Source organism: Chionomys nivalis, chromosome 20 (assembly GCF_950005125.1).
Source record: "Chionomys nivalis chromosome 20, mChiNiv1.1, whole genome shotgun sequence".
Lineage (NCBI taxonomy): Eukaryota > Metazoa > Chordata > Mammalia > Rodentia > Cricetidae > Chionomys > Chionomys nivalis.
The window spans coordinates 15,920,633-16,064,811 of NC_080105.1; the positions used below are offsets into that span (position 1 = coordinate 15,920,633).

Genomic DNA, 144,179 nt, shown 5'->3' on the forward strand with positions numbered 1-144,179 from the left:
GAAGCATCTTTAAATCAAAATGCAGTGTTCTGATTTAGAAATCAGAACCTACCTTGCTATGATGAAATCACAACCCTTAAATTTGGACTCAACCCCACCCCGCATTCTATTGCGTCCAGGTAGAAATCCTGAAGATGCAACCCTTAAAAGCTCTATAAACAACCCAAGAATGTGTTTTCTACAACCGTGGCCCTGGGTCATGGTTCCCTCTCACTGACAGCAGCCTTCCTGAGCCAAGGCTTTAGCTGTCATTCCACCTGCCCGGTCCCTGGCGCCATTTGGCTTTTGACGTGGGTCTGAGCCAAGGAATAACGCCAGCATCCCTGGCGGCTGCCAGCCCTGTGCTGGGCCTCCTGGCTCCCGCTTCCCGGGGAGGGTAGGGCAGCGCGCAGAGCCGCCGCGTCGCCGCTGTCCTCTGGGTGGCCCCAGCGTGCACCACCACTCATTGAGCCCTGGAAGGTGAGGCGAGAGGAGGCTGGTGCTGAGCTCGCCAACTCCACCCGGGCCCGGGCAGACAAAAGAGGCCTGCGGTGCAGCTCGCGGGGACGCGATGGCCAGACGCGGAGGACGGGTGCTGCTGGCGTTATGCGCTGCCCTGGTGGCCTGCGGGTGGCTGCTGGCCGCGGAAGCCCAGGAGCCCGGGGCACCCGCGGCTGGCATGCGGCGGCGCCGGCGACTGCAGCAGGAGGACGGCATCTCCTTCGAGTACCACCGCTACCCGGAGCTCCGCGAGGCGCTGGTGTCCGTGTGGTTGCAGTGCACCGCCATCAGCAGGATCTACACGGTGGGGCGCAGCTTCGAGGGTCGGGAGCTCCTGGTCATTGAACTGTCGGACAACCCCGGGATCCATGAACCCGGTAAGTACGCTGCCTGCTGCGGGACCCAGGGGACGGCAAGGAGAGATGATTCCCGGTGGAGGATGGTTGGATGGAAGGTGGGAAGTGGGAGAGGAACCAAGCGCCCAATGTCTCCCCCATCGTTCTTATATCCGACCCCTTTTTGGCGAACACAGGCAAGGGAGGTTGGAGCGATGCGGGCAGGAGTAATAGGCAAGCAAATCCCAGAGCTCGTTCCCCGGGTGTTCACCCTCACATATGGGTCGAACTCCAAACAGAATGAAATTGTCAGTTCTCAGGAATGCCAACACCTTTCCCGCAGACACCAGTGGAAAATAAGGTGCAGAAGGCGGGGTCTCAGAGGAAACTAAAAAGAGTCATTGATCATTTGTTCGAGAATTTCCAAAGGACCAGCTTATTGGGCGCTGCAGGCTCTGCGCACCCACCTCTACGTTTGTTCACGTGAGCGTTAGGTGCACTCTTGGCTGTGGATGGTGTCAAATTTTAAAAACATATTGATGATCTAGGTGTCGTGTCGTGTGCATATATGTCGCTCTTCCTACCAGGGTGGAAAAAAGGGTCTCTATCAGGCATACAAATTCTGAAACTGCAGAGAAAAACAGAACATTACATTTTGTCCTATCTGCTTTAGCCACTCTGAGATTTTCATGGCCAGCTTTCAGGTCCTGTAACCATTGTGTTAGGCATTTTTCCTTTAAAATATGTTAATTAAAGCACGTTTTGATTTATGCTAAAGGCTGTGGGCTTAGTATAACAGGCATATTTTAAGCCGTGTTTTGGGACCTTTTGGGTTATGTTTATGCTCTTTAGAAATGATTTAGGCCTGAGCTTTCTGTTGATAATAACAGCCTGCTAGAGCGATCTGGGCACTAAAATCAGTATGGAATGCTTTTTATTTTTTTTTAAAGGCGAAGGAAAGACAAAAGCTAGGCTAAAAATTCTCCATGCAGGACATGAAAAGTCTCCCTTCCTCTATCTCCCCCTCCCATTTTCTTTCCTCATTGGGTCTCTTGCTTAGCTTGGCCTTGAATTTGAAATGCTGTGGGGGCTGGCTTTGAAGTCCTGATCTTCCCTCCAGCTTCCAAATCCTAAAGGAATTAGGGTTATGGGTGTTTCCTCCTTTTTTTTTTTTTTTTTTTTTTTTTTTTTTTTGACGTTGTAGGATGAAATCTGTGAAGGCTGAGTAAGCCTCAATCGTTGAGCCATGCATTCAGCTGGCTGCTTAATCTTCTCAGCGGCCAGCAGTTTCCCCATGGTATATACGAACCAATCTGAGAAGGGGTTACAACAGGCGCTAATAGAGACACCTTGGTCTTTCAATGTGGAGTGTACGCGTCGATAAATAACAAGCCTTTAGAAAACATTTCTTGCCTATGAATAAGGGAAATGAGAGGACGTGAGTGAATTTGCTGTGAGAATCCTCAAGCCAGGTCCTAGAAAACATCCACACGGGGTTGCAGCGGGGTTCAGCGTGGAAACCAGAAACTCGATGGCTTGTGTGTGGGTAGTTATTGGGAAATTAAGGAAACATGCTAACACGAAGAGTCTTTTCAAGCAAGTCACGCAGCCAAAGCTGGCTGTCCCTGACAGTTACATGACTCTGCTTGCTTACTCATGATCCTCTGTTCCGAGTCTCCTGCATTATTTAGAGAGATTTTATGAAAGCTATGGTTTAACGTTATGCGGCTTCATATGTGGAGACCAAACGATAGGATGATATTACTGTGAGATATGATAGGTTCTGCAAACGAAAGCGAATGGTTTTGCTTGAAGATGTGGAACGGGTAGTACATTAAGATCTACAAATATGGCTGAAAATGATCATTTTTTAAAAATGTCCTTGAAATTTCTTTTAGGTTAAACAAATAAAAAAAGGAATAGCCACACGTCTTCTGAGGCAGAAATGGCTTCAATCAGTGTTTTTGTTTTTTGAAATCTTACACCTTCAGGGTGAGCTAAGTTAAATGCATATACACAAGGTGGTTCCTGCCCTCAGAGGCATGGTGAGTGGACATTTGGCCTAAAGGTTATGGGGCAGTAAGTGACTGGTAAGACTGGAGAATCATAGGTAAGGGGGATTGGAGAGTACCAGACAGAAATCAGGAAAGGCCCAAATTACTGAAATTTACAAATTCTAATATTGCTCAGACCTCTTTTGAAGGCAACTTAACTAATTTTTTCTCAAAAGTATATCTGAGATTTGTTTGAAATGATGCTAGACATTTAAAAGACTATTATTTCTTTATCTGTGTGTGGATGTGCAGATCTGGATTCATGATGTGGTGTATGGGTGGAGGTCAGAGGACAACTTACAGAAGCTCGTTCTTCTCCTCCACCATGTGGGCCCTGGGAATAAACTCAGGTTGTCAGGCTTGGCAACAAATGCCTTCACTTACGGGCTCGGAAGTAAAGTAACACTTTTAATTCTTCTTTAAGTTCATTTGACTTGATTAAAGATTTCCATGCTGTTTGAATATTCATTTTATTTCCCAGCATGAAAGAAGAGTCAAGTTGTTGGTTTTCTTTTCTTTCTTTTCTTGGTCTAGGCAGTTTGGGAGGTAGCTGAGTGGCGGAGCACCCTCTTAGGGCCTTGTGTTGGGTCCCCAGTACGGAAAAAACTATGTGGCTATTTCTAAGGATTTAGTTGCTGTAATGGAGCACAGAATAACATTCCCCCCAACAATGACAGCAATAACTGAAAGGTTCCTTTGGTTAGATTAGCACTTTATGAACAGACACTTGTTGAAACCCGCAGCTTTCTTCTTGGAAGGAAGCAATCTTGGTATCTGTTTGGCACAAACTGTGAACCGAGTTTAGCATCTCCCCCAAATGATGTCCTCATTTATTCACTTTTTGAGTTCATCCAAAGGGAAAGAAGGTCAGGGAGATGTCTCTGGGGAGATGGTTCAGTCAGTGAAGTGCTTGTCACCCAAGCACGAAGGCCTGAATGGGATCCCCCAGAACTCAAGGAAGAAGCTGAGCAGAGAGCACTCAGTGCTGGTGATGCAGTCAGGGGACCCTAGGAGCTTATTGGCCAGCCAATTCAACCAATCAACGAGCTCCAAGTTCAGCAAGAGTCCTGCTTCAAAGAGTGAGGTGGAGAGTGATTGAGGAAGCTACCAATGTTGGCTTTGTACCCTCCCTCTTGTGTGCAAGCAAGGAAGAAAGCACACATGTACACACTCATGCATGCATGCACAATCAAGAAATCCCACTTTGGAAACATCAGTGAAAAACATCTATACATGTTATGTGATGATTTAATAGGAACCAGCTTGATTTTTGACTTTCTAAAATATGCATGAAAGAAACTTTTATTAATTTATATCTAAGTAGTAGGATCCAAATGCGCAGACTATTCTTTCCAGGGTTAAAAATCCATTGTTTGGAACAATAATTGTTTACATGTAATTCAAGTTTGCTTTTGTAAAGTCAACCTGATTCACAGCTGAAATTCCATTTTAAACGTGTTCTTGAGAGCATGGATTTTCTCTTTTACAGCCTGGAATGATTATTTTGGACCTATTTGGACCTATTCCCCCAAATCTGTAAAAATTTAAAGTTCTTGAGTGCCAGTATGCATTTGCCAAATGTTGTGATGAAACATGTTTCACTTACAAAATTCCTGCAAAGCTTGAAAACGCAACAAACAAACAAACAATAGAGATTTTGATGACATGTGGGTTTTTTTTTTTTGCCTAGCAAATTTGGTATGAATTAGTGTGAACCGATTACAACCGAGCAGGAACTGACTGTCAGTGAAGATAGATGTTAGATTCTGGAGAAGAATCTGAACCAAATCACACAAGGTCAAGAGTTATTTTTAGACTGGGTGAGTCAACAGGACTTTTGCCAGAAGCTACAATCTTGATTGACTTGGGATTGGCCAGTGGAAGCAGGGGAGAGATGAATCTGGGCTATAGTCTTCTATTTAATGCTCAGAGTGCTCAATCTTGCGGTAGAACCCAGGGCTGGTGTATATCAGGCCAGCACATCCCCAATCCAAAGGGACAGCTTATTATGGAAACCAACATGAGAAGTAGCAAAGAATCATCTCTACCACATGCCACATTGGTTGACCTAAGGGATAAAGTCCCTTGCCCTTCACACACTTCTTCTTTGGAAAGATATTAAGGAATACAGAGGCACCTTAGAAAAGGTAACATATCACCCCAGACATTTCCTAAGTTCGTTCAACGCAGCACTGATGCATGGCTCCACAGGCATTAGATAAATAAGAAGACCAGGTTTGTCTGTTTAAAAATTTCTCAGGATCATTAATAATTAATAGCAGTCTTTCACTGAGCTATATCCTCCCCAGTCCGGTTGGGTGTATAAAATACAGTATTGGCATTCATTATGTTATTATTAAGGATTCATTTGTAAGTCTTCATCAGAGCGCCTCATAAGGAAAGCTCGTCAGGAGGTGGGGCATGGGTTTACCGTTTCTGTTATTGTTGTTCATAAGTACCTGGTATAGTGATTTATTTATTGCCTCTTTACTCATTACATTTCATTACAGAAATATGAGGAAGATTCCAAGACCATGAAGCATAGGATAAATTAATGAGAAGTCTACTGACACTGAGTCATTGTAATTTGTCTTTTCTTATTAGGCTATATATATATATATATATATATATATATATACACATTTTTATTCTGTGTATGTCTCTTTGTGGCATTGTGTCCATGAGAGCAATGCTCAAAGAGTCCAGAAGTTGGCAACAGATTCCCTGGAGCATGAGTTAAGGATTGGTTACAAACTATCCCTCATGGGTGCTGGGAAGTGAACTCAAGTCCTCAGTAAGAGCAGCAAGTCCTTGTAACTGCTGAGCCATCTCTCAACTCCCCTTGCTTTCTTTTGTTATAGACTCACACCTCACAGGAATGGCAGGAGGCCAGAGGAGCATAGTCTATACCAAAGGTCATCCTGAAGTTGCTTGTGTCTATTAGGAGATGGGCTAACTATAGACGTTCCCTTCCCTTGGCGGCTCTGGAACTGTGCTCCATTGACCCAGACTGCTCAGGCCCGCTGCCCACCTCTTACTGCTAGTGCTATACTGACCTGGTCAACGCTCCTCCTGGTCTTACTATTTTCTTCTTCACAGACGTTTGCCTTTAATTTGTTTTAAAGTGTGGGGTCTTGCTTTTGTTCCAGTCTGACAGACTATTTTACTTGGTAGGAACAAAGTGCTTATTCTTTGAGACTACCTTCATGGGTGCTCCTTCGGATGAATAAATACATCTAGAGCAAAACTGGTATTTTCTTTGGCGATCTAACTTGTTTTCCTAAAGAATTTATGATGGAGTTGCTGAAGGTCGTGACCTGTCTGTCCATCTCAGCCCACGTGAAAGGTATCTGGAACTGGCTTTTTCATGCCTTCCCAAGTATTTCTGTACTGGGGTTCATTCTATGTGTTTCCATGAGTCTTTGGAAAATACAGGATAAAGACTACAGTGATGATTTTGATGTTAAAAAACTGGAGTTCAGATCCTGTGTTTTGTTTTCATCTGAGTGCTTGTGGGAGAGCCGATGAATTACCTTCTCACCAGTCCACATATCTGTCACCTGTGAGATGATAATAGTATGGTAAATGAGATGATAAATTTTAGGTTCTTGATCCAATATGTAGTAATAGTTAATGTCACCTCTGCTATGACAATTCTTTTGTTGGCTTGTGTGCTTAGGGGTTTTACTCTGTTTTTTTATCTTAAGTGTCTAGTACAGTTCTTGTGGTTTAGATATGAAATGTCCTCTGTAGGCTCACGTGTTAGAACATCAGTGTACTGGTACCACTGCTAGGGAGGGCGTGAAACCTTTCAGAGGTACACCACATTTGGACGAAGGTCATGGGGCACCCATTGAGGATTTGTACTTCAGTCCTACTCCTTGTTCACGCTCTGGTTCTCGAGTGCCAACCAAGTGTGACCAGCTGGCTGCTTCTCCCATCATGCCTTCCCCACCATGATGGAATCGATCTCCAACTGCAAGCTGCAGGAACCCTCCTTTCCTTAACTTGCTTTGGTGGCCAAAGCAGCAAAGAAGCTAACGCGGCAATGCTTCAGGCACGTGGTTACTCAACGGTTATCTGGTGAAGAAATACGCACTTTCTCAAACAGGCAAAAATGCTCACTACCAAACAAGGTCACGAAGAAGGTCATGACACAGTGCATGTGAGCATGCCAGAAGTGTGAAGACAAAGAGTCACAGGAATGCCTCTAATTATATTTTATTACATACTTTTTTTTATATAATGGAGAAATCACCAACTACTGTCTTCTCAAGTTGCAAGGATGTCCTTGCTGCGTTGTTGAACTGGAAAGACTTCGTTTTGGGGCTTTTTATTTTATAAAGCTAAATTGCCCTTTAGAAGAACAGTTAAAGTTTAAAAGGTAATCAGCAAGAATTTCTTTAGCTAATTTTGACTTTTAAAAGTGTTGTAATATGAGCGGTGGGGCTGCGTCCCCGGCACCCAGCCGCCCGCATGGCTAGCTTAAGCCCCGAAATAATTACACAGAAACTGTATTTTTTTAAACACTGCTTGGCCCATTAGCTCTAGCCTCTTACTGGCTAGCTCTCATATCTAGATTAACCCATTTCTAATAATCTGTGTAGTACCACGAGCTGGCTTACCAGGAAAGATCTTAACCTGCATCTGTCTGGAGTGGGAGAATCATGGCGACTCCCTGACTCAGCTTCTTTCTCCCAGCATCCTGTTCTGTCTACTCCGCCTACCTAATTTTCTGTCCTCTTAAAGGGCTAAGGCAGCTTCTTTATTTAACCAATGAAATTAACTCCTCCATCATAAAAGAAATCTGCATGAGTAGCTGGTGAGATGGTTTGGTTGGTAAAGATACTTAGAACCAGTCTGAAGATATGAGTTCACCCTCCAGGACCCCACGCTAAAGAGAGAGAGAGAACTGACTCCCTCAGGCTGTTCTCTGATCTCTAGACTCAAAGTGATAACACACATGCCCACACTCATGTAATCTTACACAAATAAGCGAGAAATAAATAAAATATGCACCAGGGATTAATGTTGCACAAGAAGAAATGCATACTTGTTTTAAACACCGAAGCTGCACATCTCCAGACTTTAAATTTATTTTCTTCCAGTACATGATGTTGACAGTGTCACACGGAAGACCGCCCAGAAGCTGGCTGATAGATCAAATGAACTCAAATGTGAAAGATGTTTAAATGTGTTCTTCTCTTCCCAGTAATTGTTGGAATGGCAGGAATCCATCCGTTTGTGAATGTTTCTATTTCTCTAAAAATTCATGATATGACTCTTTCTAACAACACCTGGCCAAAGAGAAGAACTGCTTATGTTGCTAGAACTTTTAATTATTTTCAGATGATCACCTACATCTTAAACTGTCCCCAGATGAGTTATCCTGAAAGAAGAAGTGGAGTCTGTGGACTATTACAGGGCAAAAGCCCAGACAGCTGTCTAGGACAGTACATTCAGGAATAACTTTCTGAGGCTAGTAAATATTTTGCTTTTCATAAATCCTGTTTACTGTAAAAACATCCTGATTCTACAGCAATCGCTTAAAAAATCTTCATTTAAGTATATTTCATTTCAAGTAAAGGCTTTTTTTTTTTTAAAGGAGTAGATCATGTATTTTTTTAAATGAACTTAACTAGAACTTTCAACTTAAACTTAGATTGCTAAAAAAAAAAATGTTTTGCTGTGGTTTTGCTTTGGTACCAGAATTGGGCTAAACCCATAATTTATCTGATTTGCTTGCTCATGGCAGATGATTCGCTCATGTTCAGATCTAGATGGGATGCAGTCCTGGAGAACTCTCCCAGTTCTTTCTGTGTCACACTGACTATGTAAACCAGAAAGTTTCACTTCTACCCAGTAGTGCCATTTACTGCAATTCCACTCCCCCTCCCCAACAAGAAGCATCTTGGATCTACCACTAGACACAAATCATACATTTGATCATGTTTAGGACAGTAAACCAGTATTTTTTGAGGACTAAGTAAGTGTTTTTATTTTATGTGTTTGCAGGTTTTGCCTGAATGAATGTATATGCACTTTGTGTGTGTGCCTGTTCTTAGTGGGGGCCAGAAGAGGGTGCTGTGGTCCCTGGAACTAGGATTTCAGATGGTTGTAACCTCTGTATGGGTGCTGGCAACTTTGGTCCTCTGCAACAGCAACTGGGCTATAACTTTATTTTGCTACTAATTAATTTTTAAGCTTTTGAGTGTAACTGTCATTTCACAACAAAATGGATTTCTTAAAAATGAAAAGAAAATGTATCTCTGATAATGCAAATAATACTTCTACTCTAATTTAGGGATTACTTAATAAATGTTACATATATATATATATATATATATATATATATATATATATATATATATATGGTTTTTTATCGTGTTTGTCAGGTCCTTTGAGATAAACCCTTTGCATACTTAAAAATTTTTTTGTATGTATGCATTTACTCTCTCTCTCTCTCTCTCTCTCTCTCTCTCTCTCTCTCTCTCTCTCTCTCTCTCTCTGCCACAGCATCATGTGGAGGTCAGAGGACAGTACGTGCATTCTCCCTTTTCTTATGGATCTCTAGGATTGAGCACTGGTTTTCAAACTTGATAAGCCATTTAGCAGGTGTCTTTTTTAGTCTTTCCTTTCTTTCCTTCTTTCTCTCTCTCTCCTTCCTTTCTTGTTTCTTTCCTTGTTTCCTTGTTTCCTTCCTTCCTTCCTTCCTTCCTTCCTTCCTTCCTTCTTTCCTTCCTTCCTTCCTTCCTTCCTTCCTTCCTTCCTTCCTTCCTTCCTTCCACAGTACAGGGGCGTGTGTTTCATTACATAGCTAGGATAACTGCTAACTCACTATGTATACCTCACGCTGTCTTCAAAAATAGCAATGATGCTCCTGCCTTAGTCTCCCACCTGCTGAGAGCATAGACCTGAGACTTACATCCAGCCCTTTGTTTATCCTGCCTTGGGTTTACCCTTCTACAGATGACATTCACTGTTACACTCCAATAACATTCTCCATTCTGGAAAATGTCTGTTGCATACAGAGTCCATGGTTATGGCCTTCCCCATTCTATCCCAGACGGGCAAACATAAAGATAATGGACACAGGAGAAGCTGCTAGAAATGCTAAAGGCATTTACAGAATGAAATGGTTTGTGTTCTTGGAAGCAGGGTCCAATTTCTGGTTTTAAAGTGCAGTGGTCCTAGCAAAATAGTTTCATTTGTGATGTTAGCACAGATGGTTTCTGTTTACATTTACTAGAGGAAATCAGACTTATTACTGTGGGAACTCAGTAAATGTTAACCCAGATTCTGGACTTTCCAGCATTGGGGGATTAGACACTGCGAGTTTTGGAAACAGCTTTAAATTGGCACAATCCACTGACCATCTCACACTCCTGCAAAGATAAACCAGCAAGTTAAATGGATTTTCTAAGACTTAAATCTGCTTGTGCAAACTAACAAAACAACAATAAAATAATTCTCATGCATTTGCTGTATAGACATTGATAGTAGCAGTAGTGTGTAAAAACACACTCTAGAATACGACAGACACACAGACTTTGTCTAAGTTTTGATGGTGCCAAGACAATTGCTAGAGAAAATATCATCTTAAAATGCTTACATTTTCAGATTGGTTTTCAATATGTGTAGATGTCTCATACTTAGTATACTAATTTAAAAAGTAAAAAGTAATAATTTCTAAATTGTTTTTTATTTGAAGAATTTTCTTTGGCTATTGTCCCCTTAAAATTTAGTCACATATTCTCCCCAAATTTTTAAGTAATTGATCTGACGTTGCCTCCGCTTTTGGGTGAGTGCTCACTGGGTGCCTTGGGATCAGCTTGGAGAGGCCGGGGAATACTAACATACCATCTTGCTCTTGTTTCTCACTCCCTTTTAGTTGTGGCTATGAAAAGAGGAGATAAGAGTAGTCCTATCTTTAAATCTTACTTCTTTTATTATTTTATGTGAATAAGTATTTTGCCTGCTTGTGTGTATTGTGCATGTCTGGTATGGAGGATCCCCTGGGACTGGAGTGACAGATGGTTGCAAACTGCCATTGGGTACAGGGAATAGAACTTGGGTCCTATGTAAGACAACAAGTGCTCTTAACTGCTGAGTCAACTCTCCGGATCCTAATTTGTGGCTTTTGTCTGCTTAGTTTGAGTCACAAACACCCACGCGTGTATCCCCATGCCCAGCCACATCTGCGTCTGTGGTACATTTGCCGCCAGTCATTTGTCCATAGCTGTCTTTCTCTAGGGATGCCTCCACATTGGGTTCTGAATTAGCCGCATCTTTGTGTCTATGGCACAGAAGGAATTAGTGCTTACCTTCAGAGGCTTTGGAGTATGCAGGGTCCTTCTTTTGTGGAAAGGTTGAAAAGAAAAATCAGGGGCTGGGGATATAGGTCAGGTAGTAGTGGGGCACTCACTTGAGTGTTTGCGTTCAGTCCCAAGCCCTGTGGGAGAAGAGAAGAGAGAAAGTACCTGAGTTTTCTTTCTTTTAAAGGATATTGTCACATGGTCTTATTCTCTTCAAAATGCACACACCCTGTTGTTATTTTATAGCTAAATGTACATATACTTATTCAGCAAAACATTCACTCACATAAAATAAAAGAGTAACTAAATCTTAAAATTATTAACAGTTTTATTTTAAGAAAGTTAGGTAATTTGCGGTATTTATTTTTCTAGTGGGCTATTTTTAGGAGAATTTATGGAGACCCATGTCTTAAAATAGTCATATTTTGATTAAGTCTATGTTTTCTTATTTCATTAGACTAGGATAGCCTGTGGCAGGCTACACAAAGGAGCTTTTTTCCTTCTCATCCACATCCTTGCAATCCTCTGTTCTTTTATGACAGAAATCAGAGCTGTGAAAAGGACTTTAAGAATGTATCTGTGAAATCCTCCGAGCATCCACGGTTTGAGTATTGCTTGTGCTGGAGCTTTCTTCTCTCTGGAGAGCCATTCTTTCCTTTAATTTCTTAGTCAAACATACTAAGGTTGCCAGGAGACTGTAGTGACGTATGGCCATTTATAAATTGTTTTCTAAAATTGTCTGAAAAATAAGCATGATTAAAATGTCACTAAGATAATAAATGAATAAGTCTAAATACCTAACAAAAAACACGCTTTCACAGTTTGAGACACATTTTATGTCAGTGTTAAGTTTTCATGTTGCCAAGTTGTGTATTGGTATGCCCTCCTGCTTTTTCTTAAATTTTGATTTTGTACTTGCTTATTTGTGTGCGTGTGAGTACGTATGCACACATGCATATCCTGGCACACATGTGAAGGTCAGAAGACCCCTTGATGTTGTCGGCTCTCTCCTTCTACAGTGAGGGTTCTGGAGGTTGAACTCAGGTCATCCAGACTGTTGGCAAACATTTCACCTCCTGAGCCAGCTTGTTGACTCTTTCCCTTTTCTTAAAAATAGGTTTCCTAACCGATCTGTTGTTTTCTGGATCCAGGATAATGACTATATGTTTTGAGGGTGAACTATCTGAGGTGTCTGTTGGGTCTGTAGTAGGTTCTCAGTGAGTGCATGAATGAATACTTCAACATGCGCAGCGAAACATGTTAGATGTGCCCACTCTTGCCAATCATTCCCTGTGAGTATGCAAGCTAGTAGTGATGTCAGTGCACAGTTTTGCCTTCCTTCTCATATTCTCGAGGAGCTTTATTGTTATATTCATAGCGTCTGTTACACATAATTTTATCACCAGTAGGGCCCTGAGGTAACACCCTAGGTTGGTCCTATTTCTTATCCTTGTCCTTTGTACATAAAGACCTCACTCACATGGACCTTCAAATCTGTTTCTTCTTCAGACATCGTTCTGGGCAGGTGAGATAGCTCAGCAGGTAAAGGTGTCCACCCCTGAGCCCAAGAGCCTGAGGTTGGTTCCTGGAACCCATGCGATGGAAGAAGAGAATCAGCTGCTGGATGTCATCTGCCCTCCACACACACACTCTCCACAGCACAGCCATATCTACACATATGCCCACTCCTGCACACAAAACAAGCAAACAAATGTGAAAACAATAACAAAGCAAAACCTGTCCCCTCTTTGTATGTGGTGGTGCCTCAGCCTGTACAAAAAGGCTTTTAGTATCCTGAGAAACCATCCTGGAGACTGTGAAGGAAAAACTACACAACCACATGTGACATTTCATTTCCAATTAAACACCATTTCAATATTTGTTGAAAATACTGTGGAGTGCTGGAGAGATGACTCAGGTGTTAAGGGCACAGGCTGCTTTTCCGGAGGACCTTGGTTCAATCCCAGCTCCTATACAATGTCTCAGTGGCCTGTAACTCCTGTTTCAGGGGATCTGATGCCCTCTTTTGAACTCCACAAGGGCCAGGCGCCCACATGGTGAATAGACCTACATATAGGTAAAGCATTCACACAGTAAAATTAAAGATATAAAATAGTAATATAAAAAAGAGTAATGTGGCTCTGTCAGACAGGGTGGCGATGAAGAGAAAGTCTTTGCAACAAGAAGGACAATTGGTTATTAAGTATACCAAGGAAGTATAGTACCAAATACTGTCACCTGAAAGGAATTGACAATTCTAACTCATGTTGAAAATTAAGTCATAATAGAACAAAAACCCATGGATATGGACTGAGTCACTAGCATGCTCTTTGTCTGTGGGAAATAGAAACTATAAAGAGTGTTCAGTGTGCCTGTCGAGCAGGGAGAAAGTTTGCCCTGTCTGTGGCTTCAGGTGTCATATTTGGTGGAACTTCAGTTGACAGAGTCTCTTCCTAACCTCTCCCTGCCTTCCATGTGTGCATAAATGTCTCTAACACAGCAGGCCTTGACATACTGTGTGCCTTTGGAGGAAGAACCTTTAGCTTCAAGAAAATTTAGAAAAAAAAATAAAGCAGGAAATCTGGGGACTGTTTTACCTTTTATGAAATCAAATCTAATGCACAATGATATTATAAGACAAAAGGAGGAATCCGGGTCACATTTCCAGCTACTTCACTGTCCCTCGGGGGACCTAGCTCTCTGGCTGTAACTTCTTTCCCAAAGGGCCAAGGTAGCTTCAAGCCATAGCTCTGCTGGTCCCACACTGTCCAGAGAGTGTGTGACTTTTGGCCCTCAGTTCTTATTCTGTCACGTACTCAGAAGACAGCGCTCATAAGGCTACATCACCCCAATACCATTGGCTTATTGGACTCAATTCCCACCACAAAATTATGTGTCTGCTCAGTGTTTTAATTACATTTAAAACCTTATGATAGTTAATGGAATTTGCTATATTGTAATGTCTAGAAGTTAACCTAGTAAGATAAAAACCAACCAACCAACCAACCAACCAACCAACCAACCAACCAACCATGTAATTCATGAAGTTTTGTGTGTGCGGTAGGATCTCATGTAACTCAGACTGACTTCCAGTTCTTTGTGCAGCTGAGGTTGACCTCATCTCAACCTACAAGCGTTGGAAGTGCAGGTTTGGACTAGGGCTCTCTCTGCAAGCGAGACAAGCCCTCTGCCAACGAGTCTCAGTGCCAGGGTCAGGTTTGTTTTGTCTGTTTGTTTGTTTTTGAGATTGTAGGTATGATCTAGTCAGTTTTCTGATCTCCATATATATATATATTTTAAATTTTTAGAGACAAGATTTCTCTATTATGTAGCTCTGGTGGTCCTAAAACTTGCAGTGTAAACCAAACTGACCTTAAACTCACAGATCTGCCTCCCAATCCCAAGAGCTGAGATTAAAGGCACCTTTATATCTGGCTTCAGTTTTGAGATATTTTTAATTTGAAAATTTTAACAGTAATGAAAGTGGTAAAGCTTGCTCTAAGTTCTGTTGTAGCAGTAAAACTCTGTGAACTGTGATTATTATTGAAAAGTATTTTTGTGGCCTCCTTACTATCTCTAGGCTTCAGGGTGTGCTATTGATTGTTGCTTCGGGGAATCAATGAGATGGTTCAGTGCATAAAGGAGCCTGCCACTGAATCTATGGACCTGGACTCAAGCTTTGGAAACTACTTGGTAGAAGAAGAGAACTAAGTCCTGAAAATTGTCCTCTGACCTTCTCTCTCTCTCTCTCTCTCTCTCTCTCTCTCTTTCCCCTCTCTCAAAAACTTACATGTGTCCCAACACACACACAGAATAAAATAAAGAAAACCATGAAACAAGTCATGTTGCTGGAGAGGACTTTGGCCCCTAATGATTTTTAATTTTGAAAGCATTTTCCTTTCTTGCTTAGCTCTGTTTCAGTTTGTATATGCTGTATTTTAAACCTCGTGTGGCATGTAGAAGTGTAAGTCAGAGTGGGTTTGGAGCTCCTTCTCCTAAGCATTTGGAATTCTTATTTTGTTGCTGTTATTCCTTTAACATTGAGGTTGATCTCACTGGTTGCCATAATTCCATAAGGGAGAAGGGATGAGTGAGAATGTGTTTCTTATGAGAGTGCACAGGAGGGTGAAGCTTGCTGGTATTTTCTCAACAACTTATTGGATGAAGTTAGTGTGTTTGTGGACTCGCAAAAGACTGTAGCATAAGGAAAACATTCATACTCCAGCCAGCATTTGCCACAGGCTGAGAAGGCTCTCTTTTGTGGACCATGTAATATTTTCCATGATGTTCTCAGACCCAGGTCATATGCTGTGGTATCAAAGGGCCCTGTTAGCAACATTCAGGTATAAACACCCTAATAGGAAAGATCATCAGAAGAAAAGAATGACTTTCATTCATGAGGTATTTGGCAATGCCACAGAGAAACACATTTGAACCTGTTCTCATTTGGAAATCAAACTCCACGTCCTAGAGGGCACTACCTCATCTCTGTGTCGCTGTATCCACCTCAGATTCAATGTAGCAATAATAATTCTGTGCTTTGTGAGTGACAGTTAGCAAATCAAAGAGATGCTTCAAGAGCCAGGAACAGAACCTGGTGCCATGATGGCTCATGCTTCTTTTTCTGCACTCAGGAGGCTGGGTAGAGGATTGCCATGAGTTTGAGACCAGCCTGGGCTCGGAGCAAGACCTTGTGTCCATGACCAAATAAAAATAAAGAAGCAGAATAAGAAATAAAACAAAAAATAGTGTGTTGGTATGTAATTAATAATAAAGGATTGAAGGGAGAGCGGGAAGAGTGGAGGGAAAGAAAGAGGGAATTAAGGGATACAGGGCTAATTGATATCTACTATATGATATATGTTGATATATACTAAAAATGGGTATATGAGCATTGAAGAAAAGGCCAAAGGGAATGAGGGAGGGGATAGACAGGGTAGTCGGTGGGCGAGATAAACAACTATTATGTGTTTTCTCTTTAGGTAGAATTCACACTTCAAATGCTAAAGCGGAAGGGAGCTCTATGCTGAAGCAGGAAATCAGGGAAGTGAGGGAGAAGGGACAGGGGACAGTGATAGAGCGACGATGAGGAAAGTTCAGTGGTACATATGTGTGGCATGTCATAGTGAAAGCCATTGCTTTATAGTATGTATGTGTGAAATGTCATAGTGAAACCCATTGTTTTATAGTATGTACGTGTGAAATGTCATAGTGAAACCCATTGTTTCATAGTATGTACATGTGAAATGTCATAGTGAAACTCATAGTTTTATAGTACATACATGTGAACTGTCATAGTGAAAACCATTGTTTTATAGTATGTATGTGTGAAATGTCATAGTGAAACCCATTGTTTTATATGCTTACTAAAGCAATTAGAGCAATGGACATAACACTTTTTGAAAGAAGATCATTTCAGAAGAAATTGAGGGTTTGGGTAGGGTTATAAGATGAATTTAAATTTTTTTATTTTGGGTTGGTGATGGTGGCACACACCTTTACTCCCAGCACTTGGGAGGCAGAAGCAGGTGGATCTCTGTGAGTTCAAGGCCAACCTGAGCTACAGTGTGGTTTCAGGACAGCCAAGGCTGTTACACAGAGAGACCCTGTCTCAAAAAAAATTATTTTGTTTTGTTTTGGGAGCAAAGTTTCTCATTGTGTAGCTCTGACTGTCCTGAAACTCACTATGTAGACCAGGCTGGCCTTGATTTCATAGAGATCCATTTACCTCTGCCTCCTGAGTGCTGGGATTAAAAACACAACACACCTATCCTAATAAAATCTTGAAAGTAGAGGAAATGGTTAATTCTGAACCTTTAAAAATTATTACATTGTTTTAAAAGTTACTTTTGTTTTATGTGTATAAGTCTTTTGCCTGTTACATATGTGTGTGCACCATGTGCATGCTGGTGCCTGAGGAATACAGAAAGGGGGCACTGGACCTCAGGGCCTGGAGTCATGGGTAGTTATGAGCTGCATGTAGGTGCTGGGAATCAAACATGGGTCACTGGGAAAAAAACCACTTTTAACCACTGAGCCATTTCTCCAGCCCCATTTATTACATTTCTTAAGTACTGTCCTTCTTGTCCCTAGTGTGTTGACATTGCTATTGCATTTTTATCATGTCCGTGAATACAATTTCGGAGCTATTTTGATGGAGAGTATACTATAGTAAATTTTGCTTAGTAAAATCTAGGCATATATTATGGTTGTATGATTATATAAATTATTCTATATTATACAATTATAGACATAGTAATTAGGTAATAATATGCTGTAATAAGCAGTAATTGATCTTTATTCCTTCAGTAGCTTTTGGACACTTTCTTTTTGAGACAGGGTCTGACTATGTAGGATTGACTGGCCTCTTGCAATATAGAGCAGGCTGCCCTTGAACTCTTAGGCATCTCTCTGCCTCTGCCTCCTGAGTGCTGAGATTAAGGTGGGCCTACCATGTCTGGATTGTTAGATTCTTTCTAGTAATTCATAGAGTAAAAAACATGTTAGATAGTTTTGATTTTGCTAAGCCAATTTCTACCAGTTAAATATAGCTCAGTTAGCATTCTGTTTTCACCCTGCAATTAAAAAAAAAACATATTTAGTGTTGGGCAGAACAGCTTTGCTCACAGGTCCAGATACTCAGGACACAGAAATGGTCGAATGTCTTAAGGCTGGGCATTCAAGGTCAGCCTGGTTCACAGATCTATAACCGGTCTCAAAAGTAACACAACGAACATGTTTTTTAAAAAGTGCCACAAATAGAAACAACCAAAGCGATGATGTAGCTGAGGAGGTGAGGGAGAACCCAGCCTTCGGCATTGCTTTCCAAATCGGCAGCTGCTACAAAACATTGGCCCAGCTGCACCTAACCCTCAAATAATGATCATGTAGTCTGTCGGATGATTTGGTGGGAGATATTCAATACTTGGAAATATTTAGCATTTAGCTATTTTTTCCAATTATAGGTTTTTGATTAGGGCAAATTTATTTTGAATTACTCTTAATGTTGGACCCAATCTTAATTAGTGTCCCTTAGAACTGTCAAACATTAGAACTATAGCTTTTATTTTTTCCAGACTGGAAGGAGCACTCTGTTTATGAATAGTTGTATTAAGGGTCAGAGAGAAGTGAAACACCCTGTTCTAGGTTGTGAAGCCTAGATAGCCTGGACCTGATCGAGCTGGGGAATGGATGAAGCTATCTCTCATGGCTGTGAACTGTTGGTGTGGACTTGTCTGCAGAATTTATTGGAGTGTGACATATCAATGTGCTTTCCGTTCTGTTGAGCAGTGCCTCCCGACCTGTGTGATGTGAATGTCAAAGGTGAATGGGCACGGCTTGGGGTAGAAGAAAGTCAGGAAAGGACTGAATACATCACTCTAGCTCAGCATAAGCAAATGCAGAAGATGTTATTTTTCTTGGCTGTAAAGTCCACTTTCTGGAAAGAAACAAGCTTTTGTTGGAAGACTTCTCTGCACTTGTTGAAGGGTTGGGCTTCCAGGGCAGAAAAAGGAACTAAAATAAATAAAAAACAGAAACACGCATTTGGAGTCTGGGAGGGAAGGAAGGGAGGGAGGGGAGAGAGAGAGGGAGAGAAAGGGAATGAGTTGATGGTGGCCAGGATTTAGGAAAATACTGGGGATTAGCAGATTTACTTGAATCACAATATCATGCTTTGTGAATGGATGACTCTGGCAGATGGGGTGAAGGATTTAATTTTGCTTCAAGATACATATGGCAGTAGCTGAGAATGGAGCTTAGTGGTAGATCATGTGCTTTAAAGAATATAGTAGGCCCTAGGTTCAATGCCAAGTATCAATATAAGAAGCACTAATCTTATAGAAGAGAAAGTGGGGAATAGCCTTCAATAGAAGACAATTTCCTGAACAGAACACCAATAGTGTACACACTAATATCAACAATTAATAAGTGGGACCTCATGAGACTGAAAAGCTTCTGTAAGGCAACAGGACAAAACAGAAACCTACAGAATGGGAAAAGATTTTCACCAACTCTACATTCAAAAGAGGGCTAATATAAGAACTCAAGAAACTAGATATCAAAAAACCAAATAATCCAACTTAAAAATGGGGAACAGATCTAAACAGAGAATCCTAAACAAAGAAATCTCAAATGTCTGAGAAACACCTAAAGAAATGTTCAACATCCTTAGCCATCTGGGAGATGTAAGTCAAGTCTACTTTGAGATTCCATCTTACACTTGTTAAAATCAACAACACAAGTGACAGCCCATGCTGGAGAGGATGCAGAGCCAGGGAACACTCCTCCATTGCTGGTGCAAGTGGAACGTTGTGCAGTAACTATGGATAATATATATGATATATGGATATCAATATGATGGTTCCTCAGAAAACTGGGAATGGACCTACCTCAAGACCCAGCTATACCACTCTTAAGCATATACTCAAATGACACTCCATCCTACCACAAGGACACTTGCTCATCTATATTCATAGCAACTTTATTCATACTAGACAGAAACTAGAAACAACCTAGATGTCCCTCAGCCAAAGAATGGATAAAGAAAATGTGGTACATTTACACAATGGAGTACTACTCAGCTGTTGAAAACAATGACATCATGAAATTTGAAGGCAAATACAGGAAACTAGAAAAAAAATCCTCCTGAGTGAGGCAATCCAGGCCCAGAAAGACAATCATGGCATGTACTCACTTATAAGTGGATATTAACTATTAAGTGATAACTATTCCACAACCCATAGACCCAGGATGGCCAAGTAAGAAGGAGGGTTGTGTGTGGGGCACATGGATCTTACTGAGAAGGGGAAATAGAATATACTTTGGGGATAGACTGGAGGTAGGTGGGGATGGGAATAGCAGGATCAGGTTGGGGGAGAAATGGATGGAGAGAGAGTGGAGAGAGGACTGGACTGAAGGACATTTCGGGAATGTTGTGGAAATTGAGTGCAGTGGCAAGTCCCTGGGATCTATGAGGGTGACGTTAGTGACGACTCTTAGTAACGGATAATTGAGAGCCTGGCATGCTGACAAACTCAGCAAACACTCAGTCCCAGACCAAGGCTATGAGTTGGCCCATCCTAACATCCACCCCATCTACGAAATGCTGGAGCATATGAAGGGCTCATCCTGCAGAATCAAAACTGCGGGATCTCCATGACACAGCGTAACAACAAGATATCCAAGAGGAGCCCAGTGAGGACCCAATATTGGCAGTGTAGCAGAAACCAGAGCCTTGAAGCAAACCAATGACTCTTCATGATGAACACTTGCAAGTGAAGAAGTATGGACTAAAGAGAATACTGTGTGATTCACTGTGTCACACTACAGATTCCAGGGGGAGAGTTTTCTTTCTTTCTTTTTCTTTCAAGCCAGGTGGTGGTGGCACACACCTTCAATCCCAGCACTTGGGAGGCAGAGGCAGGTGGATCTCTGTGAGTTCAAGGCCAGCCTGGTCTACTAGGGCTAGATCCAGAACAGGATCAAAAGCTACAGAGAAACCTTGTGTCAAAAAACCAAACCAAACAACAACAACAACAACAACAACAACAAAACCAAATTAAAATTTTATTTAGTTTTATCTTGCAGGGTTGGGGAGGTTGCAAGGGCAGAGGGTGGATGCGGGTGAATGGGAAGATGAAGGGACCAAGATGATGTGAAATCCACAAAGGATCAATACTAAGTTAAACTAGGAAGAAAGCAATTAGAATAACTAAGGTAGGAAGACCCAGCCTGTTTTCAGCATTTCATGGACTGGTGTTCCAGACTTCATAAAAGGAGAAAGTCAGCTGAATCCAGGTGTTGATTTTCCTCTGTCCCCGCTGTGGATGCAATGTGACCAGGTGTTTCAGACTCCTGCTGCCATCACCCATCACCCCCATGATGGATGTATCCTCAAACCCCGAGCCAGTAGCTTTCAGGGGCTATTTTATTACAGCAAGAGGCAAGAAACCAAAATGGCCAGTTATTTATCAGTTAGGACCAGCTTCCCCCGGACCACAGCACTGGTTAGAATAAATACATAAAACTAATTTAGGGGGGATAAATTAAAAGAATTGAATTTGGCTATCTTCTATCAGAATTTTTTTTTTTCTTCAAGACAATGTTTCTCTGTGTAACAGCTCTAGCTGTCGTGGAACTAGCTCTGTATTCTAGGATGAATACAGAGCTCATAGAGATTCTCCTGCCTCTGCCTTCTGAGTGCTGGGATTAAAGGCATGCACCACCACTGCCCAGCCAGGATAATTCTTAAAAGGTTCCTGAAATGTGTTTTCCAAAGTAGATTCCTGATCCCAGGGGAAAGCAAAAAATGGGAGAGGCCTTTTGGGAAGGTCCTGTGGGAACAGCTCCTGATGCGTGCAGGGTAAGGCATGCATTGTGCCGTCAGAGGTTAGAAAGCAAAAATAAATAATCCATATTTAGAGGGCTTTCTACCAAGAAACCAGCCCTGTGTTAACCTGTTCATGTGTCTACAGGAGCTGGCAATGCAGGAAGTTATTTGTGCTAAAGGGGATTGCATAATTGTTGAGACTATTTTCCAAACTAACAGTTAAGAACAGCTTCTTCAAGGATGCTGCTTCCATATTTGTGACTGTTATTTTTGCTGAAGTATCTGCTGATCATTGCTTGAGTTATCTAAAATTTTTAGATGAGCAATTTGTCTCGAAAACCCAACACTCTTGCTGAAGTAGCGTTGCCATGATAAGAGAACAGCTTAGCAACCGAAGACTGATCTCATTGGCTGAGTGTCACCTCACAGCAACCATATATCCCCTCCTGTTATTTTTTTAATTGAAGAAACCATCTGGCATTATTTAAACGTATAGTTCTGTTGTCAGAGAACCCTAGGCGATATACACCTAGTTGTTAGTCATAGACATAGCAGATAGTCAGTGTTTTAACCAATCAGCTAGTCCATCATTGCTACATCTAGTTAATTTCTGGACCTAAATTTTGGCACTAGGACTTAAAGGGCTTTTCTTTGCTCTTATTTATCTTATAAAAATTGAATTGCCTGAATATTCTTTATTATATGATCACGTTAATCTTGATTTACCTAGAAAAAGACTCATTTGGGACACCATTCTCCTACATTGTATGTCCACAAGCCAAATGGTTTTACATGTCTTTCCTTTTTTTTTCTTTTCTTTTTTGACAAGGTCTTATGTTTGGTTGATGTCCTTTGGAGGCCTTTTCTTTTCTGGGGGATGTGGGAGAGGGGAAGCGGCAGTCAGGACATATCATATGAGAGAAGAATAAATAAAAATTAAAAAAAAAAAGACAGGGTCTCATTATGTGCTCTGACTGTCCTGGAACTTACTTTGTAGACCAGGCTGACGTCAGACTCACTGAGCTCCATCTGCCTCTGCCTCTGCCTTCTGAGTGCTGCGATTAAAGCCATGTGACACTATGCTTGGCTATACATGTACTTTTAATTACATTTATTCTTTTTTTTTTTTTTTTTTTTTTGGTTTTTCGAGACAGGGTTTCTCTGTGGTTTTGGAGCCTGTCCTGGAACTAGCTCTTGTAGACCAGGCTGGTCTCGAACTCACAGAGATCCACCTGCCTCTGCCTCCCAAGTGCTGGGATTAAAGGCGTGCGCCACCACCGCCCGGCCAATTACATTTAATCTTGTTTTGCTCTTTAAGATAAGACCTCAGTCGGTAGTCCAGGTTAGCCTTCTTCATTTTCCTGCCTCAGTTTCCCAAATGCGGGATTATAGGCATGTATTACCACATTTGACACCAAGCGTTTTTTTAAAAAAATGATACAAAAATTATTTGTACATATTAATGGGAGAAATGAGATATTTTTACACAAGTATACATTGTATTATGTTTACATGTATATATTTAAGCTAATGATTACTGGTGGTGATTAATGTATCAGAATATGAGTAATTATTAGTGTTTTCAATTTAATGATTTCAAGTGAGATTTGTAAAGGTGGTAAGTATTAATTATAAACGATAAATGTATGTTGTGCATCGATTTTAAAGTATCCAGTCTTCCACTCTTTTTTAAGAAGCTTCTGCTATGTAGCTGTGAGGATGAGACACATACATATGTTATGACAAGCAAGACCCAACATGACAGTTTCTTTCAGAGTAATTGAAAGTTCCAAGTTCAGAATGGAGAAATATCCATTTAGTGGGGGGCAATGAGGAAGAAGAGATGTGGAGGGAATGGTGTCTGTTCAGCTGAATTGTGGCCAGTGTTGGTGAGAATTCTAGAAGAAGAGCTCTCATCTGGGTTTTAAGTCCATCCTCTGTAGGCATGGTTACCAGATCCTCTTTAGGGGATAGCCATAGAAGGCTTTGTGCATAGAGGTTGCAGTACAGGCAGGGGGAGTGCTATCTCAAATGATGGACTTTGTCTATGTTATGAATGTCCCCGAATGCCAGGCTGAGGATTTAACCTAGTTGTTGGTTTGTGCAGCAAGTAGCACATGCTTCTGGTAGATTTAGGGAGACACTGGGACCAGGCACCTGGAAGGAGATGTCTGATCATCACTTTGAAAGGAAGATCTTCATTTGAGTCAAGAAGCTCTTTAGGAACCTTTGCCTGGCTGGTGAAGGTAAAATGGTAATCACAGACAGCCACTGAAGGAGAAAAATTAGCTAGGGAAGCAAGGGTGTTTCAGGACAACACCTTAACCTCACCGGTACCTTAAAGATTGCAGCAGTCAGAAGAGAGCAGAGAGGAAGAGGCAGAGGGAGACAGATGGCCTTGTATTAGTAGCACAGAACTTGTGGCATATCAAGAAAGGGTTGGGCCTGTGACAACCATGGCCGGATGAGTCGGTCTATTTGCAATACTAAGGGAGAATCTGATAATGCTAATGGTGGCAAATGTGTTCTCCCAATTCACTCAGTGTATGCTTAGACCCTTTACCTCGTTACATCTTTGGGTGGATTACAAAATTGATTGGTTCTGGTGTTATAGAGAATCCTCACGATGCACATAAAGTTACTCTTGGTGGATGATTTTGCCTCTGTGGATGCTGGCCTGATAATTGTAAAACATTACAAAAAGATTTATTCTCTATGGAAGAAGACATAGCAAATCAAAAAGCCCTAAGAAAATTTGTAGATTGGAGGATAGAAAGGAGAAAACCATTTGTTTTAAAAAAAATGGTCTAAAGATTATTTTGAATAGAATTTTATTTTGAGGACGATAAGTATGTGTGCATACATATCTGTTATTGTATATAGGGGGTGTACAGGTGTACCACAGAGATCAGGGACTTTGGGTGCCATCCTCAGGAACCATTCACCTTGGTTTTGGAAGTAGGTCTTTTACTGGGGTCTGGGGTGTAATGATTAGTTTAGCCTGGCTGGAAAATGAGTCTTAGGGCTGGCACACACCAGCATGCCCATAAAGGCTTTTGTTGTTGTTGTTGTTTTTGTGGGGATAGAATTCAGCTCTTTAAGATACACAGCAAGCATGTTATGAACTGGCCCATTTCCGCAGGCTAGATTGTTTTGAAATTTGAAATGCAGAATGCTTGAATCTTGTTCCATTTTTAGAGATTTGAGGTATGCAACACTGGGCTATCTTTCATACTGCACAGGCACTCTGAATTGAGATCAGGTTTTAGAGGTCACCTCTAGACATCTCCATCTAGTAAACAGTAATTATGAACATTGTTTTGATTGCTACAGTCTTTCTTGCTCCATGTATCATATTAGCAAACCATGGAGAAGAACTATGTGGGTCTGAAGAGCTAGCTCAGTGGTTAGGAATGTGTGCTGCTCTTGCAAAGGACCTAGCTCTGTACATGAAGGTTCGAGTCCAAATGGTTGTGTGTGTTCTTACTCTAATCAGTTCTGTTGGGCTCACTTGAGAACGTGAGCATGGAGGATAAAGTATTTACTACATGTTGACTAGATATCCAGGATGGAGGATAAAAATGTCAAGTCAGGAATATTTATCGGAGAGTTCTCCTCTGTCAGGAACTGTTTCGTGTTCTTTCATTTTACAGATGAGGAGAGACAGCTTAGACTGATTTGTTCAAGGTTGAAAGCTCAGAAGGAGTGTCATATGAACGCAAATCGGTCCGTGTTCTGTTTCAAAGCTTCACCTTTGTTTCAATCTATCTTTCTTTCAACCTGGAGTCCATGTCATTGCCCTTGTTAGAATGGATTGATTGACACTCACTACAAGTTTCTGATTAATTAGGTCCGAGGTGGGTTCTGAAATTTTGTATTTCTGCATTCCCAGGGATGTTTATCTTGTAGACTCGGGGAATCCACAGGGACACTCGACCCATTTCCCTGGGTATCACTCCCAATACTCAGAAGACTTTCTGGTTAAAGGGCTAAGAGTGTATAGAGGAGGAAGAGCACTGTCCTGCAGGAGACACTGTGGGAACAGACTGCTGACATCATCTCAAGTGTTTACCTCTCACTGAGAACTCATAGAACAACTACTGTCCTTCCTGACATTTGACATATCACAAGCATACCTATTGTAGGTAAGTTCTTACCTGTGTATGGAAGCTTATTCTGGATTGCTTAAGGCAAGGAATGCAGAGAGATCAGGAAGGGAATTACACCAAGTACAAGAATATAACACAAGGGAAGCTTGTTAGACTTTTCTAGCTATGCTTAGATACTGTGGTCAGGAAAGTTGGTGTCCCTTAGAAGAGAGAACAAAATTAAATAATAGGTTTTAACTTTTAATTGTTCTTGAGACAGGGTCTCATGTACCCAAGGCTGGCTTCAAACTCTTTATGTAGCCAAGGACGTCTTTGAACCTGATCCTTCTGCCTTTACATACAGAGAGCTAGGATTGTAAGTGTTTGCCTCCATGCTTAAATTATTCAGTGAGAGGGCTACAACTAAGAATTTTGTTTGTGCTGATCAAGGACCTTACTGACTGAGCAACATTCTTGGTGCCACACAATTTTTTTCATTCTGAGTCTTTCTTTTTTTTCAGAATTTATTTTCATTTTATGTGCATTAATATTTTGCCTAGATGTATGTCTGTGAGAGGGTGTCATATCTTGGAGTTACAGACAATTGTGAGCTGCCTGCCACATAGGTACTGGGAATTGAATCCAGGTCCTCTGGAAGAACAGTCAGTGCTCTTAACTGCTGAGCCATCTCCTCTAGCCCTGTGGGTCTTTCAATGTATATATATTAAAAACTAGCAGTAATATTATATGCCAGTGAATTTCTAAGAGTCTATGAAATACTGTGTAGTTATTATCTGGGAAGAGATGTAAATACCAGTTATTATTCATGTTATACTATGGTTGCTTGGTGCTTTATGACCACCCGGAACTCTTACTTGTCTCTGGATTCCTTGCAGTATCAGTGTCCATGAAATTGGTGGACCTCAGGATTATTTAGTGGCTGCTCTTCTCTAGGAAGTTGCCTGTCAGTCACAGAGGACTCCTCTTCCCACACCCCCAATAGAGAACCTGACCGACCAATATTTAAAAAAATATAACTTAATTAAAAATGTAAACATTTATCTATTTATTGTGTGGTGTGTGTGTGTGCTCAAACTCAGGTTTTTAGGCTTGTTTGCAACTGCCTTTAACTCTGAGCCAGTTCACTGACCCTAATTTAATTTAATTAAAAAAAAAAACCTCAGCATGCAAAGTTTTAGTATCATTATGGTTGCTCCTCCTCCTGCTCCTTCTCCTCCTTCTTCTTCTCTTGAGACAAGGCTTCTTTATGTAGCCCTGGCTATCCTGGAACTCACTCAGGAGACCAGGCTGACCTCAGATTCATAAATATTCATGGCCTTTGTCTCCTGAATGCTGGAATTAAAGGTGCGAGTCACCACTGCCCAACTCATTATGGTATTTTCAAATGAAGTGTTTAAGTAAATTCCCCTCCACCTGGTCTCCCCCACTCTCTTGTCCTTCCTCATGATAACCCTCTTTTCCACCTCCATTACTCAAGTCTTTTTGTCCTACCCATCCTCAACATCTCTTCTTAGCATCTCTTGATATTCTTTCTAGTTTTCAGACTTAACCACACTTATACTCATGTGTATAAACCTATGCATTCCGGACCAGGACACATATGAGAGAGAAAGTGGCTTTTGTCTTTCTGAGTTTGGGTCATTTCATTTAACCTCAATCTTTCCAGATTCACCCATTTTCCCTGCACACTTTGTGTCTTGTCAGGCCACCTTATATGAAGCCCTCACTCACATGAGTAATTTCAGTTTGTAGAAGGAAAGCTACAATTCTCCAAGTCCCACAGTTCTGAACGACCTCTTGTGCCCAGCTTTATTATCCAGGGTCTTAGTCATGGCTGGCGTAAAGGAGAAAGTCACGCTCAGCCCGGGTGAGTAGGTGCCAGGGCCAGCGTTCTCTCAGATGCTGCACACCCGCTGTTAATGGCCACTGTTTTTTTTTAATTACACATTAACAGTCTTCTCATCCTCGCAAATGCTGAAATAGAAACTCATTAATACTTAAGAGGCAAGGGTTGTATAATCTTGTGGTTATTTTTAAAAAGAAGACAAAAGAAGGATGATATTTGTCTTTAGGCTTGCTCTGTTTATCAGATGGAAGTAGGATAATCCAGTAAGAAAGCATTTGAAAGATCTCACAGGCATGTTGAGTTTGGTTTAGCGGAGAAGGACATCTATCTCCCCATTGGTTTTCTTCTTTCCATTTACGGTGCTGCTGTGCATCCTAGGATGAGGGAGGGAGGGTGCATGAGCATAGTTCCTGTCAGCCTGGGGGCACTTGTGCTGGCAGACTTCCCTCTTGTGTGTGATTCAGGACCACACAGCGAGAAGCCCATTCCCAGGGACTGTCTTGTGCCCATGCACTTCACAAGGTTTCCATGTGTGTTATGAAGATAAAAACTGGAGCAACCAAGTCCAAAAACAAGTGAGAAACTGTTTTCTCCTGAGTTCTATCTTCATTCAACCATGAGTTTAAAGGGGAAGATGCATCCATTGATCAGAGCTATTCTCACCAATCATTTGGTACTTATTAACCAACTGTGCACAGAGTCAGCTGTACCTGCCAGATGGTCGGCCGTGTGCGAGCTCTACTGCTTAAGATAAGCAAAGTAGAACAGGAGTCACGGAAGGTGGGGTGGGGGGGATTTCCATCTTTTCCTGGATTGCTTGGTCAACAAACTCAGGCTGGAGAATATGTATGGGGGAGAGGAGGGAAAGGGAAGCATAGGACCTTATCTTCTCAGTCCCTAAAGAAGTGGGTGAAAATGTCAGTATTGCCACAGGGATGTTGACCACACTCTCACCCTGGGATTTCTTAAGACAGAAGTCCGACGCTCCGCTTTGGAGAGTCTGCCTCTTTCTCTTCACCAAAGGGGATCGTTTTCCCTTCTTGTCCATGGAAAGAAGTTATTGTGCCTAGAGAGCTTGCTGGGAAGGACCCTTCAGTGGTGGGAGAGGGACTGAGAGTCAGTATTCACAAGGTTCCTGTGAAAACTGCTTTCCCTTCTTCCCATTCTTCTCTTCATTTCTCCTTTTCTTCTTTTCCCCTCCCTCCCTGGTTCCTATTCTATTAGTTTATCTTATGGAGTAGATCTCATGGTCTGTGGAAACACAGAGGAAGGGATAACTGGCAGTGCTTAAGGGGTCCACAAAGATCCCACTGAAGCCCTGTCTTTATCTTTCTCAGTTTCTTGGCACAGAGGTGCCAGGAGATAGCTAAAAACTGGGTGGCTGTTGATCTTTCTGGAGGTGATTGGTCAAAGGTCTTTTTGAACTGAGAACTGTGCAGGTGATCTGTCCATTTACAATTCTGCTGAGTTAAATGATTCGTAATGGCCTTTGAGAAAGCCTCTGCTATAATGTAAACAAGAGGAATGCCTGGTTCTAAGTGCTTACCAAGCTCGCTGATAGAAGTCAGGGACAAGTAGCTTGGTTTTATTATTTTCTCAGAGTGTTTATTTTTTCCTCCTGCTGTGTGATAAGAAAAGCAAAGTCTATGTAGATTTTAGCATTCTCAAAGCTGTATAATCTGTGATTTAAGCTTTTCTTTTTCAGAGTTATTAAAATAACGGAAGGAACTACTATACGGAGGGAGTCATAGCATATCAAATTGCATTTATCTTTAGAGAGTTCTGTATCTTTCAATAACATCAGTTTTTGAAAAAAAGTTTTGTTTTAAGACAGGTTAAAAAAAGATATGATGTTTTACGGTGATGAATCTGTTTCAGAGAATGATGTGAATAATGTGTTAATATTTGCACAAACCTTGAGGCCACATATGCTTTCCAGAATAGCTTTTACACATGAAAAAACGAACCAACAAGCAAATGGTATAGCCCAGAGGCTAACAGTATGTTTCTGTCATGTATTAGGCTTTTGTTTTTCTTGTTGCTGACTCTGAGTATCTGAAAGAAGCAAGTAGAGGAGAGAAGTGCAAGTTAAGGGTTATGCAGAGGATTTATCTTGGCTCCAGGATGGGACAGTGCCTCAAGGCAGAGGAAGCATGGCTGCTGGAATGGGTCAGTGTGTGGCACTGACTACAGTGGCAGCTTCTCATATGGCACCTGCCAGGAAGCAGATGGTTGAGTTGGAATCAGTCGGTCAGGCTACAGTCCTCCAAGACCTGTCCGCAGTGACCTCCTTTTGCCAGCTACACCTTCTATACTACAGAGTCCATACTCCCACCCTTCCCAAAGATGCACCACCAGGTGGGGGCTGGGTGTTCAAACACAGGAGCCCCTGGGGAAACATTTCACATCAAAACTGTAACATGTCATGCAGTTCTAATTTATCATTAGTTTGGTGACTACGAACCAGTTAAAGCAATTTACTTGAAAACATTTTGAATATAGCATACATATATAAATAATTTGCATGAAGAGTGCACCTGGAAATAAAATCAAGCTTGAAAAGTGGCATGTGACAGGATTGCAGGGGTGATTGGCAGTTTTCTTAGCATACATTTGCATCTGCAAGTGACAGTGCAGTGACCTTGGGAAATGCTGAAATGGAAGAGCAGGAAGTCAGCCTTTTCGTTCTTTTACAATATAACGAACACTACAGACATGAGTTGTTTTCACAGTTACCTCATTATTCCACATTAATTTCAAATGACTATGTTTGAATAAGTTGGACAGATGGCTCAGCAGTTAAGAGCGCTGCCTGCTCTTCCAAAGGTCCTGAGTTCAATTCCCAGCAACCACATGGTGGCTCACAAACATCTGTATTGAGAGCTGGTGTCCTCTTGAGGAAGAGACCTGGTCAGTTATCCTCATCAACTTAGACCAGGAAACCCAATATGGATAAGTTCAACAGAACCACCATCTACGGGCTGCCCATGCGTGCTTCAGCATTGCCAGGGCATAAATTCCATTCATGCTTGAATGAGACATTGGTTTTGTATCTTAGTTCACAATTATCCTTGGTATTCACAAACTTGGTTAATAGAGAAAATTACTGAAATGTTAATAATACCAATCCTAGGATAGTCTCTGGATAGTGGAGAAAACCTGCTGAGAAGGCTCTTTACAGGTTCCCACGGTAGGCAGTTAATTTTTCATTTTTCCCAATAAGAGGCAGCAGAGGCTGTGCTCCTTCCTGTCACAAGCAGGATCTGTTGTTCTCTGGGGATCATTTGTGTCGAAAGAGCTGGCGTTGTCCTAGGAAACTGTGGCAGAGGAGGGTAGTTTAATAAATTCTGGCGTCATTTGGATTAAGAGCAGCAAAATGAGAACGCCATTATTCAGCAGGGCTGTCACCATACTCATTAATGTTTTCTGAGTATTATTTTTCCTTGAAGTATGTTTTGGGACAAATAATAATGACCAGTATATAACTTTTTACCCCAATTTAAAGCTTTTTGGTAAACATATATTCCACATCCCTCTATTTTTCCTGTTCATTTCCCAATTACTTCATAACTCAAGAGTGGGTAACTTCAAGTATGTACACACATACAGATCAAAGTTAATACAAGCACAGCTTGTGACATGTGACTTGTTATGTTTGTCATTTATGGTCCTTCTTCCTGTGTAGTAAAGTATCCAGTTCTTAAATAAAGTTGACTTTTTTGTTTGTTTAGTTTTTTAAGGATATATAATAAACATTAAATATAAATCATGGAGCTGGAGTTTAGGTTTGGTTCTCCAGTTCCAGACATTGCATCAAATCTTCCCTCTCTTCCCCATCCTCTGTCTCCTTCTTCCCTTCTTCTCCCTTCCTTTCCTTCCATGATAGTTAGAAAGGATCTCATTATAAAATCCAAAATGGCCTCGAACTTGTCATTCTTCTACTTTAGGCTCCTGACTGCTAGATTTATAAACTTTTTGGGGGGGCAGCTTTTTATGTTTTCAAATTTAGGCCCCAGATAAGTCAGGGGGTTCCTATCTATAGTTTCTTATTAACTCACAGTTTTTCATATTCCCGTAACATCTCAAGCCTAAATTTAAATAAAACTAAATCATTACTTTAAATGAAGGCCCAAGGACTCCTTCTGGTCTCCTTAATAAGGCTAAGTTAGTCTTTCCCAGCTTAGCAATGGAGATGGTTTAAATGCCCTTCGTCCCTGCATTTGCCCAGTTTCCTTTTACTTCCTGTCCCAGGAAGCCCTCATTACTACAGCTACATTAGCTGGGCTTGGGTGGAACAATTCCCCTTAATAAGCTTCAGTTTGTGGAGGGGGTGTAATATGGCTTTAAATTTCTGAAAGCATAGCTCATGGCAAGATGAAGTCCTTATGCAAAGAGACTGGAGGCTCCTTGGGAACAAGCAAACCAGCACGAAGAGCCAGTGAAGCAGATACATCGGGCTGTTTGCTGTAATTTCCTTGATCTACAAATCACCAGCTCCTGCCCCGCATATCCAGGCTTTCTACATGTCTTCTCCAGGGAACCAGTTTCGGCATCACTGCCTGGCTCTCTTTTCCTCATTCCTTAGATTGCACGGTGTTATGCCTCGTTGCATTCCCAGGCCTGGATTAGTTTGTCCCTGCACAGTCTAGGGATCCCAGCTGTGCCTCCTCATTTATCGAATTTGCAGCTGTTTATCTGTTTACGTCATGGTAGTGATGGGAACTTTTATGTTTCTCAGTACCGTAATCAGCACCCCGGACAGCGCCAAACACACAGTGGGCTCTCAACAAACACGTTTGGATGAAAGAATGTTAGTGAGGGGATGGAATCCCAGAAAGCTGAGGCAGATTTCTGACGCTACCATAGGGCTCTTCTCTCATCATAACCATGGAGGACTGGGATTGGGGTCTTTAAAACAACAACCTGAAAGATTTCCTTCGGAGGCACAAGTTACATTGGCCAGGCCCAGGAAACAGAGAAGTGGTACTTTCTCAGTATAGAGAGAATAGAAAGCAACATAGGATGGGTTATATGGGTGGAGTGGATAATCAAGAGGTGCCATGTGTGTGGCCATTGGTTATCAAAATTTACAAGCTGTCAATTTTTCCTTAGTTTGTTTCTTTTCCCCTCCAATGATCTGTTTAGATGTCAAATGTGCCGCATGACATTATTTTAATTAAGTTAAATGTGACTTCCTTGATAGTCTAAAGTAACATTTGACTTAGAGAAAGGATTTCTCCTTTTTGAGCTATTTTTGTGGGTGTTTGTGGAGATTTTAGCCTTTAAAAAGCAGAGAATTACATTTCCATTATAGTTAAGAAAAAGAGCTCAGGGGGACTAATTAATTTCAGGATTGTAAAACTAACAAACTGAACAAAAGACATTCATTTGTCCCCTTCTCAAATATTTATTGGCAATAAAATGTTTTTCCACCATGCCATTCTTTTTTTCAGTGGCAACACAGAGAAGTCTGTGTAGGCAGGAATACTGAATTAAGTAGATCCTTTCAGCATAAATGAGAAACTTCATCATTTTGCTCATTCAAAACTTAATTGGCTTTGGCTAGGGAGATGTCTCAGTAAAGTGTTTTCCATGCAAATTGGACCTCCAGCATCAATGGAAAAACTGGGCATAGTGACATGCATCAGGACCAGGGAAATAGAGACAGTTGGATTGCAGAGCAGCCAGCCAGCTGGTCTATCTGAATCTGCAGCTCCACTTTAAGTGAGAGAGAGAGCATCCATGGAAGATATCAAATGCTGACCTCTGGCCTCTCTCTCTCTGTCTCTCTGTCTCTGTCTCTCTCTCTCTCTCTATATATATATATACACACACACACACAGGTACAAACACATAGACACATATCATACACACAAAAGCATGTAGGCTCTAAGTCCAGTTCTTTTTTTATTAGAATTTTAGTATCTCATCTGTATTTTAGAAAGGCATTTTAGATTTATGTATTTTATTTTATGAAAATTTATGTGTATGAGAATTTTGTGTAATTCATGCGTATGAGAATTTTGCCTGCATGTATGTATGTGTACCACATTCATGCCTTTTGTTCATGTGGTCAGAATTGGGTATCGAGATTTCTTAGAACTGCAGTTACAGGTGTTCATGAGCCACTATGTGGATCCTGCAAAGAAAACCCTGTAGGCAGAGTTTTCTGTCTAGTTCTGGACCACTGATCGGGTCTCTCCAACCAGCATCTCCCCAAATAAGCACACTGAGGCTTAATGTTAATTATAAATGCTTGGCTGCTACCTTAGGCTTGTTTTTAGCTCGTTCTTATAACTTAAACTAACCCATTTCTAATCATCTAAGTGCTGTTTCACGTACACACTTCCCATCCTGCTTGCTCTGTGTCTCGTGGTGTCGCCTCTGATTCCACCCTTCTTCTCCCCAGCATTCTCTCTGCTTCGCCATGGGCCAATCTGCTTTTTATTAACAACAAGAGCAACATGTGTGCACAGTGTACAGAAGGATTATTCCACGTTAAAACCATGTCATTGACAAGAACAACAAGCACTCTTAACCCTTGAGCCATCTCTGCAGCCCCTGTACTTTTGTCCTACTGAATCATTGGATTTCCAGTTCCTGGAGCCATGCTTAGGACATGATGACCATGATGTCTTAATTAGGGCTTTTATTGCCGTGGAGAGACAACGTGACCATGGCAAGTCTTATTAAGACAACTTTTAATTGGGGTGGTTTGCTTACAGTTTCAGAGGTTCAGTCCATTTTTATCATGTCGGGGATCTTGGCAGCATTCAGGCAGACATTGTGCCTGAGTAGCTGAGATTCTGACTTCTTGCAGGCAACAGGAAACCAACTGACACTGTATAGCATCCTGAGCGTAGGAACCCTCAAAGCCTGCCTGTACAGTGACACACTTCCTCCAAGAAGGCTGCACCCATTCCAAAAAAGTCACGCCTTCTAATGCTGCCCTTCCCTATGAAATTATGGGGGCCAATTACATTCAAACTGCCACAACCTCTTAAGGAACAATTTACAGTAAATGAGAGAATTGAGGACTGTGAATCATTTACTATGTATTAACAGAGCCTGGGCAGCTTTGGTTGCTTTTCTACGTAAGGAATATTTCACTAAGAGTAAATTATGAAAGACTTCTAGGATCAAACTCCTGAGCTGCTGTTATAGGAAGCTCTGGAAATGAATTCTAAGGGATCTGAGCATCTCTTGTCCTCTGAGCCTTTCCTGAAACCAATGATCACCAATGCAATAATCACTGGAAACCGTAGTGAGGAAGACTGGAAAGGTGCTGTGTTCAAAGCCCCAGTGGGTGGAGAGATGGCTCAGCAGGCAAAGTCTTTGCTGTGCAAATATGAGAACTTGAGTTTGGACCCCAATACCCAGAGAAATGTAGGGCTGGAAGAGATAGAGACAGGAAGATCTTTGGGGCTCATTGACTAGCTAGTATAACCGACTGGTGAGCTCCAGATTCAGTGAGAGACTGGAGAGTGATAGAGAAAAATACATTAACTTCTGACCTCCACGTGCATGTGTGCGTGCGCGCGCGCGCACACACACACACACACAGGCAGGGAGGGAGGGAGGAAGAGAGAGAGAGGGAGGGAGGGAGGGAGGGAGAGAGAGAGAGAGAGAGAGAGAGAGAGAGAGAGAGAGAGAGAGAGAGAGAGATCAGCTAATGATGTTGCAAACATTGTATGAATGAGAACTCAGCCTCCTGGTTGGCATTCCACACCAACTGGGAAATTAGGACACAGGGGAGTGGGAGGAGCTTAGGTGACTCAGACAGAATCCCAGAAGGCCAGAAGGCTCTCCAGAATCCCAGAAGGCCAGAAGGTGGTGAGAGAAAATGCCAGACAGCAGACTGGTGAAAAACAAGCCAAGGAAAGTGAGTGTTGGCCCTCAGAGAGCCAGATGGTAGCAAGGAGTGTTCAGTGAGGGCTGGTTGTGATAAAAATTACAGACTATGAAATTACCTCTTTGTAGTTGGAGGTTTTGTGAGGAAATTAAAGCCCTTTGCTAGTACAGCAAGGAAGGGTGGTAACACAGCAGTGGAATATTAATTACCAGTATTTGTGTCTGAAGAAAGAACCATGGCCTAGCGCATTCTGTTAGGATGGAAGTTTTGCTTCGAGATCGTGACCAAAATCGTACAGTATAGTGATGCTCGTAAAAGCAATTGGATTTGCATTTAGCGTGCTTCTTACACATTTTCATGCAATAAAGCATCTTGCTTGATGTCTAAGGCAGAAATGATAGGTTTCTAACTATAGGAATAAATGCTTTGCACAGTGTTTGCTTTCCACTCCATCCATTCCTCCTCAGAAAGATTTTAGAATAGGATACAGGGAATGCCAGTTAGGGTGGCTTACGCCTTTAATCATGAGACAACTTTTTCTCTATTATTTTGAATAAGATACACCAAAGTGTGAGTTTGGGAAAATGAAATTTTTTTTTTCTTTTAGAAGAATATAGCAGGTTTGCTAATGTGGTAATATGTCTCAGCCATTCCTATGCAAATTATATTTTTATTGCTACTGTGGTTGAATTTTTTACTACCGCCCCCACCCTACAATTGCTTTAGAGGCGATTGTCTTGCTTTGTATCGTAGACTAAATTTGAGGTCATTACGTAGTCCAAGCTTGCCTCACACTTACATTCTTCCTGCCTGGGTTGCTCAAGGCCTGAGTTCGCTGGTCTCATGACTCCTGAGATATTTTTAATATGCCGAAGATCAGAAGGAGTTTCTCCAGACAGAAGGCTGTGGTTTTCTGTTACCTTGTGCAGTCATCTACACTTAACTTCACTGAGGCCCACTGCGTGAGACAGCCTATTTGCAGAGAACAATGCCAGCTGTGATATTCTTTCTATCAACCTCTGGAGCCATGCGCCCTACAACCCTTCCACTACCACCGCCCTGCCATGCCCCCAGCAGGCCTTCCTCTACCATGGCCCTGCAGAGAACCAGAGCTTTCAGTTGCTGTAGCTCAGAATACTCTTTGAGTGGCAGCCATCTGGTGCGTCTTTGGGCTTCCCGCTCTCTGGGATTCCCAGACATTACCGGCTACTCTGCAGCCATTTCTCCTGTTAACTTGTCTGTGGTTGGTTCTTTTCCGGGTTCAATGATGGCACTTTGAGGGTCTGGGGAGAAGGTTCTCCTGCCTGTTTCCCAGGCTAGGGTCTGGAGACTTCATGTGCTTGCTTTCTGAACGGTCCTGTCACCCCACTTAATATTCTATCGGAAGTGGGGCGCACTCTGTGAATGGGGGAGCTGGTCTGGACAACCACTACTTCCCTGAATCCCTCTCCCACACGGAGCTGTGTGCACGTCTGCGCGACACTGCATTTTATACTCTTTCCGTCTATTCCTGATTTCCTTTCTATTGTCTCTAACCTAATTAATTATTTCAGTGTTTTTTCTTTTGTAGCCTTGTAAGAGGCTTATCTACCTCATTCAGCATTTTCCAAGCAGAAAATGCGTTCTCTTTCTCTGCAGAATACTAAAAAAGTGGGGCGGATTAGCTTGGGAAATTGTACCAAACACCCGACCCGACTTGAGGATTCAAAGTACACATTAGCATAAGAAAAGAACCGAGAGGGTTTTAAGTGAAAGAGAACTTTTGAAGTTGATTTAAGGATTCCAAGAACTTCAAAAGTAAGGACTTACTGTGTAGAAGAAGACTTTTCTCCAGTTATTGAAATCACCAACCAACTTTGATTTTTTTTCTTCAACACCAGTTTGAGGAATGCTGGTCTATTTCTTTATTATTTAAAACAAGGAGCTTTGCAATTTATTTATTCAAGCCACTGTTTTTTCTTCTGATTGTTTACCACATGACTTACCTTTGAAAAGGAAATTTTCCACCAATTTTTATTATAAAAGTTGTTTGTCTCATTTATTTTTATATTCAAACTGGAAAAACAATTGAAGCTTTGACATTTTCTTTGAGTACATATCCAACTCTCCCTAAACATATTGTTCTCTAAAAATGTCAATACTACAGTTTTGTAAAATATTTTAATTGTTTTCCTTGACTTTATTTTGAGACAGGGTCTCACTGTGTCCTACTGGCTAGCCTGGAACTTGCTATGCAAACCACATTGGCCTCAAACTCATAGAAATCTGCCTTCCTGAGGCAAGCACCTCATTTGGTGTGTGTGTGGCGGAGGTGGGGGGGGAGGTGAGATGGCTCAGTGAGTAACGGGGCTTGCCGCCAAGCCTGATGACCTGAGTTCAATCCCTGGAACCCACAGTGTGGAAGGCAAAACCTGAGTCCTGAAAGTTGTCTTCTGGCTTCCATATGTCCTGGACGCAAAAGATTGGCCTCTCCCAGGTCCTCAGGTCCTCTTTCCAAACCAATAAATAATTAATAAATTTAAAATATTAAAATGTCTAACTCTAAATTTCCTTTAAGTATATAATTCTTCCTTTTCTTTCCTTCTTTGCTTTTCTTTGGTTTCTTTTCTTCTCTTTTCTGAGACAGAGTCTTACTTTGTAGCTATCGCTGTCCTGGAGCTCATCTTGGAGACTCAACTGGCCTTTTATTTACAGAGATACATGTGTGCACACGCATGCTCATGCCACCTTGGATTCATATCATCAGGCATGTGTGCAAGTGACCCATGAAACCATCTCAATATTTCTCTTTTACTTTTGGTTTCTGTAATTATTTTAAAAAATATAAAAAACAAAATACCCCAAACCCAAACTTTTAAACTCCACTGTTGCTTGTTATAAAAACAATATAAAATTATGACTTTGTTATTATGAGAACGTACTTTTCAATATTTGATGATTCTTTGTATTTGATATTTTAATTTCAATTTTTAAGCCTCTGTATGTTTATTTTGTCAAAAAAGTACCAATGATTCTTTTATATATCTTATAGTTCTTAGGTTAATCTCTTGAGTCTAAATATTATTTCACTATTTTATATTTTGTTTGTTTTATAGTTTCATACAACCCAGACCAATCACATACCTCAGGCTGACATTTAATTTCCTGTGTCAGCAAGAATGACCTTGACCCCCATCCTCTTGTCCCCACTTCCCAAGTGTAAGTGGAGACTGCACATTTATTTCCTGGCCACCCAGAGCCAAATAATAACACAGAGACTACATTAATTACAACACTTCTTGGTCAATGATGCAGGCATATTTCTAGCTAGCTCTTACATCTTGAATTAACCCATTTCTATTAATCTCTATTTTACCATGAGGTAAAGGTAAGGTAGGCACTGTCTGTCTCTTTTGGCAGCTACATGGCATCTCTTTGATTCTGCCTACTTTTACTGTTTCCTGCCTGACTTTACTCTATTAAGCCATTGACCAAAACAGCTTTATTCATTAACCAATAAAAGCACACATATACAGAAGAACATCCCATATCACCCTAGTGCTGGGATTACAGGAATTCATCATCCCACTCCAATAGACTAAGGACCATATAATCATTGCCAGATGTCTTCTCAAGGTGTTTGCGTAAAGAGGGTGCGATAAAGTCAGCTTTTCCTTTCTCTTGTTTTGGAAATGAGCACATTCTAGCTGTCTAAGAAAGAGGAGCTAAAGTCTTCCGTTATCAGATGTGGACAACAAATCACCCAGACTTATTTCAGATCCGTAAGCAAGGAAAATAGTTCCTGGAAAACCCACTTCCATTTCTAGACAGTCAAAGATGTTACCAGAAGCAGGGTTCCCAGCTGCAGTAGTTTTCCCACAGCCAATGTCTGTGCCTGAAGAGGGTTTGGGTTGTTACACTGAGGGGAGGTTAGGTGTAGACAGTGGTTACTGAAGAGGTCTCTGGTAGGTAGAGGTGGAAGACACTGCTGAACACCGTATGATACACAGGGTGGCTTCCCAGCAACACAGAATGTTCTGGTTCCAAATGCCAACAGAACAAAGTGATGCCTGTTTGAGCTTGGGGGATACCTACAGATGCCTTCATGAGCAACTTGAAGAAGGCAGCAGAAAGTTTTTACAGAAAAACTTCTCTGCATTTGGAGTTCAGGACTCTTGCCTGCTCAGACAAAACTCACTGTGTAGACCAGGCCAGTTTCAAACTCAAGGAGCTCTTCCTTCCTCTGCCTCTTGAGTGCTGGGATTAAGGGTGGACTCCCACTCCTGGCCCAAGTGTCTCTGGAGTTAGTCTCAGCACTTTGTTAGAAGCTGACTATTCCCAGAACTTCTCCTCACTCTGTACCGTGTGCTGATTGACAGATGAACTCAGCAAGGTTCGGCAAGGTGTTCCCTTCAGAGACTGTTAGGGCAGCGTTTTCCTGCCTCTTCCATTTTCAATACTTTTGCCATTACAAGTTATACAAAAGTATTCATACAATAAGCATAATGAAGAAATTCTTTTTTTCTTTTCAACATAGTTTTAAAATTATGAGACCTAAGTAAACAACACACAATGTAAGAACCATAACCAGTCAAGACAAAGAGTCATTCTATGCCTTTGTTTATCCTGTGTCTGTGAGTCAGGGGTTGCTTTTCATACTGTGTGCATGACTAATAGATAGGTAAAAAACATGTAACCCTTAGGGAAATCAGGTTGTTGTTTGGGCACTTGTGGCTTGGTTAGGAGCTTGTCTGTAGATAATTCTCATGAACCTAGAGTTCTTCTTTTTTAATTATTTAAAAACTGAGTGTAAACAGGAAAAAATATATATATATATTATAACTGTTATTGGGTGGCTCTTTAAAATGATTGGTTGGGGACCCCCTCCCCGCATGCACACACTGGTGTTGAGGACCAAAACCCAGAACTCTGAGCTCACTGAGCAATTCTGTCACCCCAAAATATTTGTCTTTAAAATGACCTTTTCATAGCTGTAGAAATCCCATATTCTGAGGACAGCTTTCAGCCTAGGAGTTACGGCTTGTAAGTAATAAACTACCATCTGTGGCTAAATTGATTGCATGTGTTGACTCAATTTTTGGAAGAATAATCTTAGTCATACTTGCTACAAGGGCGTCTTGTTCTCCAAGGAAAATGTCACTTTGGGAATTTTTCACAGAATTTCTCAAAGTAGTACAAAACAAACTGTGTAGCAAAGTAATATAAAAGTTTTTTGGTGAGGGGCTTGACTTTCTCAATGTAAGGGCTCGTATAGGGTTTCCAAGTGATGTTTGTTTTGAACCTCAAGATTCTATTTCAGGAGTGCTTTGAAGTTAACACATTAAACTTGTGTTAATTAATATGCAAGCTGCATCATTTCTGGTGTGCATTCCCACAGGAAGATATCAAGGGCTTTCTGGAGCTTATAATTGATGGTGGGAAACTCTTTGGTATTAAAATATAGTCTTTATTTCATATTGTATTTGAAAAACATATAAAGCTAAGGGCTGGGGATGTAGCTCATTTGCTAGGGTGCTCATCTAGCATGCACAAAGTCCTGGGTTTGATCCCCAGCATCCCATCAAACTGGGAACGATAGTTGCTCTTAGGAAGGGGGATTAGATATTCAAAGCCATCCATGGCAAGTTCAAGGCTAGCCTGGGATATATGAGACTCTACCTAAAAAAAAAATCACATGTATATATTTACATATATATATATTTCCATATATATGGAAGTACTTTTTATATTTAATACACATCATGTAAATGAATCTTGTCTACAAAACTGTGAAAATGTTACTAACTGGTACCTACTTTCTAAGCTGATAAAGAGAGAGTGAAGTTTAGGGTGAGAATATTTGATGTTGTATTTCAGAAAAAGTAAGAAGAACCACCAGGAAATGATTAGAGTTAAATATTTGGATTGTCTGAAAACACTAAAGTTGACCACCACTGGCACCGTTCAGAGGAAACTAGTCAGAGAGGGATGCTCTAAACAAGGCCTGGCAGTCATAGCTGTGCTACTGGCCCAAAGATTTTTGTTATGTTTTTTTCCCCCTTTGGATTCTTTTATTCTCAAGATTATGATGCAGTTACACCATTTTTTCCTTCTTTTTCCAAACTCTCCAAACTCTACCCCTCTTTGCTTCCTTTCAAAGTCATGGCCTCTTTTTTCATTAATTGTTGTTATATGCATATCAACACATGTAAATATATATATATATATATTCCTAAATATAACCTGCTTAATCTGAATAATCTTGCTGGCATGTATGTTTTCAGGGCTGGCGGTTTGGGATTAAATAGCCAGTTGGTGTGCTCTTCTCTGGGGAAGATTGTTTCTCCACCCTTGGTATTCCTTAGTAGCATGCAGTTCTTTGTGTTGGGTTGAGGTCTCACAGTTCCCCACCCCCAGGTCCATGTTAGCATGTCTGTTGTTGAACTTGTTCAGCTCGTGTTTAGGCAGTCATGCTGATGAGACTTTACAGGGTAGCTTCTAACGGTCCCAGGAGACCCACTGACATAGCAAACTCGTGATCCCGACTCCTACAGTCGCTCTGCCTCTCTTCCCCAACGTTCCCTGAGCCTTAGGGAACAGGGTTGTTTTGTAGGCGTATCCACTGAGACTACACCCTACGATTCTGCACTTTGATTGGCTGTGGTTTTCTGTAATGGTGTCTGTTGCAAAGAGACATTTCACTGGTGAGGGGTGAGGCTTGCATATACCTGTGGCCCAGCACATTCTGTTTCAGGAAAAACCATCTGGACATTGTTCGCAACCAGCCCTGCTTTCTGGTCTTTTCCAGGCTCTAGCCATCAATGCACAGAGACTTGCTGACCACTGCAAAGGAGGCTTTGGCATGAGTCCCAGCTTTCTGTGAGGCAGCTGGCTCTGGAACGGAGCCGCCCGAGCCTTACTCTTGCAGTTCCCACCATGCCCCTGCCTCTTACCACCCTCCTGACTTGCTTGTCTCAGTTGTCTTTTGCCTATTGCATAAGGTCTCAGGATTTGTGGTTGATTTATCTCCATGTTTCCCAATTGCTGCTCCAGGCAAACTCCCCCCATCCTAACGTGGTCTCTTACTTCTACTGTCCAAATCTTGGACCGTGTATTGGCAACAGCACTTGTTTTTGTGTCTTTATACCAGTCTATGTCTTAGGTATATTACTGTTACAAAACAGTGCCTTTATTAAATGGTTGACAGAACTAGCTATCTTGTTGAGTAACAGAGGGAAGTAGAAAAGGGGAGAGGGAAGAAAACCCAATCAGGCCCCAGAGCAGATGCTCTCCATACAGAAGCGCATTTCCGTGACACAGCTCTCTCTGAGGTGATTGGTACCATCTAGGTAGGGCCTGAGTTGACAGGGGGGGAGGGTTTATGACAAGTCCATGCCATCCCTGCCATAACGTGCTGCTCCCTCAACAATATGTAATATATGAAAATGCCACATCTGTATTTTTCTATATGCATGATACAATGGTGGTAATTGAAATTAAGTCCCAGAGGAACTGAGAAATTTTAGCAGTGATGTATGAAAGCCAACACAATTTTTATTTGAATATGAAGACATTTAAAATGTGGTAAGTAGGAACTCTGCCAAAGAATAATTAGAAAGCCATATCTCTAGCCCCACAATCCCACAATTACAATAATTATTTTTTGAAACAGGAGCTCACTATTTATGTAGCCCTGGTTGTTGTGGAACTCACTCTCTAGACCAGGCTGGCCTGTTCCTCACAGAGATTTACCATCCTCTGCCTCCTGAGTGCTGGGATTCAGAGTGTTCAGTCTGGTTCAAGTCTATTTATTTTTCAGTTGTGCCGGTTGCTCTTCACAACCCCCCTTTCCATCCTGGCTTAAGTCAATGGGTCTCCTTCACAAGCTTTTCCAGTACCCCTGACTTGTTCTCCTTGTTACCGTCTTAGCCTTCTGATAGATTCCTCAAACCGGAAGTCATCGAACATCTGTACAGGGCCAGCTAAGGGTTTCTAGCTTCACTGTCCATAGTATCTCAGAGTCCCTTCCTCCTAGTGGAAGACAAAGCAGTCATGGCTGACAACAAACACACAAGGCTGTGTTCTAAAACAACATTGCTTACAAAACAGACTGTGGTGGGATTTGGTGCTCTAGCTGTGGTTGCTAGAGATCTCTGCTCCCTGCTCGTGCTCATGGTCCCTCTGACTTACAAATGGCTTTTGTCAGGTTATTGCTTAAAGCTAATTAGTTGCTTCAAGTTGCTCAGGAGAATGATACACCTTGTTCCTGCTTCTCCTGATCCCTTTGTTTTTTTGGCTCCGTTCACACAAATTCTGTTGACTTGTTTCCGGCATAGCCTGCTGGCCTTATTTTTTTTTTCAGATCCTTGAAAGTTCTGCCATTATGTTTGAAGTGGGCTGTTTTTCCTCTCCTGAAAAACTTAACTCCCACACAACTGTCTGTTCTTAGCTGAAATGCCACTGTCTGAAGGAAACTTCCCCTGTCCCTCCATGCTGACTTAGGTGCTTCTGTTATATCCATAAAGCTTTGTAACTTTTACTTCCATAATGTTCTGGACAGTTTTAGGCCAATATGACATAAACTGGGGTCATCTGAGAGGAGGGAGTCTCAATTGAGAAAATGCCTCTTTTAGATCAGGCTGTAGGCAAACCTATTGGGCATTTTTTTAAACTGGTGATTGATGAGGAAGGGCTCAGCCCATGGTGGATGATGAGGTACCCAGGCTGGTATCGCTGGGTTCTATAAGAAAGCAGGCACAACGGGCCATAGAGAGGAAGCCAATAAGTAGCACCCGTTTGTGGCTTCTGCATCAGCTCCTGCCTCCAGGTTCCTGTGCAGCTTGGGTTCCTGTCCTGACTTCCTTTGATGATGAATTGAGATGTGGAAACATAAGCTGAGTAAACTCTTTCCTCCTCCCCAACTTTCTTTTTAATCGTGGCATTTTGTCATAGAAACCCTAGCTAGGACACATTGTACCAGGAGTGGGGTATTTCTGTGACAGATCTGAGCATGTTGCTTTGGAGAGGACTGTGGAAGGACTCTGGAACTTTATGAAAGGAAACTCACCGAGTGTTCAATGCTTAGTAGCCTGTTCTGTAGGAGCTTGGAGGTTAAAAATGCTGAAGGCAACACAGAAGATGCGGCCTCGCTTGTGAATTCTGTGGCTCTGGTTAGCTGGCACCGAAGAATCAGCTGTGATTAACGAGATCCCAGAACTACTGAAGTGAACCTTTCCTTTTCTGGGACACTTTATGCTGGTTGCCTGGAGCTGAGAAATTAGTGGTGATTAAGAAGAGACCAGCATCACTGATGTGAAATCTGGGAAGTCTTTCCTGAGAATCAGCACATAGAAGCTTTGTTCCAGAGGTAGCCAAGGTTGTACCTCATGCCAACAGCCAAACTTGGAAGTGTAAAACTCACCTAGGCAATATTGGTTTTGAGGGTATGAAGGGGTCATGGAAAACGGTTGAGGCTTGGCATTATGAGAAGCCAGGAAACGGCATTGGTGAGGGTGCAGCTCAATGGCAATTGAAGGTTCAGGACTGAAGGGATCATGCAGAGTGATTGAGGCTTAGTACCATGAAGAGTGCCTATGAGAAGTCGTTGGTGAATGTATAGCAAAGTTGCAGCAGAAACTCCTCATATTTTTGGAGATGCCAGTACCGTGGGATGGCAATCAAGAACAGCAGTCATAGTGGAGTGGGTACCAGCTGGAGCCTAGAAGACAGCTGTGTGCTGCAGAGGGCAGAGCTGGAGAAGCGACCCAAGAAGAATTGCAGAAGAACACAAGTGGATCCCATATATTGAATGTTGAGTTATTTACATCTTTGGAGTTTGTTTTTGCTTTGGTTTGGTTGTGACTATGCCCTGATTCTTTTCTCTTGAAGTAAGAGACAACTTAACAAATTTTTAATTTATTTTGAAGAAGCCCATAGTTGAGAGATTTTGAATTTTAAAAGATATTGGCAATTTTAAAGAGACTGAACTTTTAATGTGTTTGAATTTGTAAAAACTGGAAATTTTGAAGAAATTTATATTTTTAATGTGCGATTTTGGGGATGATTGAGAAAAGAAAGGTTGTGGCTTAACAGCGATTTAAGTGTGTGTCAAATTGACAAGGGGTCAGTTGTTCTGGAACAAACCAAAAATGATTGATATGAGAGAAACATTTTTAAATTGGAGAATCACAGTGAAAATAGAGACACAGTGTTCAACTGAAGCTATAGAGGACACAATGATTTCACAAGAAAAACAGGCTGAACCACACACAATTGTTTACGTTTGACTACTTGCAACACACATACAATATCATGCCATTTGTTTCAGCTCTAGATATTGGGAACTCTATATTTTCAGAGCTTTTTTTCCCCAGTACCTGAATGCTTGATGGGGTAGGAAACACAGCACCTATGTAGCACATGTTGCACTGAATTCTGATTTTAAATTTTATTTATTATTATTGTGTGTGAGTAAGTATGCTTGATTTGTGTGGGGGGACATGCATGTTATGTGTGCTGTGTCTTGATAGCCCTGAATGCTGAATTTAATAACCTCTTGATAGCTGTGAACTACTGGAAGTAAGAAAGAGAGACTCTACCCATCAAGAGGCTGTGCATAGGAAGAGTAGCTGCAGGCACACCTGATATCTAGGGATGTGTTAGCCAGATCTTTGGAGCTGGTTGGCCATGGCTGTTGGGAGAATTTTGCCATACATCCATGATAGAGTCTGGGATATGAAAGAAGTATTGTTGTAGGGAGCTGCAGGCTGTGTTCCTGCCACCCAGCTCCCTGCCTCCTGGCTAGGTTATGCCCAGAAATAATGACACACAAACTGTATTCTTTTAAACACTTCTTGGCCCATTTCTATTAATGTGTGTAGTACCTTGAGGTGCGCTTACCAGGAAGATTCTAGCCTACATCCATCTTGGGTCGGAGCTTCATCGCGTCTGCCTTGGAGAAGAGCGGCATCGCGTCTGAGCTCTGAGAGGAGCTGCTCTGCATCTGTCTGAGGCATCTTACCTCACTTCCTCTTCTTCCCAGCACTCTGTTCTGTTTACTCCACCCACCTATGTTCTAACCTATGAGGACCAAGCAGTTTCTTTTTAATTAATCAATGACCTTCCTTCATCAGAGTATGGCTTTGCACATAAGAGCTTTCTGAGCGAACAGAAATGTCAGCATCTTTCAATCTTTCAGGCTTAAAAAAAAAAAGAAAGAAAAAGAAAAAAAGTGGGGTAGAGGAAGGACAAGCAAAATGCTTTGGGACAGATCTGAGGAGGAAGAGTTCATTGTGTAAATCCTGGAATTTCTGTGCTAAAGCACATTGCACATTGGTAAAACCTCTTTGCATTGCATCATTAAAATAGAGTAAATAAGAAACAGCTGGATTCTGAAAAACTCTGGCCCAATCATACATGGTGATGTTATTCTCAAAATGTGTTTTTACAGTGAAATTGACCATATGTCTAGGAGTATTTCAACAGTCTAAAGGCACTTCAGTGACCTAAAGAAAACCTGCTAGATGGCTGAACTTTAAACATGAAAATACATATTCGTATAGAACACTCAAATGCTAGATCCAGTCATGATGCTTGCAATTATGGGCACCTGTGTTCACAGGGTCTTGGAGAGGGAGTCTGGCTGAGCATCTTTCCTCTTTGGCTTCCAACTAACCATGGGTACATGAAGGCTTGGGCTGGGAACAAAGCAGGGCCTCGTAGGAAAGTCAATTCTTTTGAGGTTCATCTGTAGCCGGTTGGGTAAATTCCAGCTGGAGAACAGACAAACAGAAGAACGTGTCAAGTACCAAGGAAGCAGGTAGGAGAGGGGACTGACAATCTGAGAGCAGCATGTGGGATGGAGGGAGAATTCAAAGAAGAGATTTTTTTCCTGAAGGAGCTAACACTTGAGCAGGATGAGTAAGAGATTCTGCACGAGGTAGGGGAATGAGGCATCTAGGCAGAGGCCATGGAGAGCATGCATGTGGAGGTGAGCAGAGCTCTAAATAATTTTCCATGGCTTGAGGATGAGGTGTGGATCAGGGAGTGGTAGACGAGAGCCAGATGTTGGAAATCGGCACAGGCTATATACCAATGAATGAGTTCGAGCGAAAGGATTCAGATTTCTGAGGGAGAAGCTCTGTGAGGAACGATAACTTAGGAGAACATAGTCTGCTTCGTGTTTGAAAATAAAACTCTCTGACGCCTGGGGGAGAGGAGTCGGCTGGTGGCTTCTGGAGGCAGAAGCCCAGAAGAATGTTTTATAAGCTACTGAGAGATAATGAGGTAGTGAAAGGAAAGAGAACAGATCTGAGACACACTGGCAAAGTTTGAAGATGAGATCTACTGTGTGGTGTTGTTTGTAATCCAGGGCTTCTCCCAGATACAAGTGGATGGCATCAGAAGGATGCTTTAGTCTAGGCAATCCATAGGATTATGTGAAAGTACACAAAAGTTCCCAAAGAAAGAATCGGGAGCCACCTGGGCAGCATCTAACTGTTATCTGAACGACATTTATGTGGAATGAGTTCCACCTCCATTCATTTCAATTATCTGTCTGTTGTCTCTAGACTGAGATACTTAGGATGAGCAGAACAAAGCAACCCCTGTCTGCATGCCTACAGTGTCTGGAGGGAGACAAATGATGACTTTAAATGCACAGTGTCAAGGATGATGGGTGTTATAAGTGATGAAAATGATAAAATTATAAAAATGGATTGAGAAAGAGAAGACAGTTCTAATGGGATATAAGGCCAACCCTGGCTTCAGGGCTAGCAAGTGCTTGTAAAGGTTAATGCTAGTCACTGTACTGGGGCTACCCATAGAAACACCCTAGGATTTCTTGGAAACCACAGGTGGAAGAATTCACAGAATTGCAAGACACATGAACCCCAGGGTCAAAAGGGCAGGTAAAGAGCCCTAGCCTACATCTAGCGCAAAGCCGGTCCCTTTAACGCTGAGTAGCCCACACAAAGGTGGGTCTGATGCCAGGGCCTTCCGACTGGAACGTGTGCTGGCGTGGTAAGAGCGTTGTTTTCACAAGTGTCTGATTTCCATTCAGCAAGAGAATTAAAGCTCCAGAGACTCTGGCTCCTACGATTCTGCTTGAGAAAAGGAACAGTGAGAAACCAGTCATGCGCCAAGCACACTGAAAACGATCTCGCATAAGCAGCCTTCTTCACGCTAGAAAAGCAACAGGCCCCGTTGGTGATACCAACACCAGCACCAGCATAAAAATAACAACACAAAATCCGGTTGCCTGGTAATTCCCCAAAGGTGGCTTGCATTTGGGCTAGCTTAAAATCCTGGTAAGGTAACACAGGGATCTCATGAAAGAAAAATTGATAAGGGAGAAGAGATGGGGAAAAGGGAAATCAGTTGAGGGGTTTCGAGGAGAGGTAGCCAGACTATTGTTGTTTATTGTTCTGATTTATAAGTCAGCAGAGGTTTCATTTCCTTGTGAAATCGTAAGAAATAAATTATTCACAGGAGAGCCATCTGGGCTCCCTGGTTCCAGTTTTCCACTTCAAAGGAGCAGTGTGTTGTGGCAGCAGAGTGGTGGAACAACGTTTAGAATATGACTTGTGTCACTTTAAAGGTTTTCTTCAGCGTCAAACACGTCACATGTCTCACTGTGATGGGGATCATGTGTGATTTTGACACTGAGAAAAAAACCCAGGGAAACAAATAATCAAAGAAGGTCATGAGTGCTGCTGACATATGTGATGTAGTTATATGACACATCTCTCTGTAGGAAGACAGTGGAGATGAAATTCAACCAGAAATCCATTGGAGGGGATGCCAGCATTCTAGATGAAAGATCACCAGTGAGATAAGAGACTAAAAGCACTTCTTTCAGGAATCACATCAACGGATGCCGTCAGAACAAATCTTAAGATACCCAGTCTTAATAACAATCATATAAAGAAAGTGTTACCTCTGAGGAAGGGACATCCTGATTAGGGAACTTGCCAGCTACGAGATACATTCTGAGAGAGGCAAGAGAGCAAGACTCAAGTATTGAAATTTTCCCTAGCTTTGACGCATCTCTGAGGGCTTAGCGGTGTCCTCAGGTCAACTCATATTCAGATGAAAGGACATAAGCCATGTACTTGTTTGTGAAGATGACTTCGCTGCTGTTTTGAATTTTTAGATTTTATCCCCTTGACTCAAAGATAATCTTTGCTCAATGAGTGCAACTGTTCAGTCATAGTGCTTCTCTTCAGCTTTCTTCCATTTAGGTTTTTATCTACTGAAAACAGGTATGCCCCTTTGTTTTCTGCTTTTCCTCTCTGTGCACCCTTTCCAAAGTCTCACCATGCCCGTTGTGCTGTGAAGCCTCACACCAAAACACTTGTGGTGTTCCTTGACTAGTGATGTGTCATGAGGTTGCAGCAAGAATGGTGGCTTTAACACATTCATCATCACAAAGAATAACTCGAGCTATTTGTTTGTTTGGTTTTTCTGCTTCCTTTTAAAATTTGGAGGCAGAGTCTTACCGTGTAACCCATGTTGGCCTTGAACTGGACGTAACTTGTTGCTGTTTCTATATGTTGGGATTAAAGGTTAGAACACCTAGCAACTCTATCTCTTTTAATTATCTAAAATTCTAATCAGTCCAGGCCGAGTCCCCTTTACAGCACAGACGATGCTCTACTGTACAAAGTAGATGGGTTACACAGGTTCATCTGCAACAGAGATGAACCAGGCGTCAGCTTCAGGAGCTCTTTCTGCAACTGCTGAACCTCTTTCAGGTGACGGTTCTTGGGGTACTAGCCTGATTTGCAGGATTCTGGGAAATGATACAGATTGTATGTTTCAGAGGAGTAACATAGGACATGAACAGGAGAAACGTCTGACAATTTAGGTACTTTGAGTCTATCTGCCTGATGGGATCTGTTTCTTGTGCCCTTTCAACAGTTCCCAGTCCCCAACCATCACTAGCATCAGTGCTGGAAGAATTCCAAGCAGTGGTCTAGAAAGCACTGCCTCTGCCTTATTTCTCAAAGTTGGAAATATTTGTCTTCAAGGGTCTCCCCCTGCAGTATGTGCATTCTTCTCAGACGCTGGCTTGTTAGTGCTGGAATGTTCCCTAGAGGTTTGGAGACACTGGAGCGAGTGTTTCTTTTTCCATGTATAGCATCAGCAAATGTTAACAGGATGGAAACTGTCTAACGTCCTACTCTTAATAATAGCAATACTATGAACTGTTGCTTTAAATTTCCCAGGATGCCCCTGGATAGAAAACATTCCAGGGCCAAGAACATCCTGAGGGAAGGAAAGGTAGGGAGGCTTGGGTACTAAAATGTCTCCCTGTCTCTACCTAGATTGCTGTATAGTGAGTTTGAGGCCAGTCTAGACTTCATAAGAGACTGTATCAGCTGTTCCCTCCCTCTGAAAAAAAAAACTGAGGAAATTGAAGTTAGTACAATAGAATCCTAGCTCCCCCCACCCCGCACTGGCACAAAATTGTGAATTTGAAAATTAAAATACAATAAAGTTTTCATTTTTATTTGCTTAATTCTTCTTTTAAAGAGAGAAAGCAGCAGATGCCATTTAAGAAATGAGTTGGATGGTTTTTATTAACAAATTATGAGCTTCTATATGGAAGAATGCATGACAAAAGAAAAATATGTTTAGAGAAAACAGAAGACTTATGACAATTGGAAATATAATGTACTTATTATACATAAGATTTCGTGAAACACTAGCAAAGGTAGGCCAGACAGATGGCTGACACTGGGGTGACTGAGGCAGGTAGGTTTAAGTTTGAGACCCACTTAGGCTACAAAGTGAATTCCTGGCCAATTGAGTTTCTGGAATAAGACTCTGTCTCATGAGAATAAAAACATAAAATGAAAATATTTCCCAGGAGTTGTGGGTTTAAGGCCCGCTTGAGTTAGTCACATGGTGAGGTTGAGCCTGAACTACAGAGTAAGACATCCATGTCTCAAGACACAACGCCCTATCAAACCCAAGAGCTAAGTTCATTTTCTGTGAGCTCAGATCTTATGGAATCCTGATACTACCACAAGTAACCTCTCTGATACAGAGGAAGTTAGTCTCCCAGCATATCCTAGTATCCTTGAGTTCCTTGCCTGTAAAATGTAGGTGAGGTAGTTCCTAACCGTGAGGCGTAAGTGCATGCGTGCCTCTGTGTGGGTATGTATGCATACACCTGTATAGTGTGTTTGTGTGTGTGTATGTGCATGTGAGTGTGCTCAATAAGTGACTAAGCACACAGGGGATCCTTGGAATAGTCCCTGACATATTGAGTGCTTTGTACTCTTAACTATTACGATGACACCAAATCCTAGGCTCTAGGTTCTAGATGATCGTCAGCTTTGAACACGATCGGCCGATTTGCAAGGACACAATGGTGCTGTCTAACTTTCACCACCAATTTAAAGAAGGGGAAGATGAAGCAGAGACTAAGGGACACTTTGAGGCTGACGTGTCTGTGAGTGTGCACTAGTGTGGCCATCTTCTTAATGTCAGACATAGAAACGTCCATTCGGAAAGATATAGAATCAATAGAAGGCGCTGAGTGCGATGACCTTGATGGTCTTTCTACTGGCCTTCAGGAGACAGGAGAGATACACGTGAAGTACGTGTGAAGACAGCGAGGTGTTTGGTGATTGGTGCAGGCAGAACAGGTGTATGCAGAAGACAGCAGTGTTTCCCGATTTCAGGGTTCTGAGATGACCAGATGGGTGAAGAGTTACATGCTTTTTGTTTGTTCTTTTGGCTTGTAGAACTTCCTTGACCATTTGTATCTCTTGATTGTTTTCCCAGGTGAGAAATTCTTATCTCATGCTGAACTTGAGTTGTACTTATTTTTATTTCCTGAACAGTTAAAAGCACTTAGACAATCTGAGAACCTTCGTCCAGTAACTGGTGAAAGCAGAGCCAGAGATCCACAGTCAAGCACTGGACCAAGCTCCAGGAGTCCAGTTGAAGAGAGGGATGTGGAATTCTATGAGCAAGCCGGGGGGGGGGGGGGAGCGGTAGTCAAGATTATGACAGAGGAATCCACAGAAATAGCTGACCTGGGCTTGTGGAAGGTCACAGATTTGGGGACTTATGACTGACCACTAGGAAGCCTGCATGGGACCTATCTAGGCCCTCTGCATGTTGGGGACAGTTGTGTAGCTCGGTCTGTTCATGGGGTTCCAAGCAATGGAATCAGGACCTGTCCCTGGTGCTTGTTCTGACTTTTGGGAACTTGTCAGGAACCTGTTCTCCATGTTGGCTTGCTTTGCCCAGCCTTGATGCAGGGGAGGAATTTGATCCTACCTCAACTTGGTCCTGTCATGCTTTGTTGATGCCCATGGGAGGTTTGCCCCTTTCTGAACCTAGGTAAGGAGGTGGGGGGGGCAGATGGGAGGCCTGGAAGGGAATAGGAAGAGAAGAGGGAGGGGAAACTGAGGTCAGGAAAAGAACACATAGAATAAATAAAAAGAAAGTTAAAAAGGGAAATCTGAAATGGAAACTTGATATGTCCATTTGATGATTTTTATTATTAAGCATTAACTAGAAAGTTGTTTGCTTTGTTCATACAGATATACTCTACATGGGGCTATGGAGATGCCTCAGTTAGGAAAATACTTGCTGTACAGACATGGGGACCTGACTTCAGTCTCCAGCATTCACACAAAAAGCTGGGTGTGGTGGTCCATGCCTGTGTTCAAACTCTGAGAAAGCAGAAATGGGAGAAAAGCTGGGGTTTGCAGCCTAGTTAGTCTTGGTGAAATCTGTACTCCTCAGGTTCAGTGAGAGACCCTCTGTCAAATAAGGTGGAGAGTGATAGAGAAAGGCACCTGTTCATGTCTCTACTCTACACACACAGACACAGGCACACACACACATGCAGACACACACACATACACACACAGACACACACGCAGGCACACACATGCAGACACACACACAGACACACACATGCAGACGTAGACACACACACGCAGGCACACACATGCAGACACACACACACATGCAGAATCAGATATACACATATGCAGACATACACACACATGCAGACGCAGACACACATAGACACATTATACACACATACACCTAACAAATACACATACACAAATAAGTACTTTAAAGGCAAAATGCAGGAGGCTCGCCCCTGGATACAAGCCTGTGCTCCATAGGGAGACCCTATAAAAAGACAAAGGGGAGAAACATTTCAATAAGAATTTTTGGACATCACATATTAATCATCATTTGATTCAGAATCTTAAGTATCTTTTAAAAATCTGTGACCTTTTAAAGCAAAAATTATGATTTTTTTTGTTACCACTTTAGGTCTGTAGATAATATTGATTTGGGGGCACATAGAATTGCAAACAACAAATTTATTTAGTAATTGTTGTCTATTTCTTTATAGAAGTGGTTATGTTTCAGTTAGCAAAACATTTCACTATCCTCTACTTTTGTTTGTGAATGTACTTTAGTATTACAAGATTCTTACAGGAAGGGCCAGGTAAAATACTTGTGCAAACTAGTAATTGTTCAATATCAGGAATCTGAAGCCTTTGTTGAGGTCATTGTGAATCTGTTTAGTTATATACTTGACCTTGTTTGAGATTTCCTTCTCATTGTACTACTTATTTTTCTTTGGGAAAGCAATTTTCTAAATTTTCTCTTGTCTTGGTCTTTGAGGAAATAAAGCAGACGATACCCATCTTCTCCCACCGAGTGGGAGATAAAATTGGAATTGCTATGATCAGTAAAACTCTTGAAAGCCCTTCAGTGAGAGATGAATGGAGAAAATATGATGATCAATCTCCTGTAGGAACCACAGTTACTTATAACTTATTCACGAGTACATTAAAAATGTAATGCCATGCATAATTTTTTAATGTATGTTTAAAATTTAAACATTGAATTGAAAACCAAGGAGAGCAGTACAGTCTCTAAACTGAATAGTCCAGGGGCACTGCACTGCGGGCATTTCAGTAAATTCCCTTGACTGGGTGGATGCTCAAGTTGGTTGGAATAGTCAAGAATAAGAACAGATGCTTGACTTTTTAGGTTTTGTGTTTTTCTCTTTCCCTGTCTGCCTTCTTCCTACCTCCCTCCTTTTCTTAAGCCTCTCTTGCTCCTTGTTCTGCTCTGCCCTGAAATTTGGAGCTTCAGATAACCTTTCTATACTCAATGGTAACATCCCAGGCTCCTCTGAGAGCTCATTTTTCTGTTTGGTTTTGAGTATGGGGTTTTGTGTAACTTTGGCTGGCCTTGAACTTGGTTTGTAGAAGAGGATAGTCTTGAGCTGCCCATCCTCTTGCCTCCACCCCTAGGGTTCTGGGTTCAGGTTTGTGCCACCTAATACTGGGCCCCTGGGACCTCACTAGGCCTGTAGCTTGCAGGCAGTGGTATATTGCTCCCCCAATATTTTGTTTGTCTTTACGGTAAGAGATGGCATGGGTAGTTTCCTGTCTGTTTGAGATCAGAAAACAAGCATGAATAATCCTTGCTGTGGATATTCCTGGGCGGCCATGATGGCTTTTTCTTCATTCTGTCTTGTAAACACCTAGAATAGATTCCTTAACAATGTAATATTTCCAAATAATATAACTTTGGGGGAGCACATACAAGGGAAGGGAATTCGTACTTTTGTTTAAATCAAAATTTCTGAACAGTAAACATGATCTATCTCAGCCTTCAAGCCAGTGATTTTCAGATACTGAAATTCCCACTTGTCAGCTGCCACCTTGGGATCCCTCATCCCGATATATTTCAGACATCAATTCCCATCTGTTCCTTCTCAACCTTGGCAGCAGTTGTGATCACCTATAGACTCTTTAGAGTGCTGGAGCTCAGACCTTCTCAAGGACGGTCTTTGGGAGTGGAGCTGGGAAATCTGTGTGTGTAACGATGTGTATAGACAAGACTACTGTCAGCACAGTTTTAACTTTGAACTTTGCACAAGTTCAAAAGGGGATGTTTTGTGTGGAATCACCTGCCCTGTGGGGATCGCCTAAGGAGAGGTGGTCAATAGACCCAGCTTTCCCAGGGGTTACTCATTACCAACAATGGTGACCCGGAGAACTCCATTTGACCCTTCCCACCCTTGAAGTCATGGTCTCCTTATGAAATCCGGGATGGCCTTATTTGTATTCCTCTTGCCTCAACCTCCCACGTGCTGGCATCATAGGCATGTAGCTTCGTACCCAGTGGCTCTTTACTGGTTTAAACAAATGTATTATATTGCCTACTGCTTCTGGAACCATTGTGACATTTCACACAGTTTCTAAGTTATATTGTTGAAAACGTAACATCCTGAAACACTCTGTTACCTTCGTTCTGAGAAAAAAAAGCAAAATAAAGCAAAACATTTCTGAGGATCATTTGAGGAGCAGTTCAGACAAGCTTTTACGTGTTGATTTCCGTGGTTAATCCTACTTCCTCTTTATCAGGTTATCAGCTAATGGAACGCTTTGTTCTGGTTCATCCCGGTCTGCCGGGACTGATTCCCACCCACACGGCTGCTGATGATGTCAGTTTTACTCATCCTCCTGTCTGAACCCTTTTCAGTGGATGAGCTGTTCATTCATGGGCACGAAGAGAGACGATGCGTGGAAATGCACTAGTGTTTTTCAATTGCATCTTAGAACCCCATTTTAAGTCACTATACTGACCTATAGCCTTCTCATTGTTCTTGAAAACCAGCAAATCTATCAACGTTTATGGACAGTGGTTTGTAAAGGACAATATTGAAGCTTAACTACCAACAGTTAAGCAAACAAAGGATTTAGAACCCACTTTTATAGACTCTAAAAGGTCTTTTAGTCCAAACTCCAAAGAACGTTTCCTAGAGACCTTTCTGTCTCTGTGGGAATTAGTCACTTCCCAGTATCTCCTCTGCCTTCCAGTGGCTCTAACTGAAAGGAAGTTTGTTCTTCTGCTGTGCTAACTGCTGTCTCTGAACCTCCTAGTTACCGATTCTAGCTTTGCCTCTGGGCTTCTGCAGAATGAACCAATTCTTTGCTACATAACAACTTTTAAAAGCATAAATTACCTTCAATCTTTAGAAACTTGGTAGTGTCACCCAAAATTCTGAACTCAAGCCATAAAGTAAATCCTCATGAAATGATTTTCCAGAGTAGATGTATAAAGCTACACAAGGATACACACGCACACAATACACACACATGCACACCCCCACACTCTCACACGCATTCATACATACACTCTCACACGCATACACACACCCACCCCATGTCTGTAAAGACCCAAAACACATTCACAGACATGGTTTACCCAAATGTCTCTCCTACTCACTTTTTTTTTAACTTATCTGAAAGTTAAGAAATTATTTTATCTTTAATTGTGTGTTTGTGTATGTTTGTGTGTGTGCTTGTGTGAGTATGGGTGTCTACAGAGTCAAGGAGAGGGAACTGTATTCTTTGGAGCTGGAGTTACAGTCTATTGTGACGTTGTGAGCCATCTGACTTGGGTGCTGGGAACCAAACTTAACCTCTGGAGCACTTTTGCCATTCTCCCAGTCCTGTGTTTTTTAATCTTTCTTTTGTTTGTGTATTTTAAAATCATGCTTTATATAAGAAGAGACAGAGGGAGAGAGAGAATGATGTGGGAGGAGTAGAAGAAAGGGAGGGAGGAAGGAGAGAGAGCAAGCAAGGGAGGATCCGGACCTCACAGGAGCTGAGCCTAGTGTGGTCTGGAGTTCCACAGAAATAGAAATAACAATCTCCCTTGCTATTGGTGTGATTGCTGAGTTGTAAGAGATCCTACTGGAAAGCATTGCCCCCGCCCCTGTGTATCCTGGTTGAATGTTAAATCAGCTTTTGTTCTCACAAGCGCTAAATAAACATCCGTTGGATGGAAACAAAGGAAGCAAATGTTTAGCGCCAGTGTCTCCTACTCTTCTTAAAAATCTTTTTTATTTGATAAATTCATACATGTATTCCTTGCTCCCCTCTCCTATTCTTCTTAGACACCCTCCCAACACCTTCCAACCTTTGTCTTCTCCACTTTTTTTTTTAATTTTAGTCCACTGAGTCTAATTAATGCTATCTACTAGAATATTGACTGCTCTCATTGGCTTCCACTTGTGTAGGTAACCATAGCTACACTGACTTCATGGGTAAAATGGCAATGTGGCCCTGTTTTTTGTCTAGAAGAGAGTATTTTATACTATTCCTCCTATCTTCTTGCCTTGGGGATAGGGCTTAATACAGACGTCTCATTTAGGGGTGTAAGCATGCATACAATGCCAACAAGCAATGTTGGGGCTGACGGTTAAGCATGTGCCAGCACACCACTGTGTGTGGACGTGGAATGAGTCTCCATGTCTTCTGGGAAGATGTCAAATGATTTCCCTTGAGAAGACTGAGTTCAGTTCTGTTAATATCTGATGTTTGAAACACTGAGTTTATTTTATGAACTTTTGAAGAGGAGGGGACCATCTGCTGGTTTGGTCAGCCCCTGCTTCATCAATGAGGATGTAACTACAAGGGTTTAGATGTTATATGTAAGAGAGTTATAAAGAAATGTTAATATCTAATACATAATTAACATTTTCTTTCTTTCTTTCTTTTCCTCCTCCTCCTCCTCCTCCTCCTCCTCCTCCTCCTCCTCCTCCTCCTCCTCCTCCTCTTCCTCCTCCTCCTCCTTTTTTGGTTTTTCAAGACAGGGTTTCTCTGTGTGACACTGACCGTCCTGGAACTCACTCTGTAGACCAGGCTGCCCTTAGACTCAAAGATTCACCTGCCTCTGCCTCCCAAGTACTGGGAGTAAAGGTGTGTGCCATCACGCCTGGTTTATAATTAACATTTTCAAAGACCATCTTGGGGCTGGAGAGATGGCTCAGTGGTTAGTAGGGAATACTCATTTTCAGAGGGCCTGGGTTCCTTTCCCTGCACCCTCATTGGGCAGCTCAAAACAATAGATAACTCCAGTTCCAGGGGATCCAGGTTCTCTTCTAGACTTCAAGGGCACTTGCACTCATATGGTCACCCCACCACATGGCACAAAACCCTTCATGTACACATAATTGAAAATATCAACCAAATCTTTAAAGAAACAATCTATATCTGATAAAAATAATTGTGCCATGTATTCTAGTTTCACTGGCCATTAAAAAATCAGATTAATTAAGACTTCACTTTTAAGATTTTGAGTGAATTGATTTGCTCTTTTCAATTTGATTTTTTAAAAATTTATTTTCCTTTTCTTTATTTTCATCATTTATTGAATAGAAGATGAATTTATTTTTATGAGTAAATTAATTTTTGCATTGTTTATCTGACCCTTGAAATTTTGAATTTCCTTCAGAAATAAGCTCAGTATTTTTTTTTTTTAAAAAACTAAAAACATTGTGCTAAGCCACCAGCCAATTAATGACATCTTTACTGATGTTCTAGTAAACTCATTCACAGAGTTTTGCTCTTGCTAGGATGATTAGAGCCGCAACAGTATAGGTTGTCAGATAAATGGAAGCGATTGCGTCCCTCGTGTGCTTACAGCAGACTCAGCACTGGGGAGAAGCTCACTGAGTAGAGGGCCCATCTGTTCCACAGGTGCCTCACTACCTGCCAGCTATTTGTGAGCCCCACCAGCTTAACGACTGAGATGCTTTCATGGCCTTTGTCCAGTCCTCAAAGTCATTGTTTTATCATAGTGCCCTTGACAAGTGGCCTTTTGTGTATGGACTTGTGCTATTCAACAGTGTATTTAGTGAAATACTGGGAGTATCTACTTTGAAGTTATCACCAATTCTGAGAGTAACATGTGAGTGGCTTAAATACACCCATGCACACATGCATACGTACACATGTACACAGTCCAAACTCCATAGGCTAGCATTCTGTATTTGCATACCCAATCGACTCTATTAAAATCTTATATTTAAACTTTATTATTACTTATGATTATTATTGTTTTTTTGGACATAAGTTTTCTCTGTGTAACCCTGGCTGTCCCTGAATTCCGCTTGCCCCTGCCCCCCACATCCTGAGTGCTGGGATTAAAGGTTTACAACAACACCACCCTGAATTTTTTTTTTAATTTATGTTATTGTTTTCACTTATGAGTACACATATGTGTCTCTGTGTGTATATGCCATGTTCTTATATATGTCCATGGAGGTCAGAGGTCCAGTCCCCTGGAGCAAGGTGCTGGGAACCGAACTCTGGTCCTCTGAACCACTGAGCCATCTTTCTTCTTCTCTCAAATATGTTTTAAAACTTCACATGCAGTGAACATGTGCAGAGTTTTTCTGGCCGCTGTCCTCTAAGTGGCACTCCACACACAGATATTTGCATGGTAACTGCTCTATGTTACACATCCCGTGTGGTCCGGGTGATGTAAAGGACGGAATAGAAAGCGGGCAGGGTGCATATAAATACTCTGAGTTATACGCGAGGGCCTTAAGTTTCCCCGATTTCTCTCTTTTTGGAGTGTTCTACAGCCAACCTCCCTCCGTGACTGAGTGGTGAGTGTACATCCCATGAACAGAGATGAATTTTTAATGGAATGTTGGTGGACAAATAGATTCATCTCGGTGAGTGTTTCATCTGTCCGGCTGACTCATGGGAGGATTCAATTACCATAACTCAAGCTTGTCTTCCCTTTAACCTCTATTTTTCCTAAGCAAAGAGACTGCATCGGTGTAGAATTTCACAATTTTCTTCCCACTTTTACATTCGGTATCTCATTTTCATAGGAATTTTCCCTGTGCTGTGGCTCTTCAAGCTCTCTAACTGACGCTGTGCGCAATGCTTAGTTAGCCTGTCTGGCATTTCTGAGAGGGTTGAATTAACCTTCCTTCCTTCCTTCCTTCCTTCCTTCCTTCCTTCCTCCCTCCCTCCCTCCCTCCCTTCCTTCCTCCCTCCCTCCCTTCCTTTCCTTCCTGCCTTCCTCCCTCCATCTCTCTACCCTCCCTCCTACCTTCCCTCCCTCCCTTTCTCTCTTCCTTTCTTCCTTCCTCCTTTCCTTCATTTTTTGTATGAAATATAGTAGGTAATAATATCTTTTTAGTTGTCCATGACTTTAAATTTTTTTTTTAGATAAAATTTTATTCATTTCCTGTATATGTATGTGGAGGATTGAACTTGGATCCTGATGCTTGACAGCAAGCCCCTTTTCCAGATGAGCCATCTCCTTGGCCCCTATTGACTCTTTTAGACTAGCCTCTTAGATTTCTGCTTTAAGATCACTTCACAGAGCCTGGCGGTGGTGGCGCACGCCTTTAATCCCAGCACTCGGGAGGCAGAGGCAGGCGGATCTCTGTGAGTTCGAGACCAGCCTGGTCTACAAGAGCCAGGACAGGCTCCAAAAACACAGAGGAACCCTGTCTCGAAAAACCAAAAAAAAAAAAAAATCACGTCACAGTGTGCCTTCTACCTCTGAGAGCATTGCTAGCTTGCGTCCTGCTTCAAACACATGTACGTGCTAAGCCTAATGGGTGTGCTTCTCAGGTGGAAAATATTAGCATTTTTCTTTCTGGCAATAAAACTTTCCTTAAATTGTGTCTTTTGATATATTTATTTCAGGTAATACTGATATACAGCTCAACAAATTAAGATAATAAGGATAGACTTAAAATCCTTTGCTGTTCTGGTTTGGGATTTATGAGGTCGCTCTGCCTTTACCAAAACTGTGGTTCTTGCCAGCTGTGGTAACATCTGCCTGTTACAATTCAGGGAGGAGGTATGTGGGGACAGCTCGGGCTACTTAGCAAGACTATCTAAAACAAACAAACAAACAAACAAAACCCCCAAACCCAAAGATCCTATTTTTAAAATTGAGGAATTGCTCTTTTCTTGTGCTAATGAGAATGCAAATCCAACCAAGCAGATTCGCTCTTCTGTGCTACAGATGACATGAATAACTAGGTCCAATCATATTACATGGGGCTCTCGACTGCCTGTTAATAACCTTCCTCCTGGTGGAGGGAACTTGCGAAGAAACTGCAATTCTGAGAAGCTAAAAGCCAAACCAAGCCAACAACAACAACAACAGCAACAACAAAAGCCAAGCAAGTCTGTGGGGAAACCGATGGAACAGGAAAGGAGGGCTTTCTGAGACCGTCCCCCACCCCCGCCCGGTGTTATCTGTCTGCGCTTGTGCTAATCTTCAATTGACAAAGTTGGAGCTCGGGATTTGTTATGTAAAGATGAGAATGAACTCGATAGTGAGCGAGGAAAAGCAGATGAATAGAAGACGCCTATTCCGGAGTGTTGGGCGAATGGAGCTTCCTGGTGCCCTTTGCTCCTGTTGCTGGGAGAGAGCTAAGCGAGCCCTGGTGACTGTGTGTGCGTCACCAGTCACATCCGCTAGCCGTGACGCACCTGGTAGCTTCAGCCCTGGAGAACTGGGGACCTAGTACACGCTGTAAACAGGAGGACAAACGCCACCATCTGTCCTCACCGCGGAAGAGAAAAGCCCCGTTGAAACCTTCGCTGCCCTGAAGACACTCTGGCACTGAGATGACCATCCGTTCCCACCCCAGGGCCTTCAGCTGAATCTCTATTTTGGGATTAAGGGTTCAGAAGGCCAGTTTCTTCTTAGCCTCCACAACAAAAGTAGGGATTAAGGAGCTCTTGCCTGGCAACGTTTTGTGGTGACCATGGAGATTAATCTCTTCCTTGGGAAATCAGCTGCTTGCAAAACTGCTGTCTCCACTCCCACCAAGAGGAATTTCCGTTCCAGTTTGGAGATGTTGGATACGGCAGCCAGACATGGAGGATCTAGATATTCGGCATGGGATACAGGCGCGATGATGCCTGAAGCTCCCGTCAGTTTCTCACTTACTCTCTTGACTGTGTGGGAAGATGGGACATTTAACCTACCACTTACTCAAGATTTCCCTGGCTTACCATTTGTTACGCTCTTTTCATATTAAAGTCTCTGGACCCAGTATGGCTGGCAGACTAACAAGCTAACGTGGATATTATTTCACCGCTAGTAGACCTTGCAGATTTAGTGTGGGAGAGGAGAGAATCACATCCTAGCGATTTATGCATAATTTTAAATCGAGGTATCAATCACGCCAGGGCATTTCTATTCATGTTAGTTGATGGCTGTGAAGACAAAGCAGTGCGCACGTGTGTTAAACTGAGCATTCTAGCATGGTGGCTGTAGGAAGTATGACTGGAAGAGAAAAGACGACGTCCAAGGGATTGATGATGTCCAAGGGTCAAAGCTAGGCCACGTAGAGAATTTTGGTATGGTCACGAGAAGAAAATGGGTAGTATTTGGTGGGATTTTACGAGAATTGTAATCTTAAAAGATAACTTGGGTCCAGCAAGATGGCCCCGCAGGAAAAGGATTTGCTTCACAAACTTGGTGACCTGAGTTCAGGCCCTGGTCCCATGTAAAGATGGAAGGAGAGAACTGATCCCATGTTGTCGTCTTTTGACATCCACGCATTTGCCGTGGCCCCCGTACATCATACACACAGAGACATATGTACAACAATAATAGCAGAAAATTATTTCTTAACAAGAAGGTTCACTGTGGTTTAGGTGGGACCAGAACTGGGAAGAGGCCGAAGAGCTGGGAGTAGTGTGGCTTAGAACCTTGAAGCAGGGTCATGGTCTATCCAGCATTCTGTCATCATTGCTTCACCTCTGACATAGTTCATGCATACAGTTCTGTCCTCAAACCCCACAGTACTTGGATTTAGGAAGTTTTTATTTGCTTCAGGGTCCCCTGTAGTCTCTTCTACGAAGGAATTTATATGCTATCCAACAAATGTTGCATTTAAGCATCGTGGCTGCTCTCCATCACTGAAGTCATGTCAGCTCACTGGGAGGAACTTAGCTTCTCATATTCTGGTGCTATCGCTGTGTAGTGGTCCACTTGTCTCTGCGGTCAGGGCTGTTTCCTTTGCTTGTGCTGTGTCCTCATCATTGCGCCTGCATCGTCTCATGCTCACCCAAAGCTCAGCTTTTACCTTCTCACAAGTATGATAGATGCTTTGGAGAAGAGTCTCCTGCACCGCTGAAAGCCAGAGGCCATCGTGAAAGTTTTTGACTGAGAGATCGGGAATTGCAAGCAAGTGTGGAACAGGGAACAGAACGGCGACCCCCATGGCAGAACTGAGTAGAATGTGCTCGGTACCAAAGCATTTGCGTTCAAGTGCAAACTGCCCAGCTGAAGCAGATGGGGCCAATTTGGCTAAGTGATGTAAATTTCATATTTCTCCTTTAAGTGATTAAAAACTGAAACTCAGAGAATTAATTTAACAAATTCAGTGCAATCATCGTTTCTTTGAGATGTGGGACGAGCTCACACTTCCCAGTGATGTGAAGCTTCAGGCCGTGCTTGGGTGAGGACCACGGTTCCTCCCATAGTCTTCTCACACGGCTGTGTGGATGGCTTCGCATCCTTGCCTCTTTTTTCATCCTCCCATCTCTCGCCAGTTTTTCATCTCAATTCCATTTCTCCTCTCATCTCTCTCCCCTCTCTGTACCATCTTATCTCTATTATCTCATCTCTCCGTCCATTCTCCACCTTCTTTCTCTCCTCTCTTCTGACCTGATTTCCATTCTTTTACCTCTCCTTTCGTCTTGCTTTCTCTGCTCCTGTCTCTTCCCCTCTCCTCTCTCTCCATTCTCTTATCTCTCTCTTTCTTTTTCTTTTTTTTTTCTTTTTTTTTTTTTTTGATTTTTCGAGACAGGGTTTCTCCGTAGCTTTTGGTTCCTGTCCTGGCACTAGCTCTTGTAGACCAGCCTGGCCTCGAACTCACAGAGATCCGCCTGCCTCTGCCTCCCGAGTGCTGGGATTAAAGGCGTGTGCCACCACCGCCCGGCTTATCTCTCTTTCTTTTGGTTCCTTCTCGTGCATCAGTTTCTTCTGTGCCCCAACCAGATGTTACATACAGTAAGGGAAAGTGTCAAGTGCAGATGTTACACACTAGAAGGGAACATAGCAAGTGCACGCTTTTCACAGAAAGAAAAGAGGTGTGATTTAAGGCCAGAAGCAAAGGCAACATCTCCCCTCTTTCTTCCCCCTTCCATGCCCCTACACCAGTCCCTAGCAGGTAGTTTAGTTATAGACTCTTTATCAAAGGAAAACAAAATGAGTTGCATATAAATAGCACTGACCCATTTCCTACCTGATCCTTAGATTAAGATTAGCATAAACCCAGCGGTAGAACAGACAAGGACACAGAAGAGTAGGCTTGTATGGTAAGGAGTCCCTGCAGTCAGGTGGCTTGAAATCTTAGCCAAAGATTATTTGATTAATACATACGAGAGAGAAAGAGAGTGAGGGAGAGAGAGACACAGAGACAGAGAATTGAAATGTCTCTTTTAATATCCAGAGGAGTGGTCCTCATGGTTTTTTAGGTGGGAATATCTTTTCCACTGCAGAAATTGAGGCAGATGATGTAATTTATGGGAGATCACTTGGTCGCCATGCTCTGCAGCGTCCTGACTCCTCCCAGCATGCAACCAAGAACAGCAGAAATGGCCAACTGCGTTCCATTTCAAAGTCTACACTCTTTCTTTGGGCTTCATCTGTGACATCACGATAATAGAAATCTCTGTCTCCCACATTATTCTGTAATTAATTATAACGAACAAATTAGGTTATATCTGACAAAGTATCTCACTGTGACAAGATAATGTCACACTAACAATAATACTGGTAGGAATAACGATAACAAGCTCACAGCAGTTCCTATTTCCAGTACAGGGCTAGGCATTTGCGGTCATTATTTCTTATCTTCTCCGTGAGGTACACTCTGCCATTTTCTCTGTTTTTAAATGGAGAAGCAGAGAAAAGGAGAGCAGAATGACTTGCAGAAGGTCAGCCAGTACGAACTGGTACCAGGATTTGATCCCACACAGACTGTCTCCTTTTCGTCTTTATGACTCAGGGGAAAGAGAGAGTATGAACCTTTAACTAGTGCAGAAGACCAGGATTTGAATTCTAGGCTCATGGGCTGTACTGTCTTCATCAGGTTTAAGCAGTGTGGATTTCGGTCCATCCATCTGTAAATAGGTGATGGGTAACAATATCTTTAAGATGTTTGCTGAAAATTGTCTAAGAAAACAAAGCTTTCTAGGGCACAGAGTCCCTTATTGGTATGAATACATGGGCCTGGTTGGACTTCCATCACATAAGACTACAAAGGTGGCTTACTCAACAGAGATCACTCCCTCCCTGGGTTTTGGAAGCTAGAAACCTAAGGTCAAGGTGTGGCAGAACTGGTTTGTAGTTGAGACATTCCTCCTGGTATACAGGCAGAAACCTCCTTACTGTGTCCTCACAGGGTCTTCCCTCAGCGAGGAGAGAGAGTTTTGCAACCTTCTGCTCCTGAAGGACAATAGATCTAATTCAGGAAGAATCTTGGGACTTTATTGACCCTTAATTGCTTCCTTGATGACTGTGTTTCCTAATGCAGTCACACCAGGTGTCAGATCTTCACACCCAAAAACGTGTGTGGACACAGTTTTGTAGGAGGTAGTCAGTAGGGCAAGGGACTGGAAGGATGGAGCCATAGGGTGTTTGGCTAGCTCTAACACCCTGGGTGGAGTCCTTAGACTCCCTTTCTAGAGGGTTATTTGTGATAAATAAATAGATACATAATATATATGGCCATCTTAGCTTCTTTTATATTTGTGTGGTAAAGATCATGGCCAAAAGCACCTTGGGTGTGTGGTGTGTGTGTGGGGGTGGGGGTTATTTGGCTGACACTTCATCATTACAGTCCACTGTCAACAGAGCAAACACTCAAGGCAGGACTATGGAGACAGCAGCTAAGCAGAGGCCTTGGAGATGCGCTGTGTATTATCTTGAGCTCCATGGCTTGCTCAGCCTCTTTTCTTGTACCACTGAGGACCAACTTCCCAGGGTGGCTCAATAGTGAGCTGGGCCCTCCCACATCCATCTTTAATCAGGGAAATGTCCTGCAGATTTGCCTATTGGCCAATCTTATGGAAGCAATTTCTGCATTGAGAGTCCCTCCTCACAGACATGTTTGTGTCAGGTTGATAAAAGTCAACCAGCACAGCATGTGTGTCATCTGCCTTCTCTTTGTAGACACTGAAAATATCTTTACCATCTATTTCTTTTTTAGGTGAACCTGAATTTAAGTACATTGGGAACATGCACGGCAATGAGGCAGTTGGGCGAGAACTGCTCATTTTCTTGGCCCAGTACCTGTGTAACGAGTACCAGAAGGGGAATGAAACCATCGTCAACCTGATCCACAGTACCCGAATTCATATCATGCCCTCCTTGAACCCCGATGGCTTTGAGAAGGCCGCATCCCAGGTGAGAGCCAGGCAGGGTCAATGTGACCTGCCCTCTTCATCCTTCTGATACATTAGTACGTGTGCTTGTCTATCCACAACTCCGTGTGGAGCATAAGGATCACAGAGAGCCAGAGAGACATAGTCCCACTTGCTGGTAAGAAAAGGTTATTGTGGTAAAGGATGCGTTTCTTCAGCAGAAGCTTTGATGAGGAATTTTGTAAATAAGTTAATACTTTAATAATGTTTTGCTGGACTGTGAAATAAATAACATTGATTGATCTGTAGTTGTGAGTAGGCAAAGTTGCCTCTAAAGCAGTGGTTCTCAAGTTTTGGGTAGACCCCCTTGCGGTTGACTGACCTTTTCACAGGGGTCGCCTAAGACCATCAGAAAGCAGAGATATTTACATTTTGATCCATGATAGTAGCAAAATTAAAGTTATGAAGTAGCAACAAATATAGTTTTATGGTTGGGGTCCCCACAGCATGAGGAGTTGTATTAGGAAGCTTTAGGAAGGCTGAGAGCCGCTGCAAGCAATGCTTACTGCCATGCGTGTAACAGCTGCGTGAGTTGGTGTCATAGCGCTCTCTGCTGGAAGGAAGGAAGAATGACTTGCAACTAAATCAATATAGAGGATTAATTGCTGGTTTTATAAAAGATCAGTGAAGAAAACAAAACAAAACAAGTTCTCCGTGTTTACAATAAAAATAATTTTATACATTTTAAGTGTCATGATAAAAAATAATAACTTTCTTTTTGAGACAGAGTCTCATGATGTAGGTGGCCTGGAACTTGCTACGTAGATCTGACTGTCCTTGAACTCACAGAGATCCTCCTGCTTTTGCTTCCTGAGTGCTGGGATTAAAGGCGTGCACCACTAAATCTGGCACTAATGGTCTTGTAAGAGGCTATGTGTGTGCTTCCATTTTGATTGGACAAGATTGGGGGACATAGTTGTTAAATATACTGTTTATGGTATAAAATGTAAAATTTTGATACATGTTATATAACAAGCATTATAAATATATTTATCTCCTCTCATGCTGATCTTTTTTCTAACATAAAAGCATTTAGAATCTTTTGTTCTGGATTTTGAAACAGAATGCATATTTTTAAAGAAGCCTGCGAGAGGCATATAAGCTATTAATACATGAGACCCATATTCAATATCCTAGTTCTTAGTATTAATTATTAATTATTTAGGATATTTAAAAATCAGGGTGCTGTGATTCACAGAGGCTATTTCACTTAATTTTAACTATTAGTGGTGTGATTTTAAAAAGGTCGGAACTATTATTAGTTAAAAAAATTCATTAAAATACCCCCCCCAAATGCTTATAACAAATATTTTAAACTGTGTACCTTCAGGAGCACATTGATAAAATAGCAAACACACCAGTGTGGGAGGATATTGTAACAGATAATCTCAGTAAACTATTTTTGAGAGCAATGATGGGGACCTTAAGTAGGGACTGACGGCTGTAATAAATAGCGATGGCTTCTATGTTGTCTTTCTTAGCCAGGTGAGCTGAAGGACTGGTTTGTAGGTCGCAGCAACGCCCAGGGAATAGATCTGAACCGGAACTTCCCAGACCTGGATAGGATCGTGTATGTTAATGAGAAAGAAGGTGGTCCCAACAACCACCTGCTGAAGAACCTGAAGAAAATTGTGGATCAAAATGCAAAGGTAACATGTACATGGCTTTACCAGGGTCCCACGTATAGAGCTTTCCTGGGGTCTCACATGCTCGGCTTTCCTGGGCTCTCACATGCTCGGCTTTCCTGGGCTCTCATATATTCGGCTTTCCTAGGGACTCACATGCTCAGCTTGCCCGGGGTCCCATATGCTGGGCTTTCCTGGGGTCTCACATGCTCGACTTTCTTGGGGTCTCATATGCTCGGCTTTCCTGGGGTCTCATATGCACAGCTTTCCTGGGGTCTCATATGCACAGCTTTCCTGGGGTCTCATATGCTTGGCTTTCCTGGGTCTCACATAGCTGAGTTTCTTTCACTACTCTGTCTCAGATGCAACACAGCCTTCCACCCAGTTCTACCTTATGATTGCGTACCTCCCAGCATGCATACCCTTCTCAGAACTGTCCCAGTTCCCCAGGCAGGCACACATAATTACAAAAAAAAAAAAATCTTAAAAAGACATGCCTATGCACTTCTAAAATAAGAGTTTGCACTTAAAAACCTCAATGTCACTTTTACATTAAAGAGAATGATACAAAAATTCAACTTAATTCATTCCCTGAGATATAAGCAGAATTTATTTGTAACGGTATATTTTTACTGGTTTGAATGAGAACAGGCCTCACGGGCTTGTATGTTGAATACTTTGTTCTCAGTTGGTGAAACTGTTTGGGGATTAGGAGGTGTAGCCTTGTTGGAGGAGAGTATCAATGGGGACCATACCTGTTTGTTGCTGTGTTCTCTACCATGTTGATCATGGACTCTAACCCTCTGATACTATAAGACCTAACTAAATTCTTTCTTCTACAAGTTGCCTTGGTCATGGTGTCTCATCACAATACAAAAGTAACTGATACACAAACTGCCCATGTCTGGTTCTTTTCCTCTCCACTTTTGACATTAAGAACGACACAGCATTTAGACTCAGAGCAAGTATTTGGTTAATGGTCTTAGATAGCCCTCACTTCCAAGTTCCCATTTTTGAACACAGTATCTTATCTTTATCCCTTAAAAACGACTTTAATTTTCAAGGCTTATTTTGTCCTGTGTATCAGAAATCACGGCTTAAGGATGTAGAGCTCTCTGGCTACAGATTCAGGGTCTTTGGGGTATGTGTACGACCGTCAAATGGTAGAACGAGACTCCTAGGAAGTCCTACAGATGCTGGCACGTTCCACTGAGACACATGGCTAGAGGCAAACACACAGCGTTCTTCTGAGACTCTGGGATAAAAATCTTCACCTGCTTCCCAGAGCTCTTCTTCTAAATCATTTCTCATCTGGCCCGAGCTTCGCCGCCTGGCTGCCTTCGTGGTTGCTTGAGTTCAGCATCTGAGCCTTGGCCTGAATTGCTTGAAAAGAGCAGGGCTTAAAATACTTCCGATAATTTATTAGTGTTTTGCTTTTCTTTAATGGCCGGAGTTGTGAAGGAATCTGAGCAAATACAGCTTTGGCATATTTTAAATGCCAAAGCCATCTAATTATAGAACATGTCATTGAGCTTTACTTAAAGTCTTTAAAATGGGAAGGTTCAGAAGTTTTAAAAATGTTATTACGTGTGTGTGTGTGTGTGTGTGTGTGTAAGCTTACATGTGTGCACGGAGGTCAGAGGACCCCTTGGGGAGTCAGTTATCTTCTGCCTTGTGTGCTCTTTGGATAAACTCAGATTATCATGCTCAGCAGTAAGTCCCCCTGCCCATTTCCCTCTGAGCCATCTTGCTAGCACATTTACAGAAGTTTTGAAGATAAGTCACAAACAGTTCTGAAATTTTCCAGGCTTTTTGGGGTGCTCCATAGAGTGGATCAATTAGACAGACCCAGGAACTCTCAGCATTTAGTCAGGCTGAAAGACTCTGTTTAAAGTCAAAGAGATTGCTGTTGATTGTTGCTGTAAACAGTAACATGCACATTGGCCATAGTGTACATATAGCAAGAGAGCTTATGGAAATATCTAGCAACTGCATGAAACTTGGTGTGTTCATGACCATATTGGGGCTTGTTGCAAAACAGCTTATTTAAAGTTTTAAGTTTTGAAATTAATATATTGTTACAAACAAAGGATAAGGCAGGTGTAAATAAGAAGAAAAATAACCCAAGCGCTGTAGTCTTCAGTGATCCCTATTCACACATTGGTTTATGTTTTTTAAACACGTTTCTATACACAATACTCTAACAATTCATGTAGGGTTCCTATGTGAGGGAGAATGTGATTTCTCGGTCTTGCCCATGCTCCAGTAAATAGCTCCCACCCACACTCATCCACTAAGTCTACTGTTTTAAAATGGTATTCATTGACAAACGTTATTTGTTATCTGTATGCAGCAAGAAAAGAAATCACACATAGAAACGATCACATTTAAAATATCACTTAGGTATAGATATTCTATAAGATGTAATACAGTTGATAGACCGCTTGCCAAGTATGCCTTAACCTTGGGTTTGATCCCCAACATTGCACAAAACTTGACATAATTGTAATCCCAGCACTTGGGAAGTAGAAGCAGAAGGATCAAAAGTTCAAAGTCATCATCAGCAACATAGTGAGTTCCTGGTCTGAGTGAAACCCTGCCTCAAAAATAAAACAATAGATTGTTAAAAAAAAAAACCCTTAAAAGACATATATGAAATGTGTCCTAGTTAGGGTTACTGTTGCTGTGATGAAATACCATGACCAAAGCAACTTGAAGTAAATAAGTACTACATATTCTGTAGGTCTTTGAAGTGTTTAAAGACCATCTATCTAAATATATCTGTTTAACCTTGAAAACATATCTAAAATGACTACAAGTTAGATTGTTATAGGTGACTAACTACTAACCTGCATTTCTTTATTATCCTAAGTAGTTTATAATAATAACCTTCAAGAACTAGAAATTTACACTATATTGTTAAATTAGCTGCATAGGCACACTATGTCAAATAAGAGTAGACATGTATGTATAGTATGTCCTAATAAAAATAACCTTAAATTTGTATCAGTATACAAAAGTCTATTCCAATGTAAAATATTTGAGACTACTAATTATTCAAAAGAAGACTCAACAATCTATGCTTTATCTCATTATTTTCATAGTATACCTCCTTTTTTCCTCTTCAGAAAGAGATCTTTTAATCTCCTTTGTTCAGTTTATTTTGACCATGACCAAAAATAATTTGTAGCCAACCTCCCCTAAGCAGGGACAAACATCCATAGCCCACCAAATGACCAAAACCACCCACCCTACCTCTTAGGAATGTGGGCATTGTGTTTTCTAGACTGCTTCCTGTTGTTTAGGGTGCTGGCATCTTTAAGGAATTCTGAGAAAATTAGGATAATGATCAAGTTCGCAATCAAAAATTCAAAGACAGCACAGTAACACACAGAATCCAGACACCCTATGTATTCTCAATTTCTAAGTGGCTTATTCTTTTTTTTTTTTTTAAAAAAAATTCGTTTCTCTTTCTTTAAAAGCTTTATTCTATTATTTTAACTATTTATTTAATGACTGTCTATATCCTTTTTCTTTTTTTAAAGTCTCCACACATTGTTAAGCACACTAACCTGTTTGCAGTTTTTTGTTTTATTTTTATTTTTTTTCATCTGAACCTGCTTTACAGTATATCTGTAACATTTGCTGTCTGCATGAGCAAAATCTCAAATAGTGACACAGTTTAACTCATGGTGTGCTGGCTGTTCAAGCCCAAGGGCAATGGATGAGAGATGCATCTCTGTACAGCATGCATTTGGCTCTTTTATTGTATGCTTGGAGCCTTTCTTTTAAAGCTTTCTCAGGTCTTATGTGGAAATATGTGCCCAGGTATTGGATACCGTTTATAGCCAATTTTTCTCCCTCCTGCCAACCAGCTCCCAAATCACAACATGGAGTCTTATTATCAGTTATGAAAGCTTAGCTGATAGCTTATGCTTGTTTCTAACTAGCTCTTTTAACTTAAATTAACCCACTTCTATTCATCTATATCCTGTCACATGGCTCATGGCTTTTACCTCTCTTACTCTGCCTCTGGCTGACAACTCTGCTTTTTTTTTCCCAGCATTTTTTCTGCCCTGAAAATCCGGCCTAGCTATTAGCCATTTACTTTTTATTAACTCAATCACAGTGGCATATCTTCACCCAGTGTAAAAGCACAGAAATGCAGAAGTTTAACAAGCGATACAACTAGATTTTCCCGTCCTGAAAGAGCAGGACAGAGTGCATCTCAGTAAACCCTTGCCTTTTCATCAGAGTGTTTGGAGGTCTGAGGTCCGTCTACTTGTTGTTAATGGCTCATCACATTACATAAAAGAATCAAGGTTTTTTGTTTTGTTGTGTTTTCTTTCTTTCTTTCTTTCTTTCTTTCTTTCTTTCTTTCTTTCTTCCTTTCTTCCTTTCTTTTTTGCTCCAGATTCTTTTGTTAATAATTTCTTCTTTTTATTTTCTTCCAAGAAAGACCACGAATCATTGAAAATATCATGAATTCCTGAAACTTGGGCTTCTGTCTACATTTTAAGATGCCCATTCCAAAGTAAACTGACATTTTGTGGTTAGTTCTCAGTGAGACTTGATCTATTTTCTTTCATAAAGACAATGTCTGAAATGGTTGAAGGGAATTGGAAAAATAATAAGAAATAATGGGAAATAAAATTTATCATGTGTTTGAGCCATTGAGAGAGAAAAGCATTGTTTTTGGTTCAACAGGATTTTCTCCATCTGCTAAGGATTACTATAAGTCTGTAATCCTTATGGCCGACAGAGGAAGGGGGTCCCTGATGTGATTTATATGTTACTTTCAAACCCGAACAGAGAAACGTGCATTTCCCCAAAGTAGATTTTTTTATTATTAATTTATTTTAATTAAAAATTTCTGCCTCCTCCCTGCCTCCCTTTTCCTTCCCCCTCCCCCCACTCCCCATGCTCCACTCCTCTCCCCCCTCCCTCTCCAGTCCAAAGAGCAGTCAGGATTCCCTGGCCTGTGGGCAGTCCAAGTTCCTCCCCAATCCATCCAGGTCTAGGAAGGTGAGCATCCAAACAGGCTAGGCTTCCACAAAGCCAGTACATGCAATAGGGTCAAAACTCAGTGCCATTGTCCTTGGCTTCTCTGCAGCCCTCATTGTCCACCATATTCAGTGAGTCTGATTTTATCCCATGCATTTTCAGTCCCAGTCCAGCTGGCCTTGGTGAGCTCCCAATAGACCAGCCCCACTGTCACAGTGGGTGGGTGCCCCCCTCGCGGTCTTGACTTCCTTGCTCATGTTCTCCCTCCTTCTATTCCTCATTTGGACCTTAAGAGCTCAGTCTGTTGCTCCAATTTGGGTCTCTGTCTCTATCTCCATCCATTGCCAGATGAAGGTTCTATGGTGATATGCAAGATATTCGTTAGTATGGCTATAGGATCGGGCCATTTCAGGCTCTCTCTCCTCAGCTGCCCAAGGATCTAATTGGGTACATCTCTCTGAACCCCTGGGAACCCCTCTAGAGTCAAGGCTCTTGCCAACCCTAAAATGGCTCCCTTAATTAAGATATATACTTACCTGCTCCCATATTCAACCTTACATTATCCCAACCATCCCATTCCCCCAAGCTCTCCCTATCCTCCCCTTCTCACTTTTCTCTCCCCATCTCCCCTTTCCCCCATCCCACCCCAACCCCCAGTTCCCCAATTTTTGCCCAGAAATCTTGATTACTTCCAATATCCAGTGGGATCATTATATGTTTTTCTTTGGGTTCACCGTCTTATTTAGCGTCTCTAGGATTGCGAATTATAGGCTCAATGTCCTATATTTATGGCTAAAAACCAATTATGACTGAGTACATCCCATGTTCATCTTTTTGGGTCTGGGTTACCTCACTCAGGATAATGTTTTCTATTTCCATCCATTTGCATGCAAAATTCAAGAAGTCATTGTTTGTTACCGCTGAGTAGTACTCTAATGTGTATATATTCCACACTTTCTTCATCCATTCTTCCGTGGAAGGGCATCTAGGTTGTTTTTAGGTTCTGGCTATTACAAATAATGCTGCTATGAACATAGTTGAACAAATACTTTTGTAGTATGATAGGGCATCTCTTGGGTATATTCCCAAGAGTGCTATTGTTGAGTCCTGGGGTAGGTTGATTCCAAATTTCCTGAGAAACCACCACACTGCTTTCCAAAGTGGTTGCACAAGTTTTCATTCCCAACAGCAATGGATGAGTGCACCTCTTACTCCACATCCTCTCCAGCAAAGGCTATCATTGGTGTTTTTGATTTTAGCCATTCTGACAGGTGTAAGATGGTATCTCAAAGTTGTTTTGATTTGCATTTCCCTGATCGCTAAGGAGGTTGAGCATGACCTTAAGTGTCTTTTGGCCATTTGAACTTCTTCTGTTGAGAATTCTCTGTTCAGTTCAGTGCCCCATTTTTTTAATTGGGTTAATTAGCATTCTAACATCTAGTTTCTTGAGTTCTTTATATATTTTGGAGATCAGACCTTTGTCTGTTGCGGGGTTGGTGAAGATCTTCTCCCAGTCAGTGGGTTGCCTTTTTGTCTTAGTGACAGTGTCCTTTGCTTTACAGAAGCTTCTCAGTTTCAGGAGGTCCCATTTATTCAATGTTGCCCTTAATGTCTATGCTGCTGGGGTTATTTGTAGGGAGTGGTCTCCTGTGCCCATATGTTGTAGAGTACTTTCCACTTTCTCTGCTATCAGCTTCAGTGTGTTCAGACTGATATTGAGGTCTTTAATCCATTTGGAGTTGAGTTTTGTGTATGGTGATAGATATGGATCTATTTTCATTCTTCTACAGGTTGACAACCAGTTCTGCCAGCACCATTTGTTGAAGATTCTCTCTTTCTTCCATTGTATACTTTTAGCTCCTTTATCAAAAATGAGGTGTTCATAGTTTTGTGGGTTAAAATCCGGGTCTTCTACTCGATTCCATTGATCTACTTCTCTGTTTTTATGCCAGTACCAAGCTGCTTTCATAGTAGATCTTTTAAAGAAATATAAACGTGATGAAAATATTTTTCATAATAATACTAAATGTGGAAATACTGACTGTTGTTCCTATGCAAACTTTTCTCCCCTTGTAAAGTGAACCTAAACATGTTTGAACTATGAGCAGTTTCTGATACGTTGTCTTTTCTGTGTCTTTCCTGGGATGTCACCAATGACAAGTATCAGCTTCTGATTCATGTGACCCTTATTCTTTGATGCAGCTTGCCCCCGAGACAAAGGCTGTCATCCATTGGATTATGGACATTCCCTTTGTGCTGTCGGCCAACCTGCATGGAGGAGACCTCGTGGCCAATTACCCGTATGATGAGACGAGAAGTGGTAGGTAGTCCCCTCTCCTCTGAGTGGCTTAAGGCCTGTAGGTTCTAGTCAGTAGTCACAGCATGATTTCCATGCGATTATTTGTTTTGTTCTTTAAAACAAAATCCTTCTCTGCAGGTTGAGATGGCCTTGAACTTTCAGTTCCTCTGTTTCCGCCTCCTGAGTGTTGGCATTATAATAGGTGTGTGCCACTATGCTCCATACTCTATTAGGGAACCAGCTCATATAAATGCTTGCATTTATGAGCATTTCACATGGTAATGGCATAGAGAGGAAAGCAACAGAAGTGGTTATAATGCTTTTTTTTTGGTGAAGGAAAATAGAAGCTTAATTAACTCTTAGGGAGGAAATAGGAGTCCTAGAATAGTGGTTCTCAGCCTGTGTGTTACGTCTCCTCTGAGAATATCTATCACATCTCCTACATACCTGATATTTACATAACAGTTTATCACAGTAGCAAAATTGCAGTCCCCACAACACGAGGAACTGTATTATAGGGTCATAGCACAGGAAGGTTGAGAACCACTGTGAAGCCAGTCCTGGCCTCTGGTAAAGTGGACCGCATATAGACATTAGATAGATTCATGCACAACATGGCTTAATAACGGAGGTAGCCCTTGACACTTCACCCTGCCGTGGGAATCCACCCACGTAGCCAGCTCTCACGTTTCTGCCCTGGGTCCTCTTCTGCTAGTGCCAGAGAGATGAAGCGGCATTTTGACTTTTCTTTAAGGTGTTTCAGTCAAGCTTTAGCTACAGCAAGTGAGTGAGAGGAATTCCTGCTTCGATCCCTTTGCCGAGAACCCAGAAGGGTAAGATCTTTGTACAGGATGGTAGTTTTAGGGACCGAAAACTCAGCTTTGAAGAAAGTCAGATTGGAGAGTACTGTTAGATACACTTGAGATTATGTGGTTTGCCATTACCTGGGCAACTTGTCAGCCAGGTATATTTTATAATGCGTGAGTAAGAATACAGGGCATCAAAAGAAACATCCTCTTCTACAATACGCACAGGGAGAGTTTAGAAACATCTGAAATCAAATGCTGGCCAGTCTGGGTGTCAATACTTCATAATGTTTATAAAATGGCTGCTGATGAATCCAAGGATGGCCTTGAACTACTGACCCTTTCACCTCTGTCTCCTAAGTCCTGGTGTCACAGGCACTGTGCCCTACTAGCAAACATTTTAATAAACTAAACAATTTTAATAACGGAAATGTTTCTATCTTCTCAGGTCTACTGTGGCCTTATCAGCTCTTCTTGTGACGCTTTCAGTGGGATGTGTACTGTATCTCACCTCTTATCCAAGTGCTAACCAGGTCCTACCCTGTTTAGCCTCTGAGGCAGGGGCATTCAGGGTGGTGTGGCCATAGGCATCCTGCCTAATCTCTATATTTTCATGTCATACAGCCTGAAACCTAAGTGTGTCTGTTTGACACTTTAACTTTCGTCTTCCTGAAAACTTCCACCCTTCTGAGCTACATCAGCAAGAGCTCAATGTTGAAGGGCTCTCAGTAAACAACCATAACTCTCGGTCGCTGTCCACTTCTCCCATCTTGTGAATTCATTTTCTAGGTACCGCTCATGAATACAGCTCCTGCCCTGACGATGCGATCTTCCAAAGCCTGGCTCGCGCATACTCTTCTTTCAACCCCGTCATGTCTAACCCCAAAAGAGCTCCCTGTCGCAAGAATGACGACGACAGCAGCTTTGTCGATGGAACGACCAACGGGGGTGCATGGTACAGCGTCCCGGGTGGTGAGTTTTGCTCTCTGATTATGTGAACTTGGCTTCCTTTAATTACCATGTAGACTCAGAAAGGGATTTCCATCTATAGAATTTTCATTGTTCCCCAGCTGTTTAAAGTAGATGGAACTTACAGGTGGCTCAGCAAAGTTATTATTACACATTACTTTGTTTGTATTGAATTAAAATGGGTGTGCTAATATCTGAAGGAGTACACTGAGAAACTAGAAAGAGAATGGTGGTAAGGGGCCACTTTTCAAGTTCAGCCTTCTGCGGTAAGAGAACATCTTTATATCAGGTTGTCATGCCTTTCATTGCAAGCAAGTGTGCATCTTAGAGGCTGTGCAGCAGTCTTTAGCAGACCTTGTATGTGGCTTTAATGAGAATGGTCTCCATAAGCTCATATGGTGTATGATGATTCACCTGGCAACAACACGCACACACACACAGCGAGAGAGAGAATTTCATAATTCCCTAAGAAAATGTCCATGTTCTCCAGCTTTCCATTGCACACGTTTCTTGTTTTCACTCATATCTTGCATTTGGACAGATAAGATCTGGTATATCTGGTATAGTCTCTTCCCCTCCCCCCCGGTAAGTTGAGAAGTATGGTCTCTGTGAAATTTAGGATTTGAAGTACATCAAATACATCTAGTGGAGAGTGATAGATCTTCATTTTATATTTGAAAACAATTTTGCACTTTGACCCCAGATACTGGCTTTATTCACGATAGAGAGAATTGGCATAAATCACATGAGAAGAGAACCTCAATCGAGGGAGTGTCCAGATCACATTGACCTGAGGGCGTGTCTGTGGTGACTGTCTGGACCTTTAGTTGATGTGGGAAGATCCATTCTGTTGTGGGTGGGATATTCCCAAGATGGACAGTCCTGAGCTAGGTGAGACAGGAGAAAGCTAAGTGAGAGTCAGCAGGCACAAAGTGAATTCGTTTAGTTTTAAAAAAGAAATCTTCAACACTTTCTTTGGAGCAAACTTGCTAAGTGTATCACCTGCATAATATGAACTAATATGTACTAACAAAGCACTGATAATACTCACAGTAAGCATAGCAATGCATTAGCCAATCATTATGTCCCACAGTAAACAGTCAAGGAAAGCTAGGAGGATCTTTAACTCCCTGTCATCATTTTATTTCAATTGTTATGACAAATCTGATGACCAAAAACAGCCTGGGGAAGGAGAGTTCATTTGGCTTACAGTTCTGGGTTGCAGCCCATCATTGTGGGCACTCCAGGCCAGAGCTTAAAGCATCACTTTCCTTGTCAGGAGCAGAGAGAGGCTTCTAGCCTTGGCCTGATGCTCTCTGTAAAGGGCCCAGACAGGAAGGTCATCTCCATTAGAGAAGAGAGACATCTTGGGCTGCTCCATTGTTTCTGGGAGCTGCTATCAGCTATTCTCCAGGAAGTGGGGTGGGGTTGGGGCAATTGTCAATTCTTAAAAGCCAACACAGCAATTTGAAGGTTGATACTTTGGCTTCAGGAAAGCAATCTGGTAAGCAACAACATACCCAGTGAATCTGAACAATATCCTAATTAAAATTATTCGGAATATCAAATCTTCTCTGTGGTCTATTTTGCAATACAAGTAACATTATGTTGAAAACAAAGTAGATATGCCATGTTTATTGAATTAATATTTGATGTTACAGATCTTATACTACGATATATCCTATAAATCATGCAGCATGATAGAGTCCTAATCCCTCAGGAATGCACTTTGATGTTGGTTGGGTTTAGAACATAATAGCATGTCATGTCGCCTCATTAGTCTCTCCAAGTTCCTGCCTCAAAGGAAGGCAGCTTAGAGGGGCGCACATTTCTTTACTAGGTCAAGGGATATGATCTTTGAGCTTGTCTTTCCTGAAGTCTACTGAGAACTGTGGGGTGTGGGTGGCATCTGGTTTTGCTCCCACCCTACAACGTGGATGCATTAAACTAAATGATCATTTAAAACACAAGAGGTTGTTCTTTTAAAATAAGAGTCTCCCAAGTATGTTTTCGGTTCCCCCATGGGAGGACATTTCTGTGCAGATTCCTACAGGGCCAGTCTTCGACTCAAGCTCTCAGCTGATCAGGACAGCATGTGGAGAGTTACCACCACTATGTGTACATATTGACTCTTGGTCTGGTGCTTGTGCAGGAATGCAAGACTTCAATTATCTGAGCAGCAACTGCTTCGAGATCACTGTGGAGCTCAGCTGTGAGAAGTTCCCACCTGAAGAGACTCTCAAAAGCTACTGGGAAGACAACAAAAACTCCCTCATTAGCTACATGGAGCAGGTAAACCCAATATCCAGCATCAGCTGATGGAGGAATCTTTAACCTTGTAGTATGTTAGACTCATTAAATGGTTTCTGTTTGGGGAGGTCCATCTGAATGGGGGTGCTGCTATGGGAAACAGATGTCTGTGGTGTCTCAGGAGAGGTTTATATGCTAGGTCTTATGGTTCATGACTGCTTGCTAAGAGCTGACTACATGGGAGAACATTCAAATGAGACATCTTGGTTTCCTTTATTCATACTGTGCCAAGCAAGGACAGTCTTAAGACACTCTCTTAGCGGATCACCTTGGGCTTTGAAGGGTGCGGGGCAGAGCCAGGATATAAGTGAGGTGAATGAGTCAGGTAGGTGTAGGATGATTGCTGAGTGAGTCTCCTGGATTGTGTGCCCCAAATGCCTCACTCACCTCTTGGGAGACTCAACTGGATCACAGGTGATACTCTATTGAGTCCTTAATATTTCTCAGGCATTGTTCTGAATGTCTTACATGTAATAATTATGTAGTGGATCCTTGTAGCAATTCTGGGAATCATATGAAATCACAACCACCACCCTCTTCTGTGAATTAGATGAAGAATCTGATACCAGTTTTGCTAGGTTATGCACTAAAGACCTGAATCCTGGAAGTCTTGTTCTAGAATTGTCCTGCTGTCAGAGTCACCTACATGTCTGATTGTAGGTGACCTACATATCATTGCAAAATGTTGGTATAGAAATTTTAGGGTATCTAACAGTCTGTCAAAATGAAATCAGTTACCTACTCGGAGCGGTCTTAGCGTTTCTATCCCTTCTATAGTATATACAGATGCTGGTACCAGGGAATAATAGTGGACAGTAATAGTGGATATCACTCCTTGCCCACAGAGACCCAACTGTCTTCAAATTCTATTCTCCATGTGGCCATTTTCACCTGCAGTCCACTTGAATGATGTTTATTTCACAAATCCCTGCTCAGATAACCAGTTGTCTCTGTCATTTTTGCACCTTTTGGAAGTTGCCTGATTGAGTTTCCTGTTTACTCAACTACTATTATTTCCCTTCTCAGGTCTTTGATGGGGTTGAAGACTAGATCATTGTAGTTACTTTCTTCTCATGATTTAGCCAAGTTATTATTATTTTTTTTTTAGTGGTGCAATGAACTTTATTGATGGTATTCAAGAGAGTAGGGCTCCCTAAGCCCCTCCTGCTATTCTGTGGGTCTGGGATGGAAATTGTGAGGGAGATGCTCAGTGTTAAGGGTTAGTTAGGACAGGGACTGCTCAGCAGCTGAGGGCTTCTCTCTTGCTGTGTCCTTGCTGGGATGGGTGGTCCAGGGCGGGCTTCTTACTCCTTGGAGGCCATGTAGGCCATGAGGTCCACCACTCTGTTGCTGTAGCCGAATTCATTGTTGTACCAGGAAATGAGCTTTACAAAGTTGTCACTGAGAGCAATGTTAGCCCCAGCATTGAAGGTGGAAGAGTGGGAGTCACTGTTAAAGTCACAGGAGACAACCTGGTCCTCAGTGTAGCCCAGGATGCCGTTTAGTGGGCCCTCGGATGATTGCTTCACCACCTTCTTGATGTCGTCATACTTGGCAGCTTTTTCCAGGCAGCATGTCAGATCCACTATGGACACATTGGGAATAGGAACACGGAAGGCCATGCCCGTGAGCTTCCCGTTCAGCTCTGGGATGACTTTGCCCACAGCCTTGGCAGCACCAGTGGATGCAGGGATGATGTTTTGGGAGTGCCACAGCCATCTCATCACAGTATCCCAGAGGGGCCATCCAAAGTCTTTTGGGTGATCGTGATGACATGGACTGTGGTCACGAGTCCTTCCACGATGCCAAAGTTGTCATGGATGACCTTGGCCAAGGGGGCTAAGCAGTTGGTGGTGCAGAAAGTGTTGCTGACAATCTTGAGGGAATTGTCATATTTGTCATGGTTCACACCCATCACAAACATGGGGGCATCAGCAGAAGGGGCGGAGATGATGACCCTTTGGGCCCCACCCTTCAAGTGGGCCCCAGCCTTCTCCATGGTGGTGAAGACACCGGTTGACTCCACAACATACTCGGTGCCGGCATCCCCCCATTTGATGTTGGCGGGATCTCACTCCTGGAAGATGGTGATGGCCTTCCCGTTGATGACAAGCTTCCCATTCTCAGCCTTAACCATGCCTTTGAACTTGCCATGGGTGGAATCATACTAGAACATGTAGATCCTGTAGTTGAGGTCGATGAAAGGGTCATTGTGGCAACAATGTCCACTTTGCCAGAAGTGAAGGCAGCTCTGGAAACCAGGCGTCCAATACGGCCAAATCCGTTCACTCCAACCTTCACCATCGTGTCTCTGGAATGAGGCTGGTACTGCAAGAAAAGAAGCGACTGTCTCCAGAACAGGGAGGAGCAGAGAGCCTAGCCAAGTTATTTCTAATACAAGATTTGACTCCTTAGGATAAGATAACTATTGAAACATTTAGCATATGTTTTTTTGCTTCATTTTGTATATGCTAGTTGTAATTTCCATTTTTATACTTAATATTTATTCTTAGGGTTTATAGTATTGTATTAGGCTTAGCACTCTTATTTTAGACAAAAGGGGAAGGTGATGTGGGAACTCCTTCAGCCAATAGCCTTTAAGATACCAGCCCATTTTGGCCGTGGTCAATATACTATATATACAGATATAAAAATGTGCATGACCCCTTGGCTGCTGGATTCGGTTCTTGTTTCCCTGCTCATGCAGATGACCGCAGATCTGTGAGTCTACCCCTAAATAAAGAAGCCTTTATTATGCTCCATTCTGAGCTAGTAGGGGACTATTATTATAATCAACAACACACCATAGACAGTCTAGACTAATCAAATGGATTCAATATAAACAAATATCCTCAAATAAACATTTAGCTATGCCCTAGATTCTTGCCTGTGGCCGAATACCCTAATACAAGCAACTTAGGAGAGAAAGAATTTATTTAGTCTCAGAATTCCAGGTCATAGAATGTTGTGAGGAAGTCAGGAGGCAGAAATATGAAACAGCTCCTCGTGTCCACAGTTAGGGGCAGAGGGAATGCCATGCATGCATCTGTAGGTAGCTCGGACCCAAACTTACAGCATGGCATTTCCCACTTTTAGGCTGGGGCTTCTTACATCAATATAATCAATTAATATAATCCAGAAAATCTGGCAGAGTCATGTTCATAGGCCAACCTGAGTCAAGTAATTTCTCATTAAGAGAATGATTCTTAATTCTTTAAGAAAATAATTCTTAATGAAATTAATAATTCTACATTTTATGAAGTTGACAATTGAAACTAACCGAGTGATTTATGAATATAAATTCATATAGAAATGTACACATAAAACCAACGCTTATTTTTGTTCTATTTATTTATTTATTTATTTGGTTTTTTGAGACAGGGTTTCTCTGTATCTTTGGAGCCTGTCCTGGAACTAACTCTTGTAGGCCAGGCTGGCCTCGAACTCACAAAGATCCACCTGCCTCTGCCTTTCGAGTGCTGGGATTAAATGCGTGCGCCACCACCGCCCGGCCTGTTTGTTGTTTTAAACAGGATCTTAACTATGTAGTTCTGGCTAGCTTGAAACTCACTGTGTAGACCAGGCTGGCCTCAATCTCAGAGATCTGTCTGCTTCTGCCTTTTAAATGTTAGGATTAAAAGTGTGCAACACTATATTTTAAAAGCCAATGGTTCTTAAAAAGATTTTTTAATGGATTATTTGACACATATCAGGTATCAAATATAATACCTTATCAAACAAGATTTATAAAATAGATCCATCAATGATGACTTTTGGTAAAGAACACCTATTATATAAGTTTTTAAAAGGAGATCAAAAGACTTTTCTGTTGCATTTAACCATTAATAATTTTGGATAAATTACATTTGAAAATAGTGAGTCATAGTGACCTTATAATAACTCTAGTAGGAAAGTCTCCAGAATGTTTTGTCAGGAGAACTGTTTCTCTGAGGTCAAAAATGAACTGTTTTATTTTATTATTTATTTATTTGTTAGAAGAAGTCAAATGGGTTCTTTGTGTTTAGATTTCGTTTGCCCATTTCTTTCCCAACAGAAATGTATAAAGTTACTTTTATATCCCAGAAACCCTGGGAGGTGTCTGTAATGTATTTTCTTGGCCAACAGACCTCTCCAACAACGCAAATAATCCCAATGAGACCAAATCAGACCGAATTAAAAGATACCCACGTTTAGTAGATGACAATTCTCCTGGGTGGCCCCTGGAAAACATGGAGAAGGAAAGAGAAAAAAGGAGAGACCACTGAGAACCCAGAGACCATGTATTCATTCTCTGGGTGGAGGGGGGCAGTTTAAATAGCCTGTGGGAGTGGTCTCGACCTTCACTGGGGAAGGTTACCGTTTGGCGGACTTTCTTTCTTTTTTTTTTTTTTTGGTTTTTCGAGACAGGGTTTCTCTGTGGCTTTGGAGCCTGTTCTGGAACTAGCTCTGTAGACCAGGCTGGTCTCGAACTCACAGAGATCCACCTGCCTCTGCCTCCCAAGTGCTGGGATTAAAGGCGTGCGCCACCACCGCCCGGCTGGCGGACTTTCTTGACCCTCCTTGTGGAAGGGGTCACCGTTTAGTGGACTGGGGCAACTCCCAGGGGAGGGAGCTTATACCAGGAGCTGGAGTGAAGCCCCTAGGCAAACAATCCAGACGTTTTTGTAAAAAGCGGTGCCAGGGAGCTGATGTGACGCTTCTGACCAAGTAGTGTCGGTTGCAGAGACCGTCTTTCAGAAGGGTCTGACGTAGTGAGTGGGGTCATAAACACGAGTGAGTACCTAATCACGAGAGGCTGTAAATGCTGAAATAAGGGAAAACTACAGGAATCACTGCAAAGGTTGGACACAGAAGGCTCCTTAACTCAGTCACAGGGGCTTAGAGCTGTTTGGAAGATTCCCTGTGGTTGCTACCATTGAGATCGTCACCTTGAACCACAGTTAAAAGACAGGTTCTGTTGATGCCTATACCTCTTCAGAAAAAGTATAATCCAAAGCTAAATAAAACGTGAATCCATCCTATCGGGAGAGGGAATATTTGCCCTTTCCACGTTGCAGATTCGTCTTATGGCAGAAGCGAGCTGAGAGCAGAAGGGACGGAGTCACGTGGCGCTGTTTCATGCCAGGTGGAAGGAGGATTTGCTCCGATCTGGCATCAGTGCTATGGTGCAAGCTGTGTAGAGACAGGAAGAGGCCTTTATGATAAAAAGCGCTCAGGTTGCGCCACGGGATGCTCCGGTTAAGGAATCAAGGGCCCATGAAACCCCATGAAGACTGCTGGCAGTTCTCTGCCATAATCGCTTTTTTGACAATGGTGCTGATCAGGGAATGAACACCTGGGCCTGAGATCTAAGTAAGGCCTATGTTCCCACCTCCTGGCAAATAGGTGATTAGGTCTGGTTTTGCCGTTGGTGCAGAGGCCATTTCCTGCAGAGTTTCAACAGGGATGTTTGCAGGAACTAGACGTGTAAAGATAATTAGAGCCAATGGCTGGAAAAGCTCCGCAGTAAATCGCTTTGCAAGAGCTTAGATCTCAAACATTCTCAAAGAGTGTCTCAGACAGCTCCCGGGAACACTCCAATTAATACCATCTGCCGTGGACCAGTTTCGACAAAATGTGCAAGTTGCAGGGTACGAGCGTGCGGATTAGAATTATTAGGCAAAGGGAACAGAGATATAGGAGAAATAAGAGACTGGAATACAGGAGAGTACCAGGGGCGACACCCAGTGAATACTAAATCCGCCTCATTTATCCTTCCAGACGCTTAAATACTTCACTCCAACGGGGTGGGGGTGGGGGCAACAGGCTTCATTAGCATGACATAAGGAATAGACTTAAAATCTCTGACCTCTGGTCCTGGAGGAGCAGATCTACTTCACACTCTAAATACTAGTTAACCACAACCCCCCCAGGCCAGAATCTCTCATTATTAGTCACGCCTGTTAAGTTCAAACTCTCTGACTTCCAGACAAGACTGAACAGGCTGGCGTCTGTGTGTGTCCCTACAGCCATCTAAGGATCCTGGTAACAATGAGCTCCTGTCCTGTCCCAGACTCCACTTTCTGCAGAATTTACAGTGTGTAAGCCACTCGGGGGACCGACACTTCAGAGGTGTTTAAATGCGACCGTTACAAATAGACCTTAGACCCCCTCCCCCCCCCCCCCGGAGAATCTCCCTGGGGAATGGAAATGTCCTGAAGTCTGGGGAGAGATTACCGCAAAAGGGGACCAGAAAAACAGGAGGGGACAAGAGCAGCTTCTCCAAGCCGCAGTGAAATGCGAGCTTCGTGGTTTTCTTTGAAAAAACATAAAACGATAGAGGTTCCTAGTCTGAATTCCCATCTACGCACTTACGATGACTTGCGACATTTCTGGTTATTTGTGCCATAGCAGGAATTTTCAAACAGAAAATTTTCTACGTCAGAAAAAAATAAAGTTTAAAGAATAGTAAAAACATTGACATATCAGAAAAATTGCTCATAATTGATATGTAAGAAGAAGATGTTTAGAGGCAGGAGGATATCTGTGAGTCCAAAGCTGACCTGATCTGCAGAGAGAGTTCCAGGACTGGCAAGGCACGTGGTGAGAAAAGCAAAGGAGTTCAATGCCATCTTTGGCTTTTGAGGTTAGAGAGACAGCTCCGCAGTTAAGAGCCCCTGCTGCTCTTACAGAGGACCCAGGTCCAGCACCCACATGGCAGCTCGCAACTGTAAAAATTTACATACATACACACACACACTAAAAAAAGTCTAAAATGGGGAAAAACATTTATTATTTGATCATGTATTTCACTACATATTCTAAGTTCTATGTGATTGATACAAATAGGAGAAGTCATGAACTTAACTCAGCATATTTATGCCTACTGCAGACTAATCTCAGCTTTTGGGGGTGATTGCAAGAATTACTTTTCAATGATAAGAGAAATTAAAAGTTTCATCTTGTAAAGCTTCACAAAAATCTGTGATGTCAAAGTCACAGTGTCTCAAGACAGACAAAGCGCTTCTGGGCAAGCAATCCTGCTTTCACAGACTGGGGTCATTTTGAATCTTGCTCATCTATTCTCAAGGAAAAACCCTCATCGTACTTGGGAAATTTCTCATTTGTGATATGTCTAGTTCTCGGAGCTGTCCGGATATATTCCTCGGCCTTCTCTACAGTCCGTCTGATGAGGAATGACGTGCTCACTTTTCATTCAGAAACCTAACCTTCCTGTTTCCTGGCTCAAAGTCAATGGTTTTCAGTATTTAAGTTTTGGCTGGCTGGTTCAGAACCAAAAAAGTAAGAGATTCTCTAGGCTCTGAACAAAAATTTAAGTTGTAAATTTTCCTCTCACTAAACCAGCTGCCATTGAAAATGGTCATTTGTTGTTTCTGACAAATGCAGCTTAAAAAAAAAAACAAAACCAAAATAAAACAAAACTAAAAATTGTCCCAAGAGGAAAAAAACCTACATGCTATTTTTTTAGAGCTTCAGAGATTTAAAAAATGCAAAAAAATTTTATAGAGAACTGCAAAATCATACATGACTTCCAAGTTTATCTTCAATAATAAAAGGGATGTCTGGGATTTATTCTATGCTCTGTAGGAAAATATTTAAACATCTTAGGAACAAAAGGGATTTTACTTTATTTATGTGAGACAATGTCTCCTGTATGGCCTTTGAATTCCATTTCTTCCTGAAGATGACCTAAGCTGCTCTCCTGACCCCACCTCTGTCTGCCTGGGATTATAGGCATGTACTCTATGCCAGTTTATGCAATGCTGTGGTTTCAGACATTAAAGTATCAAATATAATTAAGGAATTCCTTAATTGCATTTGATTTTCTAGAAGGTGTACTGCCTACAGGTTTGAATTGGTCTGGGGAGATGGCAGTTGGTAAAATGTCCGTTGGGCAAGCATGATGCCCCCAGTTTGGATCTTCCACGTAAAGGCAAAGTTTCTGGCACTGGTAACCCTGGTGCCAGGGCAGCACAGACTGGGGGATTCCCAGAGCTCAATGACTAATGGCTGTAGACAACGGTCAGTTCCATGTTCAGTGAGAAATTCTGTCTCAAAATACGGCAGAGAAAGACACTTGGTGTGGACCTGTAGCCTCCACAGGCATGCGTGTCTGCACACTTGCATCTGAATGCATACAGAATACAGGCTTAGATAAGTCATCTTATAAAGATTATAATATAGACGTTTTGCAGTTTGCATCGCAGTAATTGGCTGCTGACTTAATTCAGAGGGATTGTTCGCCGTAGAATGGCTTTCCTTTCCATCCTGAATTGGTATTCAGTTTTCAGTCCGAGTTCACGGATCTATCATGCCCTTATTTTCAGTCAAAACCATGTTGGAGCTTGAAGCAAAGGCAGGCACAGCGTAGGTCTTGTCTTTTCTTCCAGCTCAGGTAGCATTAATCGGCTGGGTCGTGCTTGTCAACTAATAGCACTACACAAGGTTTGAACAGCCGACCCTGTTTGTCAGAGAGAGACAGTACTGAAAGATGCGCAGGCTAAAATGTCACCAACACAACAGTTTATTTATTTTTTCCCTTATTCAGAATGTCCTTTAAAATCTTTGTTTGATACAGAACATGGCATTCATTCTCAGAAGGTGACTTCTTATTTGTGGAAGAGCCCAGAGAAGAGTGCGCACAAACATTTGCGGGCAGTTTGTCCGGTTCGTTTCTTAAACAGTGAGGTTTCAGTGTATTCCTAGAAAACAAGGGGATGATTGACATGAAACACCATGTAAAGCCATTTCTTTTATGAATTTTTTGGCTGTTTTTGACCTTCACAGATACACCGAGGAGTTAAAGGTTTTGTCCGTGACCTTCAAGGTAAACCGATTGCCAATGCCACCATCTCTGTGGATGGGATAGACCACGATGTCACTTCGGGTGTGTATTTACTGTTATTATTGTTGTTGTTGTTACTGTTATTTTGCCTTGATCAGGACAACTACTAATTATCATAAGTATAATTATGTGCTAATTCTAATCATAATTTAATTGATTCATCTGCCTTTTTGCCTACTCGGAACCCCCAATTCTTTCTGTGAGAATAAACAGAAACCCAGGAAGTCTGCAGCATGTAGACGTCTCGAACCAGCAGGTGGCGCCCTTTCCCCAGAGCAGGCAGTCCTGTCTGCACCCTGCCCTGTTGCTGCGAGCTGTGGAAGTTGAGTTCCCAGCATATGGTGTGTCTGAGTACCCAGCATGAACTTCTATTAAGCTCACTTTACTTTAACCACGACCCACTGGAATCCTTTAACCAGAGAACAAGGATAGGAACAAGAACTCTCTTCTTGGTCCTTAGAATTATTTAACCGTTACTTTATTTTCCAAAGCCCCGTTGTCGTGTAAAATTAATTTATACATTTATTCAACAATATGCATCACTGTCCCACCAAGTCTCGGGATGCTTTTCCAGCCAGCATTCTGGGAACCATGCTAGGATCCTACTCCCCTGCGCCCCTAGCAAGGGTAGGACGCAAGCCTGATGTCCTCGGGCCATACGATATCTGTTCTGTTAACTCGGGGATGCTCTTTTCTTTCCATCCCAGGATGGATATCTAATCTAGGGAATAATTCCTAGAAAGGAATGAAACGGAGGATCTGTAAGCGTTACAGCTTGGAAGGGAAAGTTTTCCCTAATAAAGTGTTGGAACTCTGAGGGGAAATCCCCAACCCCAACCCCGGTATTACAGCTCTACGCAGATTGCCTTCCTCAATAAAGTGTGGGATCTCCGAGGGAAGAGGATTTCCCTATATAAGTGTTCCAGGTCTGAAGGGAAAGGTGTCCTGCCCATCGGGAGCCAAGGAATACCACAGAGTCACACCTCCTGATAAACCTCACACAAGAGCTTTACTGGGCGAGACATAGGAAGGTGGCTGCTTCTGCTCTGGTGAGGAGCAGAAATGAACCAAGCAGGAGACAGGTGTCTCTAGGGGTTTTTTTTTTTTTTTTCTCTCCTCCTCAGGGAAGAGTTTTCCTGGGTAGAGAAGGTGAGATTTCAAGTCCTGAGTTTAGGGCAAGCCTAGGAATTGTTGAAAATTTGAGCCCAGGGATTGGTGGGTTTTCAAACCTGAACGTGAGCTCAGATCTTTTATCCCACAGTTTGGGCTGCAGCAATAGTGCCTTTTTGAGGCTAAGGGCACACAAAGGAACGAGAAATGAATCCTAACACAGAAAATCAAGTGTGTTGTGCTCGATGCCCAGAGATGCTTCAAGAGGGACAGAGTGGTCAAAGATGTCCAGTAAGATTGCTCTTGTGAGTCAGTCCCTGGATTTAGCAGCATGGAGACTCTTGACCAAACCTCTATCAACAAAGCGGGTGATGTGAGTGGAGCTGGTCCAGGGCAGACCAGGGAGAGAGCCATAAGTGCCGGAAAACATTGACAATTTAGTTAAACTTTGTTGTGAAGTGCAAAGGATAAATGCATTAATGACAGAAGGGAAGGGCTGGGTTTGCAGGAAGACAAAGAATCAGAGAATTTTTTTTTCTTACTTTTTTATTTTTAATGACAAAGTAACTTACAGAATGCCAACTGAGAGTGAGGGCAAGGGGGATGTGTTAGAGACACAGGCAGAATGGAGAGTGTAAACTGCCCAGTAGGCCTTAGTTACTCAAAGCATGAACCGCTTAGGGGTTTCAGCATCATCCCGGGGGTTAGGTATGCGGAATCCAAGGTCTCAGCCCTGGGCTGGTCAATCAGACCTTGTATTTTTTTTTTTCAAATCAGCTTTCCTGTTTGACATGTATCTGAGTATGAGAAGAACTGACGCAGAAAATGGGAGATTGATGGGCCAGGGAGGCATGGGAGAAAGCTACCACCATCTGCCTGAGCAAGGGTGGTGTTTAGGGATTAGAAAGTGGCCACTGTCGGTGTTTGCCCAAGCTTCTTACAGCCGTGTTGGTGTAAGCAGAGTACAGAGTGGTAGTTTGTCATGGTTCTTAGATCAAGGGAGAAAGACAGATGAGCTAAGGTCCATGCGTGAGCTCAGTGTAAGGGGCTATGGAACCCAGCCTAGGTTTAGAAGAAACACAGGGTGTATGGATGAGATTGATTCATAGGTCTCCTTAAGAATTCCAAACACAGTTCCTGAATGACATTGCAGATTGATGTCTTATACATCTTTATAAATCTTTTGAACTTGGGATTATTGTCAAGGACTCAGGGGATTCTAATGAGGTTATCTTGGGCTATGCTTTGTAAACATCAATCTAGAAGACCCTTGGGACCTGAGCTCTTTACCTGGTAAGAATGAAGATATGGTGCCCAGGTGAAGCTTACTGTTTGGGGATTTTATGCTTCTTCTTACCCATGTTACTCCTGATGTGTAACATGAGGGCTGGCTTGTTTGTTGTTGGGGTTTTTGTCCCTCCTGGTACCCTGCAACTGTTTAGCCCCAAAGAAAATCACATATAGGTCTCCATAAATTATAAGCTGATTGGTCCATTAGCTCTAGCCTCTCACTGGCTAACTCTCACATCTTGATTAATCTATTTTTTTGATCTATGTTAGCCATGTGGCTCAGTACCTTTTTTCAGTGGGGCAGATCACATCCTGCTGCTTTTGTGGTCTGAGCAGGAGTGGGAGGAATCAACTTCCTCCTTCCCAGAATTCTCCTGTTCTCATTACATCATTTCTACTTCCTATCTGGTTTTCCCACCTATATTTCCTACCTGGCCAATCAGCGTTTATTTATAACATGACTGACAGAATACAGACAATTCTCCCGCACCACTGATGTGATGAGAAAATTCATATATCATAAGGCTTATTAACTATTTAGCATGGGTATCTTTGATCTAGCTCTCAGACATGAGGCTGGTGGGGAGACATTTGCAGTCTTTCGCCTAGAATTTGCTCCGTGAAAGTCAACCACGCTAATGACGTACTCCATCCTGAGCTGATGTGACTGCCAGCATCCTTTGTTGGTGTGACTACCCTTTCACGTGTGTGCCTGGCTTTCATGTTCTGTTTCCTGCAGCTAAGGATGGGGATTATTGGCGATTGCTTGCGCCTGGCAACTACAAACTCACGGCCTCAGCTCCCGGCTACCTGGCAATAACAAAGAAAGTGGCGGTTCCTTTCAGCCCTGCTGTTGGGGTAAGTTGTCATGAAAGCAGCTGAGAATAATAGCCATAGTCTAATAATAACTCAGCACTTGCCACTGTCAAACACATTTAAGAAATTTATATTTAATCTTTACTCTAGCCCTGCAAGGTGGGCATCATTATTTTCTCCATTTAACAGACAAGAAAACTGAGGTCTAATAAGGTTAGGTGACTTGATCATACGCTCTTGATTCTTGAAGAGTTTCATAAGAACACTTAAAAAGCAATACTTAAATTTTAATTTTAACTTTCTAACTTTGATTGCAATATAAATGGAATTCTGTGCTGGCTATCTCTCTATCTGTAGAATCCAGCACGGTTCCTTACTCAATATGCATGGGAAAAACATGCCAGTAAGATAATCTTAGGCGTTAACTAACATCTGTTATGAACCCTTGATGAGGGCTAGGAAGATGACTCTCACAGGAAAGCACTTGCTCCCCAAGTGTGAGGACCAGAGTTGGATCCCCAATCCAAGAGGGTGTCCCGCAGACATGTCAGCCACCTGGGATCCATTCCCAGCAGACATGGGTACCCTGTTGGAATCCAGTGCTTGGAAGGAAGAGATGAGGGAGCCTCAGCAAGCTGCCAGCTAGACTGGCATATAAGTTGCCTGTGGTTCCTGCCCCAGAGAGTAAGGTGAAGAGCGACAGAAGACTGTGGATGTCAGCCTCAGGACCATATGGTAGCCTGCAGTGTTTCCAGTAATACGACTTGCTTGGGGGAAACTTCACTGTCATTTTGTTTTCATACTAGGAATTCAGAGTATAAATCGCTATTTTGTGTGTGCTGTGTGGTGCACTCGTGTGACTGTCCTTCAGACCCGCTGAGCAACGGCTCACACTAGTTTTTGCAAGCAAAGGATATTGGGCTTTGAAAACAGTTTATTAAATTTGATTGCGTGTGTATGTACATGGGGCTGTGTACTGTGAAAGGCAGGAAGCAGATTTAGGCACAGGGTGGGAAAGGTTCAACTCTTTTCCTTCCTAGTTTTTCAAATAGTGCAAGAATGTAGCGAGTGTAAAATTACACCTAAATAAGCAGGTACTGAAGTAGGCATATCAGGGAACACTTAGTTCCACGTAGCATGGGAGGCGGAGGAGGAGTGGGTGGAGACTTGGAGACTGTGACCAGATCAGCATTCATTCATTCTGTGTGGAGAGGTTCTCTGTAGACTGGAAGGAGACCTCTACCCCCAACCACCACCATTCACAGCACTTTGTAGATGACTCGCCAGCACACTGAGCTGCCTTCCATCAGTTCAAACCCCAGCCGGGACAGAATTTGAGGTTGACAGGCAGAGCTTATGAGATAAAGGGCTGTCCCGGAGGGGAGAAGATGGGTGTGGATCTCACAAAGCTAGAGCCCTTGGAAGCTCTCACATTTAAGCACTTTCGGAGCAGAACTGACTTCTGATTTTGGTTCCTATAAAAGCGTATTTTGTTTATTACAGATTAAAAAAAACTTAACTTGATTATACTGTACTGTAAAAACTGCATTTGATGGCAATCTGTTATCTTTCCCCTCTTCAGGTTGACTTTGCGCTGGAGTCTTTCTCTGAGAGGAAAGAGGAGGAGAAGGGAGAATTGATGGAGTGGTGGAAAATGATGTCAGAAACTCTAAATTTTTAAGAAAGGCTTCTGACTGATTGCTTCAGTCTATCTATATAACGTGGTGAGATGCAATGCGGCTCTCTTAGTTTAGATTGTGCGCCGTTGATATTTAACAGTGATTTATGTTTAATCATTTCAGTAGTAACTGATATTGCTTGAGTGTACTCCGATGAAAACATACGGTCTTGACCTACTTTGTTCTCCCACTAGCATTCTCTGCTATCCCCATGTAGCTGAAAAATAGAGCTCTTTCAATGTCACTGGTGACAACGTCCCAGAAGGATGCCGGGAAGAAGCCAATGGACGTAGCGAGGCGTTGTGAGCACTGTGCTGCAAGTATCACGTAGTTCCGTATAACTTGTCGTTTGTCTCCATGCCGACGTGCTTGTATAAGCATGCTCCTGCTAATGTACCTCTGCTGGGAAGAAAATGGATGTATTCCAAAGCAGTTTTGAACAGAATGAAAACCCACTTCCTGCTTGTATTTTGAAGAGTGGTATCGTTTTATTAGTCAGCCTGTGAATGCCCCTTCAGAGTTTGGGGTTTTGTCTTGATTGCAGATTGGCCCAGAATTGCATTGTGAATGAATAAAGGTTTAAAAACAATCCATGGTGTTTGTTTTCTCTATGATTTTTTTTTTTTGTCTAACACTATGGTTTCATGGTGAAAAAAGTATTTCCTTCACAGTGCCTCTTGTTTGTTTAGTTTTTACATTGGAAAAAATTTATGCGAAGCTGTGTGCAGGCTTTGAGTGCATTATCGTGTTGAGCAAAAGGTTCTGATTTCATGGAGTTTACAAAAAATATCTTATTTTTATGTTTAATTATGTCTACATGTATGTGTGTGTGTGTGGATTTGTACACCTGAGTGGTTTACAAAGGCAAGAAAAGGGTTTCAGATTCCCTGGTGCTGGAGTTATAGGTGGTCGCTGTCTCCAAACATAGATTCTGGAATGTGGCTCTGCCTCTCTGGAAATCAATATGTACTCTTAATTGCTGAGCCATTGCTCAAGCCCCCTGATTCTGTGGATCTTAGTGGATCACTTGTGGATGCAGACTTTAAAGAAACATATACACAGTTATTGTGTGAGTGTGTGTTATCAGCAGGAAAATGAAAGGATGTGGCAGGAAGGAACGATAGCGCATCCTAGCTGAGACTGGGTGAAGGAGTCAGTGGTGACCTCTTAATGCACACAAACCCAGAATTACACTATGTAGGAGCAATGTGGAAACTGAGTATAAACGTGTGTATGTGTGTGTGTATGTGCCACTGGCAAGATTGTGGTGTGGTTGGTTAATGCTCCAGGTATAATAAGGGCTGTGTTAAAATAACAGCAACTGCCAGCCTGGTCTACAAAGTGAGTTCCAGGACAACCAGGACTATTACACAGAGAAACCTGTCTCGAAAAACCAAAAGCACAACAACAACAAAAACCCAGCAACTGCCATGATACCAAAACTCAAATACTTAGAGGCTCAAACAAAACAAAAGTGTGTTTAATGCTTATTAAGCAGTTCTGAACTGAGCAGAAGACAAAAATGAGGTGGCCTTTCTCCACACTCTGTGAGAGCAGAGTCCACGACCCTTTTTTTTGTGAAAGACATGCCATCATCTTGTGCTGTCTATCAAAGTTGCATTGGTGGTCTTCTTCAGCACAGCCATTGGGAAAGGGGGAAAACACCCAAAAGGGTATGTGAGTATAGTTTCACCAATAGGCCTGGGGATGCTATGCACTGATTAAATAACATGGCCTAGAATTGCATTCCTGATTGCAAGGGAATCTGGGAAATGTAGTCTAGCAGTATAACTAGAGTGGCAAGAAAGCATATACTATTACACATTGCTTAGAATTATATTCCTAACTGCAAAGGCACCTGGGAAATGTCATCTAGCGTTATTCCTAAAGAGGTGAGGTGAATTCAGACGGCATGAAGATCTAACAGTCTGTCAGTTGGCTGGGCCCACAGATAAAAGAGAAGTGGGAAAGAACAGCATTTTTGAAGGACTTAGCAGAAAGGAGGCCTGCAACGGAGGGATGTGCGTGGTGGTAAGTAGAGCCTGGGAGACAGGTGATCTCACAGAGCAGAATTGAAGGTTTGGGATTTTGATCTTAACTGAACATTCTTTAGCTGGGAAGGAACATGACCTAGTTTATACTTTAAAGATCATTCTGGCTACTGTGTTGCAAATAGAAGAAGGAACAGGGACCAGGTAGGAGTCTACTGTAGGGATCCAAAGGAGGTGCCAGGTAAGGCTGTGACAGTGAAGGTAAGGCGTGGTGGGTTGGGATGTATTTCATAAGTAGGGTTGACAGGTCTAATGAGGAACCCGTGTGAATGGTGAGAGATGGTGGTTATGAGAGATGAGTCGGTGCTTGAGTAACTGGGTGCTTGTTATGGGTCCCATGAAAAGAAATGGATTGGGAAGTATGAGAAGCAAGTAACTTCAGTGCAGGGATGTCAAGTTTGTGATGATAGACAAATGGAGGTGCTGAGTCGGTGGCTGGGTTTTCCATGCTAAAAGTTTCCAAAAAAAAGATTTGAGATTGGACATAGAGATATGGACATGACTGGCCTGGGCTCAAAACTTAATCATCCCGATTGGAACACGAGAGAATGAAAAGAGCACACTAATTACGTGCAGACAATTGGAGTGGTTCAGCGCTCTCTGGGTAGTCTGTGGACTCTTGTCAGCACTGTGGAGATGCTTTCTAAAACCATTCAAGCACATATAATCTCCCATGAGGAGCCCTTAGAGTTAGGAAAAACAATAGGGCTGAACCCTAAGGAAAATCAAGTTTCTGCTGCCCATGGTTTCCATGTAACACAAGACAGTTCCCCCCCATCCTTCCTGACCTCTGCTTCTTACAGTCTTTCTGCCTTCTCTTCCGTGATCTTTCCTGTGCCTTATGTTATAGATGTCCTACGTTTAGATAGACATTTTTATAGACCACTGTTTTGAGGGTTGAAAGCATTCCTTGTAACAAGCTTTCTTGTTGGGCTATCTTTGGACTACCAACTCACAAACAATGACCCAATGACCCAGAGACTTATTAACTATGAAAGCTTCCCTTACGTTAGGCTGTTCTCCAAGTAATTTATAGTTTAATTAACTCATATTTTTAAACCTACGTTCTGCCATGTGGCTTGGTTACCTCTTCTTAGGATGGCACATCTGACTTGCTTCAAGTCTGCCTGTGAAATCACATGCCTGGATTCCTTCTCCTAGTTTCTCTCTCTCTCTCTCTCTCTCTCTCTCTCTCTCTCTCTCTCTCTCTCTCTCTCTCTCTCTCTCCAGAAGTCCCACCTACCCTCTCCTGCCTAGCTATTGGCTATCTAGCTCTTTATTAAACCAATCTGGTGGTACCTTATGCAGAGATACATATTTACAGTGTAAATAAATATTTCAAAACTGTTCCTGGGTTTGAAATTGATTACTCGTTGTGGGAAAATTTCTCCTTTCTTCTATTTTTTTTGTTGTTATTGTTCTTGAGGGTACTAATTTTGTTCTCTTGGAGTCTTTTTCCCATTCACTCAGGACCTAGATTCGAGGAGGCCCCACCCTATATACCTGTGTCATTTGCAATTCCCCTTGCTCCTGTTGGAGGGAGGAGAGCATAGAACTAATTGAACTCATTACGTTGTCTGGAGGTAATGTGTCCATTCTATTCACATATTCTTAATTGGGATTGGTGACACAGACTTGCCTAGCTGAACCAAATGCAGGAAATCCATGGAGAATCATCACTGCCTCTAGAAACCAAATGGAATAGTCACACATATACAAGAAGCTGGGAGTGGATTCTGGGTGGTCTTGCCTTTTAATCATTTGGGGTGCCCAAGAACATCACTTAAACGCAAATTTTTTGGACACATACATGCATAATATACTTGTACATATGCACATACATAAATGTATTTTCTAGGTTGGTTTTGAAGTTACTATGTAACCCAAACTGTCCTTGATTTGAAAGCAATCCTTCATTATCAAGGTTTTAATGTCTTTCAGTTTTACCTAAGGGGAGGTAGATTATATGGGGTTGGGAAAAAATTCCTTTCCCTGGCTTCATGGCAATGTGGTGAGGTAGCTATACTGAAACAAGACACCCAACCTTAAGTCTTAAACCTCACTCATTCTTTGAGAAGTTGCTTATCTAATTGTTAGGTAACACCGGGTATGCCAATCAAGGGGAACTAATTTATCAAAAGCCTGAAGTACCCAAGCCCCCTTTCCTTCCTAGAGTTAGATGCAAGCTTTCCCCTGGAAAGCTCTTGTAAACTTTGAGGACTTTTCTGGTGTGGTGAAGGAGGCCAAGCCGATGAGCACAGAGAATTAATAGAGTAACGGGTAGAGTTAACAATTTCTTTAAATAATTTATCAGTAAGAAAGTTGTGTTAGTATACACCTAGTCTATTTCCCAGCTGGTTCTAAATGAGGAAATGGAAGATATGGGTCTTATGTATTGAACCCCCAAACTCCTCAAGGACATAACATTTCAATAGTTTCATATCACTTCTTTTTTCAAAAGTGAACTTTAAACATCATCACCATCTTCCAAGTGTTTCACATCTCTTACTATAGTCCCGGATGAGCTTGATGTGGTGGCACAATCTTTAATCTTGGCACGTGGGAAGCAGATACAGGTGGGTCTCCAGGAGTTTGAAGCCAGCCAGGTCTGAATAGCAGGTTTCAGGACAGCCAGGGCCAGGTAGAGAAACCCTGCCTCAATAATAATAGTAATAATAATAATAACAATAAAAAAACCAAAATTTAAAACCGCACTAAAAAATATTAACCTGGATGATAGGTCATTTGGGGAATGTTTTTCCACACTGTTGCTAAACTTACCATAAATAAAAACAAACTAAAATATGCGATGTGGTTTTTATTGGAGATGTAAGTGAAGGGTCTCACACATGTGGGTTAAAAGCAGCCAAGTCATGTTGCTCTAGGTAACAACAATCAGAAAGGGAGGGGCCTGAGAAGTTGATTTTAATTCAATAACACTTTTGAACTTTTTTTCTCATGGGCAATGAAAACCAGACACATCACTGTGCAGGGAATAGCTACATAGACTGATTTCCAGTTCTTGACATAAACAAAGAGAAACATTATTTGCAGAAACAGAACTCTGAACTTTGGTATTCATATTTTATTTATACAGAAAGTCTCTGAAATCTTCCCATGATTTCATGTGGGAAAGTTGAAAAAAAAAACCCATCATTTAATACAAGTTGTTCAGCTCCTCTTTTCAAGGTTCTCATGAGGATTGTCTTCTGTGGTTAAAATTGGAAGGCATTTGGTATTTCTGCCTCAAAAATGTCAAGATAGAATGTTTTCTGAGTTTTGTGTCTCACCTTGAACATACACAAAATTCTGGTTTAGATATTTTAAAATAAATGACAGTCTAGGTTTTTATAAGTGCTGCAATTCCTTTCCAGCCTCTCCCACCCTCCCTCCCTCCAAGATGATTGCTGTGTGAATGAATTGACTCAATTATGACTTAGTTTTCAGGATATGTGTGGTGTTATATGATTAATTTATGTCAGGGTAAAATTCCCCAGGGATCTGTGTTTGTAAAACAGGACAATTATCTGGATTTTGTAGGGTAAAGGCCACCAGAAGGACACAAGCTAATGCTGGATATAATCTATAATGGTGACTCTGAAGAGAATAATCACATTGATGAAATTTATTAAAAGTTTTCCTATGTCAGGAGCTATAAGACTCTAAAGTATTGGAAGGATTCTGTAGTTTTATTCTTTTTTTATGATTTTAAGCTAGTTTGGTTCTGCTTGTACTTTCTTCATGTTTATTCCTCCATTCACACAGTGCTTTCGAAGAATCATTCAGTAATTACTAGGTGTTGAGTTCTCTTCCTGGAATTGGAAAATTGCTTTATCCTGATCTGAGAGATTATGATCATGACTGTTTTTGTCATTATCATTCTTATTGTCATCACTGTGAGCATCTTCATCATCTCATTCATCCTCACCACCATCGCTGTGAACATCCTCACCATCTCAATCATCCTCACCACCATCACTGTGAGCATCCTCACCTTCTCAGTCATTTACACCACCATCACTGTGAACATCCTCACCATCTCATTCATCCTCACCACCATCACTGTGAGCATCCTCACCATCTCAATCATCCTCACCACCATCACTGTGAGCATCCTCACCTTCTCAGTCATTCACACTACCATCACTGTGAACATCTTCATCATCTCAACCATCTTCACCACCATCACTGTGTAGTTGGGAGCAAGACTCCTTGTTTGTCCCAGCCACCCAGGTAGCTTACACCCGAAATAATTACACAGAAACTGTATTAATTAAATCACTGCCTGGCCCATTATGTCTAGCCTCTTATTGGCTAACTCTCACATCTTGATTTAACCCATTTCTAATAATCTGTATAACACCCCGAGGTCGTGGCTTACTCAGAAAGATTCAGCATGTCTGACCTGGCAGCTTCACGGTGGCTCTCTCTCTCCCTTTCTTCCCAACATTCAGTTCTGTCTACTCTGCATACCTAAGTGCTGCCCTATCAAAAGGTCAAGGCAGTTTCTTTATTCAACCAATGAAAGCAACACATAGAAAGAAAAACCTCTTACACCATCACTGTGAACATCCTTACTATTTCAGTCATCCTTACCACCATCACTATGAGCATCCCCACAACCAGCACTGTGAGCATCCTCACCATCTCAATCATCCTCACCACCATCACCGTGAGAATCTTTACCATCTTACTCATCCTCACCACCATCACTGTGAGTATTCTCACCATCTCACTCATCCTCACCACCATCACTGTAAGAATATTCACCATCTCAGTCATCCTCACCACCATTACTGTGAGCATCTTCACTGTCTCAACCATTCTCACCACCATCACTTTCTTCTTCCTAACTAGGAACAGCCTCATGAGCATCAACTTCTGTCTGTCACTATCCTCACCATCTTTCTCTTCTTCACCGTTCCTGAGCAAGTATCTTGTGCCACATTTCATGTAGAGCACTGAAATGCACCATTTTCAGAGCACCTTTTATGGTAAGAACTCTTTCAGTATTCTCGTGTAACTAATGAACAAAATAATTTCAAATGAAGTTCCTTACCTCAATAAGTTGGTAAACAGCGGTGCAAGATTAAAAGTCCCATCATCCCATCAACTTGTCTTTGAGTCCATCCTGGCTTGCTTATTTGGCATGATTTTATTTTTCTATTTAATGCATTCAGCTGACATTTTCACAGATGTCAATGGGTATACTCTGGTGTCAGGTAACTCCTTATTGGTTATTCAAAAAGAAGATGTTTTAAAAACACCATTTAAGTAGGTGCAATGTCTTGTATCATAGCTTCTTGCCATGAGAATTTCTGGAAATCTAATTAGCTCAACCAATTTCCGCATGGAAATGGTGATGTTTGGCACAGATGTTACACTTACTGAAGACAGACATGTTTCAGGATTTATAGGGCAGGCCAGGCACTTACATCATCCCAACAGAGGAAGACCCAGAACTGCACCCTCCCACTGTCTCCCAGCTTCCCAGTGAGGGGAGAGATTTCCTGGGAAGCCACACAGATGCTGGTCTTGGTCGAAATTTTGTCTTACAGTTATAGTCAGGTTATGGTCAGGGGAAATCCACAGAGGTGGACTGCCCAAAATGAAGAACAGGAGTCTTAAATCAGGTGGGAAACTGATGCCAATATGACCTGAAGACAAAGTCAGATACTCGCAGCCGTGCACAGTGAAACTTCTGCTCAGTGAATAACCTAGAAAGAAGGCTGGCTGTGAGGGTCCTGTGTAGCACATGTTAAACATATCAGTATATGCAAAGAATATAACTGACTGCATATAATGTGCTCAAAATGAAATCAAAGTTAGTATTAGCACTTCTATCTCTCAGGATGCCGCTATCATTTAAAGCTATGCTCTTAGCTCTTGGGTGTGTGTACCTGATGGTGTGTGCATGTGTGTGTGCTGATGTGCATGCATCTCTGTGTGAGAATGAGTGGAGACTGGAGGGTGACTTTACAGTCTTTCTCAATCACTCCCCACCTCATATCTCTCATTGGAATGTGGAGCTCCCTGGCTGAGCAAGGCTAGCTGAGCAGCAGTCCCCAGAGATTTGCCTGTTTTTTGCCCTTAGCCCTGGGGGTGCAGACATGCTCTTCCAGCTTCCTTCTTTCCTTCCTTCCTTCCTTCCTTCCTTCCTTCCTTCCTTCCTTCCTCCCTCCCTCCCTCCCTCCCTCCCTCCCTTCCTTCCTTCCTTCCTTCCTTCCTCCAACATGCATTCTTGGAATCTGAATTCAGATACAACTGCTTGTATGCCAAGCACACTGTTGTCAGAGTCATTCCATTATTCCCTGAAACACTATTATTTTTACAGTTAAAAATAAATGAAATGACTTGATATTAAGAAATTGGGGCCTGATCTAGGACACTAAAGGCCCACAGTTGGGAGTACTTGCATATGAGGTAAATGCTTCCTTATTGGAAAAGGGATATGGTATAATATTGGGGTTGAAGGAGTACTTGGTTCCACTTAGATATCCCCGCTATAGATCAACTTGAGTTCAGCGCCCTGCACTTGATGAGCCTGCCAAGAGCCTTGAAGGAACAGCAGTGAGGACAACATAAGGACACGGATGGGATGTCAGGCAGAACGATTTTAGCCTTCAGTCATAAGCCCAAGTACCACTCACAGCAGTCCTTGAAAGCCTCTGGAAAATGAGATGCATATTTTCTATTTCCTACTCTTTAGTCATCTGCTACTTAATATCAAGACAGAAACATGTTTAAAAAAGAGAGAAGCTGGGGGTGGATTACATGCCTGTAATCCTAGCACTTGGCAAGCTGAGACAGGCTTTTCACTGTGGATTTGTGGTCAACCTGGACTATGTACTGACTTTCAGGCCATCCTGGGCTACAAAGTAAACGAGCTTAAAAACAAAAGAAAGCAATTTTCTCTCTTGCTTCCACTTAAATATCCCTGTCTGAGAAAGAGAGAGAAAGAGAGAGAGAGAGAGACAGACAGACAGACAGAATAAATTGTTAAATAAATCAGTGTTTCTGCAGAACAGTCACCCAAGCACCCACTGGAGATGAACCGGTGATCTAACCCATTTCTAATATTTTGTATAGTATTATGAGCTGGCTTATCAGGGAAGATGTTAACCTGCGTCTGTCTGGGATGGGAGAATCATGGCGACTCATTGACTCGGCTTTTTTCTCCCAGCATTCTGTTTTGTTTACTCCACCCACCTAAGGGTTGGCCTATCAAATGGGCCTAGGCAGTTTATTAGTTAACCAATGAAAGCAACAGATAGATACAAGACCCACCTCCATCATTTCCCCTTTTTCTGTTTAAACAAAAAAGAAAGGTGTTTATTTTGACATAGTAAAATTATATATAATAAAAATAGTTATCAAGCAAGAATTATAGTTATAATATTTATATCTATTTTATTTTTATCATAATTAAGGAAAATTATAATTAATTATTTTTTAATTTTATCAAAGATTCCAGAAGGATATAATATTAATTAAGTAAACAAGAAATAAGAAATTTTAAATTTTAGAAATGACAGAGATATCTTGCTGTCTGGATAGTTATTCAAAGTTCTTTTGTATTGTTGGGGCATCCATCTTTAGCCTATAGGCCCATAGTTTTCAGCAGACATTTTTATGAAGCAGGAAAATTCCAAAGATAGTTTAGTCATTTTTTGCTATGTCCTGTAGAATGTCTCGTAGATTCTTTTATGAATCAGGAACCCTTAAAGCCCGGCTAGCTCAGTTGGTAGAGCATGAGACTCTTAATCTCAGGGTCGTGGGTTCGTGCCCCACGTTGGGTGCCACTCTGTTGTAATAGGGGCTGCGGGGCTGTGTTTCCAACATCTGGCTGCCCGCATGGCTAGCTTATGTCCCAAAATAATTACATGGAAATTGTATTCTTTTAATCATTGCTTGGCCCATTAGTTCTAGCCTCTTATTGGCTAGCTCTTACATATTGATCTAACCCATTTCTAATATTCTATATAATATTATGAGCTGGCTTATCAAAAAAGATCTTAACCTGCGTCTATCTAAAATGGGAAAATCATGGCGACTCATTAACTCGGCTTTTTTCTCCCAACATTCTGTTTTATTTACTCCACCCACCTAAGGGTTGGCCTATCAAATGGGCCTAGACAATTTATTAATTAACCAATAAAAACAACAAATAAATACAAGACCCACCTCCATCAAACCGGTATAAGACGACGAAGTTTATCCAGATGTTCTGCGTGCCTGTAATGTGGTGTCTACCTGCAGTTGCTGCCGAGAGAGTGAGTGCTGTGTTTGGCCGGCCATGAGCAGCACACATCTAAACAAAGACATACCAATGTGAACTTTAAATAAAACCAGAGCTTCATCACTAACCAATAATCGGACACGGACGCAGCCACGGCTCTCCCTGTTTTACTTCACAAACTCCCGCGACACCTAACATGCGCCTGTCATCATTGTTGTAAAACGGAGAGATTAGTCTTTTCCACGTGCTTCTTTTTCAAAGTGATAGCATGACAGAGTCCCTCTCTTCAAATCAGTCACGGACCAACTGACAGAATCCCTGGGAAGCCACTAGTTTATTACCCTAAAATAACACACATCAGGGAAAATGACAGGACCTCTTACGGGTAGCTGACACTGGTTTGAGGGTCAAATTTCCCGAGTTTGAATAAAAATATGTTCCTTAGAATTTTCTTCTGGACTCTGACTACAGATGCTCCTTCTTCTTACATCAGTTTATAGCTATTCTAGAAATTTCTGAAAAGTCAGTTCCACCCTGGCAGCCCCAATTTTGTTCCCTGCAGTGGGCTATCTGGGGAGGGGACACAGTAGCCACCCCCATCAGTCACCCACTGCTGTCTTTTGCTATAGAAATCTCTTCAGTTTTCACCTTGGTTGGTTTTAAATCTTGAATTTAAAGAGCAAAATGGTGAGAAAATAATAAAAATTTTATCAGGGCTTCGTGTAACTGTTGCGATGGCTTCTCTGGGTTTCTAAAACAACTGCTGTGAGATTTGGGGTCTAATTATTTGGGGTCTAATTAAAGCTGCAGGCTCAATGGAATTCTTTGCTTAAAACCCAAGATGGACTGGAATGCATATTAAACACACAGAACTACTGTGAAGCCAAGGCTGTCTGTCACGAAGGTAAGAAGGGGCCTCCAGCTCTACACCGGACAGCTCTCGGCGAAGCCCCTGGAAAGGTTCAGGATACTGAGCTGACAAGCAGATACGAGGAGACCGATTACTTGCTGGAGGTTTTGGTTCAGTCATCCTTTACTAGGTCCTATAGGATTGTGCTCACACTTCCAGCTGCCCCCCATCCTCCTCCTTTTTCTTTTCTTGCTGTGCTGGGATTGAACACAGGGAGGGTTTCACCTACAAGACAAACACCGCACTTTGTCACTGCATTCCATCCCAGCACTGCTAACTTGATTTTTATGTTTCTTTCCCCTCCGATCTGGTTCTGGAAATCACCTCACAGGAGTCTGCACTCTCAACTTCATACCAGGGCTGACAGAGTTGACTTCTAGGGAGCTTCGTGTGACCTACTGAAGGTGAAGAGGTAGCATGACAGCTGTTGACATCACCTACATTCTTTGAGATCCACTGTCGGGGGCCATGAGGGAGGAACAACAAGCAGCATTGGAATTCAGAGCACAGCAAAATCTTGCCAAGGGAGTTGCAGAGAGGCAGAACCTCCGAGGAATAGTCTTGGGGGCCTCTCCTACTACTATTGACCATAGCTCTGCTTATTGCCCTAGTGGGTACCAAGTCCCCCCCTAATCTCTGAGTTGTATGGAAACTCTAAGGAAGTTTCTAGCCCCTCTCTGGCCACTGCCACCGGTTCTTACAATAATAGTGGTTGATGTTTCCCAAGAATTGCTGCTGGAGCAGATTAATGATTCAACCACCACCCTTAGAAAGATTTTTGACATGTAAATTGTTAGTGAAGTTAAGATAAGATGTTTTTACTAATGGCTTTGATGTAGAAAAATCTTGGGAAACAATTTAAAGGGCACACTTTTAATAGTTGAGTGAGGGACTCATTGAGGTCAAGGGACAAGAACAATGGCAGCCCGGTTATTACTGGCTGGCATGCCTTTCTTGCTCAAGGTGGGTTGGTGAGCCAAGGCTATGATTCATCTCTTGTATCCAGTTTTGCCCTCAGCTTCCTGATATGATTTAATCAAAAACTGTTGAAGAGTGGGTGTGCTCCCTGGGGATTTAAAGTAGAAATTCCTGGCTGTTTTTTTTAAATAAAAGTTTAGATTTGTGATTTAAGATTTTTTATAAGATTATTCTTTTTAGATTAAAAAATAAAATTATTGATCCCTTTTTTTTGTAACTGCAAAATGCAGCTTGCCAGTAAAAGAACTGATTGAGAAACATATACTTGCTTACACTTTGTTAATTTATAGCAAGTTACTTAGAGGTGAATGTATGTGGGTTCTTGAAAATAATTTGTTATTCACCTGTACTATGTAAAATGTTTAACCATGTAAGGGAAATAAGAAACATGCTTTTTTTTTAAACTTGTATTCATTGTAATCATTCACTCAAAGAAAAATAGAATGTAATCACATTTTAATTCTTATACGACTTAAATATTTTGCTGGGGCATGTAAGATGTAAGGGAAAAAATAAAATTAGAAAGGAAGACATCAGAAAAAAGGTAAGGGAAAAATAAAGAAAAAAGAAAGACCCTAACATTTTGAAGGTGTGTGTGTGTGTGTGTGTGTGTGTGTGTGTGTGTGAGAGAGAGAGAGAGAGAGAGAGAGAGAGAGAGAGAGAGAGATTACCCACTTTGCTCGGTGTCCCCAGAAAATTAAATTTTATGGTCTCACATAAAAAAGTCATTTGTGTGATTGCCAGCTCAGGCCTCCTCCCCAGTTCCTGAGTGGGCCTTACAGCAGCAGCACACAAGTGAACAAACAGAAAACAAAAGAAAAAAAGAGGGGGAAGGAGAAGTCATTATTTTCCTATCCAGGAGTCACTTTCAAACCTAGTCTTATATTAGTCTTTCAACCACTGCTAGGATAAAATTCCTCATGCTAGGCACTTTATGTAAAAATCAGATTTTTTTTTTTCCAAACTGCTTGAGGGATTCAAGTATAAGATGTTGAAATCTGTTGAGATTTGGTGAGGACCTGGTAGCAGAGGGTACCCTGGCAGCACTGCTTGTGTGTGTGGGGTGGGTCTGGGTGTCACCCGACCAGCAGGAAGTCAGAGAATGGGACATGCATCATGATCTTCTATAACAAACTCCCTGTCAGGAACTAACTGGACTCCCCAAAGAGTGTCCTTGTAAATTCCTCCTGAGGCACACTACTGATTGCCTAATTATGCTACATTTCCCCCTTCTTCAAGGCTCTAGATTAGCACACTACCAATAGTGTAGATACCCTGTACCCTTCTCCACTTCCTCAGGGTTCTAGACTAGCACACTCCCGATGGTGCAACTACTCTGCACCCTTCTCCACTCCTCAGGGTTCTATACTAGCACACTCTTGATGGTGCAACTACTCTGCACCCTTCTCCACTCCTCAGGGTTCTAGACTATCACACTCCCGATGGCGCAACTACTCTGCACCCTTCTCCACTCCTCAGGGTTCTAGACTAGCACACTCTTGATGGTGCAACTACTCTGCACCCTTCTCCACTCCTCAGGGTTCTAGACTAGCACACTCTTGATGGTGCAACTACTCTGCACCCTTCTCCACTCCTCAGGGTTCTAGACTAGCACACTCCCGATGGTGCAACTACTCTGCACCCTTCTCCACTCCTCAGGGTTCTAGACTAGCACACTCCCGATGGTCTTATTATGCTGCCCCATTCCCCACTTCTTTAAGGCTCTAGTACTAAGCTTCTAGCACAAAAAACTCTGTGGTTTTCCCTAACCCACATCCAAACCTAAACACATTATTTGTGAGTTTTTGCAGCATGTGTGATGGTAGTGATTTTGCTTGTGTTTCTTACTCACCTAGCCCTTGGGTGTATATTTTCCATCAGAAACTTCCATACCGTCCCTTCTTCTTCTCTTCTGTCTTCTTTACTCCTTGGTGTTCTCTTCCTCTGCTTTTCTAGACTTCTCTGTGTTAAAACTAAATTTATCTTGCAAAGAGGCACAGGAACTCCACTGCTCCACCTCCAGACTCTCTCAGAGTAGCTTGATTGCTGGAGACTACCTTGACCTTGTCCATAACCTTCAAAAAGCTATAACCCTATGCCCTGACTACAGGAGCTAATGTCCTGACTCCGAGTTCTGCCATGCCTAATTGAAATCTCCTAATGAAACAGAAATCTAAGAAAGAGTTAGGATGCTCCCTTCACTGTTGAAGAACATGCACAACTGCAACTAACTTACTAATTAATTAGTTGACTAATTGACTAGAAGCCAGTAGGGAATAGCTCAGAATTTCAGTCAGCATAGGAGAGTTGATGGGACTCAGACCAGTGATCTCAAGTTGTTTAGCTGTAAGTGCCTCTGCCAGAAGACTAAATGGAGGCTTGGGGTACTTTAGCATTGCATGGATAACTGTAAGTCTGAGGTACTTAGTTCTACGTGGATATCTGGAAGCCTGGGATACTTATGAAAGGTCTTTCCCTGTAGTCTCCTAAGTAATACAGGAAATTTCCCATGGGACGTAAGTGAAAGCGAAAATGGAAAGTGAACTCAATTTTATCTTTCTTGCTTTCCATTTTCATGTGTGTTGTGTTTGTGCATGTGTTTGTATATTTGCCTGTGTGTGGCACATGTGTGGGTGACGTGAACACGCACATGCATGCATGTGGAGCTCTGAGGGAAATGCTGAGAATCATCTTTCATCTCGGTTTTGTTTTATTCAGCAAGACAGGACCTGTCAATCAAACCCAGAGGCAGATAGGGCTAGTGTTCCTAGCCTGCTTGCTCTGGGGACCCTCCTCTGCCTTGCAGGGCTGGATTCAGACAGGAAGTCACACCCACCTAGCACTTAGGTGGGTTCCGAGGGATCTGCGCTATACCCCTCATATTTCCACAGCAAGCTCTTCAACCATGGAGCCATTGCTCCAGCCTTCGATCTAAAATCTTTACTGTAATGTTGAAAACGGAGGATAGGGCAACATGGAAATTCTTATAAGTGGTTGGAAGGGATGAAAATGAGTACAGCCATCATGGAATCTAGTTGAAATGTTCCTTAAAAAAATAAAAAAAGAACAACTATATTTGAGAGAGGAGCACTATCTAGACCTGTATTAACATTTATAAATGAAACCATGTGCAACTATTTCTAGTAGCTGTTAGCATCTCTTCCTTGTCCAGCATGGAGGTGGGGGTGAAGTGGGCTGGATTGGAGCCCCGGGTGGACCATTCCCCAGAATCTCAGGTGGGAGGGGAAGGTGGAATAGGCTGCCGTCTTTAAAATTTCTCAGTATTAAATAGGCTTGCTACCTTTCATTTTTAACAATCTCGGGTTAAATGTACCCGATTCTTAGTGAAAACAGAAACAGCACTATTGTGAACTCACCTGGCTGGAGGCATGTGAAACTGTATTACCACTTACTACTGAAAGACAAAGCAAACTCTGTGAAGATGCACCTGTGCCCTTGACAGGGTGATTATGTGCCAACATATCTTTGTATGTGCAAACAGTTAAGATCCTTGGGGAGGATTATGCTTAATTTCATGGGGGTAAATTTTTCTTACATTTAAAGAGGGGTTTCTCTCAGTTGGTTACTTTGCTCAATGACAAAAGCAAGTGTAACAGTGTCTAAGTAGGTAAAGGACGGTGTCCCAGATCTTTGTGGGAACATGTGGCCACAAAGATTCTACATGGGACAGGTACTTTGTAGAATTTAGAGCATGTGACCTTTTAGATTTAAAAGTATATTGCCATTTATGCAGACTTCTGAGGGCTGGAGAGATGGCTCAGCTGTTAAAGGCTAGGCTCACAACTAAAAAGATAATTTTTTAATGTCAGAATTTGCCTTGCCCTCCTTGCATGGTTTCCCACTGTGTCCCAATGTAACTTGTGGCTAAGTACTGCAGGCTGCCGATGTAAACCTGCTAACAGCAGGTCTCTGCTGAGGGTAGGTAGCTCTTAGCTCTTCACAGCTGCTATACTCAGAATTCTGCTTTTCTCCCCTCTTACAGATGTGTTGTTGATGGTCTACGAATGGTGTTTAGCATGGTGACATGCTCAGCAAATACTATTGGGTCTGTGTCTGGTTTGTCTCAGAGCTTGGCCATTATTTTAATAGTGAATTATACCACATACAAAAGTGTTACAGAATCTGTTAGGAATATATTCGAAGCCCAAGTAAATTAAGATGTGAGAGAATGAACTCATCTGAGAACACGAGGGAACAAAGGCAGGTATTCCCTTCTGCTGTCTCCCTTTGATTGGATTTTGTTTGGCCTTTTTGAAATCTCCGTTCTGAGCAATGAGCCCATCCAACCAGTAGGGACTTCCTCCCTCTGATGTGTAAGACAAGCGGTACTTACAGGGATGGCTGAGTATGTAAAACAAGGAGCACATGGAAGCCAAGGCCAGAGGAGTGGTAGGACCAGGACTGGGTGGGAGAGTTCAAGGGTGTGTGTGTGTGTGTATGTGTGTGTGTGAGTGACCAGATAATATGTGTGCCTGTGTGTTCATGCATGCACATATGAATTCTTGAGTGTAGAGGTTGCAGGTCACACTTCCCGTCTTCTTCTTTGAGACTTTTCCTTGGACTTTGCCACTTCTGTGAGCCAAGTTTTCCAATGAGCCCCTTGGATGCACCTGCCTCTGAAATGTTGGGACTATAGATATGTGCCACAATGTTAGGCCACTTCTTCTTCCTCTTCCTCCTCTTCTTAGTCCTCTACCTTCCCCTCCCTCTTTTTAAAAGGAGTTTCAAAGTTAATTTCTTGAAAATTTAATATGTGTGTATGATGTATCTTGATTGTGTGGTATACCTTACCACTTTCAGAATACTACCACCCCAACTTTGAGTTTCCCTTCTTTTAAAAATTTTAGGTTTTATACACTACTGAGTCCAGTTAGTGTTACCTGAGTGTGCATGTGCATTGGGGTCATCTTCCAGAGCATGGGCAACTTACCAGTGGCTACAATCCAGAAGAAAAAGAACCTCTCCCTCAGCAGCTAGCAATTGCTGATAGCTCTCAGCAAGGCCTCATGAGCCTGTTTCCAGTTCCTAATGGAATGTTTACTATGCCAGGCTACTTACACGTGGATTCCGGGGAACTGAATTCTGAGTTCTTGTTTGTATGACAAACACTTTACTGACTGAGTCATCTTTTCTGCACCTCAAAATTGTTTTTAAGGTCACAGGAAGTGAAGATTCTGGTTAGAGAAGCAAATGTCTTTTCGAGTTTTACTCACAGCAGGCTTGGACAGAACCTCAGAGTCCATGAGGGTTACTTACTCCAGCAACCTACAGTTTGCTAATTGGCTCCAGATGTCCTTCTTTTAGCAAAGACCCAGGTGCCAAGATCAGACTGCTAACTGGCAGCATAAAGAGTCCTGGGAAGGACATTGGCTTTGGAGCGAGCCACACCTGGATTGAAATTCAGCTTTGACCACTTGCTTAGCCCTCAAAGATACCTGACGAACCAGAAGTTCTCTCAGACTTAATTTTAAAAAACAAAATTAAAGACCCTGCCTTGCCTGGTGGTTCTGAAACTCCCTCGCGATCAGACATACAAAATTGATGCATGATGTTCACATAGGACAAACAGGATATAAGAAAAAAGACTGCCAAATCTTGCTAAGATAGAGTAAGATGGTTTTGAAAAATTTCCTGCCTCTGAAAATTGTCTATCAGTTACTCTAGGCCTTAGCCAAAATTGGTACTTCAGCATGTGCTAGCTAAATTCATATAAAACTTGAGAGGGCTTGGAAAGGAATTCTAAATACTAAAAAAGTTTAGCTGCATTTTTTTTTTGGATGAACTCTGCTTGCTGGTGGCATGCTGCATCTCCTTTAAGAGAAGTCTTCCTGATTCGGCGGTAGCAGAAAAAAACAAAACAAAATGTGTGGTTTCAAAATGGTGGCATCCTGGTTTGCCAGCATAAATGGCTCTGAGTCTTTTGGGAGGTCTGACCAAGGAGCATTTAAACAGGGTTTGTAAGCAGCATGTTACAAATTGCTTAATGGCTCGACATAGACCTGACTCATACTTGGAACTTGGATGGTGTGCGCAGCTCACAGAGACAGTAAACAGCCTCCACCTTGTTGGACTGGGCGGAGCCAAAAGGCAAAGCAGCCTTAGTCCTAGCCATGCTGCAGCTTAGCATTTTAAGAAACACTCCTGGATAGAAAAAGATTTCAGTACACAGTAGGACATAGTCAGACATAAAAGACATCTAAACAAGACACAGTGTGTTTAACAAAATGTACGTAGGCTTGCGAGAGAAAAGAAAAAGAATAAAGAGATAGTAAATGTAATATAAAGAATACAGACAGTTATAGATTAAATATTAAACTTGTAGAAAAAGTAATACAGTAAGAAAAATAAACCATGTAAAGATGGAATATAGACAGAGTCTGGATTATGTATATTATTGTGTTTTCTTTGAATTTTTTGACTACAGAGAGATATTTGATTCTGGGGGCTGCTAAGATAAACCAACATAAAGGTATCTTGACTTAATTTGGGTCTAAGGATTTGTTGTTTTAGAAAAGAGGTTATGCTTTTGTTTCTACAGAGGATGAGAACCTGTGGAATTCTTCAAGACTAATGTGGTTTGATGGACCAAGATCCCCTGAAAGGTTGTCGTGAACACCCCTAAAAAATTACTTCACTCAAAAAAAGCAGGAACCAGTTTGGGGAAAACTATGCCCAAATTCCCAAACATTGTTTATATAAATGTTTTTTATATTTAAAGGGGGATATGCTATAGAGATCAATACTTGCATTGGTATGGATCTTGGTGTATTGATAGAAACTTAAGGTCAATTTTGTATATATATATATATACATATATATATACACACACACATATATATATGTGTGCTCTTGATTAAGGTATTGTGTTTGTGCGACTGATTTAAAAATGTAATATATAATTAAGAGATATAGGTTAATAGATAATCATCTATAGTAGTCAAGCTTCTAGTCATGTTAGGTTTTCTAGATATATAGAGATATATTTCAGTTAGATATGTATTCTTTAAATCTTTCAGAGACCTTCAGAATATGGTATTAAAAATGTTATGAGAATTTAGGACTTATCATGTCAATGAGGCATATCTGATTTTGGTAGCACCAAGCTACTTCAAGAGGATGATGGGCACCGAATAGGCTCCTTATGGTGTTGGTTAGTCATTTGGGTAAGAAACTGTGCCTGATTGCTTGATACTATGCTGTATAATCTGGACAGAGAAATAACTGCTGAACTTGCCTAAAGGGGATATGGTTCTTCAGTGTTCCTGCTACACTAAAGAGTCTTCCAGACATTCTGCAGGACATGGAAGAAAGCAACTGGTGGACTTTGGTATTATAATACAGAACAGATCTTCAAATATCCTGCTTCATGGGAAAGTCTGCTGGATACTACAGGCCTATCCGCTGAAGATGGATGCCTCAATGTACAGAAAAACTTTGTGTGACTGTCCAGGTAGCAAGATGTCTCGGTCAATTCTAGAGTTTTGGAAGTTGCTTACAATGCACTTTCTGTTTACTTAGGTAATATAACATCCTTCTGGAGTCTTTGATGGAGTTGAAGAATAGATAGTTATAGTTGTCCTTAGTTATGATAAAAGATAAAATAGATTAAATGTTGTAACTGTAACTCTTGCTTGATACTTGTTTTTGATACATGTAATTTTACTATGTTAAAGTTAAAACTTTCCTTTTTATTTAAATAGAAAAGGGGAAATGGTGTGGGAAGTCCTTTTGTCTATGTGTTTCTTTAATTGGTTAATCAATAAAGAAGCTACTTTTGGCAAATGGCTTAACAGAACATAGCCAGACTGGAAGAGATATATAGAGAGAGTAGACAGAGTCAATGAGATGTCATGTATCCACTGGGAAGAGACAAATGGCTTTTATTTAGCAAGACAGGACCTGTCAATCAAACCCAGAGGCAGATAGGGCTAGGTTAAGATGTAAGAGCTAGCCAGTAAGAAGCTAGAGCTAATAAGTGAAATAGTGATTTAATTAATACAGTTTCTGTGTGGTTATTTTGGGAGTCTGGGAAGCTGGGAAATGAATAAGCAGCCCAACAGACTAGTGTCTTTTTCCTAGACAAAGTCACAGTTTAGGGACAGTAGACTTCAGTGCTTTTAAAAGTCTTAGGATGAGGTAAACATACTTAAGTATGTTTATACAACCCTGAAAACAGCTTATTTTATATAAAATAATAGAAGTACTTCTTAGACACATGGCTGGGTAGTGAGAAATTCAAACTTATTCTGGCCAAATGAAGAGGAAACCAATAAAGGGGTAGAGAGTCCCCATCTCCTTTTTAAAAAATATATTATATCATCTATGTATGTATGTGTGTATGTATGCATGCATGTATCTATCATCTATCTATCTATCTATCTATCTATCTATCTATCTATCTATCTATCTATCTATCTAATCTTAATTAAGGTTTCTATTGGTGTGAAAAGACACAATGAAGACAAAAACTCTTATTAAGGAAAACTTTTAATTGGTGATGGCTTACAGTTTCAGAGGTTTAGTCCATTATTGTCATGAAGTAAAACGTGGTGGCATGCAGGCAAAAACGATGCTAGAGAGATAGCTAAGAGTCCTACATCAGAATCTGTAGGAAGCAGAAAGAGAATAGCAGTGGTCCAGGCTTTATCATTAAAATTTCAAATTCTACCCCCAGTGATACAAGTCTCTAACAAGACCACACATCCTAATAGTGCCATTCCCTATAGGACTATGGGAACAATTTTTTTTCACACTAACACATACACATACGTATGTATATGTTGTATGAACGGCGGCGGGCCGCTTCCCATCGCCCGGCTAGCTTTACCGGAAATAATTACACGGAAACTGTATTCTTTTGAACACTGCCTAGCCCATTAGTTCCGGCCTCTTATTGGCTAGCTCTTACATATTGATCTAACCCATTTTTAATATTCTGTGTAGCACCACAAGCTGGCTTACCAGGAAAGATCTTAACCTGTGTCTGTCTGGAGTGGGAGAATCATGGTGACTGCCTGACTCGGCTTCTTTCTCCCAGCATTCTGTTCTGTCTACTCCGCCTACCTAATTTTCTCTCAGGGCCAAGGCAGTTTCTTTATTAATTAACCAATGAAAGCAACACATAAAAAGCAACACCTACATCATTTATTCAGGGAGACAGAGACAGAGAGAAAGAGAGAGGGGAAATACAAGTCTGCTGTCTTGGTAATCATATTTGGCAATACAAGGAGAATGTTTCCATTCTGTTTCTAGTTTCATTTTCATATATTTTATGAAAATAATTTTTCAGTTGTTTTTAGGTTATGCTACCTAAAACAAGAAATTTGTCTTCCTAGAGCTCTCATTGAATCAAGTAACGTCAACACAGAAAGGATATGAGTTATTTGGAGGCAAATAACCCAAGACTCAGTTGGCTGCAGTCAAAATAACAGTATGATGGTAGCAGTTAACTTTATTGCTGAGTCACTGTAGGTAGGGATATGCAAGTCCCCTCTCTATGCTGTTTGTTAGTATGTTTTATTACCATTGGTTACAAAACAATAGAACGATAAGCTGCTTTGGCCAATGGCTTAGCAGAATAAAGTCAGGCAGGAAATCTGAAGAGAGATATACAGAGAGAGTAGATGGAGTCAAGGAGATGCCGTGCAGCTGCCTAAGAAGACAGATGCTGGATCCTTACCAGTAAGCCACAACCTCATGCTGATACACAGATTAATAGAAATGGGTTATTTTAAGATGTAAGAGTTAGTTAATAAGAAGCCTGAGCTAATAGGCCAGGCAGTGTTGTAATTAATATAGTTTCTGTGTGATTATTCGGGTCTGGATGTCTGGGAATGAATGAGCAGTCTCTGCTCGTTCACATGCTAGGTTTTTTTCTTTTCCTGTCTTCAGTGCTATTTCACATTCTTAATTCAAAGACAAGGGGACTTTATTACTTATTTGTTTGTTTGTTTGTTTGTTTGTGTGTGTGTGTGTATGTGTGTGTAGATACCAGAAGAAGGAATTGAATTCCTTGGAATTGTAAGGTAAACCACCTGAATGAGGTGCTGAGAAGCAAACTTGGGTTATCTGGAAGAGATGCCAGCACTCATGACCTCTGAGCCATCTCTCCAGCTTCAACACTGGTAGGTGTTAGTATTATTGTCTCTTTTCACTTTTAAAAGGCACATCATCCCTATAGAAATTGCAGCACCTGGAGGGATTTCTTTTTCCATGTGTGATGTTTGTTTTAGGGGATGATGCGACGGTTCATCTTTATTATCAGTTTGAAAGGATTTGAAGTCACCTAGGAGACACACTCTGGTGGTATCTCTGAGGGTGTTTCCAGAAAAGTTTACATGAGATGACTCACCGAATGTGGTAGGGACCATCTCACTGGCTGAATCCCAGATCTGGTAATCTGGAAAAATGAGAGAGCCAGCTAAACACAGGAAACCATCGCTACTTCCTATGTGTGGGCACAATAAGGCCAGTGTTCACAATTTCCCACCTATGCCTTCCCTGCTGTGTGGTAGACTTGACTCTACAAACCCTTCATCTTCTAAGCTGCTTTTTGTCTGAGTGAAGAGAGAAGTAACACACATGGTAACATCTGCGTGTCATGCTGACACAGGTTCTAGGTGTATTACATACACAATGTTAATTTTCTAGGGTGCCTGTAACAAATTGATACAGATGTAGAAAGTTTGAAATAACAGAAATCTATCCTCTTACATTTTAGGGGACTAGAAGTCTGAAGTCAAGGTATTGGCCAGGCTGTGAATCCTTCAAAGACTAAAAGGAAAGACCCTAACTTCTGGTGTTGGAAATACCCAGGTCTTCCTTATCTTATAGACACATGGTCCAACCTCCCCTTTTGGAGGCACATGGAATTCTCTCTGGCTGTGTCTGTTCAGATCTCTCTCTCTCTTTTCTTTCTGTAAGGATGCCAATCACTGGGTTAGGACACACTAATGAAACATAACATCACTCTAAATTAACGATATCTATAAAATCCCTATTTCCAAATAAGGTCAGAGTTTAGGATTTAGAGACTGGCACTTGGATATTTCTTTCTTTGGGATGCATTCTATTATCATGGAGTAAATGCTGCAAGAATTTGTGGATGTAACTGAAGCTGTAGTCTTATTTCCTGTGGCCATCTCTCTATGTCGGTACTTTCTCTTTTCCAATTTCTACCAGGACCTTCATCACTTAATTTAGGGCCCCCTTGGATAAATCCAGTATAATCTCTTCATATCTAGGTTCCAAATTTTAATATGTCTGCAAAGATACTTTTTTCAAATAAGGTAACAGCCATGAGTCCCAGGGATTAGAACAGGGCACATCTTCTTAGAAGACCCCCATTTAATACACTACAGAGGTGATGTGATTTAAAAATAGGTAAGTGTTTATATCTTTGTGGTGGCTTGGGGACAGTAGTTTTGAAATAGAGCAGGTCAATATTGTTTTGTTAAATTTAATTCTATAATTGTTTTATTAATTAAATCTGTTCTTTGACAATTTTATATATGTATGCAATACATTCTGAATATTTTCATCCTACCCTCTCTTATCTCTCTTTCACTGTTGTCCATCCTCATCCTCGCAGGTCCTTTTCTACGTTCATGTTATTTTGCTTTATGACTCACGGAGTTTTACCAGGGCTCTCTTCACATAATCGAGTTAATGGAGCTAGCTAATGGAGTCTGATCTTATCAGTGTTGTCAAAATGTCTGTTAAAGAGAAGGAAAAAAACTCTTGGGAAGTCACACATGAGTAAATCAGATATGAGATTCCAGTCCTAGTAGATTTAAATTCACAAAATGATTTTTTATACAAACTTTTGAACGAAGAAGATTTAAAAAATATCCAGCAACTCATAGATGACCCAGTTTGTATCCAGGATGGATATTCACGAGGCATAAGGTACGGCTGTCTGAGGGGCCAGCCTCCAGTAGCACAGGCTTTGAAAGGAATCCAACAGAGTTCGTGTAAACTATTCTATCTGAGGAGGGTTTAGGAAAGAAACGCTCACTCTCTGGATGGCTTCCTTATTTGTTCTTTGTTCTCTCGTGTTCTATGTTCTTTCTCTATGTTTCACTACCGTGTGCTTTTTTTCTACAGCTTATACACTCCAATAAAGTTTTTCAGGCAATGTAGGAATTACAATGTGGTTACATTTTTTCTAGTGAATGGTTACAATGAATGCAAAACAAACAATAAAAATCAACATGTTTTCCATATCCCTTACATGATTAACCGTTTTACATACTATAAGTGAAAAACAAATTATCCCAAGAATCCACATGCATTCATACCCAAGCAACTTGTTATAGATTAACTGTGTGGGCAAGGAAGGAGTTCTTGTCATTTCTTTTACTGGTGGGCTACATTTCGCAGTTATAAAGAATGGGCTAATTACTTATTACTTATCTTGAAAGTTTCTCCTATAAGGAATCTTAAAGGAATCACAAACCTAAACTTTTATATATGAAAAAGAATCAGTCAGTTCTACTTAAATCTTTAGGGTACACACCCACTCATCAATAATTTTTTAGACAGGAGACTGAAGGCAGAAATGGGTATACGGAATTTGGTCATCAACCAGACCTAGTAGAGGGAGCTAGCAACAATCAGGCCGTTTGTATTTTCGACCCTATCTTAATGAGTCAGACAGTTTACCTAAGTGTCCTTGTGAACTTTTGCTTGTTTTCTGGGGTTATTTATCTTAAAACTATTATCAAGGCATGTGACCTAACCTGAAGTTATTTTGAAGTTTTGTGTTAGTTAATGGCCATGACCATCTCTTTTCAACATTAAGAGAATTAGAACCAGCCTGGCTCCTGGACTCGGGTGCTTTCCTTGTAACCGTTAACTTGAGTAGCCCCTACGGTGGAACTCATAGGCCCCTACTGTGAAACATATCCTTGTATTTATTTTTATTCATCAAAACTCTGTATAGGCTATTATTATTATCATCGAATTAGACAGTACTTTTTAGGAAGGGGTCTTCTTCTTGACAATCCACAGGTAAAAGTTTCCAAGAGATAAACACATTATATTACAGGCAGTGGAGATCTCCCCACATGCGCTCACACCAAGCTAGACACCAGAGAGAGCCGCAGCAAATATGAAAAGGCGAGAGTTTCCTTCTGGTGGACTGACACCCAGAACTTAAGTTGCTACTTGCTGTTCCTCTGGCCTGGCCAATGGCAATAACGATTCTCAATTCCCTGTGCCAGGTAGGTCAGGCCTGGGTGGTTAGTAGTACAGGCCAGGGCTAGCACCAACACAGTGTTCATTCTCACAAAATGCTGAATATGCATGATCTGTGCTAACTTGTCTCCATTTTACATGCTCTGTTCTGGGCCGTGTCCATGCCTCCCCTGTCTTCAGACTTCCGTGTGTGAGGCCCATGGAGGGCATAGGTTAGAGGCCAAGGTGATGGGGAAGCTGAGACCACAGTGTTCCTTTCCTATGTTCTAACCTCCCAGCCACTGCGAATCAGCTGTGTTCTTCCATCTGAGCCCACAGCGGTTGTCTGCTGGGCACAGGCTCTGTTGCGGCTCTCAGCCAGGCATGCGCTCTGCTACCGCGGCATAGCACTACACCCTCCTCACTGTTTCCCTGAGCTTCATCTGCCTCTTTGTGTCAGTCTCTCAGCCAGTTGCTCTCTCCTCTTTGCTAGGCCTTGATGGATACGATGCTGAAACACAGGGATCCTTTGTTTAGGAACGGGGTCTGTTTGTCTCTTTAAATTGCATTAAAAAAAAAAAAAAAACCTGTATTTCAAATTCATGTTTCCCCTTTCTTAAATGAACAGATGAGGTTTCTGACAGGTTGGCACCGGGCCACACCCGTGAAGACACACAGCTGCCTTCTGCTTAGCGTTTGGGTTTCTTTTCAGGGAAACAGCCACGGCCTTGGGGATTGGCTTTTCTTGCAGGAACTATTTTATGCTTTATCCGTCCTCTCCTTGAAAACTCACCGACTCTCCTCTGCAGTGGCCCTGGTGAGGACATTGACCTCTGTGCAATTTAGAATCACACCACTCAAAATTTATTGATTAAAATGAAAAAAAATTGCATTTCTGGTTTGGCTCAAAACAGCCACTTCAGCTCTGTGGTGGGTAACATTTTCTCAGATCAGAGGTTCTGGGGCTCTGAGAATGGATGGGATAGTGCCTCCCTGATCCCATGCACCCAAGCCTTCTCATACGTCCTAAGTTTAGCTCCGGCAAAACCTGCAGCAAAACATATTCACTTTCTTCTTGCCTTGTTCATCCTCTCTGAAGGTAAAGATCAGGGTTGGGAGAGAAGGCATGTCAGCAGACCGTGGGCACTGAGGACGGTTCTGCAGGATGGCTTCTGTGGCTTTACTGCCTGTAGAACTTGGCTTGTACAAACAGATATCTTTAAAGATGCGTTTTATTTAGTGTATGTGAGTGTGTGTGTCAGTGTGTGTCTGCATGTGTGTGTTTCTGTGTGTGTGTCTGTGTGTTTGTGGTGTTTTTGTGTATGTGTGTCTGTGTGTCTGCGTGTGTGTGTGTGTCTGTGCATGTGTCTGTGCGTGTATCAGTGTGTGTCTGCATGTGTGTGTCTGCAAGTGTGTGTGTCTGTGTGTGTGTCTGTATGTATGTGTCTGTGTGTGTGTGTCTGTGTGTGTCTGTGCATGTGTATGCAGCTTTGTTGGTCTCATAGAGTCCAGAAGACAACTTTCAAGAGTCACTTCTCTCTTTCCACCATGTTTTCTGGGTTCTGGGAATTAAACTCAGGTAGGCAGGCTTATCTCACAAGGACTTTTCCCTAATGAACCATCTTGGTGGCCCTGAAATAATTTGATTGTATAGAGATTTGGGGGTTCTGGGGGGGGGACTTCAAATGTACCTTCCCCTTCCTTCTTGTGTTGAAGACTTTGCTTTGGCCTTGGTTTTGAGTGCACAGCATATGAGCTGAGCATGGTACATGGGAGCCAAACCACTCATGAGCAGTGAACATTGTCTGAGACACCTCTGCTCAGCTTAGAAATTATGGTAAATTATAAATTGCAATGGTTTTGCTGTTCATACAAGGTTTTCTTTTCTTACAGAAGCATAATTTTGATTTAATTATGAAACACAAGGGTTTTAAATATTTATCTACCCTCTTTTTTCACATGTGAGAGTTGTTTGTGTTCTTTTCTCTTTGGAGGATTGCATTGTATTAGAATATTTGATTTTAAAAATGACTGAGTTGCCGGCTTTGTTTCATAAAAATTGTTAAATTTTGGCTTGGGATTAGGAACTGATGTATTTATATAAAACACATATTAATAATTATATAACTAAATATAATTATAATATAAATATAATATGATACTTATAGAACTAAAATATTAATCAAGTCTGAAAAACACTGAAGGTACTCTGTATTCTATATTTTCCCATATCAACCAATATTTAATTCTTTTTGCAAAAATAAACAAGCACAGCATTTGTTAGTATGCAAATTTTCTATAATCTCTCATAAGTTGTAAAATTAAATGCGTACCAAAGAATTATTTTCAAATAAATTTCTTTATGACTAATTTTATCAGTAAATGTTTAATTTGTATACTTATATGCCAGGGTTGAATAAAGATTATTTTTGGAAGAAAGGTACTGTAAGTGGGGGAGACCTCAGGAAGCCCTGATCTACACTATGCTTGGTGAGACTGTCTGTGCTTGGGGAGGGGCCTGGCTATGGCTCACAGCTTTGGATGGGATCAAGTCACATGAGAAAGATCAACCATGTGGTTGGAGGACTGAACTTTTGTCATGGATCAGCCAACCTGAAGGTTGAGCTTCTACTGTGTAGCTAATCAATCAATAAATCATTCAAGCCTAACAAATAAGTCCTCAATAAAATTCTGCCTGTGGAGACATGGGTCAGCTTGACTTGCTGGTGGTATACTGTGTGTTCTGTCATATATCAAGGCTCAGAAGGGGACAACCTGAAGACAATGGAAGCTTCACAGTTGGAGCCCCAGCTTAACATTGGGAAATAAAGGAATTTCAAAAAATGCCCTGGAATTAGTTTTCTGTTGGCCATCCAGTGCTGGCCTTGGGGGCCTACACTTAAGAGTTTGTTTCCCCAATGAGATTTCCTTGTAGAAAGCTGATCTTTCATTTGCAAATGGCTACCAATTGGCCATAACTTATGAGTTAAGCTCGGAAGCCCACGTCTCTCTTCAGATCTAGGACATTATCTGGTGCAGGCCCTGTGCTTTATGCTATGGTCTGTGAGGTCACCTATGTTCCAGCCCTGGTATGTGTAGAAGTCCTTAATTCCTTGGTGTCCTCCATCTTCTCTGGCTCCTACACTCTTTCTGCATTCTCTTCCCCGGAGTTCCCTGAGCCCTGAGGGGAAGGATCTGATGGAGACATTCTTTTTAGTGCTGATTGTTCCAAGGTTTCACAGTCTCTGCATGTCTGGCTGCAGGAAGAAGCTTCTGTGATGGTGGCTGAGCAAGACATTGATCTTTTAGTAGAGCAGACTGCTTTTTAGGGGTGGTTTTATTCCTATGTTCCTTTAGAAGAACAGTTGTATTTGGTCTTCCCCAAGTTTCCTAGCCTATCTAGTCTCAGGTTCTTGGACACCCAAGGAACATTGGGTGTGAGTTCCATCTCATGGAACGTGCCTTAAGTCAGATATTGGCTGGTTATTCCTACAAGCTTTAGGCCATTATTGAGCCAGCATATCTGTAGGCAGGACACCATTGTAGATCAAAAAGTTTGTGTTTGTCTCCGGCAATGCACACCTTCCAATACTGTTAACACTAATTTGTAGGAGTGAAGGCTCTAGGTGGGCACCAGTCCAAGATCTTGTCTTCAGCAATAGGGCCTTACTGTCAGTTTGTAGAGAGCTACCTGTAACTGTTAATACAAACTGGGTTGTTTGGGAATTCCCATGGGACCCCTTTGGTCAAGAACTTGGTTAGATGGAATCCATTCCCAGTACTTAAGCTCCATTTGGTGATGAGAGATGTCCAACTGGGTCTGTGTCTCCCCCGTTATATGCTGATTTTATTTAGATTGCCTTCATATATGTACATATTATATGACGCTTTACTGTGCTAGGTTCCCATGACCCCTCAAATGGCCCTTGGTTTTAGCTGTCTCTCCCCTTACCCCCTCTCTTGCATTTCTCCTTCCCCTCCCTATTTCATGTCCCCATTTCAGTGCACCCCCTTCCCTCCATAACTATCTGTTCTATTTCCTCTTCCTGGGAGGTCTATTCCTCCTTTGCCCAGTCCCTTGCTTTCTGCCTATCCTTTGCGGTGATATGGATTGTAGCTTGCTTATAAATGATTTAACAGCTAACGTCTACTTAGGAGTGAACACACTCCACATACGTCTTTCTGGGTCTCAGTTACTTCACTCAGGATGTTTTTTTTCTCCCTAGTTCCATCCATTTGCCTGTGAATTTCATTTTTTTAGTGGTTGAGTAATATTCCATGTGTAAATGTATCAAATTTTCTTTACCCAGTCATCAATTGGTGGACATCTAGGTTGTTTCCAATTTCTGGCTTTATGAACAAGGCAGCAATGAACAAGGTTAGCCAATGTATCTGTGGTAAGATGAAGCATTTTGTGTACATGTAGGGCAGAAATTTTGGAAACGTCTTTTAGAAGAGACAGTGCTCAGAGCTGTTACTTTAACACATCTGCACCCACGCCAAGACTCTCATCAGTGTTGAGTTCAAGAGTTCCTCCTGGGCTCAGATAGCAACACCAAGAAATGCCAGTATTGGGTGAAGCCCCACATCCCTTGGTCTTCAGGCTGTGACAACCCGGCCCAGCAGGATGAGCTAGGAGGTTAAAATGCCAATCATACCTTTCTCCCATAGGTACTAAATTATTACTGTTTTTCCCATGAAGTGTCAAAACTCCAGAAAAAAGAATAAGTCTTTGATAACAGGGTGATCACTGTGAAGCCATGCTACACACAATGAAACCATCCTCAACCACTTTCAAATGCCCTGGAGCACCGTGAGGATTTGTGCTTAGCCACAGCACAGTTTCTTGTTCAAAGAAAACATCAGAAGCAAACTTTAATCCTCCGTAAACTCTGCTCTGACTTTAAAGCTTTTTCACGAGCTGTCAGTTTAACCATTTAACTTGAGCAGTCAACTTAGCCTGGAATTTGTGTCAGGTCATACAGAAACCTAATGCAAATAATATATGAAATATTTGACTACATTATCAGGTCAAATTATCAGGCACTGGAGAACCATCATGCTTGAGTAGTTGTGTGGGTGAGGAAAATGACGGGGGAAAGGGGGTCACTGGTGCCCACCGGACACTAAGCATTTTGCTTATTTCATTGGCTTCCCACAACAACCTCCGTATTATCTTTATGTGTAATGATCCGTGCTTTCCATTTGCTTCCTCCACCCAGGGAGATTAAAGAATTTTCCCAAAGTTATTAAAAATACAGTGAAAGTGAGGTTTTTCTGTTGTAAAGTCTTGTATTCCTGGTATTTCGCACTACCTGCCTGTTACAGATGCAATTCAGAGGTGTGTTGCACCATCAAATCATCCAAGGGAACCATCAATTCAGGAGTCTAAGATAGGAACTCTGAGATATGGCCTACTCCACCTATGGTTCATGAAAGTTTATGTATATGAATATATATATACACACACACGCATGTCAGCTAATTTCTTCTTGATTGTTGTAGTACTCAAGTTTAGTGTTCTCTAAACATTTCTTCTCTTCATTGGAAATATTGATCTTATAAATAGCATTTGATTGATTGCCTTTGTAATATGTTTTATAATCAATATATTATATTTCATAAGAAATATATCAATGTATAATTTCCAACTATTCTAGATTATATACATAGTTTTATTTTCCAAGAAAGGGTTTCTCTGTAGCTTTGGAGCCTGTCCTGGAACTAGCTCTTGTAGACCAGGCTAGCCTCGAACTCACAGAGACCCACTACTGCCTCTGCCTCCTGAGTGCTGGGATTTAAGGTGTGCACCACCATTGCTTGACTGAGTCTATACCTAGCTTTGCTTATATTATCTTTTTTTTTTTTTTTTTTTTTTTTTTGGTTTTTCGAGACAGGGTTTCTCTGTGGCTTTGGAGCCTGTCCTGGAACTAGCTCTTGTAGACCAGGCTAGTCTCGAACTCACAGAGATCCGCCTGCCTCTGCCTCCCAAGTGCTGGGATTAAAGGCGTGCGCCACCACCGCCCGGCTGCTTATATTATCTTTGAAATAATTTCTGTTGTGGGTGTAAAAGCAGACCAAATCTATTAAATTTTTTAAAAAATTATATTTAGGCTATCTATATTTTACCTCTTGTATTTCTTTAATGTGCAAATAATAAAATATTATGAAGGAAAATGAAGGTGGGCCTTTAGGAGGTAATGAGGGAGATGGGGGTCTGGCCCTCTGAAATGTCTGTGCCTCTTGAGTGATGGTAACTGTTTCCTCTGCTCCCATCGTATTACTGTAAATATGGTTTATAGTTGTAGCTGCCTCCTAGAGATGCATGTAGTGCTATTTCATTTGTATTTTAATAAATAAAGCTTACCTGAAGATCAGAGAGTAAAATTGCCACCTTGGCCAGTCTTACAGACCAGGCAGTGGTGACACACACCTTTAATCCCAGTAGCCACACTAGTTTGCCGTAGAAATTGGGTGGTAATGGTGCATGCCTTTAATTCCAGCACTGGAGAGGAATATAAGGTGGAAGAAGACAGCTCTTAGACAGTCATTCTGAGGAGTGCTGGAGGCAGGATCACCATTTCACAATGAGGTAGAGGTTAAGAGTCAGTGACTGGCTGTTTTGCTTTTCTGATCTTCAGGTGAACCCCAATATCTGTCTCCGAGTTTTTATTAATTGTGCTACAGATGTTTACTTTTTACTAGTCATTAGTGGCCTCCAATAAGGTTCATGGTTACTGTACTGATAAGTGTTTTTATTGATTAAGTCAGCCAGCTTCCAGTTTCTATCTAGAGGTTGCTGGTGGCCCTTTGCGCTCCTGGCATTGCCCTTTACTCTTCCTGCCCAGGACTGCTGCATTAACATCATCTTAGCCCGTACACTCTTGAACAGGCCAGCTCGCCTGAAGTACATTCGGGATCACTAATGCTTCCCTCTATAAATGGATTCCCCTTTCAATTAGTTGCCTGATTTGGTGGCTTACTATTTCTTCTTAACCCCCAGGCTATTTCTATGGAGTCCAGAGTTGCCTCAAGTGTGTGATGCTCCTGACGCAGCCTGCCTAAATATGGGAGCTACAAGTGATAATTTCTTGTGCCTAGCTTCACATGGAGGCTTTCCCCTATCCATAACCTCTCAGTTTTACGCTTCTCGCTTAGGCGATGTGCCTGGCACTAAATACAGACATTAGACAAACACTTCTTGAGTGAATAAACAATGACTTGTGGCGAGGAAAGGGGAATGTAACAGGATGTCTGACAAACAGCACAGAGAGCAGTTCCTGCTTTCTCAATGTTCAGAGTGATTCGAGACAGCCTTTAATCACAAGGAAAAACCAGATGTCATCGTGATTTTCACACATGCAAGCTGTCGAAAAGCTTTGCAACCATTTACAAATTTTATTATGTTTTAAAACAAATGAGAGAGACAGAGTGACAGATGGGGACAGAGAGAGAGAGAGAGAGAGAGAGAGAGAGAGAGAGAGAGAGAGAGAGAGAGAGAGAGAGAGGAGAGTTGTATAGGTTGGAGTTTTCAGAAATTCTGTGGTTCTTTTTAATAATACTAAAAAGTACTGGAAAATTGCTGACATGCATATGTCATACACACATATATTTTTTACTTTATGTGTATGCATGTTTTACCTGCATGTACTTTTGTGCATCATATGTGTCCATGCAGTGCCTGTGGTAGCCAGAAGCGGGGCACAAATTCCCTGGGGCTGGAGCTACAGACAGTCACGAGCCACCAGGTGGAAGCTGGGAATTAAATACAAGTCCCTCAGAAAGAATGGTCAATGCTGGGAACCCCCAAGCTATCTTTCCAACCACTAGGCCAATATATTTTCAAATAATTTTTCTGCCTTGACTCTTTCTTAGTCCTTGAGGATCTTAACTACCTGTTTTCACAGAGCTAATATTGCCTCTCAGGTCCTTTTTATGTACTACCCCTCACCTCTGATTAATGATGTTCATCCCATTAAAAGAATGCTTTATCTGTGAAGTGGTGTTTTCAATTGTTGCATTTTCTTTGGCTGTTGTTTCTTTCTCCTCTCCTCTCCTCTCCTCTCCTCTCCTCTCCTCTCCTCTCCTCTCCTCTCCTCTCCTCTCCTCTTTTCTTCTCTTCCTCCCTCCCTCCTTTTTCTTCTGTTTCAATACTATGCTGGCATTCCCATTTATATACACCTACTTGACTCCTATGTTAGATAATTTAGTGCATTAATTATATCTTGAGTAGGTGTTACTGTCTTATGTTTGACAGTGGGTGCTTTTTTTTTTTTTAAAAAAAATCTTATTCTTTTGGATGTTGTATCATTTTCTCTCACTGAATGCAGGTCTTATGTATAAAAGAAGAGTGAGGATGAAGATTATTCATATGATCAGAAGGAGCACACTTCTTATTCTCTGAAGTCATTAATACATTTGTGTATTTTGGTGAGGAGCGTAGTGCTTCTTTAAAGATTTACTATGAAAACATCTCCTGATTCCTCAAAAGTATTGCTATGGCCTGTGTTTAGTATGAGAGAGGGAGAGCCAGGTTCCTCTCCTTATTTTCGTTCCACCCTCTGAATTGCATAGCTGCTGCAAGAGTCTTCCATGAAGCAAGTCTTTCTCTATGGACTAACTGCAATCATTTATAGTTGTTCTTTGGTGTTTGCCCTAAGATTTGTTGTGAAGCCAGGAAGAATTCTTGGTTCTCCTGTTCTAACTTTATTCTTCGAAGGATCTGATAGGACTGAATGTCAGGGACAGAAACTTAAAAGACAACCTGATACTTCCCAACAGTAGAAACTGTCTGAGTCTTATGTGGTGTAGGATCTGGAGTGAGGCTGGGTGTCCATGCCACCTTGGGAGCAGGAGCACCCTGATCTGCATCGCTGCAGGGTCCTGGGGTGATGGATGTCTTTCCTCTCTCCCTTCTTCACCATCAGCAGATGGCTACTGTCCAGTACTGTCCAGGAACTGGAGAGGACAGGTGAGTTCCTTCCCTTCTTCCGCTGATAAACAACTTCTGATGGTGATAACAAGGGTGATTTGCATGAACAAATTGTCATTCTCTCTCTTTTTTTTTTTTTTTTTTTTTTTTTTTTTGGTTTTTCGAGACAGGGTTTCTCTGTGGCTTTGGAGCCTGTCCTGGAACTAGCTCTGTAGACCAGGCTGGTCTCAAACTCACAGAGATCCGCCTGCCTCTGCCTCACGAGTGCTGGGATTAAAGGCGTGCGCCACCACCGCCCAGCTGTCATTCTCTTTTTGTGAGGAATTTGTGTGCATGATTTTAAGACTTCTCCCAAGAGAAATACTACTAAGATATTGGGGTCTGTGATAGTCAATTTTAATTGTTGACGCGACCTAGAATTACCTGTGAAGGGTATTTCAATGGGGGATTGTCTAGGTCAGCTTGGCTTATGGGTATGTCTGTGGTGATTATGTTGATCATGTTAGTTGGTTTGGGAAGAGCTAGCCTAAAAGTGGGTCGTACCATTATCCAGGTTCTGCACCCTGAATTGTGGTGCAGGAGATTTGTCTGTATTCTGTCAATCATATTTTAAATAAATGTTGATTGGCCAGGCAGGAAATATAGGTGGGAAAACCAGACAGGAAATAGAAATGTTGTAAAGAGAACAGGAGAATTCTGGGAAGGAGGAAGTTGATTCCTCCCACTCCTGCCCAGACCACCGAAGCAGCAGGATGTGATCTGCCCAACTGAAAAAGGTACTGAGCCACATGGCTAACATAGATCAAAAGAATGGGTTAACATAAGCTACAAGAGCTAATAAGTAGCCTGACCTAATGAACCAATCAGTTTTATAACTTATAGAGATCTCTGTGTGATTTTCTTTGGGGCTAAATAGTTGTGGGGTAACAGGTGGGACAAAAACTCCAACATCAAGCAGGCCCAGTTTGTGTTACAGAATTGTACCAGAGTAGAGAAGATGAGCTGAGCAGAAGGTGTGGAAGTCTTCGTTCCTCTCTGATTTTGATTGTGGATGTGATTAGCAATGTCCCTGCAATTATGGATTTTAACCTAGGCATCAGTAAACCAGAGAAATGCTTTCTCCTCTAGGTTGTGTTAAGTCAGAGTACTTAATGGGTAGGGAGTTCAGGAAGGGCCTGATTTTGTTCTGGAAAAGCAAATAATTTTTTGAGTCCTCTCTGGAGTTTCTGAAAACGAGGTTTTCCTCATGGATGATTTATAGTTTATTTCCTCCTTAGTTCTCAGGTGTTCTTTATCACTTTCTCTCCCATGCTGCCTTAAGAAAGGAATATTAACCAAGATTTTAGTCAAAAGGAATGAAAACTACCGAAAACCCCAGGAGCTGACTATGCTACCTGAACTTGGACTACATAATGGACACATTCTAATTGAGTTGTGTGAATAGTAATTGATCCAATGTTATGCAGCTTTAAAATTTGAATCAGGTAAGAGAAAGACGCAGGGAAGACAGAGATTAGAAGTTTAATACCTAGTTCTCCTGAGGAAAGAAATAAGGTTCAGGTGATAAATATTATTTGGAGCTTCAATTTTAGAAATATGTTTCTATTATTTCATTGAGATTTTAGACAATATTTTAATCATATTCACTCCCATCCCCACTCCTTCCCTTAGCTCTGCCCAGATCCACTTTCACTTCCCTAACTACCCTGTATGTGCCTTTCATATCCTTTCAAAAATAACCTATTGTGTCCAGTTTTTGCTGCCAATGGAGTCCAGGGCATAGGGCCATCTGCTGGAGTGTGATCGACCTACTAGGAGTCACCTTCCTCCTGACACCCGACTTCTCCATCCTAGAAGCCATGGACTTTCAGTAACTCCCTAGCTAGGAGTGGGGTCTTCTGAACCTTTCCCACCTGATCTAGAGCTCTGACTGGTTTATACTGGATGTATCTTTCTTAGGCAAACCCCGTTGCTGTGAGCTCCTGTGCTCGCTGGTCCTGTCACCTCCTCCACCTCTGGTTCTTAGAATCTCCCCACCCTCTCATTCACAGAGGTCCTTGAACTTTGGGGAGGGAGTGATAGAGATGTCCATCTGTTGTTCAGCGCTCTGCAAACACTTGTTCTCTACGCCTTGACCAGTTGTGCATGTGGAGCAACCATCTGCTACACAACGAAGCTTCTTTGATGAGATCTGAGAGCTGCACCGATCTGCGGGTATAGAAAGGAATCTAGAGGGCAGCTGCTGTTGTGTGCATTTACAGCTTGTGTATTTATTTCATTAATCTGTCTCTGTGTGTGGTGTGTCCAAATGTTTGTGGGTATACAAAGAGGCAAGAAGAGGGAGTTGGATCATCTGAGACTCAATTTTCAGGGGGTTGTGAATTCCCTGACAGGGGTACTAGGAGTAGAACCCAGATCCTCTGCCAGAGAAAATAATTCAACTGCTGTGCTGTCTCTCTAGACCCTCATTAGAGTCTTTCTTTCTTTCTTTCTTTCTTTCTTTCTTTCTTTCTTTCTTTCTTTCTTCCTTCCTTCCTTCCTTCCTTCCTTCCTTCCTTTCTTTCTTTCTCTCTCTCTCTCTTTCTCTCTTTCTTTCTTTCTTTCTTTCTTTCTTTCTTTCTTTCTTTCTTTCTTTCTTCTTCTTCCTTCTTTTCCCTCCCTCCCTCCCTTCCTTCCTTTCTCTGTTTGTCTGTGTGTCTGTCTTGTTATGAAGTTTGTGAACCCTGGGGAAAGACCACGGGCTCAATCCAATTACAACTAAAAGATTTGTTGATTAGCTGCTAGCAGGGCAAACAATCTCTGAGACAAATTGGAGATCGGTGTGAAGGAGGGGTGTAGGGAAAGACTTTTAAAGAAAAAACCACATGAAGACATTCCATATGCAAGCAAGTAAAAACTGTTGTGTTCTGCCAAGTTCAGTGATTAAGGCAACTCTAAACAATCTTTGGGTATCTGTGTAATCAAGTTACAAAAGAAAAAAAAAGCAGTTAGTCATATCATAACAAGAAGATAGTCATGTCTGTAGATTTCTGGGTGGGGGTCACTGAGTCAGAGAGTTACTGAGAACTTATCTTTCAGGGACTGGAGTCAGAGACAAATGGCTGGTGGGTAACAAGGTGGAAGCCTAGTACAAAATGGAGCTTTTTCAGTCATTACATTCCCCACTGGCTCTAGATCGTTTGAATCAAACCATCGATTCACATTTATGTAGGGGTAAAGGGTAATATTTTAATTACACCTTTCAATCAGATCTCGGCCTCCATCTCAAGTAATCCTTTTTGTAACTCTCTGATTTTAACAGGTATTTATAATACTGACGGAGCCTGAATACCAGCATGAGCTTCGGTATGCTAATGAGCACACAGAAAGAGTCACTTGTCCCTTTTGACAATGATAGGAAAGTGGTTCCTTTGGCAGAGGGGAACTGTTTTTTTTTTTTTTTTTTTTTTTTTTTTTTAATCTAACATTCCAGACTTTAGCTAATGATAAGGGGTGATGTAGTCTCTTCTGTAATCATTTCTCAGCTGAAATAGGATGTTGCTGTCAGGCCCGGGAAGGCTGGATTGCTGGGCGAAGGCCTGGAGGGGAAGGGTACTTCTAGTGTGCTGTCTGAGTTTTATTGGACCATCTGAGGCTTGAGAATTGCAGGTAGCTTTGGAGCACTCTGGAATGCCCGTCCAAAGCTGGGGCTGGAGGTGATAGGATATTTTATCTGTTTTTCATTGGTTTCAAGTACAGAGCTTGCTAGTGTCGAAGGATCACTTGAGTATGGTATGTTTGGAGCAGTTTCCAATCTTTAGCTGTTTGGAAATCCATAGACTAGGAATATATGTTAAAGTTTAGGAACTTAAAGGACCCTACTTATAATCTACACTAAATGCCATATTGCAGAAAAAGCAGCTAACAGGTGTGTGTAAAACAGCTGGGGTAGATTCATGCCTTGTTCAGAAGCTATGCCTATTGGGTAAAAAGTCTGAACATTTTTTCCTCTGTCCAGAGAGCTGAATAAGTATAGACTGAACAAGAAGGCTTTCAGTCTGATGAGAAGTACCTTCAAGTCTATACTTAGAAGATAATCAAAAGAATTTTGAGTTCTTGAGTTTGTGACTAAAAAAGTAAGTAATCTGTTCTCTACCAGCTTATCATAACTCCTTTTATCAATGTTAAAAGCTGAACCTTTTTAATTGTGTTTTGAGACAGGGTTTCTCTGTGTAGTCTAGGCTGTCCTGGAACTAGCTCTATGGACCATGCTGGCCTGGAAGTCATAGAGATCCACCTGCCTCTGTCTTCTGAGTGCTGGGAAAAAAATGAATTTTTGAAATTTTAGTTTACAACAGAATAAAAGGGGAAAAGAAATCTGAAACATTTTTTATTTTTCATATACCTTAAATCATTTTCTCATATTGTTGGTACAATTGCGTTCGTATACCTTAAATCATTTTCTTAGATACTCATTATTTACTTAAGCTTTTACATCCTCAGAATTTTATAAACTTTAGAATGCTTACTTAGACCCTTAGAACTCGCAACAACATTAAACCTTTTTCTTTTCATCTAATCATTTATTAGAGAGGGAAGTAGTTATTGAGAAGAGTCAGGAATAGAGACAATAACAGTGCAAAGGAATTTCTTTTAAATAAAGGAATAGTAAAAACTTACATCTGAAACCTGTTTATCCTTTAATATGAAGCCTGTTAGCAGGACAATCCTATCTGCCTGTTCTCAACAGGATACCTAGTAGTTCTATAAAAAGCAAGACCTGATTTTTACATATGGAATGAACTAACAAGGTGGCTTCATCCTTGGGAGAAGGAGCTAGTACTGCTGCTGTGATACTGAGAAAATTAATTAGTCTATCCATCTCAGAGATCTGAGAAGGATAAATTATAACAGAAGTATAATTCAAATGGCCTATGTATCAGTTGAAATGACCAAGTCTTGCCATTACCTAGCGTCCATCCCACCAGGCTCCCTTGGTGTTGATGGCTTCACTAGGGAAAGAGGTCCCAGGGCAGCATTGGTGTTGGCCACTAGGCCCAGAAGCTCTGAGAGGAGGAACTTTGGGAACTGTCCTTTCTTTGTCTAGGCAAAGTGGGGTAATCAACTCTCCAGTGTCCTGCTTTTCCACAGTTTGGGCCAGGTCCTGGTGGCAAGCAAGGCATTTGGGGTGGTTTTACCCAGTGGTTAGCATCACCAAAATCCAGGTGGAGTCACTGTGCCCCATCGTCTTCTTTGGAGATGGGATCACTGCTAGGAGTTGGGGTTATAACTGTCATGGTAAACTTTTTCCATTAATCATTTCGAATGTCACATTCAGCAGATCTCTAACAAGTTTTAGGACCAATATCTGTTAAATATAACTGAACTAAAGAAACGTTGTTGGTTTTCGGTTATTTACTTTAGGCTTAATCTTGAAAACATACACAGGAGGCTAAATAGAGCTTGTTATTGATCATGAATTACATTTGTACTTAGCATGATGATAAGCATAGTTTTGAACACATTAAGGAATTTGATCATGTATAAGATGACTGAACATTAACTTACATGTCCTAATTATCCTTAATAGTTAACTATGTACAGAGATTTAATTATTAATAGTTTATAAGATGCTAGCAGCTTTAATATCATTAGGAATTTACCATTTCATCACTCTTGTGTTTTATCCTTTAAAATTGTAATTTTTGAATTGAGGCACTCTTAGTATCAAAATAAAAGTTTAAATCATAAATATAGCACATAAAAAGACTGGCAATTTTATAAAATCATAAATACAGCCCATAGAGAGATTGAAAACCTTATTTTATTTATTTTTTGATTCTTTTATAGTACACCATTACAGAATGTTATAGCTTCTTTTATGACTCAGTTTATTCAAACAGTTAAAGTTTAATGAAGTTAACAAAGACAAAGAGACAAGACATAAATCTTTTAAGTCAGTTATTGTTAATCCAAGTAGACCTTAGGAATTTATAAACCTCATGTATCAAATATGCTTTATTTATTAAACATATGTTGTTTTTATTTAAAAAAATTTCAGGACAAAAATCATAATAAAAATCTGTTCTAGTTCAAAATATCTTGGGGACCCATCATTGTCTCCTTAGCCTAAAGAGGAGATAAGCAGAGTTGATTTTAGCTTACATATAAGCATATAATAGCAAATTCAGATTACCTCTGTATAGAGTTTTAATTATTAATCTTTTCATTACAAGTTCTAAGCTGATTCTTTTGCTTGGATTTTATAGCTTTCCCCTTATCCATCCCCAATGGCCTTCAGATCCTGAGAGAATGAACATTTTCACAAGAGTCTTGAATATCCATGACCTTGCATGAGGAAACAATTTCTGTAAACAAGAACCAAGGGGGGAGAAGTTAAAGAGCTAGACATCTGTAAGTACATTTGGCCATCTTAATTTTCATGTAAATCCCTTTAAAATTTGAAATGACATGAGACATAACAGTAACAAATAAATTTACCCTTTGCTGTAAGAATTTTTTTCCCAAGGGGTGTTAGACAATATCTGGAGCCTTTACCCAGTGTATGTAACAGCTTTTCCATTGCTGCATAGGCGGATCCCATCCACATTCTTGGTGTTTAGCCTGTACAGCCTAGTTTGTTCCGAAAGCCTTGAGGCTTTGTGCAAATCGGGCATAATTGCCTACAACCGGCTCTCAGGAGGGACTGAATGCTTAGGTGAGGGTCCAATGACCTTGCTCATCTCCTTCTTTTGAAGGAATACTAACTTTTAACAAGCTGAGCTCTGATTATTTTAAGCAAGCATATCTAGAGCTATTATCGAGAGATTTCAGACAGAAGATTTTATTTTATTTTATGACCAGTTTGTGTCTGTCTGCAAATGGAGACAGAAAACCTGAAAAGTTTAATAAGTATTCTTTATCTTATAAAGTCATTAACTTGTAGAATAACATAAGTATTTGTAACTTAGAGGCCATTAAGCAGAAAACTATGAAAGTCAGAACTTCAAGTATTATATTGAATAGATATGGAGAGAGTGAACAACCTCGTCTTGTTCCTGATTTTAGTGGAATCACATTGAGTTTCTCTCCATTTAATTTTATGTTAGCTCTTGTTTTGCTATAAATTGTCTTTATTATGTTTAGGTACATTCCTTGTATCGCTAATCTCTCCAAGACCTTTATCATGAAGTGGTGTTGGATTTTGTCTAAGGTTTTTTCAGCATCCAATGAGATGATTGTGTGTTTTTTTCTTTCAGTTTGTTTATATGATGGATTGCATTGACAGATTTTCATATGTTGAACCATCCTTGCATCTCTGGGATGAATCATGGTGGATGACTTTTGTGTATATGTGTTGTGGGAGGAGCAGCGAGCTGTGTCCTGCCTCCTGGCTAGCTTATACCCCAAAATAACCACACAGAAATTGTATTAATTAAATCACTATCTGGTCATTAGCTCTAGTCTCTTATTGGCTAACTCTCACATCTTGATTTAACCCATCTTTAATAATCTGTATGTCACCACGAGGTTATGGCTTATAGGAAAAAATTTTAACCTATGTCCAGCTTAGGCCTGAGATTCATGATGTCTGTTTGTCTCTGCTTTCTTCCTCCCAGAATTCTGTTCTGTCTACTCTTCCCATTTAAGGACTGCCCTATCAAAAGGCCAAGGCAGTCTCTTTATTCAACCAATGAAAGGAACACACAAACAGAACTTCCTACACCATGTATATGTGTGTTTTTGGATTCTGTTTGCCAGTATTTTACTAAGTACTTTTGCATCAATGTTCATGAGAGAGACTGGTCTGTAACTCTCTTTTTGTATCTTTTTGTGTTTTGGGGCCATAATGGGATTAGGGAGAAACCTGGTGCTAGGGAAATTCCCAGGCATCCACAAGGATGTTCCCAGCTAAGACTCCTAGAAATTGTGCATAGAGTACCTGAATTTGCCTTTCCCTGTAATCAAACTGATGACTACCTTAACTGTCGTCGTAGAACCTTCATCCAGTAACTGATGGAAGCAGATACAGAGATCCACAGTCAAGCACCAGGCCGAGCTCCAGGAGTCCAGTTGAAGAGAGGAAGGATGGATTCTATGAGCAAGAGCATGACAGGGAAATCCACAGAGACAGTTGACCCAGACTTGTGAGAGCACACTGAGTCTGGACTGACAGCTGAGAAGCCACAGGGACAAAACTAGGCTCTCTGCATGTGGGTAACAGTTGAGTAGTTTGGTTTGTTTGAGGGGCCCCTGTCAGTGGGACCAGGACCTATCCCTGGTACATGAGCCCATGAGCCCTGCTACATTGGAGTCCATTCAATATGGTGAGATGCCTTACTCAGCCTCAATGCAGTGGGGGAGGGTCTTGGTCCTACCTCAACTGAACTGCCAGGCTTTGTTGACTTTTCATGGGAGGCTTTACCCTTTCTGAGGAGTGGATGGGGGTGGGTTGGGGGAAGATTGGGAGAGGAGAGGGAAGGGAGGGGAAACTGTGGTTGTATGTGAAATGAATAAAAAATTTAAAAACAATATTTCAATAAATTACACTAAAAATGAAACAAAAAGAAAACTATAAACTATAGGAACTCAGGAAAATTGGCATCAGTTTTTTTAATGGAATTTTGTTTTGTAGGTTTTTAATCATATCTAATAAACTTACAAATCTTAAGGCCCAGAAAGTTTATATTTTAGCTGTTTTATAGCATTTACAGCAGATAGTGTTTTTTCTTGGGCTGTTTTGTTTCTCTCTTTGTCCTTGAGTCAGACAGCATTCTGTCCCAGGACAGAGATTTAGGAGGGAAAATTTAAACAACCATGCATGGGTTGGAAGAGGAAGGCCATACCTCAACTCCAGAGTCAAGTTTTTAGTAAGATGGAACAGCATAAAGCAGTATTTTAATATTAATCATACTCCAAAGACAACCCAATCCCTGCAAAACAGAATCCAGTGACCAGAGAGAGAGACAGGGCAAGCAGAGAAGGAAGAAGACCAAGAGGCAAGAAGTTCTGAGCTCAGGCAGCTGCAGCAGTACAGTGAGCAGCAGGTGGCAGAACAGGGGCTGATGGTGTCAGGGAGGGTTGTGGTGTCAGGGGTGCCCACATTGTCCCAGACCAGAGTGGGGGTGTGGCTGCAGTCAGAGCTCCATGGCCAGAGACAGGAGGCAGCTGGAAGACAGAATGAATAGGAAAAAGAAAGAAAGAGGCATTCTTCAGAAGCAGTGACAGGGAAAAGAACTGTAAACAGGAGGGCATGGAGAAGCACCTGGTGTACCTGTGGGGCTTCAGTGACCCTTGAGAGGGACAGGGATGAAGCTAGCAAGCTCCATGGGGGAGCTAGTAGAGAGGCAGCCAGGAGCAGCACTCTGAAAAATCCTGAAAGTGTAGCATACAGCTCAGGGGCAATTTGTGCTCAGTTCAAATCCCCAATTCAACTCTGCAACAAAACTTGATAACACAAATCCAACAGACAACGAAGAACAGGAAAAGACAATACAGTGACACAATCAGAAAACAAACAAACAAACACTAAACAAAAAGCCAGATGAACTCAGACGTATGGTGCCCACCTTCACTCATACACCAAAACCAGAAGGACAGTAGTCCCCTCTGTCCTAGAGACTGTATCTATGATGTCATCACATCTCTCCTTTTGTCTGTTCAAATGTCCAAAACAGAACAGAACAATTCACCAATTGGTCCAAACTTCAGAAACACATTTGCTGGCACTTCTGGCTTCCAATTTGTAAATGTGGGGCCATTGCAGTGTGAGCTTCCCAGGGCCTATCAATTCTGCTTTGGGCTTTATCTCTCGGGCCTATCTTAGACCCCTGAACCTCGAGTCTAGAGTTTCCTAGGAGTCTCGCTGGGGTTTCCAAATGTTATGGAGTTTGTGACTTTTAGGAAAACACCATAGACTCAAGCCAATTATTATTCAATGGTTTATTGATTAGCTGCTAGCAATGAGCAATCTCTGAGCCAAACGAGATTGCTGTGAAGGAGGAGCATGGGGAAGGATTTTTAAAAATTGTTTTCATTGAGCTATATATTTTTCTTCTCTTCCCTCCCTTCCTCCCCTTTTTCCCTTCTACCCTTTTTTATGATCCCCACTCTCCCAATTTACTCAGGAGATCTTTTTTTTCTACTTCCCATGTAGATTAGATCATGTATGTCTTTCTTAGGGTCTTCTTGGTTGTCTAGGTTCTCTGGGATTGCGAATTGTAGCCTTTATGTCTAAAAGCCACTTATGAATGAATAAATATTATATTTGTCTTTCTGGGTCTGGGTTACCTCATTCAATATGATGTTTTCTAGCTCCATCCATTTGTCCACAAATTTCAAGATGTTATTATTTTTTTCTGCTGTGTAGTACTCCATTGTGTAAATGTACCACATTTTCCTTATCCATTCTTTGGTCGAGAGGCATTTAGGTTGTTTTCAGGCTCTGGCTATGACAAATAATGCTGCTATGAACATAGTTGAGCACATGTCCTTGTAGCATGATTGAATATTCTCTGGGTATATACCCTAAAGTGGTATTGCTGGGTCTTGAGGTAGATGGTTTCCTAATTTTCTGAGAAACCACCATACTGATTTCTAAAGAAGAGAAAACCACATACAGACGTTTCATATTTATGCTATCAAGTAAAAACTGTTATTTTATGCCAAATTAAGTGTTGAGTCAGTTGAGTGAAAGAATACACAAATTTATTGGAAACGAAGCAGAAGTACTTGGGCTCGCACACTCCTATATGGAAAATATAGTGTTAAGTTTGCCCCGCCCCCTTGTATCCCAGGTTCCCTTCACAGTGGTGAGGAGAAAGTGCTCGAGGCCCACTTGACCTGGAGTCTGTGTTTGCTGTGAAACCGGAGCTGAGGAGAATCAATGGACACCATCTCCTAACTAGAGAAATTCCTTTCTAAGTCCAATTATAGTGATTTATTACAAAATATAGGCTCAAAATGTTGACAATTTGATATATAAAACATAGAAATTAAAAATTGTTGGAATTTTGCTAGCCTTCTCTCCACTAAAGGGGAAAAAATTGAGATCAGTTTCTTAGGGATTTTGCCTTGGGAAGTGGTATTCAGTTGTTCAGGTGAGTAATACATCCTAAGACCACTAGATGGCAGGATAGCACCATTGGAAAAAGCGTTTCTCCCAGCAACAAAACAAGCTCTTAGCTCAAAAGACTCTGGAGAGGCGCAGTTGTGTGTTAGGAGAAAAACTATATGAACCTATTTTTAAAAATGCATACCGCTGGATTACTCTCAAGAGGGAAAATATATCTTAGCTCTTTAGTGTTTTGGCTCCCAAACAATTTAGTTTTATAAACTGAAATAAGCTGAAACAATCTTATAAAACTTCATTTTTTTTCTAACTTTTTTATTTCCTGGAGAACTTCTACTGCCTCCCAGATGTAAGCAACTCCGTAAAGAGAGACTGGAAGGATTTAAAAATAGAGAACTCCATCCAAACCCAAACACAAAGGCCTTCTGCTTAAACATCTGTGTCTCGCTGTGCGCAGTCATAACTAACTCCCTGTGACCTTGCCCTCACAGGCAGGTAGGAAACTGACTACTGTCTCATCGGGATTCTCTTATATATAGTTTGTGTGGAGTCCAATCCCATTGCCTTGTAGTTCAGTTCTTCAGTCAACAGACATCAGTTAGCCTCTGCTTTATAATGTATACTGTTACTGTATATTGTTACTGTACCCTGTTACTGTATAGTGTTGTTGGGCACTCAGCGATATGAGGGCTGTCACCAGCGTGGTGCTATTTATCATCTGACAAAGGCAGATAGGGATATTAAATAAATAGTCACACCCTTAACAAAACCCAATTAATTAAAATATGAGAATGGCCACAAAAAGAGGAAGGCAGCTGAGTTTTATTGGGGAGTTTGACTTGATTTATTCAGCAAACATTGATGGTTTGTACAAATCATTCACCCAACAAACATTTGTAACAGGTCCTTGTTTGGGTGCCGGGGGGTTCTATAGTGAAGCAAACAGACACTGACTCTTGGCAGCATAGGGTGTTTTTCAGTTGAAGCATCTAGACAATGTAAGAGTTAATTTCATTGCAAATGAGAAGGCAAGGCGTATCGTGAAAAATAGAGCAGGAGAGGAGAGGGCTAGCATGGTGCGGGGATGTGGAGGCACTCCCTGAGCATCGGGAAATAGGAATTCGAGCATCAAATAAGTCAAGGGAAGAGCTGGATGGGCACTGGAGCCTGTTCATTCTTGTCAGAGATGGGGTGGGGGCTCTTATGGTCCTGGAGCAGAAACTGTGATGAGCTCAGCCATCTGGATGAGGGGCAAGTCTTGCTGGAACGGAAGGAGCAGAGGCTGAGGGTGTCATGGAGGCAGTTGGCCATGCAGGACCCTTGCAGTCCACTGAGACATCGAGACAGAGCCGGGGAGCCACTGAACACTCTGAGGGGAGGCTGATTTGTAGGGTGTTGGTATGAAAAATGGCTTTAGGGACCAAGCAGAGAGGAACAGCGATCCAGGAGAAAGATAATAGTGTGGTCCTGGATAGTCCAGGTGGATAGGACTCAGGATGGGGTTTGAAGTCAGGAAGATATCCTCATGGCTTACGAGGAACATATTGCCTAAAGACGGAAATTGAGTGTGACTGCAGAGAATTCTTCTTGACCAGCCGAAGGATGGAGGAGCTCTCAAGTGAGGGTGGAAGACCAAGGTACAAGAGGTATGTTGGGCAAAGTACAGTTCTATAACAGACATAGTAAGAGTCAAGTGTCATTTGCCCATTCAAAGAAAAATATTCTGTATCATTTCGAGTGCAAGAAAGAGATTGAGGTTGGAGGTACAAATTTGACAATTGATAGCATTTAGATGGCATTGAAAGTTGGAAACTGTGTGTATGGATTGTGAAGGGGTATGTTAGTTTGAAAGGAAATGGCCCCCAAAGGAAGTGACACTATCAGGAGGTGTGGCCTTATTGGAGTAGGTGTGACATAGTTGGAGGTAGTGTGTCACTGTGGGGGTGGGCTTTGAGGTCTCATATGTGCTCACGCTACACCCAGTGAGACACACCAGTCTTTGCTGCCTGCATATCTAGATATAGGACACTCAGCTACTTCTCCAGCACCGTGTCTGCCTGCACGCCACCATGTTACACCATGATGATAATGGACTAAACCCCTGAACTGTAAGTGAGCCAGCCCAACTAAATGTTTTCCTTTGTACAAGTTGCCTTGGTCATGGTGTCTCTTGACAGAAATGGAAACCCTAGCTAAGACAGGACCTGGAAATGCTCTTTGAATGAGTGTGACTCCAGAGAGATGGGGAGGAAACTAGTAAGGACTCCTTAGTGGCATGAAGAAGAAGAACCCTCGTAGAGGTTGTGGATACTGGACGCGATTCTTTAGGTAAGAAGAAAGTTTTATTGGCTCTCCCATTTATAGGGACAGTCTAGAATGTGTCTTGTGAGCTCCTATGGAATTTTAATAGAAATAAGGTGTATTGTTTATGACTGACAATAGCTTCGTGACACCTGTCTGTAATAGAGGGCTTTGAACAGTTGCCATCGACTGCTTGCGTGTCTTCCTCAGTTCGAGTTAAAGGATTTTTGTTTTCTGCTGTTGATTGGTGGTTGTGGAAGCAATAGCTGGCAATAGCTGGTAAGAACAGTGAGGTTTGGATTTGACTCCAGGGCCACCACTTGTTAGATTCAGAACTTCAGAAAGGCCCTTTTTACCCTTTTTTTTCTTGTTTAAAGATGGTACTGAGGCTTGAACCCAGGGTCTTGTGTTGTTATGCATGCCACAACTGAACTATATCCTAAGCCCAAGTCTCAACATTTTGTGCTCAGCATCTCTCTTAGTAAGACAAACATAAGGCTAGGTTTGCCATGAGGAATCAACGAGGCTATGATTACTCAATGTATCTACAAACATAATAAGGCTTGCATGACTAGTAGCAGTTTGTACTTTCACTGCTGTGAACCACTGCAGGCTTATTATTTGCTTGTTTTATTTATTTATTTATTTATTTATTTATTTATTTATTTATTTATTTATTTATTTATTGTTGATAGAGTCTTTCTATCTCATCTTGGCCTCAGTTTATGATGTGACTGAGAATAACCTTGTGTTTCTGATACCCCACTCCCTGTGCCTCTACCTTCCAAGTGCTTGGATTGCAGGCATGTCCTATCACCTCTGGTTTGGTGTCAGCGATGGGACCTAGAACTTTGCACACCCTCTACCCTCTGAGTTACACCTCCAGCCCACACAGGTTTAAATTTTAAGGTAGAAGATATAGAAACAGTCAGATATATTTGCGATTGAGGAAACTAGACTGGAATCGGCGAGAAAACATCTATTTGTTACTTACTATGGTTTTGTCTAGCCTCTAAAAGACAAGCTGACGTTGGGTCTCATGTCCTCACAATGCCCGCAGCACATAAAGCTGTTGTTGATAGATCACTTTCCTGTCCCAGTGAGAAGATACCAACCGCTTCTGAACAGGAGGTTAAAAATCTCAGTAGATACATGGGGGTTTGCTTTGCGTTCCCAGACAGCTTTCCAAGAAATAGATCTGGGGCAAAGGGGAGAAACACTCTGTTCACATTTTTCTTCTAGAATTACGTGTTTTTCTGTCCAAAAGGCCACGCTTTGGAGTGCATCCAAGTCGTCGTGTGCATGTCCTTTCTTGACCACAATTCTTGCAACACAAATCACATTGAGAAGCCTCCTATAGTTCCAGATGGTCAGAATTGGAATGTGTCTATTTACCATTTCCCACCGGAGTTAATGCCAGCTAGCGAGTGGGCTTGTGCTGAATGACAGCCACATTCTCCCCTTGTGCATCTAATTAAAATGTGTAGCTTGCTCCCAGCATTCCTGGCTTTATTCAAAGAAGAAAGCTATCATGTTTCTTTTAATTTAAACTGTATAAAGGTGAAGCATTTTTAAAAGGAGCAGATAGGCCTATAAAGGATATCGTACAATTTCAACCTCTTTTTGTCCTGTTCTGGATCAGGCTTGCTGTGTGCGAGGGTTTGCAGAACTTGTCGACCCTCCCTCTATATATTTAGTATCTGCTATGTCTACTGACCTCTGTTAACTATTGTGAAAGGCTAAATAAAATGGATGAACTTGTATTCGCTCCTGTAGGAACTTATAATCCAATTTTGAAGTAGATATGCTCTGAACAACATAATCCTATCTGCTCCATGCCATCAGAATGAAACAATGCTTTGGGAAAGGCGTGGACATCAGTGGACAGAGGTCTGAGTTCTCAAAGTGTTGTCCCGTCTTCATAATTATAAACAATCTAGGTAATCTTCCCTCCCTCCCTCCCTCCCTCCCTCCCTCCCTCCCTCCCTCCCTCCCTCCCTCCCTCCCTCCCTCCCTCCCTCTTTCCCCCTGTCCTTTCTCGTTCTTCTTCCAGTCAAGGCTGTTGTCGAATTGACTACATAGCTTAGGATGATTTGAACTTCCCATCTTGCTATCTCCACCTCTTGAGTGCTTGGATTACTGCTGTCTACCACCACATTTATGCAGTGTTAGGGATGACCCTGTGGTCTCATGCACGCAAGCACTGTACAAACTGAGTTCTATCCCTAGCCCCAAAATAACGCGATGTTATAAAACTAGAAACAGAATGTCAGGTAGGTGTTTTCATAGAATTGAAAATAAATTCCCAAAGAGAGGAGTCATGGACAGAACTAATTCTCCGGGATCTGAGTGACATTTTGTGGAGCTATTCAGATGGACTGAGGTAGGTCAGAGGACCTGGGTGGCTGAGGTGGGAGGACCTGGGTGGCTGAGGTGGGAGGACCTGGGTGGCTGAGGTGGGAGGACCTGGGTGACCAAGGTGGGAGGACTTGGGCAGCTGAGGTGGGACGAGATGTTTCCACAGGCAGAAAGCACAGCACCACACATCAGGGAGGCAGAGACTCAAGTTTACCTCAAAAAGCTTCAATCAGAGAGGGAAAGCAACAGACTGAATAGTTTATAGCAAACGGGAAAATTCTTTAGAATCATGCAAAGGAGTTTTAGATGTTTCTTTAAAAATAAGTCTGTGGAGATAAACGGAGTGTTTTCCCACAGAGTGAGAAGTTATACGTTGTAAGTACATCTAGGTGTTGATCCATGTGTACTACATAGACTTGCCCATTTCATTATGACATTTGCAAAATAGGTATTACCATTACTCTCATTTACATATAGGGAAGCTGAGGTACCAGAATGTTGAGAAGCATATCCAGGGCTGTGGGCTAACAAGCTTGGTAGTTCCTCTTTATGTATATGGTGTAAAATTCCAGAAATCACATGCAGGCTGTAAGTAGTGTACCTTCTCAGTGGGGCAGGAGATCCTACGTATCATGCCTGGCATGTGAATCGCTGCATTGTCTAGCGCATTCACGGTGTGTACACGATCTGCCCACTCGTCAATCCAAGGTCTGAGATCAGCTCTTGATGTTTTGAGGAATCTCATCACTTCCATTCAGGCAGTCCTTCCTGTTCTCAGTATTGGCCCTATGTACCAAAAGTAGTGATGCCGACAATTCAGGTGTGCCAGAGGAGCC

The 144,179-nt window shown here is 41.7% G+C and overlaps 1 protein-coding gene and 1 pseudogene across 1 annotated transcript; one reads left to right on the forward strand and one right to left on the reverse strand.

The window, feature by feature from the left end:
* The first annotated feature begins 389 nt into the window (after nt 1–389).
* On the forward strand, nt 390–93,916 carry Cpe (carboxypeptidase E). Its single transcript, XM_057752826.1, has 9 exons — nt 390–857; nt 66,361–66,557; nt 68,056–68,223; nt 75,406–75,523; nt 77,098–77,280; nt 79,430–79,569; nt 88,375–88,474; nt 91,572–91,690; nt 93,231–93,916. Exons 1-9 carry the CDS (start codon nt 551–553, stop codon nt 93,327–93,329), a joined length of 1,431 nt encoding a protein of 476 aa, XP_057608809.1. The 5' UTR covers nt 390–550; the 3' UTR covers nt 93,330–93,916.
* On the reverse strand, nt 80,852–81,891 carry LOC130862966 (glyceraldehyde-3-phosphate dehydrogenase-like; annotated as a pseudogene).
* Nucleotides 93,917–144,179: the final 50,263 nt, after the last annotated feature.

Coding starts and splice junctions, on each gene's coding strand:
- Cpe (XM_057752826.1), top strand. CDS start 551: ATGGCCAGACGCGGAGGACGGGTGCTGCTGGCGTTATGCGCTGCCCTG. Junction 77,281..79,429: donor ATGGTACAGCGTCCCGGGTG/GTGAGTTTTGCT, acceptor GTGCTTGTGCAG/GAATGCAAGACTTCAATTAT. Junction 91,691..93,230: donor CTTTCAGCCCTGCTGTTGGG/GTAAGTTGTCAT, acceptor TCCCCTCTTCAG/GTTGACTTTGCGCTGGAGTC.